Consider the following 118402-nt stretch of genomic DNA (forward strand, 5'->3'; position numbering starts at 1 on the left):
TTCTTATAAATCTTTTTAAAAAAATATACATTTTATTGATATTTACAGACGGAAAGGGAGAGGGATCGAGAGTTAGAAACATGATCAGCTGCCTCCTGCACACTCGCTACTGGGGATGTGCCCGCAACCAAGGTACATGCCCTTGACTGAAATCGAACCCGGGACTCTTGAATCCGCAGGCCGATGCTCTATCCACTGAGCCAAACCAGTTAGGGATATTCTTATAAACCTTTACAAGGGCATTTTCAAGGAAAGATACAGATTGGGTTTCCAGGTTTGGGGGAACATCAGAAAGCCTGGGGTGGAAAGTGGAGGGGGACTATCTCCTGTGGCTGCGGCTTGGTGGGTGCTCCCTTCCTGGCCAGCGTCCTCTCCGGCGAGGCCATTGATCCTGCCCGACGCCGCGGTTTCAGGCGAAGGAGGCCCCCGCCCAGGGGACCAAGCCCAGACTCCCGGGGGCACCGCTCCGCCGGCCTCCACCAGGAGACACCGTGCGGTTACATCCGCCCTCTTCCAGGATGGCTTCCGGTGGGCGCCGGGCACTCTGGGTGCCGGGAGGGGGCGGGGCGGGGCGGCCGGCGGGAGCTGGGCGCTGATTGGCCGCCGCGCTCCGTAGCCGGCTGCGGCGACCAGAGCTGGAATGTGAGGGGCGGCGGGCTCCCGGCGGCGGCGGCATCTCCAGGAGCGGCGGCGACTGCGGCGCGGGAGGCGCGGACCAGGCCAGCTGCGCTCGGGGGCCGGCCGGGACGGCCGCGGGATGAGGAAGCGGACGGAGCCGGTCGCCCTGGAGCATGAGCGCCTCGTCGCCCTGGGCTCGCCTTCCTCCGGCGTGACCGCCCCGGTGCTGGACGCCGACTGCCGCCTGAAGCGCAACTTGCGTTTGGCGGGCAAGGCGCCGGCTGAGCCGCGCTGCGCCGCCGACGCGGGCATGAAGCGGGCGCTGGGCAGGTGAGGTGAGGCCCCTCCATAAGTGACCCGGCCTGCGGGGGCGCCCTGCGCTCTCCCTCCATCCTCCCGAGGCCTCCTCCGACCTCCCGACGCCCTCCTCGCTCCGGTCCCCGAGTCCCTGCATCCCTTTCCCGGGTCCCCGCTGCCCGCAGGAGCGCCCGCCCCTGCCGACCCCCCAACCCTCAAGGTGTCTCCTGGCCCCCACCCATCCGGCCCTCTGAAGCCAGCCCCGCACCCCTGCCCTCTCCCCGGCGAGCCATTAGGGACCCCTTCAGCGGCGAGCTGGACGAGCGTCTCCCAGGGAGATGGAGCGGCCGGGCAATCACGGCTCGGCGCGGGGAGAGGAGGAGGATGGGGGGTTCGCTGCGGGAGGTGGGACGCGGAAGGGTGGACGCCGGGTCCCCCGAGCTTTGGCTCCACGCGGACCTCCTCCGTCCGCCTCGGACTCAGCCCGGCGCCCCTCTCACGAGGCTGGCGTGCACGGGAGCCGACGGGGTACCTACCTACCCGGTGCCTCACCGAGCGAGTCCTCCTGTAGGGTAGGAGTGGCATTCTGTGCTCAGACCTGCCAGACCTTCGGGGGAAAGTTCAGTGGGCTGCGGTGTCCTAGGGACGGGAAGGATGCTCCCCGCATTCCCAGCTGCTGGAGGGGAAACCGTCCTTCGCTCTGCAGTTGGCTCCTAAGGGCTTGACATCTGTCCGCTGGAGTGTGTCTCCTGGGGAATCGCCGTAATGCCGGGAAATGGTTTGGTTGGGTTTTCCCTTTTTTTGTAGACAAATACGTTTATGTAAAACTGACTTCAAAATCGAAATAGTGTGTGACATGAGCAGATTTCTCTCCCAGCTGGCTGTTTGTAGAATGTATTATCATTCATGGCGGTTTTGAAGTCCTGATGTTTCATGGTGTTGGAAGAAGTTGGTGTGTTCTCAGGTGCTGTTATCAGAGCCATTTCCTCCAGGGCAAACTGGAATGCCCTTAATTGACATTGGGCACTTCCGTGTAAAATATTTATTCAGATAGTCCTAAATATATCAAATTTGCCTAAGAGATCAGTACATTTAATTGACATTGGGCACTTCCGTGTAAAGTATTTATTCAGATAGTCCCTAAATATATCAAATTTGCCTAAGAGATCAGTACATTTAAAATATGCATGTTTGGATAAATAAAAACAGTAGCTCCTTCAAAATTCAATTTTATGTTTTTAATCACGAATTTAAACTACGTACTCCTCTAAGTAAGTGCTTTCCATAGTCCTAGAAGGTCAGGGAATGACAATATTTTTTATTTTAAAAAAATCATGCTTAGCTTTAGTGCACTTTTATTAACAGGCTTAGCATAGCGCTTAGGCGGGTTGGGAAATTCTTTAAAGAAATCAAATGGTGATGCACAGTAATGTTTGGAGAAACAATGCGGACTTGATACCTTCCTTGAAAGATGTACTGTATTAAAAGGAGTTGTATGGGGGACAAAAGAGACCTTCAAGTGGTGTTCCTGTTCTCTGGATAAACAAAAGGCTGTTAGGGGAATAAAAAGAAAGGCCAAATTTGTGTGTTATACAATGGCTTCCTTTCCTGTTGCCTGTTCTCCCGGGCATTATCCTGCTTTGTTTTCTCCTGTAGCCGGTCTCTGCTCAACTGTCACCTCCTCGGAGAGGCCTTCCCAAAAGAAAAGAGCACATCCAAAAGAGCTTTCATGCCACCTCTAACTCCCTGATTCAGTTTATTTTGTTCTTCATTGCATTTATCCCTCACCTGACCTTGTCATTGCCTGCATACTTGACTTGCTTTGTGGGTTGTCTCCTCCCTCATAAGAATGAGAGCAGGGATATTGTTTTCTCCATTTCTCATCTCCAGTGCCTGGCACATAGTAGGTGGGGAGAAAATACTTGCTGAATTAATGACTCAGGTAAATACCTAGAACTGGAATTGCTGGGCCAGGGTTGTGTGTTAACTTTGAAAGGTGACGCCAGAGTGCCTTCCCAAGAAGTTGTGGTTCGTAACTCCCTCCAGCGGTGTCAGCTGCCACCCCAAATATTGAATAGTACCATGTATTTTTATCTATTTGATTGAAGAAACAACATCTGCTTTGTAGCATTGATTTGCATTTCTTAATTGTGAGCTGGCAATTTTTGTGTGCTTTTATAAGCTGTTATATACCTTTGGGATTATTTACATCTTTTAAGATCCTTCTTCTTTCGGGGTCCTCCTGCACATTTCTTTTATCTTTATGATGTACATGTTCAAATATACAAAAGCAGAGAAGACGATATAATGAACCTCCATGTATCCATCACTTCATTTCAACAGTTTATCATATTTGTCTATCATGGAATCATTTATTCATCCTTTCCATTTTTTGCAAGATGGGAGACTAGACTATTTTAAAATAAATGATTTCATCTATTAAAATAAATAAAATTATTTGCTATTATTTATCAAAATTAACAATTTATCTGTAATTAATTTAATATGATTTAATACTCTACATACATCTTTACAGTTGTCTCAGAAATGTCTTCTTTAGGTTGATTTGTTTTAAAATCCTGTACATTTTCTTAAGTTTATTTCTAGTGGGTTTTTTTTGGTTGTGATTTGAAATAGAATCCTCTCTTAAATTACATACGTTATTAGTTGTTATTTACAACTTTATAATTTACAACTTACATAATCTTAATTTCTAGTAATTTTTGCAGTTGGTTCTCTTGGGTTTTCCAGGTACATTATCTTGTCAGCTGCAAGCAATAAGAATTTTGTCCCTTGTTTTCTAATTTATATGTCTCTTGTTTATTTTTATTATTATTATTATTATAGTGCATTTCCAGAACAAGGTTAAGTAATAGGGATTATATTGGGTAACCTTGTCTTGTTCCTGACTTTAATAAGAATGTTTTTAGCTGAAACCGGTTTGGCGGACTGAAAGGTCCCAGGTTTGATTCCGGTCAAGGGCATGTACATTGGTTGCGGGCACATCCCCGGTTGGGGGGTGTGCTAGAGGCAGCTGGTCGATGTTTCTCTCTCATCGATGTTTCTAGCTCTCTATCTCTCTCTCTCCTTTCCTCTCTGTAAAATATCAATAAAATATATTTTAAAAAAAGAAAAGAATGTTTTTAGTGTTTTTGCCACACTAGTTATTTTACTAATGGGTGTGTTGCTATTTTTGTTGTTTTAATATATTGTATTGATTTTTAAAATATATATTTTATTGATTTTTTTTTTTTTTTTTTTTTTTTTTTTTTAACAGAGAGGAAGGGAGAGGGATAGAGAGTTAGAAACATCAATGAGAGAGAAATATCGATTGGCTGCCTCCTGCACACCCGCTTCTGGGGATGTGCCCACAACCAAGGTACATGCCTTTGACCAGAATCAAACCTGGGACTCTCTGCCTGCAGGCTGACGCTCTATCCACTGAGCCAAACTGGTTAGGGCTGCTGTTTTTAAGAAAAAATGGTTGTTGAATTTTATCAGATGCTGTTTTAACGTCTATGAAATAATCATATACATTTTTCTCCTTCAATTTCAGTTATAATAATAGACTTTATATTATTGAATCATCATTATTGAATCATCAGTGATAACTGTTATTGTTTAGTCAGCTCATTCTATTTATTTTTGTAGTTTAACACTATTATTTGTGAGACTATTCTGTAATTTTCTTTTTAATGCCATTTTAAACAAGTTATTTCAGTATTTTCTATAGCTTTATTAAAAGTGTTTTCTTTCTCTTTGTTAGCTAGTTTAAATACTGTAAAAATGATCTGTTTCTTTAAATTTTGGTAGAATTCCCTTATAAAACTACCTATTTTTTAGAATATAAACAACTATTACAGATTCTTACGTTTGTTATTTCTTTCTAGGTTCGTTTGGTAATTTATATGCTCATGGAAAATCATTAGTTATGTCCAGATTTTCCTCTGTATCTGGGGCTATTTCCCTAGTCTTGTTCCCCATTTTGTGTAACTCCTCCTCCTCCCCTCCCCCCTTGTCAATGTAAGAAACATTAAACTTGTAAAGAATTTTTGTGAGTTTATTTGAGTCAAGCTGTCGACAATTGCTGGGAAGCAAAATCTCAACAGACTGAGATGATGCTCCAGAGAATAGCAGTTTTGCACCTTATTTTTTACATTATCATCAAAAGAGGAGATGTAAGTGGTTTACATGAAACTCATTGGTGATAGATTAGAGAGATGGAAGAAAGCAAAGAGGGGAAACCTCTTGGATTGCATGAAAAGTAAAATGATAGACACATCTTTTACATAGGTGTGTACAGTAAAATAATAGACACATGTTTTACAAGGCCTTCTCTGAGCTTGTGGCACCTTTTTGTTCATACAGGTAATAATATACCCACTAGATACCATGCGCCTATTATTGGATAAATCAGTGGGGTAGGTTTCCCAGGCACGAGTGGGTGTGAGGTTCTTGGGGTACTGGAAGTAAGCATTTTCAGGAGCCCCCATGGAGAATGAGATGTGGTAGAAGGCTTTATTTGCATGGAGTTACATTTCTCGGATTGTAAAGTCCCATAATCCTTAAACCAGTTCTGAAAGAGGTGAAGCTGCTGGGGTTCCAGCAGGGCCAAAAGCAATGCCAGTGTCCATCCAGAATGTCCATTCCAAGTTGCAGCTAGGGTCTGGACAGTATTAGACTAATTAAAGTCCATTAGTCCATTGTGTGGGCACAGGGGAGCGCAGCCCCTGCAAAAGGAGAGCCAGGAGCCTGGCCTGCAAGTGCGAAGAGAGGGGACTTCCTGTTTTAGAAGTTTAAATATTTAGGATTTTCACTCTTTCAATGGCCACACCTATTCTGGCCATTTAACCTGTTCCCAGGTGTGATTGACAAACAGCCACCTTCCGCATCACTCAGACCTTACTGGACATGAGTCCAAACTGCCTTTGTCCAGTCCCCCATTGATCAGCAGGGATTAGACTTGGAGAATGTTAATTGACAGCTATCTAGCAAAGCTATGTGAATGGCATGCCTATATTATCTAGTGTTCCCTTTACTCCTTTCCTGTTAAATAATATCCAGGTTATTGACAATGATATCACCCGTACCAAGTATATATTATTTATTTATTCTAGGAGACCAGGATGATGCTGAGGGCTGCAGAGAAGTGCTGAGAACTTGTTTTTTTCTGAAGGAGGCAGCAGCTACTGTATTCTCTCCTGTTGTTGCCTGGCAGGAATGTGGGACCAGGGTGGCCAGATCTTCTAGTCTCTCCAGAAGACTAACTGGTTTTGTGTGTGTGTGTGTGATCTCTGACTATTAATTTAGGTGTTTTTTTTTCCTTCTTTTTAATTCTCATTCAAGGAGTGAGGATATTTTTCCCATTTATATTTTAGAGAGAGCGAAGGGAGAGAGAGAGCGAGCGAAACATTGAGAGAGAGGCACGCCAAGCGGTTGCCTTGTGCAATCTGCAACCCAGGTATGTGCTCTTGACCAGGAAGCGAATCCATTACCCTCCAGTGAGCAGGTAAACACTCTAACCACTGAGACACACTGGCCAGGGTGATTTCTAACTTTTTAAACATTGGCAACCAGTTCAGAAGAAAACAGCTTTGGAGGTCAAAATAAACCTAGTTTTGTGTTATTTTTAAATTTCTGGTTATTATTATTATTATTATTATTATTATTATTTTCTTTATTGATTGTGGTATCACATAATTGTCCTCATCCCCTCTCTGGTTATTCTTTTTTTATTTTATTTAAAAAAATATATTTTATTGATTTTTTACAGAGAGGAAGAGAGAGGGATAGAGAGTTAGAAACTTACTAGATGAGAGAGAATCATTGACCAGCTGCCAAGGTACATGCCCTTAACTGGAATCGAACCCGGGACCCTTCATGACGCTCCATCCACTGAGCCAAACCGGTTTCGGCTCTCTGGTTATTCTTAAAGGTAAATGTTTATCTAATTCAACCTGCATTCCACAAGTGGAGAAACTAGATAATTAGTTTTGATTTGTAGTCTGGTATGAGGGAGAGATTTTATGGGCCTTTCATGTTCTTTTCAGTAACCCTGGAGTTCTTGGAAATATGGATTAAAGGCATAAATGGTCTAACTTGTATTCTCTGAAGGCAGTAATGAGATATATAAGTCTGTGTGTTTCAGTCGGCTAGGCTTTATCCTTCAATTTCCAGCCCTCCTGCCAGACCTGCAGGATGATCGAGATCTTTGGCTGCATGGGAGGTGGCATAGTTGTCAACGTAGGAAATATTCAAACTTGTGAAGAATATTTGTGAGTTTATTTGAGCCAAACTGTCCATGATTGCTGGGAGGCAAATCTCAATGGATTGAGATAATGCTCCAGAGAATAGCAGTTTTGAACCTTATTTTATACATTAGCATCAAAAGAGGAGATGTAAGTGGGTTGGTTACATGAAATCCATTGGTGATAGATTAGGGAGGTGGGAGAAACCTAAGTGGGGAAACCTCTGGGATTGGAGGAAAACTAAAATGATAGACACATACATCTCTTTTTTGTTTTGTTTTGTTTCGTTTGTCAATATTCTCAGCTTTCATGGAAATAGTTTAAAAAACATAAAAATGTGGATACACGGAGTCACTGCTGGGGAGACTGGCGGGCGGAGGGTTTCCCTGAGGGAGCGGCACTCGGATAGCAGCATCCTCACATAGAAAAGGGCGGGCGGGCGGGCGGGCGGAGGCCCAGGCTTTGTACACACGCCTTCACAGGACACATACATCTTTTGCATAGGTTAGTACAGGATAGTGTTATCATGTCAACAATTAACTAGATAAAGAGAAGATTTATAATTTCCACTTAGATGTGTTGGTTGTGCCCTGAAGGGTCTGGATAAAAGGGAGTTACCTTGACATTTCAAAGGAATGTTTTTATAGATGCAAAAGACAATAAGGCAGGCTTAGTTAAGGTAAAGATTGACTTTTTGTCAGGGAAGAGTCTAGCCTAGGACATGAGTACCCACCATAAAATGCTTCTAGTTTAAAGGGTTTTAATTTCAGACCATCTTTGGTGGTTATTTTAGGTCCGAGTATACAAGGCCACTAAGCAGGCCTTCCCTGAGCTTGTCAGGTTTAGTACGTGGTCCCTTTTCATCTGCTTAGTGGTGAACCCTTGCATGTAAACACAGAAGAACTGAGATACCACCTTGTTTCCTCCTTGACCCAAAGGAAGGGGCTTCATCTAGAACTGCTGATGGCTTCACCATAACCTAGAAAGGTGGGTGACTGAGGTTAACGTCTGTCGTCTTCGACATTAGCCTTCCTGGGAGTTAATATTTAGCCCACCTTCTAAGCCTCTCTTTATCCATCGAGAAGATGAGAGTGTGTACTGAGTTAGCTTTTATAGTTAAGGTTTGCTTTTTCCCATCCCCTTTCTCCTCTTACTCCCCCGGAGTACAGAATAGTTTGTGCCTGGACTGTGACAAGCAAGGGGGTAGACTTTGTTATGAAGCCTCAGCAGGGGCCCTGGTTGGGTCCATCTCTTCCCAGTTGTGGTTTATCTTATCAGGACCAGATTCCAGGACTCTGGGATGGGGCTCTTTGTTTGCATTTGGTGGAACTCTGTGTCCTTTTTGTGTGCTTGCTTCCCAGTTCTTTTCAGCTGGCGTGTACTCTCTTCTCCAGGGAGTGTCTCTCTTCTACAGTAACTTTGAGCAGACACTGCTCAAATGTGGGAAATATTTGGGGGTAGATTAAAAGCTCCTGAATACACTTTCATTGAGATAGCCTTAGAAAGAGGTATAGAAGATGGGTCATTTTCTTAAGGTATGTTGACAGTGACAAAAACGGGATGCTGCTCTAGACTCAGGGTCTTCTTCCCATTTATAAGAGTACTTTTCTTTCCAAAATGAAGTCTGTAGAAAAATTTTCTGTAATAGGATCTTGAAAACTGACAGATTAAGTTAACACTCTTTACCCAGAGATGTTACCTACAGAACTGGGGGTCAGTGGATTTATGCTTTGCCAGAGAATTCTTTCAGGATGGAGAGTGGGTATGTCGTTTGTTTCATCTTGAATTGAAATCTGGACTGGCATTGAGAAAAGGGGATGCTGACACAGAGAAGAACAATATCTAGGGAGCCTTGGTGAGAATGTCCAGTTGGCAGAAAGACTCATTATTTAGCTGGGTGCCCATTGTGGTACCATTTGCTATTATATAGGAAAGCTTGCATGGATAACTGAGGCCCAAGTGAGTGTTTTCAGGTTCTGTGGTTTGAGGTGAGTTGCTTAACTTTCTGAGTTTGTCACTTCCTCTGTGATGTGGGGGTAAAAATATCTTCCCTGTAGGTTTGAGGTGAGGTTCAGTGGCATCTTCTAAGCCATGATTATTATTGATATTATTAATTGGAAGTATTGAGAAAGCTCTTGTTAACTTAGGTCAAATAGCATTTACCCTGCCCGCCTTTTTTGCCCCCAAACTGTTATAGTATGTCTTAGCTAGTTTTCATGCCTATACTTCAGTTGTCTTCATGATTAACTAACATATGTGCTGTTATTAGAACAATTTTAAACAATACTGTTTGGTTATTCAACACTGTTTTTCACCTGTTTATTTAGCAGAGTTTGAATACCTGTTACAGTAACTCTTCTAAGTGCTGAGGCTGCAGCATTGGGTGCAGGTCTTGTCTTCTGGACCTTACAGGGGGAGACAGATGCTGCATTAGGTGCTCAGAGCTCGCAAGAGAAAAGTAAAGCCAGTAGGGAGCAGCTACTGTATGTGCACAATTTGGGTGTAGAAGGCCTTTCTGCTAAGGGGACATTTGAATGGAATGCCTCTGGCTGCTTTAGAGCTGAGAAATGCCATTGCCATGTCACTCTGACTACTGTGATGAGGACAAACTGAGAGACCACGGGAACAGAGGGACCAGATAGGAGTCATCCAGGCAACAGATAATGGGTTTAGGCCTGGGGTAGCTATGGAAATGAGAAGTGTTACATTCTGGATCTACTTTGAAGTAGGAGTCAACAAGATTTGTTGATAAGTTAGTATGAAAAATCAAGGAGTGTCAGAGAGGATCACCAGTTCTCTCCTGAGCAACAGGAAGAATGGAGCTGCCATTTGCTGAGATGAGATGGTTATGGGAAGAGCAGGTGCTTTGGGGTGTAATGAGTTTTGTTTGGGCACGGTGAGGTGCTTATTAAATGATTAAGTGGAGTAGATAGCAGGAGTTGGAGTTCAAGGAGAGTTAGAGCAACATATGACTGTTCGTCCATAGATGGTCTTCAGAGTTACCATAGGGATCATAGGTTTGGCCTGGGCTCTGCTTGGTTAGGGGCTGGGACAAAAGGAGGTTCAAGCCAAGGAGACCTGGAGGGGGGGGAGTTGGAAGGAGAGCCAGGAGAAAAAGGTCGAGGCAGCCACTTGAAAGCCTGTTGCAGAGGAAAGCAAGATCTGCCATTGGATTTGATGACATGGAGATCGGTGGTTAACAAGTGTGGCCAAGTGGAGTGGTGGGAGTAAGAGCCTGATGGAGTAACTCAAGAGAGAGGAAGAAGGGTAGCTTTTTCAAGGAGTTTTGTCATAAAAGGGAACAGTAATGAGGGGGAAGCTGAAGTGGGAGGAGGTTTCTAACCAGTGTTGGTAGAGGCCTTGGTATGCTCATGGGGACAACAATCCAATAGGAGAAAGACTGGCTCTGCAGGCACTGTGGGCGAGGCGTCTCTGGGATGCCTTACACCCAAGGCCCAGTGGAGGGTCCCCAGACAAGAAGCAGGCTAAGGGTGCTCTGAAGGTTCAGGGATTTCTTTGGGAAGCATTGGAAGTTCTTTTCTGGTTACTTCTGTTTTCTCGGTGAAATAAGAGCGAGGTCACCTGCTGAAGGGAAAGAAAGTCTTTCCTTTTCAGTTCTCTGTCTGGACCAGGTCTTGGTTTTCTGTTCTTGACCTGATCAGACATTTCCTACCGTATTTCCTAAATTCTCATTAACATGAACAATCAAATTGCTTGTTAAGGACTCTTCTTTCTGACATGTAATGTTTCAAAAATGGATGATAAAAATGCCTCTCATAGGAAGTCGTTTCATCCATGATTTGCGGTGTGTCTGAGAAGCCATGCATGTTTTGCACAGTGCTGCCCAGTTCTGGGGGGCCTGAGCAGGAAGACAGCACTCCACGAGGTCCCTGCACAATCCCAGTGAGGAAGGGAGGTCTCTACACCATCCTAGTGAGGAAGGGATTAGTGCTGGGTTTGAGGAGGAGGTGGGGAAACGATCAACATGAACTCAGGTCAAGATAGAGTGATTATGTGGGACCTAGGTAGAATTCTTACCTCAGGTTTTACTAATACACAAATTAGCTAAATTTCTAAACAGAATTTGTCTTGAGATGGTACTTGTGGGCTTTGTCTTAATCAGGTGATCTATTTACTAGGTATGAAAATGTCCCGAGAAGGTAAAAAGAGGAACCAGTAGATGGCTGTCAGTATAAGGAGTTTCAGAAGATTAATACTTCATTTTGCAAAGATGAAGGCAGAGAAAGGGTATCAGTGAAGGAATACGAGTACATTTCAGGAATGCTAGGAGTTAGGGTTTATTCTTGAAGCTTAAAAGAAGTGGCCCTGAGCTTTAAAGTAAAGAAAAGGAAGTTCAGATTGTTTTCCGTTCTTAACAGATTTGTGGGATCTCCACATAAGATTTATATATATTGCCTGGCCAGCAGAGCTCAATGGTTGAGCATCAGAGGTCACAGTTGGAGTCCCAGTTAGGCACATGCCGGGGTTGTAGGTTCAATCCACAGTGTGGGGTGTGCAGGAGGCAGCCAATCGGTGATTCTCTCTTTTCATTGATATTTTTCTCTCTCCCGCTCCCTGCCTTTCTGCAATCAATTTAAAAAAAAAAAAAGATTTAGATTCATAATGGGAAGGGAAAAATGTTCAAAGTCGAACCAGGTCATTTTGATGCTGTAGTTCAGGGCCCTAAAAGAGATAGTACATAGCTTTTAACCTTCATCTGTTTTCTTCTAATATTGTGTACCATAGAGACTCCCTATTCTTTTCATCCTGATTTGTGCCATCCTGGTCCTGGCATATCATGTTGTTTGTACCTGAAAGTGGCCATGTCACTGCTGGGTATTTAGCAAGCAGTTGTCATGCCAACAGAGGCCATGCTTTGCATTAGATATGTAAAGATAAAAGAAGACAGTACCTCGGCCCTGTCCTGGTAGTTCAGTTGGTTAGCACGTCATCCTAATATATCAAAATTTGATCCTCGGTCAAGGCATATACAAGAATCAATCAGTGCCCTGACCAGTTTGTCTCAATGGATGGAGCGTCGGCCTGCGGACTGAAGGGTCCCGGGTTTGATCCCAGTCAAGGGCATGTACCTTGGTTGCAGGCACATCCCCAGTGAGGAGTGTGCAGGAGGCAGCTGATCGATGTTTCTCTCTCATCAATGTTTCTAACTCTCTATCCCTTTCCCTTTCACTCTGTAAAAAGTCAATAAAATATATATTTTTTAAAAAGAATCAATCAGTGAGTTCATGGATAAGTGGAACAATAGTTTGATGTTTCTTTCTCTCTTTTTCTCTTTTTAAGACTAATGAATTAAAAAAAATTTTTTTTTTTTTTTTAAAGGAGACGACAGTACCTATCCCCAGGGAGTTTGTTGTCTATCCATTTTTCTTTATGCAGCCATCAGCTCTGAATGTTCAAAAATTTTTTTAATTGATTTTAGAGAGAGAGGAAGGGAGAGGGATAGAGTCACCCTCTCTGGCGCCATTTGTTTCTTATTTTAATTTTTTTCTCATTACAAAAGTAAAAAGTTGTCTTAATAAAACTTTAAAACAGAAGATAACTGAGAAAATGGAAAATCCCTGGATAATTACTGTTTACGTTATAGCATATACCAAGAATATTGCTTGTCTATTTGTACTTTCATTCATTTAATAAATACTGTGGGCCTACTATGTGCTGGAGGATGTAAATAAAACATTGTACAAGAGTTAGACAGGTGCCAGCCTCTGTGGAGCTTACATTCTCATGAAGAAGAGAGACAGCAAAAAGCTAGCAGTAAATATTCAGTAAAATTTCAAGGAGTGGTAGGTAAAGTACTATGAAGAAAACGAAGCAATGCAGTGTTAAAACAAGACTCTAGGCCCAAAATGGCCCAATGTTATCAAACAAAGAGTTTGGGCTCTTCCAGAAATGGAATCATAACCAGGCAATCAGGATTCCTGTCACTAGCACTAGTTAGGTCATTGCCTGACATACTCTCCCTTCCCCTAAAGGAAAGTGACCTGCATCAACCAAGCACCTTTTTGCTTAGTACACTTTCCTTCTCCATGCTTCCTTCTGCCTGTAAAATCTCATTTTATACAGCTTCTCCGAGCTCCTTTCTGTTTGCTAGATTGAATGCTTCCCAATTCATGAATTGCTGAGTAAAGTCAGTAAGATCTTCAAAATATACTCAGCTGAATTTTGATTTTTTTAACAGTAGGTAATATAGTTATGTGTAAAACACCTAAAATGGGCTGTGCTTTGGTGGTAAAACATTATTGTTTTGTTTATCTCTGCTAGGAGAGTAAGGCCTTTTCAGAGTAGGATGCCTAGCTATTACTCATTTAAGCAAACATCCCATGATTTTTTTATTGTTTCTTTCCTCTGGGAACAGAGACATTTATGGGCTGCTCTTGTATATTTTATTAAGGACTTAACGTTTGTGTTTTTAAAAAAATATATTTTATTGATTTTCTACAGAGAGGAAGAGAGGGATAGAGTTAGAAACATTGATCAATTGCCTCTTGCACCCCCCTCTCCCCCCCCACTGGGGATTTGCCCACAACCAAGGTACATGCCCTTGACCGGAATCGAACCTGGACCTTTCAATCCGCAGGCCCACACTCTATTCACTGAGACAAACCGGTTTTGGCAGGGCTTAAAGTTTTCAATTTTGTTGAGTGAAATTGCTTCTGATATTGACTGTTCAAATAAAATTTTGAACTTTGTCTATCAGTTTCCACCTATAAATTGAGAAGGATTTAATCCAAATTTTAGTCTTGGGGAATGAATTTTGATTTTACTCCTTTGTTCCTTCTGAAAGAATATAATGGAATGTATGTGATATAATAGGATATATATTGTAAAATGTAAGTATATTATCATAAAATATATCTATTTTAAATCATATAAAATTTATCTATTAACATAATGAAATAAAGCATACTCTTTCTTACTGTGTTTTCCGGCGTATAAGACGAATTTTGAAACGAAAAAAGTCAACCGAAAATCGGGGGTCGTCTTACATGCCAAGTATATCCAGAAAATAGGCGAATATAGGCCTAAACCTATGTTTTAACTGTAAAATTAGGGGGTCGTCTTATACGCCGGAAAATACGGTAGTAACATTACTAGTTACAGTTAAGGAGGAATTGGTGAAAACCAGAGATAGACACATTTTAAAAGAAATATAGAACTTCCACTTCCAGCCAAGATGGAGTAACAGGGACTGAATTTACCTTCAAGTAATCACAATAGCAGCAACAAAAAGCAAAAAGAATGCATGACACAAAAGTTTAACACTGGGCACCAATAATGAGAGACAGTAATCTTGTGACAAACAATGTGACTCATGAGATGATCCCAGCTTACTGCCAGGAGAGAGTTTCTCTGCTGCAGCCCAGAAAGGGAGTCTGATGTGGAGCCTGGTGCAGTCCCTGAGTTGTGAGTAAGGAGCTGAGAGTCTGGGGAGACCTGTGTGCCTATGGTTTATAGGAGCGAGGACCAGTGAGGAGAAAGGGGCACAGAGACATTTGCAGAGGAGCCATCTTGGCATTCAATAGAGCCGTGCTCAGCACATTCGGTAAGAGAACTATCTGAGGCTGGGGCAAGAACTTCAAAGAAGGTTTAGATAGAATAGTTCCATTTCTCTAGAACAAGGCTGTAATTCCCAGGAAATTGGGTTACATCATTTAGGAACATCGTGCTTCGGTAATGGGCACTAGGGTGATTACTGCTCTGTACCAGCCTAGCAAATCTGAACCCACCTAACAAGACCCAGAAGAATCAAACTGTTTCCAAGTAACTTGACTGCATTCTGAAGCAAGATTACAGGCATATGAAAATATCCAGCACCCAACAAAATAAAATTCAATAAGGTTTGACACCCAGTTTAAGATTTATTAGTTTGTTTGGGCTGTTATAACAAAGTAACACAGGCTGAGTGTCTGAAACAAGAGAAATTAAAATTTTCACAATTTTGGAGGCTAGAAGTCTGAGATGAAGGAGGCAGCCTTGGCTTCTGTGGCTGTTGGCCTTGGCTTATAGATGACCATCTCCTCCCTGTGTCTTTAAATGGTCTTCCCTCTATGCATGTCTTTGTTGAGAATCTTATCAGATTACATCCCATTCTAATGATCACATTTTAACTTATTTACCTTTTTACTTATTTACTAGAGGCCTGGTGCACAAAATTCGTGCATAGGTAGGGTCCCTAAGCCTAGCTGGCGATCAGGGCCAATCAGGTTCTCTGCCTCCTCCTTCCCTTACTCCCTCAGCACCCCACTGCCGCTGGTTACCCACAATGTTCTGTGCCGCCCCTTGCTGGTCAGCCATATTAGCCTTTTATATAGAGAGAGTGGAAGGGAGACGGAGACACACAGAGAGAAACATTGATGTGAGAGAGACCTATTGATTGGTTGCCTCCCACACACACCCCCGTCCAGAGCCAGAGATTGAGCTTGCAACAAGGTATGTTTAGTCAACATACCTGACTGAAATCGAACCTGTGATTCTTCAGTCTGCAGGCTGATGCTCTATCCACTGAGCCAAACTGGCCAGGCCTTATTTACCTTTTAAAGACTCCAGATACAGCCACATTCCAAAGTACTACTGGGTCAGGGCTTCAACATATGGATTTGGGGGAGGAGGGAGACACAATTCTGTCCGTAACACCAAAGAGATATTCTGCAAAGAGATGGAAGAATATATCCTATAATGTGGAGAATAGTCAATCAATGAAAGCTAACCCAGAACTGACACAGATGTCAAAGTTAGCAAAGAAGAACATTTAAACAATTATTTGAATTGTATTTCACCTGTTTAAAAAGTTAAGTAGAGTCATGAAAAATAGGAAAATTACCCAAATAAAATTTCTAAAGATGAAAACTATGTGTGATATGAAAGATACACTGAAGAACGTGGTAGATTAGATACCGAAGTCAAGATTCAGCTATCCAACATGAAATAGAAAAGAGAATCAAAATTTTTCGGAAACAGTACTGGGCTGTAGCACCACTCTCAGTTGCTTAATATTAGTATATGGGTAGTTCAAGTCCCTAAAGAAGCAGGGGAAAGAAAATAGGTTAGAAACCTAGTGGCCAGAAACTTCAAACTTGATGAAAACTATAAACTCACTAAGAAGTTCAGTGAATCACCCGCACAAAAAAAAAACATGAAGAAATCTACACCAACGCACATCATAATCAGCTTGTTCAAACCCAGTGATAAAGATAAAATCTTAAACAGCAGCCAGAGGGGAAAGGCATGTCCTGTAGAGAGGAACAGAGATGCACGCAACAGCAGATTCTTGTTAGGAAAAAACACAGAAACTGGCAGTGGAGTGACATCTTTTTTGTTGTTAATCCTCACCCTAAGATATTTTTCCCATTGCTTTTCAGAGAGTGGAGAGGAAGGAGGAAGGGGGAGACAGAGGAGAGGGAGAGAGAAACATCAACATGAGAGAGGATTGAACCTGTAATCAAGGTCCACGTCCTTGACTAGGAATCAAGCCCACGTCTCTTTGGTGCTCAGGCCAACTTTCTAATCACTGAGCAGGGGCTGGAACAACATATTTACTTCTTATATATTTTTTATTGATTTCAGACGGGAAGGGAGAGGGAGATAGAAACATCAATGATGAGAGAGAATCATTAATTGGCTGCCTCCTGCACATTCCCATTGGGGATCAAATCTGGATTTGTGCCCTTGCTGGATTTGAATCCAGGACCCTTCAGTCTACAGACAGACACTCTATCCACTAAGCCAGACAGCTAAGGGTTGGAACAACATCTTTAAACCACTGTGGGGGGGAGGGGGTTATACAAAAAAACACCTAGAATTCTTTACCAGGTGAAAACATCTTTGAAAAACAGACATATGAAAGCTGAGAGAATTTATTATTACCTGCAGATCCACACTGTAAGAAATGTTAAAGGATGTCCTCAGGCAGAAGAAAAATCATACCAAGTGGAAATCTGAGTCTACACAAGTGAATGAAGAGCACTGGAAATGACTGCATAAGAAAAGATATAAGATGTTTTTATTAATACTTTAATTTCTTTAAATGAAAATTGTTTATCCAAAAATAACAACAATGCTTTTGGGAGGTTTATAACATACAAAATTAAAATTTCTCATTACAAATGCATTTAGCACAGGAGGGAATAAATGGCAGTACCCTTTTGTAAGGTACTTAATATTATATGTGCAATAATATAATTTCACTTGGTCAATATGATTAAAACGTATAGTGTAAACATTAAAGCAACAACTAAAGTAACAAAAAAGAGTTAATAGCAGCCCGATAAAAGAAATAAAATGGAATAAGAAATGCTTTATTCAAAGAATAACTTAAAAATAAATAAAAAAATAGAAATGCAAGGAAATAGACATATACACAATTATAGGCATATGTAAATACCCAGCACCCAACAAAGTAAAATTCATAAAGTTTGACATCCAGTTTAAAAGTTATTAGTTTGTTTGGGCTGTTAAAGTAACACAGAATGTTAGTGGCTGAAATAAGAGAAATAAATGATTTCACAATTTTTTGGGGGGCTAGGAATTTCAATAACTGATAGAAGTAGGAGGCAGAAAAGTCAGTAAGAACTTGATCAGCACCATTTGCCAACTTAACTTTGATTAAGTTCCCCCAAAACAGAAGATACATCTTCTCCTCAAGTGCATACAGAATATTTACCAGATAGACTATATTCTAGGCCATAAAACAAGTCTCAATAACTTAAAAGAATTTAAGTCATGCAAAGTCTGTTCTCTTACCATAATTAAATTATAAATCAATAATAAAACATTCCCAAAGCATATGAGAACTGAATAACAGATTTCTGAATAAGCCATGGTTAAGGAAGAAATCAAAGAGAAAATCAGAAAGTAATTTGAACATAATGAAAATAAAGATGCGTGTGCCCTACTGTAGCTTTGTTGGAGCAATTATAGCACTAAATGCCTGTAGTGGGAAGGTAGAAAGGTCTTCAGTCAATGACTTTAGCTTCCATCTTAAGAAACAAAAAAACACACAAATTAAACGCAACGTAAGCAGAAAAAAAGCATATAGTAAAAATCAAATCAGAAATCGTAATAGAAAATGGTAATAGCAGGTTTTATCTATAATAGGCAAAAACTGGAAACAACTCGAATGTACCACTCTCGTGGAATATTGATAGAGGGGCAGAGTTATATGATAAGTCTCTGTACCTTCTCAGTTTTGCTGTGAAACTAAAACTGCTCTAAAAAAATAACGTTTTTTTTTTTTTTAAAGATGAACTATTGATATAGGCAACAATGAATGAGCAAATGAATTGCAAAATAAATGCTAAGAGAAGCCAGACAAAAGAAATTCCATTTATAAAAACTGGCAAATTCAAACTAATTTGTCGTGACAGAAAGTAGATCTGTCTCGGGGTTGCTTGGGGTGGGGAATGGGGACCAGAGAGGGGCAGGAGGAAGGAATTAAAGCAGGCAAGAGAGAGCTTTTGAAATGATGGTTATGTCCACTGTCTTGAGGGTTTCACAACTGTTTACATATCAATGTCTACATAATGATGCTTTCACAAATGTTAATACTTATCAAATTATACACTTTAAATATGTGCAGCTTATGTCAATTATACCTAAACTAGAGGCCTGATGCATGAAATTTGTGCATGGGATGGGAGAGGTCCCTCAGCCAGGCCTGCATTCTCTCCAACCTGGGACATCCCTCTTGAAATCCGGGATGCTGGCTCCTAACCACTCACCTGCCTCCCTGCCTACCTGATCCCCCCTAACTACCCTCTCCTGCTGGCCTGATCACTTCTAACCACCCTCCCCTGCTGACCTGATCACCCCTAACCACCTCTGCCTCACTCCCCACCACTGTGGCTTTGTCTGGAAGATGTCCAGTCGACTGGTCTAATTAGCATATTGTCCTTTTGTTAGTATAGATAAAGATGTTTAAAATATAGAGCTTTTACATGAACATTTTGGAAAAAAATACATTCCCTAACTTTTTAAAAAATGTATATATATATTTTTTATTTTTTTACAGAGAGGGAGAGAGTTAGAAACATCGATGAGAAACATCCATCAGTTGCCTCCTGCACACCCCCTACTGGGGATGTGCCCGCAACTAACGTACATGCCCTTTACCGGAATGGAACTGGGACCCTTCAGTCCACAGGCTGATGCTCTATCCACTGAGCCAAACCGGTTTTGGCTCCCCAACTTTTATTCTCCAATTTTCCCCCCTCAATTTCTGGCAGTATTTCATTTATTCATTCCCAGTGAAAACTTGGTGGAATGGTAAGAACTTGACCTCATCCCAGGACTTGACCTCATCCCCAGCTGAGGCATTACCTTGAGCAACTTAATAGCTATGAGTTTAGCTTCCTTATCTCAATAAAGGGGTGTGTTATCTGTTCTGCCTACTCCACAGAATTGTATTAAGATTTGTCAGCATTATACAAGTATAAAGTGGTATATCATATTCTCCCTTCCCCATCTACTTTTTTCTGTTGATTTAAAAGTTTATAGGAGATATCTATTTTACATGTTGTTTCCCCAGTTTTTATACTTTTTTTTTTGGAGAGAGGTTATTAAGTTGTGTATATTGTTAATATATATTAAGTCCTTGTATTTTTGCTTTGTATTGCCACAGGTTTCAGAACTTTCTCAGGTACTTTTTTTTGCTATGAAAATAGCATTGAAGAGCAGGTAGTTTTCTTGTTCTAGTTGTTAAAGAGTTTTTAGTTATTTTAGAGATTCATAATGTCTCATAAATAATTCTAGAGCTACATAAAAGGATGTTTATTTGTTGAACTAAATGAAAAAAGGAGCTATAATTTCCCAAATGAGATAACCTTTTAAAATATTTTTATTGCGGTAAAATATACATAACAAAATTCACCACTTTAATCTTTTTAATCCTCACCTGTTGATACGTTTATTGATGTTAGAGAGAGAAGGAAATGAAAGAGAGAGCAAGATATGTCAATGTGAGAGAGAAATATAGATCTATTGTCTCCTGTACATGCCCTGCCTGGGGATCAAACCCACCATCTAGGTATATGCCCTAACCAGGAGTCTAACCTGGTGTTAGATTGGTGTATGGATGAAGCTCCAACCAACTGAGCCACCTGGCCAGGGCACCATTTTATTACTTTTTAAGTGTGCAATTTAGTGGCATAAGCATATTCACAAGTTGTGAGTCATTGTGACTACCCATCTTTAGAACTTTTTCATCTTGCCAAATTAAAACTCTGTACTCAGTACAACCAGTGGACACAAAACTCTTGGGAAGGAGGGTATGTATTGGGGGGGGAGGCAATGTTAAAATATGTACACAGATAATAATTTAATAAAAAAATGTAAAAGAAAAAAAAATAAAACTCTGTACTTATTCAACACTTAACTCCCTACCCCCACTTCCAGCTGCTGATAATCACTGTTACACTTTCTGTTTCTGAATTTAAATACTGTAGGTACCGTACTCATTTCAGCAGCACATAAACTAAAATTGGAACGATAAAGAGAAGATTAGCATGGCCCCTGTGCAAGGATGGCATGCAAATTCTTGAAGTGTTCCATTTAAAAAAAACCAACCAAACAAACAAATAAATAAATACTCTAGGTACCTAATATAAGTGGAATCATAGAATATTTGAAATAAGTATAGCTTATTTCACTTAGCATGTCTTCAAGGTTCATCCAAGTTGTAGAGTATTTCAGAATTTCCTTCCCTTTTCAATATGTATACCACAATTTGTTTGTCTCTTAATTGAGATGGACTTATTAGGGGTAAAGAAAATAAAAGTCACTTTTCATAATTGATAAAATGGAAAAGCAGTGTATTGCTTTTCTTCAGTGTATACCTTCTTAGCATTTGTGCACTTATGTAACTCTTATGTCACCGAAAATCCAGGATCTGTGCTGTCTTGGATCAGGAAGAACAAGACATCTTATATGACGCTAAAAAGATGTCATTACCCTGGACTGCTTTGAGGGATGATGCCAGAAGTTTCTCTTCTAGCTTATAATCAGTCCTGTTCATAAATGATAGGGGGAGTACATGACTGGGAGCCCTAAGTTGGATCTGGGGGTATCCAGAGCCTGCTTTGTTCTGAAGCCAGGTCCTTTTTGGGCACCATAGTGGATAGAAAAGAGGACCTAAGAGGAAGAGAGGAGAGAGGAAGAAAGACTACAGTGTTATTCCAGAGGAGTGAGAGTGCCAAATACTGGCACTTTTGGACTAAATTTTTATTATCTGGAAGGGGAATAAAATATAAGGACAGTGTAGAGAATCCCTCATAAAAGTAAATGTACATTTGAATTACGAGACATTGTTTAGTGTTAAAATGTCCTCATTAGATTAGCTTGTTTTTGAAATTGTTACTTGGTAAAATAAAAACTTGGCTACACTATGTCAGTCCCCATTTGGTGGAAAATTTAGTCTATGAAATACAAAAATGTTGGGACCAGTTATTTTGAGGGGGTAGAGAGGAGAGTAGAAATAGGGAGGAACCACCTGTGGAGACAGATGACTAGGTTAAAGATGAAACAGGATGATTGCTAAGTATTTTATAATGGAGCACTTGGTTTTTAAAAATCAGACATTTCTATGCATTTGAGCCTGCTGCTGACTCAGGTTGTAATGGGTTTATCGGAGCTGGTCACAGTGAAATGTGATACAGGGCTGCCACTTAGGTGCTTTGGCTTGGTACAGGTTTGCCACATTTAAATGCCTGTATCACCCAAGGGGACCTTTGTGTGGGAACCAAGGCTACCACTCTAGCTCTCAGTCCCTGAAGAATAGGAAGTCTGTGTTGGCTGTGCTTTTAAAGCAGTAGTCTCCTCTTTGGCCCAATATCTCCTTAGTCTTTCAAAAATAGCTTCTGGCAAGTTGGTGTTTGCTAATGATGGGAGGGAAGCAAAGGGAAGGAGGGTGGTAGAGGCAAAACAGTCAAAAAGAAATGAGAAGGAAAAGGGAAGAGTCCGTAGAAGTAGGCACAGGCAGAATTAAAAGTAACGTTGAATACTTTATACAGATACCATTCTCTTAAGCACTTTGCATGTATTATTAAATGCTTCCAACTATCTCCTGGGTTAGGTACTGTTACCCCCATGTCACAGATGAGGAAACCAACGCACAGACAGGTCACACAGCCATCCAAGTCAGAGCGAGGCAGGCTCTAGGGTCTGACTTCCCCACCTCTGTTAGGACTGTGTCTCTTACACAACCTGACTGTTAAAAGAGGGAAATACTAGGTTAAAAATGTTGGTCAAGTGTCACTTGAGGGAAATCAGTGAGTTAAGCAGGATGTCACATTCCTTCTCTGACCGCTGTAGTGAACACAGTGTAATGCTGAGGGGGGCTTCTGAGATCACAAGCCTGCCACAGAGCCTTCCCTTGGGGTTGGTGGCCTGCTCTGGGCCAGCCTTGTTGGCTGGTACTTTCCACCTTGTCAGAGCGTTGGGTGGCTCGCAAGGTCTACACACCTGCTGCAGAGGCCTTGGGGAAGCTTCATGTGAAGCCAGCCTTGTTGGCTTCTGGCTTTCTGATGTTGTCATTGTGAATCATGGGGACCTCAGGTCATCAACGGGAGGGAGCAGACACATGGAAGGGTGTACATATCCCAGTTTCCTGTAATCGATTTAAGGGGGGCTTTTTGCAGTGCCAGTATGCGTTGGTTTAAGAACCCAGCAGCTTCGGCTTCCCAGGTAGGAAAATTAAAGCGGGGAGGTCAGGTTCACTTACATCTAAAAATAGTCCTTTGTAAAAAATTTACTTAGGCTTCTTTTAGAGGGTAAGTTTTTCCAGTGTGAAGTTGTGAAATGTCCCATTTTATCCATTTTGTAAGCGCTGTGCATGCACATATAGCTGTTTCACCCTGTGAGCACATCATTGCAGCTCACCGAATTTCTAGTTCAGGACCTTGCCCAATTTAAATGAGACATGATCTCATGATCTGAAGGAAGTGACATGTAACTCTCTAGAAAGAAGCATTTGTGGTTCTCATTGCCTTCTTTCCTAAAGCCATTTATGGAGTTGGCAAAATCACAAAGTGATGGCTCTTCTCGACGGTTCCTGAGTGAATAGGAGTGGGGGAAGCCCCTGCTAACCTGTGCTGAAGCATATGTGGTGAATTCTCTGTCCCACACCCCCCATTCACCAACATGAAGTCCTTTCCCCCAGAAGACTAAGTTCTTTCACCCGCAGCCGTGTCACTACATAGACATGCATTCTTTGTTCTTAACAACTGCATGTCATCCATCCATTGTGTGGATGCACTCCCTATTAGAGGAATAGCAAAGTAGTGTACTGTGATCCATAGCTTCTATATATACAAACAATAGTTGGTTGTGGGATCTAATGGAAGAAAAGACCCCAGAAAGTAACAAAACAAAACAAAAAAAATAATGCTTGCAAGGGTGTTTAGAAAGAAATATTCAAATTCTGTGAGAGGAAAATTAAAACATTCCCAAAGGGCACAAAAATAGACTTGAACAAATACAAGGAAACCTGTTCTTGAATAGGAAAGCTCAATATCATAAACTGCCTAATCTCCCTAAGTTAGATTATTCATTTAAAAAAATTCCAGACACAAATGCCCATCTTTTTTCTCTGGGTTCTAATAAACTGATTCTGAAGTTTAATGAAAAGGCGGCATACTGGTATCTGGAGAGTGGTGAATAGAGAGGGGTGCATACTTCAATGCCCAGTTCAGGCAGTTTGGCAATAACTTGGAGTAACAAGCCAATGAGACAATACAAAAAAAAGTTCCAGAAGAAACATGAAATTCTTTATAGTCTTGCAGTGGAAGAAGCCTTTCTAATAAGAATTACTAAATTATATTTTATTATTTATTTATTTTTGTTTTTACCTTTGTAAATTATATTTAAAAAGCTTTTTGGTAATCCTCACCTGAGGATGTTTTTTCTTCCATAAATATGAAAACCATCTGCATGACATAACTAATGACAAAAGAAAAAAAATTGCAATTCATAGGTAAGGAGTTACTTTCTGTATTAGATAAAGAACTTTTAGGAATTGAAAAGAAAAAGAGGCTGGCTGGCATGGCTCAGTGGTTGAACATTGACCTATAAACCAGGAGGTCACAGTTTGATTCCTGGTCAGAGCATATGCCTGCGTTGCAGGCTTGATCCCCACTGTGGAGCATCCAGGAGGCAGCTGACCAGTAATTCTCTTTCATCATTGATGTTTCTATCTCTCCCTCTCCTTCCTCTCTGAAATCAATAAAAATAAACATTAAAAAAGGAAAGAGAGCCGAAACCAGTTTGGCTCAGTGGATAGAGCGTCGGCCTGCGGACTGAAAGGTCCCAGGTTGGATTCCGGTCAAGGGCATGTACCTTGGTTTCGGGCACATCCCCAGTAGGGTATGTGCAGGAGGCAGCTGATTGATGTTTCTAACTCTCTATTCCTCTCCCTTCCTTTCTGTAAAAAACGAATAATATATATATATATATATATATATATATATATATATATATATATATATATATAATTTATTGATTTTTTACAGAGAGGAAGAGAGAGGGATAGAGAGTTAGAAACATCGATGAGAGAATCATCGATCAGCTGCCTCTTGCAAACCCCCACTGGGGATGTGCCCACAACCAAGGTACATGCCCTTGACCGGAATCAAACCTGGGACCTTTCAGTCCGCAGGCCGACGCTCTATCCACTGAGCCAAACTGGTCTCGGCCAAAATATATATTTTTTTAAAAAAGAGAACAAAACTCAATGGAAAATGTGCAAAGGACATGCATAATTCATAGAAAAAAATACCATAACCCTTTATTATGTGAAAGGGTGCAGCCACACTTATTCATAATTAGAGAAATCCTATTCAAAATATTCCACAATGTCATTTCTTACCTATCAGATGGGCAGACATCTTTAACAACCACTGCTTCATTAGTGAGGCTTTCAGGGAGTCAGGGGTTTGAAAGAGTGCTTTTTTTGACCCAACAGTTTCTATTGTAGGACTATCCTCTGAGTGCTTGCATAGAAAAGATTATATATGGACAGAATGATTCATGGTGACACTGATTGCTGGAAACAGTAAACTGAGTGTCCAGCGATAGACTGCTTTAATAAACCTGTGATGTATCAATCCAAAGAAATACTATGCTGGAAAAGGCAATAGAATAAAAAAGGAGAAAATGCCTGGATATATTGTTGAGAGAGGAAAATCAAGGTGTAAAACAGTTTACAACATGTAGTATGCCACCTTTTGTACATGTATTTTGTACTTACATATGTACATGTATTTGCATAATACGTGTACAGATAAGAAGCTAATAAAAATGGTTTTCTAGGCAAAAAGGGGACAGGGCACATGGAACCAAATTAGCAGTGAAATTATTGTTTTATTTTTAAACTATGTAAACATAGGACCTTTAAAAAGTTATTGGTAGGCTAAAAGCAAAAATGAGCATGTAGACAGAGTATAATTTCATAGTAGTTAGGATGACACTAGCTGCTTTACCAAATCAGTACCTGTGAGCAGACACGTATCTCCTAACTCACACGGCCCCATTTGCTCCCTGCTGGACTGGAAATGGAGACCCAAATGGGCAGCCACTTCCCATCAGCTTTTTCCTCGGGAAGGTCGAGTATAAAAGTGGTAGTCTGCTAGCCGTCTCTACCACAGAACCTGATTTTAGAAGATAGAGTCAGTATGCCTCTCTGTTTATAAACACATACTACTCTAGTACATTAACTCACAGGGGCTTGTTTACAGTCATGTAATTTGAGGTGATTTTTTATTTATTTTTTAATCCTTTTTGCAACATGCAAATTTTCTGCATTTATCTGTTATCAGGCAGGACACAAAGCTATAAAAAGTAACCCCTGGTCGCCGAAGCCGGTTTGGCTCAGTGGTAGAGCGTCGGTCTGCGGACTGAAAGGTCCGAGGTTCGATTCCGGGCAAGGGCATGTACATAGGTTGCGGGCACAGGAGGCAGCTGGCCGATGTTTCTCTCTCATCGACGTTTCTGGCTTTCTATCTCTCTCCCTTCCTCTCTGTAAAAAAATCAATAAAATATATTAAAAAAAAAAAAAAAGGAACCCCTGGTGAATATTGCAAATATATTCCATTTTCCTGTCACAGAGAGGGCATCTCTGCAGGGCCTTCCTCTCATACGGGGCTGATTGCATTTGTGTGGTCAGTCCTTCAGAGTGAAATTGCTTGGTCACCAGAGAGCAGGTCTCACTGGCAGCAGGAGAGTGTTCACTCATGTCATTTTGTCAGTATTCTTATTTTTTGCCAATAATCTAGGAGAAGATGGAACTTCATGGTTTAATTTGTATTTCTCCATGTCATCTTAATTAATGCCACATGCTTTGGGAACAGGAAATATTTCAAAATAGTTCTGTAGATATGGAGATAAAATCTGAGTTTGCCTCATTGTGAGTTATTGTTTTGTTCAAATTAAAATGGAAGGGGAATGATTTAGAGACATTTCAGTACAATCTCTGGGTGTCTTAACCCATAGGATTGAATGGCTTGATGCTGGGACATTTGGTCTATCCTTTTTACCTGGCCTGTGGGGTTCAACAGGATAGGCTTTTCAGCTCCATTCTCAGTACAAGGAACCCCAGGCCTAGAGATTTTCAAGTGGATGGGTATTGAGGTCTTTGAGGTTCATTAGCTCTTTCATAAGGCCCAGGTATTGGTAGTCTCCTAAGTGGGGTGGGTTGATCCTGGGGGTATATGAGAAACAGTCACCAAGGTATAGAAAGGAAATATTGGGACTTCTAATTGTATTCGTATTTAGAAATGAATCAACATGCACATAGAGACAAATTATATATATTCTTTAATAAATATATTGTGGACATGCTCAAATGTTACTGATAAAATATATAATCAAAAAGGTTTGGGACTGCCCTGACCAGTTTGGCTCAGTGGATGGAGCATCGACCTGTGGAATGAAGGGTCCCAGGTTCGATTCCGGTCAGGGGCATTTACCTTGGTTGCGGGCATATCCCCAGTGGGGAGTGTGCAGGAGGCAGCTGATCGATGTTTCTAATTCTCTATACCCCTCTCTTCCTCTCTGTAAAAAAAAAAATAAATAAATAAAAAAATAATATATTTAAAAAAAAAAAAAAAAAAGTTTGGGACTGCTCTTGGGTCTGGGCAAAACAACATATCTCTGGCCTGGATCAGAGAGGCAGCGGTTGAGGTGACTAGAGGTAGATGGATTTGAAATGTATTTTGGAGACATCATGTGGATTAGAAGTGGAGGTAAGGGCAAGAAGGGGGTGTCAGGAATGACCCCTGGGGAATCTGCCTAGGGCCTGGAAAACCCAGAGGAGAAGCAGCAGGCTTAGGTTAGGGAGAGTGTGGAAGATCAAGGATTTGGTTTTGGACAAGTTACTTTTGAATTGCCTATGAAACTCCAAATGGAGAAGCCAAGTTGATCGCTGGACATAGGGACCTTCAGCCCAGTCCTTTCAGGTCTTAACATTGTTCATCTTACCTGAGGACCCTACGTTCAGGTAAAGAAATGAGTACAGGTCAGAGTGGAGAGGTCATGCTGTAGAACCCCTGTCTTTGTTGTGTTTCTTGCTCCCTCAACATGCCCTGCATGGGCTCTGCTCATTGTGATTACTTGGGAAGCCAGGCCATCAGGGACCTCATCTCATCAGCAGTAGTTACTCCTGAAACATCCACCCAGAAGTGACACAGCTCTGCTCCCTGCTCTTCTGTTTCCTTAGCAAAGTGAGTGACTTGGCCCACCTCTAACTTTAAGGGGGAAGAGGGAGGAAACATGCCCTTCTATCATAGGCCCAAAGAAACCAGAGACAACTGGTGAGTGGCACTAACCGGTAGGATTTTGTAGCAGATGACGGTGGAGCAGTACTAGGCTAGTGGAGCACACAACTGTGTGCACTAATAATGAAATACACACGGAGCACTAATCACTACAAGACCCTGCCTTTCCTGGGCTTAGGGCACGCTCTGGGAACCTTTGGCAGAAACCACTCAAGCAGAACTTCTGAAAGGTCCTTTAACGTGGCTATGGGTGTCATTGTTCTCAGGTCTGAGGGCTGCAGAAGTGAGCTGCCAAGGCTGGGCTGACTCCCCTGAGGAGGCTGGCAGCCCTGTGCCTGCTTGCAGCTTAGCTTCCCTTTTGATATTGCACGTGGCATTACTGGAGTCATGTCTGAAGCATCAAACTGCTTTTAAGCACTAATGTAGTTAAAGAGCGATTGTAATACAAGATACCAGAACAAGAAATTAGAGCTCTCTGGATTGTTTTGCCAAGAAAAAGGGGCCAGTGTCAGTGAGGACTGGACAAAGCCAGGATGTGTGTGCCCCTTTTCCAGCCCTGGTGGAGGCCTTTTTAGTTTAGTTTAATGTTGCCTGCTCCATGTGTGAGACTCTGTGCTAAGCATTTCACTTCATTGCTCATTTACTCTGCACAATGGCCTTCCAGGTAGATTCCATTACAGAAGAAACAGAGAGTTGGTTTGCCCAGGGATCCGGTCATCTCAGCTCCTTGCTCTCACGCAGAAGCCTAGGTTGAGAGACCTGTGCTGCACACTTCCCCTACCCGGGCTCACTCCAGAGGAAGTGCAGCACACTGGGGCCCCAAGTGCGTGAGGGGGGGCATATTACCAGATTGGCGCCTTGGTCCCTCTGCTAACAGAGGAATCATCTACCCAGAAACACTAAGCTGAAAAGCAAATCACTGCCAAATTAGAAGTCTGAGGGGGAGCAGCCACCAATTCTGCACTTTCCTACTCAGCAAGGCCTGCTCCTCATTCTCACCAGTTTTCCCGTAACTCCAGCCCTTTTCCCGGGGAGAGTGTGTCTCTCATCTGTGGCACACCTGAGGAATTCTCATGGAGGGGTCATGCAGGCAGAGTTGGCTTATGAAGGGTTCTGGTGCTGATGCTGGAGAGGTGGGCAGCAAAGGGATGCACTGGCTGAGATCACGCCCCCAGGAAAAGTGAAGGTGGCAGTTCCCAACAGTTTTAAATGCTGGGTGCCAAATGGGGTCATGGGAAAGCCACTGTCTGGAAAGACTCACCGAGTGTTTATTGATAGATGCCGATTTAAGGGGATCTGAGGGCTTGTGCCAGCTGCCCCACATAGGGCCCGATGGAAAGTTGAAAGTGAAACCATAGCTGTTTCAGACAGAGACAACCAGCAGGAGCTAGTGTGGTGCCTGACCTTGAGTATCGTTTTCCCCTTTCAGTTTTGCAGATGCCGTTTGACTGAAAGGTTCTAGATTACACACTTAAGGTATACTTTTCTTTTTCAACTTCAAGCACAGGAACTACATTTATATAAACAAGCTTGCTCACCCAAGTTTTCCTTACTAAAAATTATAAGTTGGATTTCCTATATTAGCTTCTGTTCTCTCAGGAAAGGGGACCCTCTTTATCTGTCAATCAGTGGTTCATATTATTACCCTAGTTTCACAGCTCAAAGTGGGAAAAAGGAAAATATGCTCTTTAAACTATAAATGACTTTTATTTGGTGAAAGGTAATGAAAGATCTTTGTAAAAATGTACCTTTTAAATTCACCCGAATGTTATGCTCTTTTAGCAGGAAATGGTAAAAATAAAAATGAAATGATAATTCCATCCAAGCTCATCCTCATTCTTTTTTTCCGGTATTGCCCTTAAAATTGGGGCTAGGGATCTGTGGTTTAAAAGCTTACTTGTTTTCTACCTGTTAGGTTTTTGTCAAGATTAGAATCTCTGCTAGTCTTGACATCCTGCATTAAGTGTTTCTCAGTCTGCAAATGGACAAGATAGAAAACATGTTCACTTGGTAATACCAGTTGGTTCAGTATCATACCCAGAAGATCCAGCTGTGGCTTAGCAGGAATGTGATAGCATTTATTTGAGGAAATTTATTTTGGCCCTGTCCAGACCAGGGGTCCTCAAACTTTTTAAAGTGGGGGCCAGATCACGGTCCCTCAGAGAGCTGGAGGGCTGGACTATATGAACTACTAATTCCTACTGTAACACCTCGGCTGCGCTCACTGCCCAAAAAACCTGGCGGGCCGGATCAGACTCCTCTGCGGGCCGCAGTTTGAAGACCCCTGGTCCAGACCATTATTTTCCCAGTTCCATATACAGAGTCTTTGACAGCTCATACCTCTTAGGGAAAAAAAAAAAAAAAGTCCTCTTTGTTCAAGACAATTTAATTATGTTTGTAGGCACAGTTCGAAGTATCTCTTTAGAAGGCACAGAAGGAGAAGAAAAAGATATGAAAGAGAAAGTAAAGTCAGATAAGGGAATGGGAACTTGTGATTGAGGCAGATGTCTAACTGAACTGCCAAAGGGAGTCTGAACTCTGGTATTCGAAGAAGATGGAAGGGATGGGCAAAAGCTGAACAGACCAGACAAATTCTTTTTTATTTTTTATTTTCCAAAATGCAGTCCTATCTTGCATAGGTTTATGTGGATTCAATAGCTTTTGGCTGTTGGATTTCTGTGGTGGTATTAAGTGTCTTTGGGATCCTGTGTGTCTTTGTGAATGCTGTGTCCCAAGAGTGTCCTCCTCTGTATACATTCAGTTCCATGTGGACAGTATGTCTTGTACACAAGCCTCGGTTTTTCATGTAATACATACTCTATATAATGTATATCAAAGCCGAAGCGACCAGCGCAACCTAAACTACCGAACAGACGACCAAACAGGCTGTGTGGGGCAACCAGGCCAGCAGGGGGTTAGTGAGGGATGACGAAACAACTGACCAGGCTGTTGGGGCGGGGGGTGGGAAGGCTGGCAGTTGGAGATGACCAGACAGGCAGTCAGGTGAGCAGTTAGGAGCCAGTGGTCCTGGATTGTGAGAGGGATGTCCAAGGGGTCCTGGATTGAAGAGGGTGCAGGCTGAGCTGAGGGGAGCCTCCTATCTCAACTCCCGTGCATGAATTTTGTGCACAAATTTTGTGCACTATGCATATAGTATTTATTATATTAGCCTAGAAGGCATGAGGCCTACCAGTTGATGCTGAAAAGCCAGAATGCTTAAACATTCTCTGAGTCATAAATGTGAATGAACTTCAGTGGAAGATGTATTCTGGTACCAGAGCTGAAGTCAGTGGGGGTTCCTCCTACTTTGGGCATTGTGAGCCTATAGGTGCTACAGCCTCCTTCCTAGTCCTTCCTGCCCCATGCTCTCTCCAGATCCTCCTGCCTGCTCCTCACCTGCTTTCTGGACAGCATGCACCCCTGTGTTTGATCTCTTAACCCTCTTCCCTCTCACCCCCCAGCCTCCCAGCTGTGAACTGACACTGCAAATAGGAACAGCCTTTTGGGCCAAACTCTGTGGTGTTTAATTCCAAATGCAATTTTCTGTGACATGAAAATAGCATGGTTGTGAGGAGGTGGCCTGGGGCTAGGCCCTTCTTCAGCTAGGCAGCTCTGCTCTGGTCTAGTCTTCACTGGTCTATGCTCCAGCCTGCTCTAGCCTGGGGGAAAAGCAGTCTTCAGTCAAGGTGTAAAGGGAAAGTGTGTGCTCCTTGAATCAGAGGGGATCTGGCTTATATAGACAGATATCCCTGTCTCTGGTCCCTGATTAGTCTGTCCTCATGGAAATGAGGACTCTAAATCCTCTGCTTGATTGATCCAAAAGGCACTATTCAGATTGGTCAGAATGGAGCTGCTCTGATTGGTCAGTGAAGATATTGATGGAGAGATAATTGCACACCTTCAGTTGGACTGGGAAGCCCCAGTCCTGTTGGTTAAAAGGATTCCAGGAGCTCATCTAAGCATTGGCTCAGATGGCAGAAACAGTGCAAGAGGCAGGCAGCTAGCTTAGTGCAGGCTGCTCCCTAAAATACTGTTTCATGAGAGACCCCTGTTTAGAAATGGCTGCTAGCCTATGGTTTGTTTGTTTGTTGTTATCTTTTTACATTTAAGCCCAGTTAATCCACCAGGAGCCCTTCTTAGTAGGTTTCTTCTTTCTCGGGGTCCACACCTTTCTCATCCCTAATTTTGTATGTTGTCTTTCTAGCCCTAAACTTAATTTGTTTCTTGTTTTTTCTTGAAGAAACCACTTTTGCATTTGTTAATCAATTTTTGTATTTCTTACATCTGAACTTTTTTAAAACATGAAAAATAAAGTTTTTTGGGTTTTTTTTAATAGTTTACTAGAGGCCCGGTACACTGATTCATGTACTGGTGGGATCCTGTCTTCTAGTGAGTTGTCTGCCTTCAAAGAAATCTGTAAAAGTATTGATGCCACTCTTCTTACTAAAAATGTTTGTATTTTTGCCTGGCCAGTGTGGGTCACTGGTTGAGCATCAACCTATGAACTATGAAGTTACAGTTCGATTCCTGGTCAGGGCACATGCCCATGTTGCGGACTCAATCCCTAGTTCCCCAATCGATATTTCTTTTCTTTTTTTAAAAAAATATATTTTATTGATTTTGTACAGAGAAGAAGGGAGAGAGAGAGAGAGAGAGAGTTAGAAACATCGATGCAAGAGAGTCATCGATTAGCTGCCTCTAGCACACCCCCTACTGGGGATATGCCCGCAACCAAGGTACATGCCCTTGACCGGAATCGAACCCGGGACCCTTCAGCCCCCAAGCCGACGCTCTATCCATTGAGCCAAACCGGTCTCAGCTCTCTCATCGATATTTCTAACTCTCTCTCCCTCTCCCTTCCTCTGTAAAAAAAAAAATCAATAAAAAACATTAAGAAAATAATAAAAAGTAATATAAAAATTTTTGTATTGGAAAATATAATCACTTTTTACAACAAATTTTAATTATATTAATATGTAATGTGTTGTTTATGAGTTATATGCATTAATAGATTTTAAAAAATTCCTTTGTTTTTAAAAAATATATATATTTTATTGATTTTTTACAAAGAGGAAGAGAGAGGGACAGAGTGCTAGAAACATCGATGAGAGAGAAACATCGACCAGCTGCCTCCTGCACATCCCCCATCAGAGATGTTCCCGCAACCAAGGTACATGCCCTTGACCGGAATTGAACCGGGACCTTTCAGTCCGCAGACCGACGCTCTACTACTTAGCCAAACTGGTTTCTTTTTGTTAAGCTGCATGAGTTCCTTATAAATGTTGGAGATTAAACCCTTATCATAGATATCATTGGTGAATATGTTCTCCCATGCAGTGGGCTTTCTTGATGGCTTCCTTTGCTGTCCAAAAGCTTTTTATTTTGATGTAGTCCCATTTGTTTATTTTCTCTTTAGCTTCCATTGCTCGAGGAGTAGTATCAGTAAAGACGTTCTTTCAGCATATGTCTGACATTTTACTGCCTGTGGATTACTCTAGTATTTTCATGGTTTCCCATCTTATGTTTAAATCCTTTATCCATGTTGAGTTTATTTTTGGGTATGGTGTAAGTTGGTGATCTAGCTTAATTTTTTTTATTTTTTTTTTATTATTATTTTTTTTTTTGCATATATCTGTCCAGTTTTCATTTCGTTCCCTTCTGGCCTGGTATGTTTCTGTTGAGAAATCAGTTGATATTCTAATAGGAGATCCCTTGTAAGTAACTTTCTGTCTCTGTCTGGCAGCCTTTAAGATTCTTACTTTGTTGTTAGTGTTTGCCAATTTAATTATGATGTGTCTTGGTGTCGGTCTTTTGGGGTTCAACTTGTTTGGGACTCTATGTGCTTCTTGGACTTGCATAGTTTTTTCTTGCTAATATGAGGGAAGTTTTCCGTCATTATTTCTTCAAAGAGGTTTTCTATTCCTTGCTTTTCTTCCTCTCCTTCTTGTATCCCTATTATTCGAATGTTGTTTCGTTTTTGTGTTGTCCCAAAGCTCCCTTAGGCTCTCCTTTTGCTTTTTAAGTCTTCTTTCCAGTTGCTGCTGTATTTGTGTGTTTTTTCCTACCTTGTTTTCTAATTCGCTGATGTGGTCCTCAGCCTCTTTTAGTCTTCTGTTTAAGCCTTCCAACGTGTTCTTTATTGCAGCTATGTCATTCTTCATATCCTCTTGGTTTCTTTTCATGTTGGTGACATTTTCATTCAGCTCCTTATAGTTCTCATTGAGTTGTGTGTTTTTGTCACCCATCCGTTTAAACATCCTTATTACAAATACTCTGAATTCTTTCTCAGTTAAGCTGTTAGCCTCAAGTTCATTTAACTCCCTTTCTGGTGATTCCTCTTTTTCTTTCCTTTGGGGATTGCTTTTTTGTCTCCCCATGTTTTCCTGTGATGTTTTAATTGTAGACTCAGTTGCTTTGCTACCCAGGTTCTTTCGGGGATGGTGCTACTGGTGTAATGTCTCAGTTCTCCTGGGCTTGGTAATCTAGTGTAGCTCCCTACTTGAACTATTTGGGTTCTTTTGATGTAGGTCTGCAAGCTTGAGAGGCACAACTGCCATGTCTGGAAGTCAGCAATCGTGGAGGGGAGTATCCCAATTTTTGCTGTCTTACACCCTAAATTGAAATCACGCTTGCCCTGTGGGGACTCATAATGGCACCAAGGAACCGACTGTCAGGGTGATATGGCTCAGGGGTCTTGCACTCTAGAAAGGCGTGGCTGTGTTGCCCAGAGTACTGTGGGGTGGGCAGACTCAGCTTTTGCTGCTGCACCTGTGTGGATAGGCATTTACTCCCAGTGGCGGCTCACGGGAACACCCACAGTAAGTTTGCCAGTGAGGCACACTGAAGCACTCCGAAGGGCCCTGGCAGTGTAACTGCGTAATTGAGGTGCCTAAATTTTTCTTTTGGGCAGTTCCATGGCCTCAGGGAGTATTCAGATTTCATGGTGTTAATTAGGGAGGAATTGAGTGTGGCTATATTGGTTGCCTGGAGACTGGAGGGAGGGGCTATCTCTCAGGAGAAAATGGCGACCAGGGACCAGATGTGACTCAGCACCAGGTGTGCTTCCACCTCTCTTGAACCGTCCACCTCCTACTTTCCCTAGATTCCACAACCCCCTCCCTTCTGCACCTCAGCCACAGGTAAGTGTCTGTATCTGAAAGGTCCTATGAACTAGCTTCAGTGGAGAAAGACACAGGTTCCAGCACGAGGAGGGACCCCGTCTTTACAAGCTCCTCTCTTGCCAGCACTGCGTGGTTGGGCAGCTAGCTCTTCAGCTGCCTTTGAGCTCAGATCCGTAATCCAGACCCCAAGGTCTAAACTCCACAACCTCCCGCAGTCCTGTGGACCCTTTTTCTCACAGTCAGACGCTTTGCCTGTGTACTTTTCCCCTGACCTTCTGGACATAGAGATCCGGCAGATTCTATTGCCCAGATCCACAATTTTACCTTTTTTTCAGGACATCTCTGCCCTTCCCAGCTGCAAACTTCCTCACCAGCTGCATCTCCTTCACCAATTCGGGCTGGATTCCTCTCGTTTCAGCTGCTCCCTCTCTTTGCTCTGGGACAAGGCGCAGGACACGTTTGCCTATTCCGCCGCCATTTTGTCTCCTCTAGAGACATTTTTTGAAAGGGATCAGAACAGCAATAGGATGTCATGAAGCTGGATAGAGATTATAAGAGGATCTTGAGACCCGGGATGACAGCATGGCATGAAGTGCCTGGAAAAGGGGCCTCCATTGGGCGGTGGCACAGGGGATGAAGGCAGAAATGGGAGGACATGCAGTGATGGCCAAGTTTTATTCTCAGCCCTTGCTCCCTCACAGGACCTGGTTAGGCAGAGTCTGTTGATGTATGCACTTTCTACAAGGAGATAATGGGTAAGCTGCACCTGTGGCTGGCTTGCATCACAAGGTGATCACAAGGCCCAGATGTAGTCACTGTCTTTTGACATGAAGTTGCAGCCGTGGTCTGATATTAGGTTGGGTACTTCCTAAAGATCTGATATTTATGCTGTGTTCAGATCCCAGGGCAAGAATAGGAAATCATCGCGACTGTTTAGTTTTCAGGGGGAAAATTTACAGTAGTTTTCTAAGATCAAATCAAAAGTCCTAAAATCATTATTTTAACAAAAATAGGCGGGAAACTATTCTTGTGGAAAAAGATACTTGTGGATCTCGGTTAGTGATATCGATAATGCTATTAATAAACTCTAGCAAAATTGTGCCTACTGCCTTTGACCTGTTATTTGCTTTTCTCTCGCAGGCGAAAGGGCATGTGGTTCCAACTGAGGAAGATACTTCTATGTATTTTGGGATTATATATTGCCATTCCATTCCTCATCAGACTATGTCCTGGGATACAGGCCAAATTGATTTTCTTAAATTTTGGTAAGTGCCTTGTGTTTGTTTTTTTTTTTTTTAACCTTAGTAAAATGATAATTTATACATGGGCAAAAGTAGGTTTACAGTTGTTCGTGTGGAAAATGAGACGATAAATAATACAAGAAAAAACTGTTTCATGTACTCATGACTGTAACCTTACTTTTGCCCCACCCTATATTTATGTATCTACCACCCAGATCAAGAGATAGCATGTTTCTATTACCCAAAAAGTTCCCTGTGCACCTTCCCAGTTAAAGGTTGTAAGGAGTGCATTGTTCTCCAGGGCTAGCATTTGTGTACACAGATGACCATTTTAAAAAATAATGATTAGGCTTTTTTTTATTTTTAAAAATAGATCTTTTTTCACTTAAAAACACCTGACATATTTTGGTTTCTATGAAAGTATATGTTGGCTTTATAGGTGTTATAGTCTTCTTGAGTTATCTTGGACTTTGTGTGTTCCAAAGGTGGGGTTTATTTATTTTTTTATTACCTCCTACTCACTCACCCTCCCCCTCCTTCCTTCTGAGATTCTGCACTCTGTTCCATGCTTCTGTGTTTCTGGATCCATTCCACTCATCAGTTTATTTTGTTACTTAGGTCCCCAGAGGTGTTTGTTTTGTTTGTATGTGTGTGTGTGTGTGTGCGCCTGCATGTGTGCTATGTATTTATTTATTTATTTATTTATTTATTTTTTAATATTTTTTATTGATTTTGTACAGAGAGGAAGAGAGAGAGATAGAGAGTTAGAAACATCGATGAGAAAGAGTCATTGATCAGCTGCCTCTTGCACACCCCCTACTGGGGATATGCCCGCAACCAAGGTACATGCCCTTGACCGGAATCGAACCCGGGTCCTTCAGTCCCCAAGCCGACGCTCTATCCATTGAGCCAAACCGGTTTTGGCTGTATTTATTTTTTGGCAAGTGGGAGGAGAAAGGTGCAGAAGTATCAAACATATGAAATAGAAGTTCTGTGGTTGCTGGGAATAATCCTTTTAAGGAGCACCATTTTTAAAAATAATATTTTTTTAATTGATTTCAGAGAGGAAGGGAGAAGGAAAGATAGAAACACACTGTCCTGATCCATGATGAGAGAGGATCATTGATCGCTATCTTCTGCACTTTCCCTACTGGGGATCGAGACATCAACTCGGGCATGTCCCCTGACTGGGAATTGAATCATGACTCCTTGGTTCATAGGTCAACGCTCAAACACTGAGCCATGCTGGCCGGGCAAGGAGCACCATTTTATATCTGCAAGATGAGACTAAGAGGACACTTATGTTTGTTGATGTTAGAGTTAGAGGATAGAACATGGTGCTCTGTAAATAGTAGCCTTCAAATTGGGTATGGGTAGCATTTGAACCAGATGAAGTTGTCTCTGTGTATGCTCTTTGGCTGTGTTGGTTTGCAGAGAGTGGACTTGACCCTTATGTGTTTGAGAGCCAGAGACTAGGGCTGAGGATGGTGCCATGGAGGCAGCAGGGGAACAATTAGAGAGGAAGGAGGAGGAAGAACGTGAGGACCAGGGGGAGGTAAGACAGGAGGTGTTGAGATGGTCCATCTATGACTGGCCTGGTCCATGCTAGGAGAGACACACTGGGGTGGGTGTGTCATAGGAATCCAGAACCTCCTTCCTATGGTAACACAAGTGCTCCCAGCGCCCCAGGTGTCTGGGTATACAAGTTTGGGGTGTTAAGTCTGTAATAGACTTTCTGACAAAAACTTGGAAGTTGCTGGTTAAAAAGGAATTTGCCCTAAAGAGTAACAACAGTATTTTCATTTGATGTCAAACTAGAACTTTCTTGCTCCCTGACCATCTTGGCAGCCACTCTTGGTTGGGGGCTGTCCAAGATAGAAAGAAAGATAGTAACCACAAAGAAGATGAAAAAGTCACTGGAGTCAATCAGCTCTAGACTCCTACTTGTTATAAAAGGTGGAAAGTACATGTTGGGAGTACAAACAGAATCTGAAAATATCAGACAAGGCAAAGTAAAATTGGTCATTCTTGCCAGCAACTGCCTAGCCTTGAGGCAATCTGACCAAGGGTACTGCAGCATGTTGGCTAAGATTGTTGTCCATCACTGCCATGGCAATGATATTGAATTGGGCACAGGGTGTGGGAGATACTGCAGGTGTGCACACTGGCGGCTGTTCATGCAGGGATTCTGATATCAGTAGAAGCATGCCAGAACAGACTGGTGAAATGAAAATCATACAAAATTTTTTTTCTAATAAAATTAGCCAGAATGTGTTTAAAAACATTTTTTTTTTAATTGTAAAGTAATGTAGTATACTAAGAGGCATTTGACTTTTCTAACAGAAACATAGCTCAACTTCTGGGAATTTATCATCTCTAAGTTTTTATCACTTGTGAGAAGCTCAAATTTAAAAGGAACTAACAGTATACTAAAAAGGGAGTTTGGATTTTTTTTAAAGAGTCCACAGCCTGTCCAGCACAGAAGAGAATTAGAATTTATATATATAAAAACAAAGCTACAGGGCTGCAGATTTCCTGATGGCAGACCTTAGAATTGACCTTGCACAGTTTTCCAACTTTGCTGGTCTGCAGGTGCCTTGGGCTGGTGTCTTTGTGGCAGCGGGTACTTGTGGCATGCTGCTCTGCGAGTCCTACAGCAAATATTTGAATTGAATTGATTACTTCACACCAGTTATTTGGGCAACTTTAGATACAGCTCACAGATTTTGCTGATTTGGTTTCCTAATGAAATTGCAGGATGGCCAAAACCGGTTTGGCTCAGTGGATAGAGCGTTGGTCTGCGGACTGAAGGGTCCCAGGTTCGGTTCCGGTCAAGGGCATGTACCTTGGTTGCGGGCACATCCCCAGTGGCGGGTGTGCAAGGGGCAGCTGATCGATGTTTCTCTCTCATCGATATTTCTAACTCTCTATCCCTCTCCCTTCCTCTCTGTAAAAAATCAATAAAATATATTAAGAATGAACGAAAGAAAGGAAGGAAGGAAGGAAGGAAGGAAGGAAGGAAGGAAGGAATTGCAGGATGTTCCTCAGGAACAGAACTTTGCCAGTCCCAATGGCACAGAAGAGGAGGCTTGGGCCACACTGGTGTCTTTAAAGGAGATTTTTGGTTAGTTGTCTGTGCCCCCTTCCCCTGCAGAGGAGGTGGGGTCTCTAACACAGCCCTGTAGTGACTTGGCTGTTTCACTTCACGCTGCTGGGATAGTACTTCCATTCTTCTCTCTTCAAAATGTGAATCACGAGCCTGTGGATTTCCATTTAGATATCAAAAGAAATGTAACAATCTTTTAGGCCTCAAAATACGATTAAAGAATATATATTTAAGTTCACAGTAAATCTATTTGAAGCCAAATTTGTAAATCAGATAAAAACACGTTAGAAGAAGGTTAGCACTTACGATTTAAGGCATTATTCTTACTTTAAAGAAATTTTCACAGGCAAAAAAATACATGATCATTCTAAAAAAATTAACTGAAAATGCCTTATTCAACAACGAAGAAAGTGAAAATCACTCTGAGGAAATTGTTAACATTGTCATTTATTTCCTGCTGGTCTCTTGTCTATCTTACACATAAACATAAATGTATGTGTTTCTTGATACTCAAAGCAGTTCTCTTGCCCTTAAATCTACAGCTGTCTCCTGGCGAAAAGAAGTGTTTTGGTTTAAAGGCCTGCACAGGAACTGCTCCTCTCTGCACATTGCTTTGGCCTTTTTTGGAAATAGGTTAGATATATGAAGTATGTATTTGTTTGTTGTTATTGTTTTTTTGTTAATCCTCATATTTTTTTCATTGATTTTTTTAGAGTGAGTGGAAGGGATGGAGGGAGAGGGAGAGAGAGAGAGAGAGAGACATCCATGTGAGAGAGACACATCGATTGGTTGTGGGTCCTCCTCCTCTCCCGTACCCCCCCCCCCCCCCCTTGCTCCAACCAGGACCAGGATCAAACCTGCAACCCAGATACCTGCCCCTAGGGAATTGAACCTAAGACCCTCTGTTACATGGGCTGACACTCTTAACTACTGAACCACACTGGCCAGGGTGAAATATGTATTTGTTTTTGAAGCCAGTTCACTTCAGTGATTACCGAGATAAGAGTGTTTAAGCCTCCTTTTTTTCCCCCTGTAGCAGTTCCTGTTAACCTCCGATAGTTTTCTTTTCTGTTCTTTTTGCTTATGGCAGCCCCTACAGCCTGCATCATGGAGTTGTAATTTGATAAATCCTAGAGTCCTCTCAACCCTCCCTTGTTGGCTCTACACGTCATCCAGTGTTGCAGGGTTGCTCCTTGCTCAGTAACTGGGATCAGCTATAGCCCCAATATTTAAAATCTTCAGGCAGTCAAAAATGTTCTTGCAGGTAAATAGTTTCAGCTTCTCACCCTATCAAATATTCTCCAGATTAGTTTAATAAAAGGAAAACAGAGTAGGTTTTTTCTCCTTCATTCATATGTTGATTCACTGATGATTCATAGAGAACCATTGTGCAGGATCCTTTCTAAATCATGTTTGTTGACAATTGTGACTGCTGGTAAATGGTGGATATGGCCAGAGAGTAGACAATGCAAAACAGGAAGGAGGCAAAGCCAGAGACCTGGATCCCAGCAGCTGGATGTGCCTTGGGTCCTGTATATTGGGTTCCTGGGCCCTGCAGTCAACCTCTGTGTGAGGTGGAGTTTGTAACTCCTATTGGACTGCCTTGTCTGCAGGCCATGTGCTCTGTCCCTACTCCACCCCTGTGTATAATGCACGGGCCTACAGGGAGGGCTTCAGCCAGCACCTCAGAGTCAGTGGGCCCAAGGTATATGATCACATGGGAGGTCAGTGGGCCCTGGCCTGTTACTAGTCTGTTACTGTGTTCTCACCCAGACTAGCCTCGGTCTCCTGTACCTCTCAGCCCCATTCCTTTGCTTTGTGGCATTTCTGCTCACTTAGACCAATAGTGGCAAGGTAGTTCCTCTGGCCACTGCTCTAGGGTTGTCTGACCCCCAGGAGTGGCCAGAGGCCCCCATTAGCTGGAGGGGAGATGCATGGACAGCATCTGCTGGACTTGGGGCATGTACTACCTCCTTTTTCACGGTTGTTTCTAAAACACAAAAGTGAACTGGAAGACGAGCTTCGTGGAATAAGTCTATTCTGGAGTAGAATCTGATTCCTTCGTTCCTAACTTTCTGGGGTTTGGAGGCTTTGGAGATTAGCTGCTAATCTCCGTAAATACTTTTCAGGGGGCGGTCCTCTGAGCTCTGGAGTAGCTATAGGTAGCTTGGCTGTCTCTCTCCGGACACAGAACCAGTCAAGGCTCGGAAACTGAGCCAGCAGAAATCAAGTGCCCTCAGCCCTTGATGGCACCCACTTTCTGTTTGGCACTGGGACTGGGGTATGTAATTCCGGTCTTAGGAGCAGAATTGACTAAATAGTTTGGATGTAGGGTTGACAGTGGGCACTATGTATAAATATTCAGAGTTTCATTGAGGAAGTTATTTCGCTTCATACTTGTCGGATGAGGAGCTGTCATATCCGGCTGCAGCCTTCAGATTCCACAGCATGGAGCAGTCACAGAATCGGGACTGCAGGAGTAGGTGCCTGCATCTGAAACAGTGTGAGAAACAGAAGTTCTTCTCCGGCCCTCCTCCGAGTCCCATTGCCAGAGTAAAATCTGAACTCCATGGCATGGCTGCATTTGTTCCCAGGTTGTGAAATAAGTACCACACACTGGTGGGCAGACTTAAAACAACAGAAATTTACTCCTTCCCAGTTCTGGAGGCTGGAAGTCTGAAAGCAAGGTGTCGACAGTGCCATGCTCCCTGAGACGGGGTGGAGTCCTTCCTTGCTTCTTCCTAGCATCTGGTGTTGGCCAGCGATCCGTGGTGTTCCTTGTTTGTGGCTGCACCACTCTAGTCTCAGTCTCCAGTGTCACATGGCTACCTTCTCCCTGTGTCTTTACATTGTCTTTTTCTGTCCTGCTCTCACTGTGTGTCTCAGTTATCCCTTTTGACAAGGACAGCAGTTATATTGGATGGGAATCTAGCTAACAAGCTCGGTTATTCTGTGAAGACCCTATTTCCAAATAAGGCCACATTCTGAGCACTTTTTCGTATCCTTTTGGGCGGGGCGCACAAGCCAATCCACAACAGGGCACTTGGGGTCAGAGAGGATTAGGACCAGTTTACCTTTCTCACTTCCTGTCTGATTAGTCAAGCGTGGGGGTCATGGAGTCGGGCAGCCCAGGTGCTGCAAATCCTAGTTCTGTCCCATGTGAGCTGGTGACTTAACCAGAGCTATGAAACACCAGTAATACCAGCCTATCAGGGTGGTGTGCGGGTTACAAGAAGTGCTGTGGTGAGGGCATGAACATCACAGTGCTGGCACCATAAAAGCACAAGGAAATATTATGTCACCTCCTTTGGTTGCCATTTTTCTCTTGAGAGAAAACGATAATTAATTTTTTTTAAAAAAATGTATCCTGCTTCTTAAGGAAGAGATGGGTTAAGAAGCTGGAGGAAATGAAAAGCATCCTGGTGAGAGGATTTGTCTCCTGCATGGTCTGAAATGTTCGCTCAGGGAATTTCTGAGGAAAGAGCATGTGTGTATCCCCACATCCTCAGGAGTTGGATACTTTATTTCTTCAGCAAATGTGTACTGAGCTGCAGGGACATTTCAGGAAGTGAGAGCCAGATGTGCAGATTATGTGGTGGGAGAGCATTCAGGCAAAGGGGACGGCAAGTTGCAAAGGCTCAGGAGCAGGAAGCTGATGTGTGCAGCTCAGTAAGGGGACAAGGGGGGCAGATGAGCACACTTGGCTTTTATATCACGAAGATGCATGAGGTTACTTAATGAAACTGCTCGCTTCACCAAAGAAAACTAACAGTGTTTGCAGCTTCCTTACAGAAGGTGGGATCAGCTAGAAGTCAGGACAATACTGCTATTGTTACTACCCCCTTTAGGAGGTGCCATTTTATAAAGTGAATAAAAATCACCTCAGTGTTTTGGGCTTTTTAAGTATTTTATTTTTTCATTGGATATATCTTCATATATGTTCACCCCAAGCAATAAAAGTACAGTGATATAGTCCATCTGGTTTGGCGATGGCCTGTGGACTGAAGGGTCCCAGGTTCGATTCTGGTCGAGGGCATGTACCTTGGTTGTGGGCACATCCCCGGTAGAGGGTGTACAGGAGGCAACTGATTGATGTTTCTCTCTCATTGATGTTTCTAACTCTCTATCCCTCTCCCTTCCTTTCTGTAAAAAAAATAATAAAATAATTAAAAAAAAATACAGTGATATGTAAGGGAAAAATTAAGCAACACACACACACTTTGTTAACAGACTGGCATGTGTATTTCTGTCTTACTAGCCACTCATGGGTGGTGCTGATGTTGTTAGCTTCTTTTCACAATAGTGATGTGGATTATGCAGCACACCCTGTGTTCTTACGGCTTTTTCCTTGCTCTTCTCACCTGTAATTCTCATCAGTGGATCTGATCAATCTGTAATGGCCCCAGGATTTTTAAAAAATATATAGTTTTATTATTTCCACTGAGCTATTATTTCCACTGAGCTAAACCGGTTTCGGTGGTCCCAGGATTCTCCATAGTGTATGTGCATCACAGAATTCTGCCCTATTGGCAGATCACTTGTTACATTTAGGGCTCCTGCTGTATTGCTCACTTGACAGCAGTCAACTTTGGATAGGTTCATCCACTTCCCTGCACCCACACCTCATCTTCTGCCATCCTTTGGCGTTAAGTGGTGGCACTAGAAACTGGAGAATCCCATTTAGCTGTCATATACCCATGTTCAATTGCTTGTCAAGTCCTGTGGCCCCAGGTCCAGAACACCATCTGTCTGTCACCTTTCCCACCATCTCACCCACCAACTTCCCGGCTCTAGCTTTCAGTTGCAGCCTACCGAGCTGCTTCCGGAGGCCTTCTCTCATGGCCAGGCTGACCCTCATGTCTCAGGGATCTTTCCTTCCTCAGTTGTATCTTCTCACACCTTATGCAATCAATCCTCAGTGTGTCCATCTCTAATCAGAGCTCATCCTTGCTGGAGGTTCTGAAGACTCACTCACAGTGTCCCAGAGCAGTCCCTTTTTTCTTTTTTTCTTTTCTTTTCTTTTTTTTAGCATCCAAAACCTTTTTAGTAATATGATAAGATTTACGGTTAGTTTTTAAAGCCTCTTTCACGCTACAATTGCGGGCCCTTGGATTGCACGTAAGGTTTGGTGTGGCTGTGGGGGGGTTCCTGTATACAAGGTATACAGGTTGCCAAAATGCCTGTATACTTCGCAGCCCTTGCCGAGGACCAGAAAGCAAGACAGTGCCATAGCCCTTGGGGGAGTCCAGGGCCAGCTAGTGGAAGGTGAGAATCTTGCCCCCAGACTTGAGAATGTGGCACTGGGCACACTGCTCACACAAAGGGCACACACCTTCAGTTTGGGCACCTCTTGGATTCTCACGTCATCAGTTATAGTCCCTACAACCACGGTGGTTTTGCCCTCCCGGCCAGGAAGCTTCATCTTGCGGATCATCCAAGAAGGGGCAGAAGTGGCCGGTTGGTGCGACTCATAAACAGCCTCTTTAGCACCACTTGGTTGAAAGTGGAGTTGGTTCTTCTGGCCAGAAACCTGTATAACTTACCCGACAGCCTTAGGTAGATGTCCTGGCTCTTGGGCTCCTTGTGGTCTTTGTTGTGGTGGATGTCGACTCCCATGATGGCACCTTCTGCTCTACCAGTTCCAGAAAGAGGTCCCAGAGCAGTCTTGCCCACAATTCCACCTGAGGCTGGAGGGTCTGGTATGCCTGGCATTATTGAGTTGGGAAAGACTTGGTACTTTTTTTATTTTGAGAGCTTCACCGTGTGTGTGTGTGTGTGTGTGTGTGTGTGTGTGTGTGTATCCCACTAATCCTGGTATTTATCTCTTTGTCCCCCACAGTGAGAGTTCCCTATTTCATTGACTTGAAAAAACCACAGGATCAAGGTTTGAATCACACCTGTAATTACTACCTCCAGCCAGAAGAAGACGTGACCATTGGAGTCTGGTGAGTGTCTGGCTAAATGACTGCAGGGTTGAGGCACCCACTGTCTGGACTCTCCAGGAGGCAGGAAGGACCCTGTGGTCACTGTTGTCCTTGACAGCAGTCTCTAAAACTGTTACATGTCCATTTTTATTTTTACCCACTGTATTTCCAAAGCAAAGAGCTCTGCTGAATTTGATCCTAATGAAGCACGATGAGATGGCACCAAACCAGCCTGAGATTTTCAAACAGCTTTGTGAGCCAGATTGCTTTTTGTAGAGAGCCTTCATTTCCAGGGGAAGAGAAAGTCCTAGAAACAGAGAATATAAGCACAGAATTGTGAGCACAGGCTTGAGGTACACCATTTCTTTTCAGACACAGGAATGCCTATATATTGAAGACAGCTTGATTTCTTTTTACATACAGCACTTTGGCAGTTGGTAATTTTGGCGTTTGCTATCTTAGTGTTTACTTTGTGTAGCCATAAATTTGAATTGGACTTAAGCTCTGTGACGTCTTTGTCTTTAGGACATGTTTTAATGTCTTTTCTGGGGACAAGTGGGTGTTTTCGAACAACTAGATTTAAATTGATCAGCCTTTCTGTGTTATGTTGTGCTTTTTACTTTCAGAATCACTCTGAATCGCTGTCCCTTAATCTGGATGGGTGTTTTTTCAGTGCTATAAAGTCTCTCCCCGCTGTCTCAGAAAACCACTGTGTGTGTGAGGAGCTTCTAAATGAAATGCTGTGAATAGCTTCCCAGTGTGGATTGCAGGGAGATCAGGCATTTCTAATAATGGTCCTGGGTAAAGAACCTAGAATGAGAAAGGAGATTTTTGTTCTTACAAGTTGGTGCCGGGACTCTATAGAGTCTTTGTCATTTCCAATTTGGTTTCACCTATCATTTATTGACCACTGTGTACAGAGGGGGCACTCTGCTTTTACATCCAGAGCTGTTTGGTGGGGATTGGTTGGCCCTCCTGCTGGTTAATGGGGGTTTGTGCTTTGAAGACATGGGGATTTAGTTAGGGCTTCTTCCTCCTGTTGCAAAGGGAATTTGTGGTGCTGATACTTAGGCTGAAAGCTCTCACAGCAGTTACCCAAGAAAGTGGAATTTAGTGACAACAAATACAAGTTTTGGCAGTGACAGCCAGGCTGTGTGCTGATGGGCACCTGCTTTCTGCTCATGTCTGTGTCTTGTGCTGTTGGGAGGACAGTGTGGCCCTTGGGCATCAACTGCTCTCATCAGACATCTCATCAAATCCTAAAGCTGAGGATTTGCTTGGCCGTCAGCTCAATCTCAGCTGCCTGTCGTGGGCAGAGTTATCCACCTGATAGGACAGAGGTGAGCCCCAGGAATATTTGCCCTTTTCTCTTCCTGGAAGCTTCCTGGGCCTTTGTCGAGTGTCCCACTCTTGTTGTAGGTTGTCTATTGGAAGTGCCTTAGCTCCCATTACTGAAAGGTACATTTACACCATTGGATGCTATACAGCTGTAAAAAAGAAGGATCTCTTACCCTTTGAGACAGCATGGAGAGACAGGGAAAGTATTATGCTAAGCAAAAGTCTAAGAAAGTCAATTATTATATGATCTCACTCATATATGGAATCTAATGAACAAAATAAATTGATGAACAAAATAGATTTGGATACATAGAGTATAGAAGAGACTGACGAATCTCAGAGGAAAGGTGGGGGTAGGGGAGATAGGAAGGGAGAGCTTAACCGAAGAACTTGTATATATACTAGAGGCCCGGTGCATGAAATTTGTGCATGGGTGCCGGCCTGCACCCTCTCAAATCTGGACCCCTCAGGGGATGTCCAACTCACAATCTGGGACCGCTGGCTCCTAACTGCTCACCTGCATGCCTGCCTGATCGCCCCTAACCTCTCTGCTTGCCTGCCTGATTGCCCCTAACTGCTCTCCCCCTGCTGGCCTGATCGCCCATAACCACCTCTGCCTTGGCCCTGGCCACTGTGGCTTTGTCCAGAAGGACATACTGAAGGATGTCTGAAAGATGTCCAGTCTAATTAGCATATGCCCTTTTATTAGTATAGCTGTGTATAACCCATGGATACAGACAATAGTGTGGTGAAAGCCTGGGCACTGGCAGTGCAGGGTGGAGGGGATTGATGGGGAGAAAAAGAGGGACATATGTAGTACTTTCAACAATAAAGATGAATTTTTTAAAAAAATATATTTTATTGATTTTTCACAGAGAGGAAGAGAGAGGGATAGAGAGTTAGAAACATCGATGAGAGAGAATCATCGATCAGCTGCCTCTTGCATACCCCCTACTGGGGATGTGCCCGCAACCAAGGTACATGCCCTTGACTGGAATCGAACCCGGGACCTTTCAGTCTGCAGGCCGCCGCTCTGTCCACTGAGCCAAACCGGTCCCAGCAAAGATAAAATTATATATATACATATATATATGCCTTTCCATTCCATAGGTTTATAATTATAGGAGAGTGATAATTTCCAGTGGTCAGAACCACCCACAGTGTTATCCCTGGAACTGGTCAAGAGATATGTAAGAGATGAGATGCTGAAACTTAAGAGCTAGAAAATAAGAACTTGGCCATTTACTACAGTATTTTTTTAACGATTCTTACTAATTAATTTAAATAACTTTTACAGAAAGCCTTATTAATTCAGACTTTCCCAGTGATGAACAGTATTTGATGTGGGCCTGAGTTAAGATTAACTGGAGCATCTCTCTGAAGGAGGGTTTGGCCAGATAGACTGAGTGAGTCTCTGGGAGCCTGGCGGGGTATGGAATGAGCTGGCTGACTGTAAGCTCAGCCACGAGATGGGGCAGCCTGCAGCGCCTCCTCTTGCAGACATGAGTCTGCAGATGTGAGTCTGCGAGTTGGGTCTGGAATGTGCTGTACTTTAGAAATGATACTGTGTTTTCCCGAAAATAAGACATCCTCCAAAAATAAGACCTACTTACAGGTTCCTTCTGAGTGAAATATAAGCATCCCCCCGAAAATAAGGCCCCGCCTAGGCTAAACATGAGAGATTTGGTGCACTGATTCTGAAAGAAATGGAGTCACAAGAAATTCACCAGGAAATTCAGGAATTGGATTGTTATGATGATGTTCCAGAAGATGATGACATGATTGTCATTGAATAAATGAGTAAATTCTTGATACTGTAGGATTCACAGTTTGTCTGGTTTGTGTTGACAACTACCGTACTACCGTACCATATACAGGTGTAATAAATTTCCTTTATATTCATTTAACAATAAATGTGTACCGTATTCTTCTTCATGAAAATAAGACCTAGCGCATCTTTGGGAGCAAAAATTAATATAAGACACTGTCTTATTTTCGGGGAAACAGGGTACTTTAAGGATGGCCAGGTTTCTAGTGCAGCCCAGGAAGATCAGTGTTGGCTGAATCTAATATGTTGCACTTGTGGCAACATACTGTCTTAAGTGAACTGAGTTAAATTGTGTACAGCTTAAAAATATGGGAATGTATGAAGGAAATGCTGTTGTTCAGCTCATATATATTTTTAAAATATATTTGATTGACTTTTTATAGAGAAGAAGAGAGATAGAGTTAGAAACATCGATGAGAGAGAGACATCGATCAGCTGCCTCTTGCACACCCCCTACTGGGGATGTGCCCACAACTAAGGTACGTGCCCTTGACTGGAATCGAACCCGGGACCTTTCAGTCCGCAGGCCGACGCTCTATCCATTGAGCCAAACCGATTTCGGCTGTTCAGCTCATATTTATCAAGTGCTCATTCTGTGCTAGTCCCAGGTTAAGGCCTGGTGACCCATCCAGGTGAGATTTTTCCTCGAAGAGCTCCTAGTTCCTCCTGGAGAAACAGCTGTCCCCACACCCCTGGTAACTGCTATCTGTGAGCCTCCTGTGGCCAGCAGATGTCCATTTGCAAGTTAGGAAACCTGCTTAAGCAGTCAAAAGCCATCCCTACACCTTGGCGCTCAGAGTTCAGTAATTTATTCTGGAGGCAGGGACAGTTTGCCTCTTCTGTGCACCCGTCCCCTGCTCTCTGCTCGTGTGCCATTGGCTCCATAGTTGTTCTTTCGACAGCCATCATCACCTGGTTGTGCTGTTCCCCTCTGCTTCTGTTTCCAGGCACACTGTCCCCACTGTCTGGTGGAAGACCGCCCAGGGGAAGGACCAGATGTGGTACGAGGATGCCTTGGCTTCTAGTCACCCTGTCATCTTGTACCTGCACGGGAATGCAGGCACCCGGTGAGGAAGAGGAGCTCACGCATGTGTCCTCCGTCCAGGGCCGGCTCCTTTGTGAGCAGGATTACTGACCCACTGCAACGAGGGAGCAGGCACAGGGGGAAGAGAGGAAAAGACAGCGTCCTATGGGGTTTGCTGGAAGGTGGGGGGCGGGGTCTAGGTGAACTCACATGAAGCAGCATTCCCACAGGCTCAGAGCAAGGCAGGGCTGTGTGCAAAGTGGGCCCCGATCCTCTTTCCTTAGAAGCCACCATGTTAAGCAGATGTCCAGAAACCCCTTATCTGACGCTCCCAGTGACTGGGGTGGGATGGAGGAGGCTGGTCTCTGTCAGAGTGACCCAGATTCTGGGGCAGAGTGGGGTGTGTCCTGCCTAATGTAAATTAAAAGGCAAAGAGTCTGAGGGCCCGTGGTTTGGGGAACAAGGTTTCTCGGTGGGTAAGAGGGGTGGTGTGATCTTCCTAAGCATGCCCTGAGGAAGGTTGTCTCCTGTTAAGCTGCAGCTTTGGCAGCCCTGTCTGATGACTGCAGGCGGGTTGGCACTTTCTCACTGGCAGGTATGCCCTCCCGGGGGAGGAGGGACACCTAGAAAGGCCAGCGAGTGCTGAGAAGAGGCGGAGATGACACTGAAGAGGTTTAGCCAAAGGCAGAGGAAGGTCAGCTGAGGTGACCCACATGCTGTCAGGTCAGGGTGACTTTCGTGTGTTCTCTGCTTCCAGCTGTGAGCCAGCAGTGCCGGTGCGGCCTGCTGGGCCAGTGAGGTAACACAGCTGGCACATAAAGCCCTTGTCCAGGTTTATCCCAGCTTCAAGGGTGACTTTGATGCCATGTTCTTCAGACCAGCTGGGATTGGAGCTCCCACTGCCCCCTGTGGCCAGCCTTACTCAGAAGAGTCTGTGGGAGAGCTGATGTGGGGGGTAAGGGGTAGAGAGGGGAGGAGGGGGACAAGGGGCATGTGCATTTTCTGAACAAAGCTCTGCCTGAATCCCTTGGGAGGGTCACTGTTGCTGCAGCTGCCTTAGGTCGTGTGAGAGAGCCTGCAAGGAGCTGGCAGGAGGCAGGAGGCAGGGCCACTGCCTGGTGCATTGGCCATAGTGGTGGGCTGGGGTGTGGTCATTTTATAGACAGAACCTGCTAGAGAATACTGACGGGCCTTTCTGGAGGGGAAAGCAGGCCACAGTGGGAGTCTGGGCAGAGGGGCTGTGCAGAGGACAGGCAGGAAGTCCAGGAGGCGTGGCCCTCGAGGATGGTTACTGAGCCAAGGAACAGAGTGCCTAGCTACTAAATCATGTATGCTCTTGCTGTTTGCTTTCTTCTATGTCTGGAACAAGGCACAGACCATTTCTCTTCTTCTTTTAAAGAGCAAGTGGCTACAAATAGCTCTTGTAGTATCTTGGCTGTAAATGAGAGAATTTTGAAGTTTATTGTGAATAAGGTTCAGTTAAGCCAATGGTCAGCAAACCGCTGCTCGTGAGCCACATTCGGCTCTTTGGCCCCTTGAGTGTGGCTCTTCCACAAAATACCACGGCCTGGGCGAGAGTCTATTTTGAAGAAGTGGCATTAGAAGAAGTTTAAGTTTAAAAAATTTGGTTCTCAAAAGAAATTTTAATCGTTGTCCTGTTGATATTTGCCTCCATAGACTAATGAGTTAAAGCAATGCCAGTCACAGGGTAAATAAAACAAACTGCCTGTAACTTCAGGCTTAGAGGGATATTGTGAGTTTGAAAGGTTTGCTGCTCCCTCCCACTGCTCCAGAGACTGCCTGTGCTGCAGATCGTTCCTGTCCCTGCTCTTTGGCCAGACTCAGGCCGTGCCCTGAGATTCAGATCCCCGGCTACTTGTGTCATGCTCTGAATCATTTTTTTTTTTTTGTTCAAGGTAGGACATTTGAAAAATTTAGACAAGAGCCACCATGAACTCTTCCAAAGTTAACTGCAAACATTGCGCAGTATTTCGTTCTAGACTTGAAACTCATTTCTTTGTATTTTTGTTTCTGCATTGTATTGGTTTCCTCCTTCACCTGGTCCTTGTCTCTCAAGGACACACCTTCCCCCCACCCCCAAATACAAACCTAAAATGGACAAAATGCTCGTTATAAAAAAACACAGCTGAGCGAGCCCACCTGCCAATACCCACCCACTCTCCCTCCCTCCCTCCCTCCCTCCCTCTCTCCCTCCCTCCCTCCCTCCCTCCCTCCCTCCCTCCCTCCCTCCCTCTCTCCCTCCCTCCCTCCCTCTCTCCCTCCCTCCTTTCCTCCCTCCCTTCCTTCCTTCCTTGTCCTGAGGTGGCCCTGTTCTGAGGCTGCCCCATTCCCACTTTGGAGTCTGTCTGTCCACAGTAACAGTTGACCAACAACTGCACAGAAAGTGAGAAGGAATAGATGGTCCCTGGACAGAGAATACAGACATGTGAAATAGTTCAAATGTATGAAAGCCTATTCAGCCTTGGTAATAAAAAGTGCCCACAAAAACTAGTCTATTGGTGAGGAGCTGGGCGACAGCTGTTCTCACACACTTGGGGTAGAAGGTGAGGGCCCTCTGAAGGACTCAGCAGTGATTGTCAAGATTACGATTGCACACCTTCAGGTAGTAGTTCCTTGTGTAGGAATGAGTCACACACATGGCTCACATGTATCTGGCCATGGCAGCAAAACTTAAGTCAGCAGCAGGTGGTAAAGAACCAAACGGCACAAGCAAAGTGACCACCGCTAAAAAGAGTGTACTGGGTACTTGAGAGCTGGCTGTGACGTATTGAGTGAAAAGTGAGGTGTGTGTGGCGGATCCCTGTGGGTGTGTGTCTGCAAGTAAAGAAGGGCCTTTGCTTCTGTCATAGGCGGTCCCTGGGCAGTGGAAGAGGCTGGATGCTGGGGCAGGAGTGGGTGGGCCTCCTGTGTATCCTCTTGTATCTTTTGGATTTTGTACTGCATGTAGGAATTACCTGGTCAAAAAGAAAAGTAATAATAATTTAAAAAGTTTAAAAAAATAATTAATTAAAAATAAATAAAAAATTTTAAAGAAAGAAAAGTAAGATATAATAGTAATTAACAAATATCTCCAAAGTACTAAGACTGTCCCTTGCTTGGCACAGTACTACGACAGGCAAGCTTAGAGCCACCTAGGGTAACCCAAGGAGGAGGTCACCTGTCCACCAGTGCCTGGCCCTTCCTTTATGGTTTTGGTTTTGGGAACCAAGTCCTTAAAAGCCCAAATGCTCCAGTATTGACCCTGGGCCTGCCTCTTTGAGAAGATGCATTAACATCTATTCTTGTTTCCTTCTTCCTGACATTCTAGAGGAGGTGACCACCGAGTGGAGCTTTACAAGGTAGGTGAGCATGGCCAGTGTGTGCGGAGAGAGCAGTATCCACACAGTCTGTGATGGGCCATGCAGTGTCTACACTGTCTGTGACTGATGGTGTATGATGGACAGAACAGTGTCCACAGGGGTCTCTGATGGCGGGGGCATTGCCCAAGTGTTGTTTTCTGTCTGTCCTTTCCAGGTGGCATGAACAGCAGGGAGTTCCCTAATAATTTTGATTGTTAATCATGGTGGCCTTTCTGGCACTGCCTCTTGGGTGACACCATCATGGAGTGCTTCCGACAATGCTGCCTCCAGGAAAGTTTCCAAAATCAGGATAAATGGACCTTGTAGATCTTATGCCAGGTGTTGGCTGATTACATAAAAGCCATTTGAAATTGTTTACTGGTACAAGTATGTTACATATGAGAGGAATGGAGAGGACAGAGGGGTCAGGTACTATACTTTACTCCCAAGTTGCAGACTCAGGAGTTGGGCCCACAGAAGTTTCTCGCCTCACAGGAAGTACAGTCACAGTTAAATCGGATTTCAACCCCAGCAGGTCTCCCCAGAAAAGGGGCTGCTGCAGGCAGGCTCGTAGACCTTCCCTTCTGCCTGGTCCGTGTCTTCCTCGGGTTTCTAGGAGCCTGAAATGTGCAGTTGTTACCAGTGTCCCGGGGTCATCCTTCGCTTAGAGGGGCATCTCTTAGAGGGAAAAGGGACTGCTAAGGCAGAAAGGGACACAAGCAGATGCGTGGGGACATCAGTCTCTGCGGCACTGCTCTGTCATACACCAGGTGGACTGCCCTGGGCTGTGGGGTGTTTGTCTCCCTGTGTGGATTAGATTGAGTCAGGGAAGGGAGTGCTTAGAAAACAGTAGGTCCCGTTTTGAGGTTTCTGTCCATAGAGTGGTCCACACCAGGAACAGTGTGGCTCTGGAGAGCGTAGGATTTGCGGGAGGCTGGGAGCTGATGGTCACCTACAGGAGCACAGGCCCGCCAATGACTTTGGGTGACTTGTGGCTGGCAGCTTCCACATGCCTGTGGGCACACATGAGCCAGCCTGGCGGATGGAGTGGAAGGGGGCTGTAAGCAGGTATCCAGTGAGAAATCTCAAGTCTAGAAGATTTTTTAATAACAGAGACAATTCAGTGAAAGCTTAAAGTTTGAGATACGCTAGGTTGCAGATGGAGTTCCTCCTGGGTTGCTGGGTGGTCAAAGCCCCCCTGTGAGCCCCTGAATGCAGAGGTGCAGGTGTGGCTCGGAGCCAAGGGAGAGGCTTCCTGCTCACACTGCTGACTGGAGGGCGTCAGTGTATCCAGTAGCAGCATTGGCGGTGGGTTTTTAAGATCCCACCGGGATTGGGGCACCATGATGACAAGTCTTGATTAAGTTTCCCATGTGTGTGGGGTGTAAAGACAGAAGCCAGGATGGGTTCAGTAAGGGGCAGGTTACCCTCTGTCCAAGGTACGTGGATCTCTTTGCCCAGATGTTTATTTCTCACTTCACAGGTGCTGAGTTCCCTTGGTTACCACGTGGTCACCTTTGACTACAGAGGTGAGGGTTCTTTTGAAATTGCATCTCCTAGCCCTCCCACTTCCTCCTGTTACCGGACAGGGGACCTGGCCCTTGGCGGGGCTGTCTGCTGATAGTGTGTGGGTTCTTGACTTCGTGCAGGAAAAATTTCACAACACGGGAGTCCAGGTGAATTTTAGAGGATGTTTATTAAAGCTGGGGCAGCGAAACTAAAAACGCCAGGGAATGAGCCCATGCTGTTCTGCTTTGGCTCACTAAGAAGTCAGGGAAAAGGAGGCCTTGGGGACAGATTCGGGGAGTTAGCCTGGGATGAACTGCCACTGCCCATTGCTGCCCTGGTTGCAAGCCTGTGGGGTCCCTTAGAATTGAGGAGATGCATGCCTCTGGGGAAAGAAGAGGGAGAGGGCATGCTGGGATGTGTGTGTGTGTGTGGGGGGGGACCTTACTTGTTTTGAGGGGATTTAAAGGCTGGGTGTTTAGGGGAGGATCAATAGAATATTCATCACGTGTGTGCTGCTGTTACAAAATGAGATCTATCCTCTTACCTTCATCTGTCCTAGGGTGTGGTTGATAATGGCACTAATTTGAGTTCTGTTGTCCCCCTGAGTAGGGTGATGTAAGCTAATTCCACCGGGTTGGGGAGGGGAAGTGCAAATGCTTTATTCTCCAGTGTCCCAGGTTTAGGGAAGATACCATTTACTAGGTGGCTGCAAACTGCCTGGCATCTAGATTTCTTAGGTCAGTGGTCGGTAAGCCTCGGCTCTCGAGCCACATGCGGCTCTTTGGCCCCTTGAGTGTGGCTCTTCCACAAAATACCACCAGCGGGCATGCACTTACAGTGCGATTGAAACTTTGTGGCCCATGCTCAGAAGTCGTTTTTTGGCTCTCAAAAGAAATTTCAAGCGTTGTACTGTTGATATTTGGCTCTGTTGACTAATGAGTTTACTGACCACTGTCCTAGGTGGCTGCAAACTGCTGTTTATCTCTCAGTTTCCCTATTCTGCTTGTCCTGGCTTACTAGCCTGTCCCACTCTAGTCTATGTTTGATGTGTAGCTAGTGGGCTCCTATCCTGTGGTAACTGTCTGTTAAGGTAATAGAAGGGGACCGGTCCTTCAGTGAGTGTCTGCATGCAGCCGCCAAGGGCGTCTCTGTTACAGGCAGGCACTAGTGCCCTCTGTGAGCAACATTTTAAATGTGGGCGATTCTGTCTTTTTTCTTTATTGGACTCAAGACTTTCTCTGCAGCAGGACATCAGATGCGTTTTATGCTTGGGAGAGTGTGTCTTATTGAGGTTATGAAAACAGGAAAAGGAGCTGCTAAGAGAGAAGATTGTTATTCTTGCCCCTGCGGTATTTCTTTCTTGAATAAATCAGAGGGTTTGCCCCGAAGAGATCAGGAACCCACAGTTTGATGTAAGCTAAGAACATTCTACTTCAGTGAGCCAGGAAATACTTTGTATTAATGGTGAGCAGCTGGCTGAGAAATGTATGCCCCGCCTTCGTTCTCAGCGGAGAGAGTCAAGGCGGACGGCCACTTGGCTGGCTTATCTTGACCTTCTTGGAGGGCATTGTTGTCCAGTATGCTCAGACTGAGGATATGAGTGTCATGCTAGTTAGTTCTTGTTGTTGTAACAAATTACCACAAACTTAATTGTCTTAAAATAGCACATATTTATTGTCTTGCAGTTCTAGAGGTCAGAAGTTCAAAATCTCTAGGATCTGAGCTAAAATCCAGCTGTTGGCAGGGCTGGTTCCTTCAAAAGGTACTATGGGAGCATCTGGTTTCTTGTCTTTTCCAGCTTGTTGGTTAAAAAAAAAATTAAAAAAAAAAAAAATATATATATATAAAATTTCAGAGAGGTAGGGAGATGATGTGGACGATTCTTTTTTCTTTATTGGACTCAAGACTTTCTCTGCAGCAGGACATCAGACGCTTTTATGCCTGGGAGAGTTTGCCTAACGGAGGTTATGAAAACAGGAAAAGGAACTGCTAAGAGAGAAGATTGTTATTCTTGCCCCTGCGATATTTATTCTTTCTTGAATAAATCAGAGGGCTTACCCCTGTAGAGATCAAGAACCCACAGAAAAGGAGAGACAGAAACATCAATGATGACAGGATCATTAATCTGCTGCCTCCTGCACATCCCCTACTGGGGATTGAGCTTGAACCTGGGCATGTGCCCTTGGCCGGAATCGAACCCGAGGTCCTTCGGTCCACAGGCCAGTGCTCTATCCACTGAGCCAAACCAGCCAGGGCCTTTTCCAGCTTCTTGATGCTGCCCGCATTCCTTGACTGCTGGCCCCTTGTATCTGCATTACTTGGACCCTGACTTTTGGGGCCTGGGGTCATTTTATGGTTAGTTTTGCCTTTTTCTTGTATTAGTCTCGCTCTGTTGTTGTTGTTGTTGTCTGTCTCTCAGACTAAGGTGATTTAAACCACCTTCTATTCTGTAGCTTTAGTTGGGAAGGGTAGATTCTTGTGATTTATTACCTGCTGTTATTGCTCACCCATTCTGGCTGTTTGTTCAGCCATTTGTCTGTTTCTTCAGTCGCTTGCCAGGGAATTTTCTTAGTTTCTTGCTAACCTGCTTCACTTTCACATAACATATTTACAGGTTCCAGAGAGGGATGTGGGCCCTCAGGAATGGTTATTTTGTCAAGACAGTTCCTGGTTCCATCAGGTTGAAAATTAGGGTTGGGGAAAACTCTGAAATGAGGATCCAGAAGTCAGTTTGCCCATTTATCCCTTTGTCCATGTTAAAAGGGATTTTCTGTGTCTGCTCTGTAGCCCTCAGGATAATGAGAAGGGCCAGCCTTCTTCCTTTTCCTCCCTGTGCTTCTGCCAAGCAATGGAATCCAGTATATTAAGTCTCTACATTTCTAAGCCCTACAAGAGAGAAATTCCACTTCTAAGTATCTCTTCCTGTTCCTGTCAAGTCTCGGTCTCTCTGTGTGTGTCTTTGTCCCTCCCTATCCCCGTGTCCCTGCCTCCCACTGTGCCTTGAGCCTCTGGCCTTGTTTCTCATATGACTTCTTCCCTAATCTGGTGTCTGGGATGCCCAGGGGAAGTGACTTTGTGGGTTTACTCTGTGGGTTTTTGCTTATGCAGCAGAACCTGCTTTTTCTGAACCTTATGATACTTTCAGATCATTTGATGATGACTCACTCACTGCTGAGCTGGTGGAAATGACAAGGGCACTTGACCTTTCCTGGAGACTGGGTAGAAGGGCCCTTGGGAGGACCCGGAGTGGAGGAGATGTGTTTGGCCTTCCTCCATTATGCAAACAAGATGTCTAGAGCCCTTGCCTCTCTGGTTCAGAGTTGCCTGGAGCCTGGAATTACCTGCACCTATCCTGTCATCCACCCTGTTTCTCAGCGCCTCTCCTGACTCCCTTGCCTATTCACAGCTGGGCTGAAGCTGAGCCAGGGCGCCTGGATTGGGCTGAGGGGTCCTGGGGCAGGCTGGGCTCTCATTGGCCTCTCATCCTAGACCAGCCAGGCAAGCCCCCCGTGTTGGGGAGGTTGATGTCCCAGCAGGACCACTCCATTCTTTGTTGCTGCTCATCAGGACTCAGTCTAGGGCGTGGGACGGCCTTTGGGTTCAGGGGTTGTAATTGGGTAAAGAGGTGGGAGAAGTAGGAGCCAGTCTGAGGGGACACCCTCCTTGGGGAGCTCTGGATGGTGACCACAGTCATGGCAGAGATTTGTTTTGCCCCTAATGGTCTGGGCCTGCCTGTTGAGAAGGAGGGGAGTTGAATCTGCCCCCAAGAGGTTCAGTGAACTGGGCTTGACTTCCTTCTCTTCTGCCTCTCTCCCCCAGGTTGGGGTGACTCAATAGGCACGCCGTCAGAGTCGGGCATGACCTATGACGCACTCCATGTATTTGACTGGATCAAAGCAAGAAGTGGAGACAACCCTGTGTATATTTGGGGCCACTCCCTAGGCACTGGGTAAGAGTTCCAGCATGTGAACAACATAAACCGATGAACAAAAACAGATCCAGAGACAGAGCAGCATCAATCAGACCGTCAAACCTCAGAGGGAAGGTAGGGGAGGGTGGGGGTAAGGAGGAGAGATCAACCAAGAACTTGTATGCATGCCTATAAGCCTAACCAATGGGCACAGACAACAGGGGGGTGAGGCCATGAGTGGGGTGGTGGGGCAATGGGGGAATAAGGACACATATGTAATACCTTAATAAATAAATAAATTTAAAAAATTAAAAAACAAAAAAGAGTTCCCAGCATGGCATGACCTTTTGGAGAGCAGGTCTTCATGGAGCGACCTTCCAGCCTGGGCTCCCCCAGGGTGCCCTGTGCCCTGCGGCTCCTGTAGCACCATCAGTTCTAGCAAGCCTTGTCTCTCGTCTACATGCCGGGCAGGGGATGCATACCAGAGAGACCATAAAGGGTTGAACTACTTTAACTCCTCAACCCAAGAAGTGACTCGAGACACACATGGGCAGCTGTAGGGTGGTCTCCCCCTCCTCAGGGAGGATGGGCAGACTCAGCCCGAGGTTGTGCCCTTGGGGAGACAGAGCAGAGCAGACCAGATGGGGTTCAAGTTCCAGATGTACCTGGGCTTTGCATCTCCTGGTTTTGGACTTCGTGTGCTGGCCAGCAAGCCCCAGTGCTGGGGCTCTGATCACTGCTGGGGCATTTGTACCCACTGGGCCACACAGGCCGTACTTGGTTTACCGGGGAACCTGGGGGAGGCAGCGGTGCCAAGACAGGAAGCACTTAGTGTTCCATTTGGGGTCACCTAAATTGTTTTTGCTGGTGTGAGGTCCAGAATGTTTCTGAAAGATCAGTGCCCAGAAGCCCAGGACTTTCAGCAACCCTGTCTTTTCCTGCCGCCTTTCATTCAGGTGCAGTGGCTGCGACACCTGTCCAGGTTGCTGCTTATCCTGATAGCACGCTGCCTTTGGGCCGGGCTTGCAGGCTGGGCGTTGTCGGGGTCAGGGCCTCCTGGCTTCTCGTGGGGAAGATAGCCCTCAGCAATGTGTCCGGGAAGGGGAGGGGACCAGGCCATCTTGCCATGGCTGTCAGCAAAGGACATGGCTGGTATGGCAAGAGGCCCCCAGAACCATGCGGTGGACACAGCCTGCTCTTAGCTGTCTCAGGAGCACTCGCTCTAACCAGGTGTGAGCCGAGGGGCAGTGTTGTGCAGCCCGAGGGAGGCTGTTTCCGGTGAGGCTGCAGAACCCGCCGTGGGGACATAAAGGGTCGCTGTCATCGCAGTCCTTGACAGAGGGCTTGGCTGAGGCTGGGGCAGCCGGGCCCACCCACAGTCCTAGAGCGTTTTTGTCTCCGCACCCCCTCCCTATAATGCTACCAACCTCCTCGCAGATCCCACAGCTTCTCTGCTCACTTTCTGGTTTCATATAAAACAGTTTCTGTCAAACTTCAACTGAACTGTTTTGTTTTGTTTTCTCTTTTCAGAGTGGCAACGAATCTGGTGCGGCGCCTCTGTGAGCGAGGTAGGGGCTCACGTGGCATGAGTTCTGGTGTGTGGGCAGGGCTCCTCTCGGTCCCGGCTCCCTCAGGGCAGGCAGAGCGCCTGGGCACCGGCTGTGTTCCAGGCGCTGCTGTGAGTCTTGTGAAGTGCCTGTGCTCCGTGTCCCCTTGGAGCCCCTTGAGCTGGGCATTGAGGCCAGGGCCTGGCAGACCCTTAGCTGCCCTAAGCCTGCATCCCCCAAGGGATTCCTGAGCAGTGGGTGCAGCCTCACCAGGAACCAGGCTCCAAATAAGCAGCTTTACCAGATGTGGTTCTCAGGAGGGACCCATGGCCGCCTGAGGGTCCCCTGTGTGGGTATTCTCTCATGCCAGTCATGTGGGAGGGCCTGAGGGGTGCAGCTGGCCAGGTTGGCACCCAGCTTCCACTGGCTTTTCTGGGGGGGGCTCCCCTTCCCATGGACCCCCAAGGGGCCATGGAGCTTGTGTTTTGTCTGGGCTTCTTGCCTATCTCCCACTTTCCTGTTTATTTTACCAATAATCTAGAGACGCCTCCGGATGCCCTTATATTGGAATCTCCATTCACTAATATCCGCGAAGAAGCCAAGAGCCATCCGTTCTCAGTGGCAAGTACAGATCTTATTTAAAATGGACTTATTTTCATTATTTATTACTATGAAGTGACTGTAGTAAGTATAGAAATAATACCATAAAAAACAAATATTTAAGTATTCTAATGAAGGCAGATTTATTAAGAATTAATCTTTGTTTAGTTCTGGGCATTGGCTTGAATCCAGAGCTGCCCAGGACGTTTATAACTTTGCAGCCAGTTAGGATGGGTTCACAGCTCAGTGGCAGGACCCTCAGGAAGCCTTGCCCCCGTGGCCTGGCTTGCACACCGGCAGTGTTCCCTGTGGGGCTCAGCCTATGCTGAGGGTTGTTATCCAGCTTTTTCCTCAGGGGTGAGCTGGTGAGTGCCTTCCCTCCATCCCCACAGACAGTGCTGAGCAGCCAGGCTCTCACTGTTGAATTTTGGGGTAACGTGTTGCCTAGAACAGTGGTCGGCAAACTCATTAGCCAACAGAGCCAAATATCAACAGTACAACAATTGAAATGTTTTTTGAGAGCCAAATTTTTTAAACTTAAACTTCTTCTAACGCCACTTTTTCAAAATAGACTCGCTCAGGCCGTGGAAGAGCCACACTCAAGGGGCCAAAGAGCTACATGTGACTCGAGAGCCGCAGTTTGCCAACCACGGGCCTAGAGGGACTTCCTCTGTGGCCTTTCCGTTTCCATCCCACTGCTTCCTGACTGGCTGTGTTTTCTGTGTCAGCCTACCATCTGACCTCACACTGCTCCATTGCTGACCAAGATTCCTCTTTAGCTTATTCTTTGATTTTGCTTTTCTCCCAAGTTGTATGGACCCCCATTCCTCTTTTCTTTCTTTTTAAAAAAAATTTTTTTTATTGATTTTTTTACAGAGAGGAAGAGAGAGGGATAGAAAGTTAGAAACATCGATGAGAGAGAATTATCAATCAGCTGCCTCTTGCACACCTCCTACTGGGGATGTGCCCACAACCAAGGTACATGCCCTTGACCGGAATCGAACCTGGGACCTTTCAGTCCGCAGGCCGACGCTCTATCCACTGAGCCAAACTGGTTTCGGCCTCTATTTTTCTTGAGGTGGTGGCCCTGATGTCTGCGGGATGTCTGGTCTCTAGGCTGCTGCTCTGAGGTGTAGGAGCCCTGCTTGCAGCCAGCTTTTGCTACAGCAAGTTGGGGGTCCTCTTAAGCAGGGTGTCTGTGGTCAGGGCACAGAGGGGCAGGGGTACCCCAGTAGAGCCATGGTAGAGCTGCAGGTCAGTATACTTAGGAAGCAGGGATGTTCCCTGGGCACTCAGCGCCCACTGTCTGAACCCTTGACCTTGGCTTTCCATGTGGGTATTTTATTTGGTTGATTAGTTGATTGATTGCTTTTAGAGAGAGGAAGAGGGGGGGAGAAAGAGAAACACCGATCAGTTACTTCCCTATGCTCCCCGATCGGGGATTGAATCAGGGTATGTGCCCTGACCGGCAGTCGAAGCCATTACCTTTTGGTGTACGGGACGACACTCCATTCAGCTGAGCCACACTGGCTGTTTAACTGACTCTTCTGCACATTGCTTCCATGTCTTCTTCAGGTATATCGATTCTTCCCTGGGTTTGACTGGTTCTTCCTCGATCCCATTACAAACAGTGGAATTAAATTTGCAAATGATGAAAAGTGAGTACTGTAGTAGAGCACCTAATTCTTCACTTAGAAAAACACCGAGAACCTCCAGGATAAACCTGCTCAGTCACATTAACCAAATAGACTTTGGTTCTCCTCTAACCTCTCCTTATAGAGGGAAAGCAGGTAGAGAGCTGCCTAGAGAAAATGGAGTCTGGGAAGACGGGAGGATTAAAGCTAGTGACAGCAGAGTCCGTGTGGTTTGTATGTGAGAATATTTTGGCAAAACCAAATCCTGAATGGGTGTTAAAGCAGTAATAGTAACTATTATTCAAAAACTGACTTTTCCTCAGCCATTTAATTGATGTTGGCTATGATTTCTATTATGTAAATCAAAAGTAAATATTCTACTTAAGGGCTCATTCTCTGAACAATGTTCATATTCTGTTAGCATTGTCTTTTTTATATCTTCATTTCATCTCTTAATTTTTTTAAAAAAAGAAAGGAAAAAATTCTTATCTAAATATTCAGTTAATACCTAAAAATCTACATTTAAAAAAATATTTTAAACAATGTATTTTATTGATTTTTTTTACAGAGAGGAAGAGAGAGGGATAGAGTTAGAAACATCGATGAGAGAGAATCATTGATCAGCTGCCTCTTGCATACCCCCTACTGGGGATGTGCCCGCAACCAAGATACAAGCCCTTGACTGGAATCGAACCCGGGACCTTTCAGTCTGCAGGCCGACACTCTATCCATTGAGCCAAACCGGTTTTGGCAAAATCTACATTTTGAAACAGAATGTTGAAAATAGCATATTTTCCCCCTCAATTATATTTTTTGGTTCTAAAAATAGAACTAAAATTTGAGCAAAAATTATAAGCAAAATACCTGTTTGTAAATACAGTTGTTTTTCTAGAACTTAAGAAAGAATTATCTGAACAAACTGGACTTTTTCTAAACAACAGCAATGAGTGCTGTTCTCCTGGGCAAGCCACCTTGGGCCCTGCCCCTAGCTGAGTGGTGACAGTTGTGGGGTCCAGCAAGCACTTCACCCCCACGGGGCCCAGCCCTCACCCACTGGAATTCAGGAGCCCCCTCTTGGGGGGCAGGTCTGTTGCCAATTAGTTGCCTCTTTCAGAGCAGGTAACAGGAAGGAAAATGCCCACAGTAGAAAATCTAAGAAAGTGGATAGTTCAGAGTTTGATTCGCTCCACCCTGGCAGCGGAATGCGGTCAGAGTGGATGGGATGACGAGCCCCCGTCCCAGGTTCCGCCAGGTGCCAGGCTTGCCCCCAGCACTGCCCTCCTGGAGCCCCCAGGCAGTGATCAGTATGGAATCTCTAAGACCAGGTGGGTGCCATGTCCACCCGCTCAGCATGAGGCCTCTGTGAGGCAGCCAAGAGACACTCGGCCATTGTGTGGTTTGCTAAAGGGGTTGAAGTAAGTGAACCTATTGGAAATGTTAATTTACTAGTAAACATTCAAGAGTGACCTTATGTGTTTTATGCCAAAGATAAATTAGAGGATATAGACACTTACCAACAGATGCCTAGTAACGTTCATTTGTAGTTAGTTTCTTGGCTCTCCTAAGATATTCAGTTTGTAAATACTGTTCTGTAACTTAACAAAATATTCTAACTTGAAAATCATGTTCAATTTTCAGAAACTATGCAGAGGCCAGATTTGGTGAATAAATTGATCTCTAGGTTTGACGGACACCTAGAATAAATGCTGATAGAAACATCTCAGAAATCAGCTTTTAGTTCTCTAGTAAAAAGCAGCCCAGCAGAATTAGAGCTTTAAACAGCATGGTGAAATACTCCCTAAACCCAGGTCCCCGCCAAGGGTGGGCCAGGGTGCCGGGAGACCCCAGCCGTCGCCCTGAGATCTTGATCTGGTCCGTCCTCCCTCCTCCCTCCACAGCGTGAAGCACATCTCCTGCTCTCTGCTCATCCTGCACGCCGAGGACGACCCGGTCGTGCCCTTCCATCTTGGCAGGAAGGTGGGTGTCCGTGAGCCCCTGGGCGGGAGGCACCTGTCAGGCACACGTTCGGGCTGGACTGGGCACAGGCAGATGACAGGCGGGGCCTGCTGCTGGCAGGGTGGGGGTCGGGCTAGAGAGCCATGCCGTCCACAAGAGGAAGCATACAAAATAAGTAAACATTTCCTAGGTCCCAGGACAGGGTCCTGGCCTGACAGAGACTTGTCTACAGGGGACCCAGCGGGAGGGCTCGCCATGTTTTGGCCGGAGGATAGGACCCCTTGATGACAGGATCCTCCAGCCCCGACTCAGGAGTCCCAGTCCGTAGTGTTGACATAGACTCTCGCATTTGCTCTCCCGCCTTTGGGGCTGGAGCAGTGCTGGAGGAGTGTCATGTAGTCACAGGGCCTCCGCATTTACTTTCGCTGAGTTTGCTTTGCCTTTGCTGCCACGATGCGGGGTTAGAGTTGTAGGTGAGCGTGAGGCAGGAGACAGCATTGCCTGGCCAAGGTGAGAAAGGGGCAGGGGCAGCCCAGAGGGGGTGGTGCCTGGGCTACTTCCCCTCACAACAGGCCCGAGGTTCAGGCGAGTCTGGGCTCTGTCTGGCTGTCCTGGAGGAGGAGGAGGGAGGGGCTGAGAGAGCTTGTTGACTGGCCTTGACCAGGTGTACAGCAAAGTCTGAGGTACCTGACCCATCCCAGCTCCCCAGGCTGAGCCCTCAGGGCTGCTCCCCGCTCTTACACCACCACATCACCCAGGGCACGTGGTACGGGCTCATTCGCCTCCCCTCAGGAAGGGGGCAGTCTGAGAAGCAGGTGTGGGGACAGGCCGAGGGGCTGCGCCTGGGCTGGGCGTTTGCCAGCACTCTAGCCTTGGCCATGGCAGGCTCCTGGGCTGTTTGAGGGGCCATGGGTGCCTCTACGGGCCTCTGTTGAAGAGGAGGCCACCGGGCAGGTCACTACAGGACCGCCATCTCTGGGCACTGACCTGCCTCTCTCTCCTCAGCTCTACAACATCGCTGCCCTATCGCGAAGCTTCCGAGACTTCAAAGTTCAGTTTATGCCCTTTCACTCAGACCTCGGCTACAGGCACAAGTACATCTACAAGAGCCCTGAGCTTCCTCGGATACTCAGGTGAGAGACTCTTCTCCTCAGGGATGCCGTCCTGGGTGGCGCCAGCGTGGGCCGGACATACAGCAGCTCATCCACTAACGCTGCCTCAGTGGGAGGATTCACGAGCCTTTTCTGTCCTCGGAGAGGAGCGGAGTGTTTATCGCTCCTCCCTCCTGGACTATTGCTGTGATCTCCCGGGTACAGGTTGCGCAGGCCCACACAGGGGTGTGTCTAGCACAAGACATATCATGTTCAGGTTGTCATTTCCCCTATCATTACAGAAAAGTTAGACCAGAGTATAGCTCTGAAGCTTAAGAAGCGCTCATGAGCTGGTCTTTCTTCCTGCCTGTCGCTGCCTGTGATGCCATTGGTGCCCTGCCTGTGGCTCTCCAGGCTCCTGCTCTTTAGAGAGTTGTGAGGACAGGGGGAGGTGGGGTCTTGGGTTTGGCTGACCGTTGTCCTCTGGCCTAGGGAATTCCTCGGGAAGTCGGAACCTGAGCTCCAGCACTGAGCTCACTGCCTGAAGGAGCATGCAGACCTCTGCCCTTCTCCCCATTCCTCTGACCAACCCAACACCCCGGAGACCGGGTGCAAGTGTCTGCGGTGCGCCTGGAGAGAAGCCTTGGATGCCAGCGAGGGCAGGCGGAAGAGGCTCTGGCAGACTGGAGGCCAGAAGCATGGATTTTTGTGGAAAATGTGAGTGGCAGACATGTGGCCCTCTCTCCTTTCTGCCACGCAACCTGAGCTCTTGCAAAAGGTAACACAGCAGGCCAGCCTCCAGGCAATCAGTCCCACACTTCTGAGCTGGGCATGGAGAACAGGGCAGGAGGTCTGAGGTCTTGGGACCACACTGAGCTTTCCAGCACCACCCAGGAGAATGTGGGAGACTTGGGCCCTGTCCCTTCCCAGCACATGCAGAATGGACTCTAACGGTTCCATCATCCCTCTGCCCTATGTACCCCGCTTGCCTTCTTTGATGTCCCTGCCTCCCTAGGCAGGTCCCATCACTCACAGAGGTGCCTGTGATCTGCATTTCCTCCTCTTTCTACCCACCTAACCTGGCCCTAGACTGAGCATTTATTTAATAAAATCCGGCGGTGGTCTGTCTGTTGTCTTTTCAGTTCCATCTCTAGCCCCACCCAGAACCTGTCCCCACCCCAAGCCACTCAGTGCCTGGCCACATGGGTGGAGGGGTGCCTTCCAGGGAGGGGCCTTCTCCACATGTGGCGGATGGTATTTTCCTAAAATATAGGCCTACATAAGTGACCCTTTCAACCTGATGCTTATTGGACATGGCCATGTCAGAGGATGGGCATTGGGGTCTCACCATGGACCCCTATTGACAGGGCAGCTGCTGGAGTACAGGGACTTATGTGGCCTATGACCGTTGCCACCTTCACTCGCCTGGTGGTGGTTCTTGTCTCGTTTGGCTTTTTGTCAAACCAGCTTCTCTCCCCTGGCACTGGTGACCTCTCAGAGAACGGATTTAATAAGAATGTGGCCTTGAGCTGCCCCCTCAGGGTGTATCCCAGCTCAGGGTAGGGAAGCCACCTGGGAAACAGCCTCTCCTGAGGGCTGGCCTTCCTCCCCTTGGTCCTGAGACTCTGGAACAGCAGTCCCAGCAGCTCAAGAATTTTCTGAGCTGCTGGGACCTGCCTGCCTGTCCTGCAAGGCATTAGGGCCAGTGTTAGCATCTGCTGATGCTGGGGACCCTCCCAGAAATGCTCCCCCCCTCCCCCCCCGTGTAACTGCTCTGGTTCAGAGGCTCCGAGAACCACTGACCACCAGAGGCCAGAGCAGGCTACACCCCTTCCCGGGGCACTTTAGAACTGCCGATGGCGCTTCCACATCTGGGAGATGCACTTTTCTCAAACTGGATTGAAATGTAAAGACACTTGTCCTGAAGTTGATGTATTTTCCAGGTGTGAGCACTGCCCATAAGCACCATTGTCCCAGGCTGGGCCCGGCCTGATAGCATCTTTCAGTGTAACTGCTCTGCGTCAGAGGCTCTGAGAACCACTAACCACCACGTGTCCCTGGGCTGGACAGCCCTTTCATGATGCTGGGGTGCTCCCTGGCTGTGTCCCTGACACGCAAAGCCACCTTCTCGGCCAAGGAAGTGGGTGTGATCTGCTCCTATTATCTCAGACCTGCCTGTTCTGCCTGGGTCCTTCGTGGGATTTTTGTTTGTTTGTTTTACTTTTTGTCTATGTGAAAGGCCTCAGATCTTTATAGGTTCCTGACAGGCCGACTGAAGATGAGGAAGCACAAAAAAAGGAGCATTGAGTGGACAGCCACTGGCCATTACCTCAGTCAGGTCCAAAGGACCCTACTTGATGGCTTCTTAGCTTATTACCTGGGTCCAAGGCACTAAGCTTAAACTGTGGGTAAGCATTGACCCTGGGTTACAAAATCAATGCATGGTCAGGACCAACACTTTATAAAAAAGAAGAGATGTCGGTATGCATAGCTATACACTGCAGTTACACTGTCCTGGGAGCCACAGGACGGGGATGGGAGCATGCATTCCCAGGGCACATCCCCACCTCCAGGAGAGGCTCAGTGTCACTGCCCCCAGCAGGTTCCCCATGCTCCAGGGTCCCATACTTCTCAGGGTCTTTGGTAACCCTGAGCCCCAAGTTTACACCACTCCTGGTTTTTATTCACCTTGCAGCTATACAGTTTTGGAGAAAATATTTTTGGGCATTCTGCCTGCCAGGATGGGTGGCAGAAGACAGGTGCAAAAGAAGCCAATACATTTCCGCACAAAAAGCCCACGCCCAGAGGACAGTTTGCCAAGTGACTAGATTTCACGGTTCTTGGAAGAACTGGCAGTTAGGCACACCCAGCTCCCAAGTCTCATCAGCTGGGACGAAAGAACTTTGTCTTCAGTCCCAGGACAACGGCCGTAACTGAGCCCATCTCCCCTTTAGGAGGGAGGACTGAAGCCTGCCCCAAGCTGACCCTGAGTGAAATGCCGAGGCCAGGCCAGCCAAGTGTGGGCAGGAAGTTTTAATCAGTTTCTCATACGAGGCAATAACAGCAAGTGGCACAGTGATGGTTGCATACAGCCTGAGGGACAGGGCAGTGGGAGGGTGTTGGGGGTATGGCCACAGGCCCCAGTGGCTCTGATGAAGTGTGGCCTTGAGCAGGTCCTCCATGGCCTGGTTCTGAGAGCAGTCAGGATGCAGGATGAGGGCAGAGCCTGTGATGCCAGGCCCAGCATGCAAGGAGGCAGAGCCTGGGGAAGGTGCTTCCATCGAAAGTTCCCAACAACCCGCGGTGAAGGGCACCACCTGCCCTTTCTGGCTTTCTCTGGGCGGCTGAGGTGCTCACCTGCCCTTCCTGGCACCAGCCTGCTATCTGGGCAGAGTGGAAAGTGGGCTGCCCTCTGGGCCCACTTGGTCCTTTTCCAGGCCAGTGGCTCTGGTGGAAAGGGCAGGCAGAAGTGATTCAGCCTCCCTCAGCAGGGGCAGCAACCCTGCCCCAGGCCCCACAGCCTGCAGAAACATCCCAGAATTGCCTTCCCTGACATGAAATTTCAAAAGTACAATTTTTAGTTACTCACCAAGAAAAGGCTTCAGCTAGTTTCATTTCCTTGTGAACTTTAAAAAAAAAAAAAATTTTTTTTTTTTTTTTTTTTTTTTTTTTTTAAAAGCAGGACCAAGCTAGCTTTGCACCAGCCAGCCTTACATAATCGAGGCCCCCTAGATGCTGGACACAGGTGTCCTCCCCAATGTCACCCACAGTCATGCTGAGGCCCTTTATCTGATCAGTGTGGAAGCCCAGGGCCGGAGCGCCCACAGGGCCGCTGTAAAGATGGTTGGAACACTGGCCCTCCCCGCCTGAGCACAGCTGGTTCGGCGCGGTTAGCCAGCCTAGGTCCTGCAAAAACTCTTCTCCAGGTTTCACCACTGCTGCTTGCCAGACCCCAGGATCTAGAGGCTCCAAACTTAAAACAAGCTTACAGCGAGGTGTGGAAGGTCTCGGAGGAGCCCACTAGGCGGCTTCACCCATGTCTGGGGTGGAATGGCCAAGGGGGCAGGTGGGCTGAACGGTGGGGCCAACTGGGCAGTGCTATGAACTCAGGCAGCATCTCACTTCAGCACCTTTCCTTTCCTGTCTATCCACTCCCCCAACCCCCACTCCAAGCCGCCACCATGATCCCCAAGCCCTTCCCTGAAACAGCACTGAAAAAAACAGGGACAGCTTGGAAAATGGCATGAGGCGCGGAGTCAACACAGAAAACAAAATCCCCTGGTCCCCTCTGTGCCAGCTCCTAGTCCTTGGGGATATTGGGGGTCGGGATCTGTAGGTCAGAGGGCTCCACACCCCAGATCTCCCGGGCGTACTCCGTGATGGTCCGGTCACTGGAGAACTTGCCCGAGCAGGCGATGTTCCTGATGACCTTCTTGGTCCACTCCTTGGGGTTCTGCAGAGAGAAGGATGTTTCCGGGTGAGTCTGGGCTCACTGGGCGGTGTGATGGAAGAGGAGAAAATGGCCATCATACCTCACTGGAGAGGTGAGCTGCCAAATGACCAGATAAAAGGGCCAGGAGCCGGCACAGGTCCTGGCCCTCGAATGCTCCGCATCCCACTGGGGCACAGCCCACACAACACAAACAAGCACTGCCCGGTGAGTACTTGCTACCAGGCGGACCCAGTTGCCAGGGAGATGGCCAGGTGGTCTGGCCAGAGCCCGCAGCTGCCCCAGACTGCAGCCACCCCGGAGGGCCTCCGGGAAAGGGCCACTCCTTGAGGCCCAGTTTAAGGGAAACGAAGGTTCCTCCCACAGCCCTGCCATCGCCTTAGCCCAGGCCCCGCCTGTCCTTTTGCAGAGGGCACATCGGGAGTTGTTGGGCAGACAGCAGTTTCCAAATGCAGGGGGCAGAGACTGGCAACAAATCAGAAGTACAAGTCCGAGGCCTCATCCAAGAACCTGCTAACAACTTTGGGAACTAAACCAACGGAACCAAAATTCTGCAGTCCCCTCCCACTGCCATCCTCTGAGGGGTACACAGGTGGGACACGCACAAAATCCCAGAGAAGGGAGGGAACAGGCACCTGGGCACATCCTCCTCCACTCCCCCAGCTTGGGGCCTGGGTCTTCCCACCAGATCCCGCGTGGACTCCTTTCCGGGCCACACCAGGGTGGACACACCAGGCCATGGGGGCCAGGCACGCTTTGCACAGGAACCTGGGATGAGGTCCTCTCTTTGTCCTCCATCACGTGGGAAGCTGGCAACACCCCTGCCTCAGAAAGGCTCCTCACAGCCATATGTTCCTCGCTCTGCTGATTGAAGCTTTTACCTTTCCAAGCAAGTGTTCACACTCTCATCTTAGACATGCTTTCTGGGTGCACTGCCCCTCAGACCCGTCCTCTTGAGCTGATCACCCACTCCTCATGCCCCTGATCACACCCACGTGGGACGATCAGACTAGGGAATAACCCCTCTCCACCCTCTCTGTACGGGAAACATGCCAGGTGGATGGCAGCCTGACCCCAAGGAGCCAAAAGGCTCCAGCGTGGCAGGTAAGAGCAGAGGATGGCTAAGACGCCCTGAGTGGCAGGTGAGAGAAGCAGCGGGTGCCTGCTCTGGGCCACAAGCTGAACTGCGACCTCTGGAGCATCCTAGACAGCAGGATGCAGATGCACCCTGAGGCTCCCCGGCCTGTGCCGCCCCTACCAACTCAGTCTGAGCACCTTACCTGGTACAGCTGGTCCACCTGGGCCTGGCAAGCCACGTATGCTTCATAATCCGCAAACACCTTGAACCTGAGTCAGGAAACAGGAGATCAGAAACCAGCCAGCAGGCCACGGCCATCTGTGCCTCACGCTCTGGAGCCCACCTGGCTGTAGGGGCTGCTCTGAGCAGCACTGCTGTCCTGGGGACACTACTGAAGAACATGACTGTAACCCAATGTTCCTTTAAAGAGGTTGGTGTTTATAATGCACGTGTTTATAATGACTGTAACCCAATGTTCCTTTAAAGAGGTTGAAGCTGCACACCTGAGGTTTCTTCCCTTTCCCCGCCTGGCGGGAAGGGCACAGGATGGAGGGAGACGGGCTCTACATAGCGGTCAGTTCTCAGGTCTAACTGGGCCAGGAACAGGTGATACAGGACCCAAAAATGCAGGACTTGTGAATACAGAAAAGCATTTTTGTTTATAATTGTGTCAGAAACAGAATCGTTAAAAGTCCTTACTCGACCAAAGCCCGTGTGATTATGATCTGGTCTGGCTGAAGCCAGCTGACAGCAGTCATCAAAATGGAACAACTAACCGCAAAACCACCAAAAGTGGAACAGGCAGTAATTCTCAGCATTCGCCAGACTCAACTTTTAGCAATAGGTTGGAGCAAAGAACCGTCATGATGGCAAATGGTACTGCCAACCTGTTCCAGGTTACCCGGAGCTGAGTTAACTGTGTCAACTGCGTTGTAATAAAACACTAATTACACTGCAATTTATGTCACAGGTTAATTACACTTGAATTCCTTTGTGTCACCATGGGCCCATGTTGCAGCCTTAGACCCAGACACCTGAGAGGAGTCCCGCCCACACAGCCCCTCCCCTCACTGTCTGTCACATCTAGATGGCCAGTTGGTGCTGGGCCCTGGGCTGGACTGTGCAGCAGGCAGTTCCCACCACCAGGGTGCTCACAGCACACCAAGTGTGGCCAGAGGCCACTGCAAGCTCTAGCCCTGGGGTAGGGAACTTCTCAAGGTGAGGGCCCGAGGCCCTGCCCATGGCCACAGTTGGGAGGGGCGAGGGGGTATAAGCCTCACCAAGGCCAGGGTTCACCCCCAACAATGCCATTTTCAGCCCACCATGGGGACCCAGCTGTCTGGCCTTCAATGGGGCGGAACACCACGGGGAGGCCGGTCCCACCTGTCGTGGTACAGCAGCATGCTGACGATGTCCTTGAAGCAGTCTGGCTCGTTGGGGGAGAAGCAGCCATCCCTGATCTGATCCACGGCCTGTCTCAGCTCGGGCAGACGGTCGTAGTACTCTTGGGCATTGTACCTGTGAGGAGGCGGGTGGAGTCAGCTGCCAGCCAGTGTCTGCAGGCGGAAGTCTTGGGGCAGGCAATGGGCACACCCCTCCCCAACCTAGCACTGAGGCAGAGGGTCCAAGGGCTACTGGGCCCTGGAGAGAAGGTGATGTGCTATGAGTGCTCCAGTTACTGTTTACAGAACCACGGTCCCTGAGGATGTGCAATGGTGCTCATGGCTCCATCATATTCCCCTAGGAGAGGGCTCCTAAAACCTGTAATTCTGTATCCCTACCCCCTATTTCCACTCTGCAGGCCATCACGAAGTCAGAACAGATGGGTAATCCTAGTACTCGGAATGGGACAGGAGTCTGAATGCGGGGTGTTGAAAAGGGCATGTAAGGTGTGTACTCTCAGGCTGACAAGGACCAAGTTCTGACTTTTTAGGTGACATTTGAGTTTTTACCTGGCTGGTGCCTCAGGCCTCACCAACTCCCCAGGGAACTTTTAGGCAATTAGGCAACATTGTCTTTTCTTGGTCATTATTGCTCAGAATTAGGCTGGGCCAGGACTCCTAGAGCATCCAAGCTCGTGGAAAACAAGGCAAGACTGAGAAACTGTCACAGATGGGAGGGATGTTCTGGATGGATCCTGGGATATTAAAGGACAAGCCATTCATGGGGAAATGGTGAGATAAAGGAAGGACTTCAAAAAAGAACATCATGCCGAAACCGGTTTGGCTCAGTGGATACAGAGTCGCTCTGCGGACTGAAGGGTCCCAGGTTCGATTCTGGTCAAGGGCATGTACCTTGGTTGCGGGCACATCCCCAGTAGAGGGTGTGCAAGAGGCAGCACATCGATGTTTCTCATTGATGTTCCTAGCTTTATATCCCTCACTCTTCCCCTCTATAACAACTCAATAAAATATAGTTTAAAAAAAAAAAGAATTCCTTCTAAAAAAAAAAAAAGAACATCATGCCATTATTGGTTAATTTTGACAATGTTCCACACTCATTAACGATATACAAACAATAGGTAAAAGTGGAAGTATATATGGCATGCTGAACAGTCCTTGCAGCATTTTTGAAACTAAAACCATTTCTAGGCAACTGGGTTATTTTACAAAATTAGGCCAGGCAACCTCAGCAGTGGGCCAGCCTCAAATCAAACCACAAATTGGTCAAGAGTATTCAGAGCCCTGAGGGCTCCTCCTACAGATACCAGAGCCTTCCACCCTTTGGAAACACTTGGTCTGGCCTTGGCCGGTTTGGCTCAGTGGACAGAGCGTCAGCCCGAGGACTGAGGGTCCCGGGTTGGATTCCAGTCAAGGGCAAGTACCAGCTGCAGCTTTATCCTTGGCCAGGGTGCACACAGGATGCAACCAATGTGTCTCACATTGATGTTTCCCTCTCTCTCTCCCCATCCTTCTTTTTTTCTCCCTCTCTCTCTCTCTCTCTCTCCCCATCCTTAACACCGAGTCTGGTTCCCTCCGACTGAGCTGTGGAGAAGCACAGGGCAGCCAGCTCCTGCCCAAGCTGGATGTGCGCAGACAAGGCCAGAGTGCCCACAGCCACTCCCCACCCCCTGGGTGGGATGCACCCTGACAAGCAGAGGTCTGGCCTGAGCCCCTCACAGCCCTCCCTGGGCACGGAGAGGGACCCACCCTTTCTGGTCCAGGGCCTGGACGTCTTCCACCCGAAGGCCGAAGATGAAGAGGTTCTCGGCCCCGGCTTCCTCGGCCATCTCCACGTTGGCACCGTCCATGGTGCCGATGGTGAGGGCCCCGTTGAGCATGAACTTCATGTTGCCCGTACCTGAGGCCTCGGTGCCCGCAGTGGAGATCTGCTGGGACAGGTCAGCCGCGGGGATCACTGCGAGGGGGTAGCACAAGAAGGCATGTCAGCCACCAACTACTCAGCATGAACCACAGATCTGCAAGAAACACCCTACTCTCTCATCCTGACCCCGAGGCGGGGGCTCACTCCAGAACGAGCCAGAGCCCTTAGGCACCCCTGCAAGTGGCCAAGGCTGGGCACTGCCCACCCTCCCGGTAAGGGCTCCTTTCTTGATCCAGGCAGCCTGAGGCAGACGGTCCAAGAGGAGACCCTTGAAAAAAACATTGAAGGTGGCTAAGGACCTTTGTTCTGAAACCTTCCAGGGTCAGAACCCAAACAAAGCCTGGTGGGGTCACTCCCTTTCACCCCAATACCACTTTTGTCTTATTAAAAAGTCTGTCTCGTTAGATCACGTCAAGAGGAGTCTGGACTCCTTAGGAACCAGAAGCCTAGAAACTGTGGAGTGGGGAGGTGGAGGCCTTCCTCCCACTCAGCTCCTCTGTGCCGCACACGGAGAGAGCCCTGCAGCTGCTCCCAGGAGTGCTGCCCGGCGCCGCCTCTGTCCCACCCGCCTTGGCAGCTGTTCCCACATCCTCAGCTCATGTGGAGCTGATCCTTCCCTAACCCACCGGCAGGCACTCAAGGCCAGCAAGTCCAGAGCCCAGCCCTCTTCAAGGTCAAGCCAGGTGCCAGTATAGAGAGACAGGGGCATCTTGGCCCCATGCAGGCCCGCCCCACAGGCAGATGACACAGCAGATACAATAGTAGATACACTGCACAGCAAGTCTAAGAGCTGGAGGAGAATGTAGGGGCCTTGACCTCAGGTCTGAGGCCCCAGACTGGGCATCTCCCGAGGTCTGTTCTAAAGAAGCACAGGAGCCGGCCCCAAATAACAGTGGGGGGCGGGACAGAGTTTCAGGCAGCGAACAGCCGTTAAAACACATTAGAAGCTTTAAGCGACAAACTGAGCACACGTGGTCAGTGGTCCATGGCGGTGGAACCACAGGGACGGTGCTGATGAGAGGCCGAGCTGGCGGAAGGAGGGAGCACAGCTTCACTCAGACAAGGTCCGGGAAGCAGCACACGGTCTAAACCATGCACGTGTCTGTTACTTGGCACCAGAATCCAGGCTCAGCTTTGCACCATCTGGATGGGCAGATGCTGTCCCGCCGGAGCCTCCAGCAGCAGCCAATCTGGGAAGGCCCGAGAGATGAGGACAGCCGTGCTAAGGCACACGGGGCTGCGGGCCTCCCTCAGAACCTTCTCCGATGGCAGCCCTCATCCAAGCAGTCTTCCCAGGGCGCCCTAAAGCGGAGCTGCCCCAGACCGAACTCTCAATAGAGCAGACTGTCACCGCGCTGCCTCAGAAAGGACAGATGAGGAAGGACTGGCCCAGATGAGCAGCAGGCCATGCTCTTGAGAGCGAACAGGGGGTGATGAGCAGAAGCATCCCCGGAGGTGGGGGAGGGAAAGAAGAGCCAAATGGAAGCCCGTCCTGCCAGCAAGAGCGAGCCCAGCCCTAGCTGGTTTGGCTCAGTAGATAGAGCGTCAGTCTGTGAAATGAAGGGTCCCGGGTTCTATTCCGTTAAGGGCACATGCTGGGGCCATAGGCTTGATCCCCAGTAAGGGGAGGTGGGGTAGGAGGCAGCCAGTCAATGATTATCTGTCATCAATGATGTTTCTCTCCCTCTCTCTCTCTCTCTCTCTCCCTTTCCCTCCGTGAAATCAATAAAAATTTAAAAAGCAAATATTATTTTTTAAAAAAAGCAAGCCCAGCAGCAGCAAGGCAAAACGGAGGGCCCAGAAGAGAGGAAGGGGAGGGACAATGAGATCAGGGCAGGAACGAGAAAGCACAGAACAAAGAGCACCCAAGACTGAGAGCAATTCCGCACTGAGCGGGGACAGAGAGCTCCCCAAAGCCTTTCAACACCAGACTGAAGGCCCACCCACGTCGCGCCCGGCAGGGGCAGGCTGTCCGGCCTGACACGGCTTCCCCGGTACCTTTCTCGGCCAAGGACACTCGGTAGTTCTCTAGGAAGATCACTTTGAGCCGGTTGCCCACAATTGGATCGTGGTTGACAACATCACCGATGGACGTGACCAGCTTGATGATCTTCTTGGCCAAGTAGTAACCGGGAGCCGCCTGGGAGGAGGAGGGGTACGCGTGAGCCCGCCTGTGCTTGGGGCCAGCACTACTGCTGTCACTGCAGCCCGGTGCTGGCCACGCCGAGGCCGTGTCCGGCTGAGCCGCCCGTGTGTCCGGGTGGGTGGCTCTCAGAGGGGCCGCGGCCATGGCAACCCTGCGTGTCCTCCACTCAGTCTGGCGGCAGACTCTGACGGAAGGAGCTGCGACCCTCCCGGGCATGACGCCCCCCGCCCTCCCTCAGCTCTGCTAGAGCACATCTTGACGGCCACATCCCCCGTGTGCACGTCTGTCAGCCTCAAGCTTGTTTTAAAAAATTAGGAGATAAAAGAAAACTACCACCGTAGAGGAAAGACGGGAACTAAAGGACACACTGAAACATACCAGAGGCGGCAATCAGAGCCAGCAGGCCAGGGAACCAAAATAACTGCAGGGGAAGGAGAAAGAGATGGAGACAGTCTCTGATGATAGGGGGCAGCTGTGTTAGGCACTGGCCGGGGTCCTGATTCAAACAAACTGCTCAAGATGTCTGCCGCTTGAATGCCGCAGTGACAGTGGTCTTGTGTGGTGTGTCCAGGAGTCTGCACTGTGGTTTGGGGGAGACATCACTGTGAGGATGAGTGAAGGGCTGAGGGGTGAAGGGCTCCAGTGTCTGGGTTTACCCTGAAACGGTTCAGCAGAAGTCCAGCTATGAATGTCCTACAGTTCTTTCTACTTTTCTCTAGGCTTGACATTTTTTATACTGAAATTCTGACAAATGAAATGTCATAATGTCTAGCATATGCTTCTGAAATAGCAGAAGTTGGGCGTGGGGAGTGGGCAGAGACCAAACAGGGTGAGTGTGGGGCTGTCTGAAGTTGTGGGCTCACAGAAGGGCTTGACATGGAGCTTGGGGGCAGAACACGGAGCTCAGAGGGAGAACACGGAGCTCGCATGTGCCTGAGTCGGAGGAAAGGACAGAGCCTGGCCCCACCTGAGTCCCCATAGGAAGCTGTGCCCAGAGCTCACTCCCTGATGGCACAGGCTGCTGGGGGAAGGGCAGACGGTGGGTGCTAGAGCAGAGCACGATGAGGCCACCTGTGCCTAACGGTGACTCGCTAGATTCCAAAGCACGTGCCACAGGAAATGCGATGAAATAACGCCCAGCGGAGCCCAGAGCAGGCTCACATCTGGTCAGCGAAGCAGCCAGCAACCTGTATCCTCTCAGCATGAGTATGTGTGAGGGGTGGGGTGGGGTATAAGCTGGGGCCCAAGAGCCAGGAAAAGTGTGGAAGGGCAGTGGAAGGGTACCACCCCATCAAATGAAGGGGCCAGGAAGCCACTGGAGGCTGCCCTGGATTCTGGGGACCCATGTGCTGGGCAGGCAAGGGTCCCATCTAGCTCCGTCCTGCTGAGCTGATGGAGACTTGGCCCCCGTGGAGGCCAGCGGTCCCCTGGCAGTGAGTGCATGCCAGCTCAGAGCCCCCGCAGCATCCGGTCGAGTGGGCAGCGGGTGCCCATGTCGGGATCCAGCGGCACTGCTGGAAAGTGTGGTGGTTTGTGCATTCTGGCCAAATATCAAGCAAAGAGGGCGTCACCTCACCTTACCCCCGATTATGACAGTCCTGGGCACACAAGCCTTGGCAGGGTCCTTCTTTATTCCTGCAGGACAAACAGATTCAAGTGAGCCGCCGTGACCAGTGTCCACAGAGGTCAACCCAACACAGGGTAGGCATAGCCACTGGGCCCTGCACACCCGCCAGGGAATCCCACTCACACGCGTGCCCCAGGGCCATGAGGAAGGCCAGCCAGGAGCAGACTCTTCCAAAGGCCCTGGAAAAGCTGCACTGTTTCCAGAACACCCAACACAGGAGCCGGGTTTGGGTCGGTCCCAGTACAGGACTGGCACACGGGGAAGAGGTCACTTCAGGATTGTGGCCATGGCACCATTAGCCCTCGAGGGTGTCAGGCAAGACTCCAGTTCCCCCTACTCTCATCCTGAAGCTCTCCTGAGGGGCAGACAGGGTCAGGCACTCTAGTCCACTGTGGTCGGTCACCTTCAGCCCCAGCAAACTGAGTGTGTCCTGGCCAGGCCACCAGTTACAGTGTGTGTGGCGGTGTGTGTGTGTGTGTGTGATGTCTATACAAGGGTGAGAGGCAGCCCTAGGCAGCGTTTACCAGAGACCTGGAACCAGCCATAAGCAATGTAGAGTGATGGCTTATCTTTAACCTGTGACTTCATGTTCTAGTAGAAACACAACTGTACCTGACTCCTGAATCTCCCTGCTTCCATAAATCAAATAGGATAATGTGAAGTACAGAAAAAAAATAAAACCACATTTTCACTGAAACTTTCATAGGAAAAACATGCTAACTCTCTGGGGGTGGGTAGGAACAAGGCTGGGACACAAGGGTCTCAGACCTGTCTTCCCCAGAGGGGCCAAGTGCAAGGGAGGCAGGGAAGGAGCCTCCGGCGCCAGGCAGGTTGACCTCCGCAGCGCCTCCCCCACAGGGAGAACCTGGGAGAGGAGCAGATACCCTGGTGGACAGAAGCTGCAGGGTGGGAACCAGGACAGCCAGGCCAGGGCGCCCTGAGCCAGCGTGGACTTGGAAGAGACAGAGGAGATGCAACCACAGAGAGGTACCGGGCCTGGGGGGCCCGAAGCTGCCTGGAGCCCCCCATGGCTCCTGCAGGTCATCTGAGCACTGCAGCTCACTCATCTAGAAACCACAAGCATGAGCACAGCTTCTCCACAGACGAGGACACGGAACCTCCCTCCCTGTGAGAAGCTCCAACCAGCAATGACCGTCAACATAGAAAGGGGGCACAGAGCAGAACTCAAGACCACAGGAATGGGCAGGACTCGGGAGCACATTAAAACGAGAACTGGCAGAACACGGAGCTCAGAGGGAGAACCCGGGGCTCAGGGGCAGAACACGGAGCTCAGAGGGAGAACCCGGGGCTCAGGGGCAGAACACGGAGCTCAGAGGGAGAACACGGAGCTCAGGGCAGAACTGCCACATGTGATTGCAGCTGCAGTAGAGAAGCCGAGAGGGAGGAGACTCACAGCACAGCACAGCACACACACAGGATGGAAATGAGAAGCTCAGAGAACCTAATGGAGAAAGAAAGACCTTTAGATGTTCTGAGAGAAATCACCAGGCAAGACACACTCATACACACACACACACACACACACACACACACACGTAGCAGGAGTCCCAGAAGAAAACCAAAATGGTTCAAAAATAAATGTTTTAAATATATTTCAAGAAAACTTCCTAGAAATACTGCAAGGTAGCAATCAACACATTCAGAGTAGCCTGAGCATGAAGGAAATAGACCTACAGCGGCCAGCACCCAGACCCAGCACTGTAAAACCTGCATAGACCCAAGACACCAGAACTCACCCTCCAAACAGAGAGCACAGGACCTAAAAGATACTCAGTGGAAAAAGGTGAGCTTTTCCCACTTTTTCCAAACCATCCTTCATGTTGAAAGAACACGCGAGAAGCTGGGGGTGCAGTTCACGGGGCAGCGTTGTGAACTAAAGGGAAGTCCAGGCAGGATGGCCGTGTGAAAGGACTGGTGGGCACTGAATGTGTCCATCCGCAGACTACGACCAAAATCACGCTAGATATGGGGACAGCAGAGCGTCAACACCGTGTGCTGTAATCACGGAGAAAGCACCAGAGCGCATGTACACACACACACACACACACACACACACACACACGCGCGCGCGCGCGCACACACACACATGCATGCGCACACACATGTACAGGCGGGTGAGTGAGGAAGAGCTGCAGTCACAGGGCGTGTTAACAGCTGACAAGCACAGCAGGGGTAGTTGGTGCTGGAGCACAAAAGCACACACAGAACAGGTGACAGAGAGACAGCTAACTGCAGGGGCCACAGTGGGAGGAATGAGGTGGTGCCCATGACTTCTCTGCTGCTTGTAAACTGGGTTCAGGGAGGGGACTCAGGGACATTCCTGAGGAAATGACAACTAAAGTGCAGAGACTCAAGACTGCAAAAGGAAAACACGGCAAATAAGGCGGAACGCGGTCTCCACGAATGAGCATCTGGCAGGGAAGCCTGTGGTAAAGCCCCTCCTTCAGCCACACAGGAGGCCCGCCCGCACCTGCTCTGAAGGCTCGGGGTCAGAGCTCAGAAGCACTCAAGCCCGTTACTCCGCGGTCTCACAGGACCCAGCGTCCTCAGCCCGAGCCTTTCTCACTGGTAACAGGAGCGCTAATGACCCCGAGAGTGGCTTTCTATCTTGAGGAGTATTTGTGCTTCTTTGGTTTCCAAAATTAATCACTAATTTAATACATTATGAAACTTTAAAAACTAAGTTATTCCTTAAGGTTTTACTATAATATTTATAAAACTAGCAAATATTCATACTTACTTTTAGGGGTCTTTGATTCTGATTTCCTAATATTGAAATGCTGCTTTAACCATTAAAGGTACATGTATAAATTTAACAGATACTATTTTGTTTTTTATAAGTATACTTTAAATGCCTCTAATAAGTAAAATCTCTCCAAACAACTCAAGTCTAATGAAGAGAATACGTAAGTTTAAAGTAAAAGCTGAACGGAGCATAAAGCCTGGCCTCCGAGTCCTACGAAGCTCCCCACGCCAGGCCCCTTGCTGACTCCCCAGGTCCACTCTGCCCTCTGAGCGTCTGCCTGCCTGCCTCGCGGAGCTCAGGCCTGTGCCGTCAGACAGACAGCTCACCCTCACTCCCTGTAATTACTGACACTGAGCGCACAGAACATAAAGCTGCTGCTTACAGACGTGCGGTGTCCCGCCCAGGCCCCCGGCTGCCGCTGCGTGAACGGCCCGGGCCGCGCTGGCGGCCGAGCGCGGGGCTGCACTCACGGTTGTACAGGGTGATGATGTGCAGGCAGTTCAGCAGCTGCCGCTTGTACTCATGGATCCTCTTCACGTGCACGTCGAACATGGAGGACGGGTTGATCCGCACCTTGTACTCCTTCTCCAGGAAGGCAGAGAACTTCAGCTTGTTCTCCTGGGGGGAAAGGAGATGGACGGACGGTTCACAGGAACACGAGCTCCGCAGCGTCCGGCTCTGCTGAGAGCTCTCTGTGCCTGGTCAGAAGCGAGGCACAGGGGGCTCCCAGGACGCCCGCTGCAGCCCGGGGGAGGGCCACGACGTCTGGAGGCCAGCGCTGAGGGCTGAGGGCTGAGGGGTGGCAGCGAGTGAGGGAAAGTGGGGGTGGGGGAAGCGTGATCCGGAAAGTGAGTACCCACCACCAGTGACAGAAATAAATGCAAAACTAGACCAAATAGCAAACCTGGGAAAAGCAAAGCACGAGAAAAGCAGAATAAAGGGGACCAGTGAATGTGGTGTAAGAGGGGGTGGATGTGGGCAGTTGGGGAGAAAGGCGGGAGGGGTGAGAGTTCAAAATGAGGGGCTGATCCTGGGCACAGCACAGAGGCAGCCGGGAGCACACGGCGTCTCCGGTCGGTCCTCACTCGCCATCGGCGGCCCCGTGTGGTCTGCAGTCTCAGGGCCCGGCCTATGAAGCTGGGAGGCTGGCTGCGGCAGGAGGCTCGGGTGCACAGGCCTGAGCTGCCCTCTGACCAGCTTCCCTACAGAAGCCGCCTGGTAAAGACTGTGCGTCCAGGCTGCTCTGGGGTCTCCGCCCGCCCCCGGCTGGAGGCCTGAGGTCAGTCGGCCTCATGGGAAAAGCTCCGTGGAGAGGATGGGCCCCCACACGCAGGGCAGGGGGGACCTGGCGCCACGCTAGGTCTGAGCAGCCGGGCTGGCTGCACGCGGCCTACCTGCTTGACCTGGGCCACCTCCCTGATGAGCGCCTCGTCGTTGACCAACGGCAGCAGCTTCTTCAGCTGACTCAGGTCCGTCAGGAAACCCTCCCCGATTTTCTGAAGGGTAAAGGGACACGTGGTTTCTGCTCGTGTTGGGACCTGTCCTCCCGTTCGGTCACCCATGCCTCCCACTCCCTGTCCCTCCCTGGCACACACACAGCCCTGAAGGGCAGTGCCCCGTGGCAGGCCCTCACCAGGCACCGCCCACAGCCTCGCACACACCTCGCAGGCAGGAAGCTTCATCCCCTCCTCCCGAGCGAGCACCTGAGCAAGTCCAGGAACTGCCACATCTTTGGCTCACAAAACCTCTTTGGCTACTGGCCTATGGCTGCTGTTTGGCTGGGTGCTCCACCCCAGCCCGCCCTGAAACCCCAGGACCTCGATTCTGAGCTACCCGCCCCCAGGCCAGAGACCACTGCCCTGGCTGCCCCAGCGCTCCCATGCCGGGACGGCAGCTGGCGCCACCTACTCCCGTCCAGAGCCACTGCTGGGCCCACAGGGAGCCGTCTGCGCCCGCTCGGCACCCACTGGCCACGGGCCTGACGACACCCGCGGGCGGAGCTGTGGCTCTCACGGTGCCCACCGTCCCCGGGGGCTCGGGGTGCGGCCTCACCTCCATGATGGTGTCCGCCAGGCCCGGGTTACACAGGAGCAGCCACCTCCGGGGCGTGATGCCGTTCGTCTTATTCTGGAACTTCTCTGGCTCCAGCTCGTAGAAGTCCTTAAAGCTGAAACCACAGGGACAGGCACAGGGACAGATGCTGTGTTCTGAGCAAGGGAGCCTGAGGAGCTTGTGAGGAAATGCCGGGAGGGTCGTGTAGCAGCCAGCGTCACTGCACTTGCAGCCACGCCTTTCCGTGCGCCCCACGCCCGCTGGGCAGAGGCGGCTAGCTATAACCTCACAGGCAGCAAGATGGGCCTTCTGAAGTGATCATGACCGTGAAGAATGGGGACACCCTCCCCCTGAGAAGTCTGCTGTAGGATTCAAGCCTCTGGGCAGGCGCCAGGAACACAGGCGTCTCCACAGCACAGACTGGCCGAGGCGCGCCCGCCCGCCCTCTGAGAGTGAGGGCGGAGGGAGGGGCTCTAGGGTCACCCCCCACTGCCAGGGGGTCTGACCCAAGGACTCCTCCATCCTCCCAGGGACCAGCCACTGCCCTTCACACCCTGACCATCGCCCGGCCCAAGGCAGGACACTCGTCCCTGTGGGCCCTCCTGGCACCTGGCCAGCGGCAGCGGCTCCAGGAGCAGAGCCACAACATCGAGAACAGGAGCCACCGGCGATGACCAGGTCCAGCCCCTCAACACCACCTGTTGGCCAAGGGGCTCCGGGCAGGCAGGCCAGGGCCCACAAGGGCAGCACCACATGGTGTGGAGCAGGGCCACATGCCTCAGCCACGTGCACATGGGCAGGTGTGGGCCGGAGAGGCAGGCCCTCGCCCAGGCCCGCGGCGGCCTCACTCACACAGAGTGCTTCACGATCTCCGAGTGGATCCTCGCTACGCCGTTGACGGCATGGGAGCCGATCACACACAGGTGGGCCATGCTGATCCGCTTGCAGTCGCCCTCCTCAATCACGGACATCCTCCGCAGGCGGTCCACGTCCCCCGGGAACAGGGCAGCCACTTGCTGTTGCCAAGACAGAGGCGTGAGCAGGAGGGGCTCCCTGAGGCAAGTCTAGTTTTCTCCAAGAAGGTCCTGGGGCTGCTGCACCCAGACTTGCGCTCACATGCCCTGGTCACCTCTGAGGGCCCATCCTCCCACCGCATCACCCAGGGGAAGCCCAGGAGGACTCGGCAGAGTGGCGCTGTCAGCGGCCGGACCAGAGGACGCGCGGGGCTAAAGTCTATGTGACTACGTTTGCACCATGACCTTGTCTGCAGGTAACAAAGACAACACGGACTTTGTTTCCAAATCACTCAACTGCTGCTACGTCATCTCTGGCATTACAAGAATAGACACTTAAATCCAAACCCCACAAGGAAATAGCATTTTAAAAAGACCCGAACGCCCAGTTGGCATGGCTCAGTGATTGAGCATCGACCTATGAATCAGGAGGCCATGGTTCGATTCCCGGTCAGGGAACATGCCCAGGGTTTTGGTCTCGATCCCCAGTGTGGGGCATGCAGGAAGCAGCCGATCAATGATTCTCTCTCATCACTGACATTTCTCTCTCTCTCCCCCCCCCTCCCACATTAATAAAAATATATTTATTAAAAAAAAAAGACTTGAATCCCTAACTCCCATGTATCTAGCAGGGGCTACGTGTGGGGACTAGCCAACAGCTCTACCAAGTGACAGCCCCTAGATCTCAAAATCCTCGCTGGACAGAGGCTATTTGGGTCAAGAAGTGATGTGGGAACACAGGAGGACACCGGTGCGGGTGTAGCCCATCAGCCTGCCTGTCCCTCCTCCTGCCCCCCGCTCCCAGCAGGGCCAGTGCTCACGTCCAGGTGCCTCTGGTTGATGGCGTAGATGATCTCCAGGTGCCGCGGCAGCAGCTGCCCAAACATGGACACAGGCCAGCGCTCCAAGGCCTCCGGCAGCACCGTGTGGTTGGTGTATGCACAGGTCTTCTTTGTGATTTCCCAGGCCTAGAACATTCCAGAAAATTCCAGTTGTGCTTTGCTTAGAAACAATCAGCTCTTTTGCCAGATGCCTCAGCAAGGGGGAAATCTCGGATCAAAGGTAGACATTAAGATCTTACCAGAAAGGGGCCTGTCTAGAACTTTCTCAAAACTGCAGTTGGGCCCAAGGCCCTTCACTTTCCTGATACGATCTACAAATATTATGCATCCTGTTCGAGCGAACACACACAATGAATAAAGCTTACCCTACTACCTAGGGTCACCTCAGTCTCCTCTTTTGTAAACTATTTTAATTTTTATTTATAGTTTACATACACTATTAATTTTTCTTAGTTTCAGGTGTATGACATTGTTGTTAGATAATCATAGATTTTACAAAGTGTTCGCCCAGATATTTTCAGTACCCACCTGTCACCAGTTATTGGAATATTGACTATATTCTTTATGCTGTACTTTACATCTTCCAGACTATTTTGTAACCATCAATTAATTTGTACTTCTTAATTCCTTCATCTTTTTCACCCAGCTCCCCAACCCCAGCCCCCTGGCAACCATTAATCTGATGTCTGTGTCTATAATTGTGTTTATTTTGTTCTTTAGGTTCCACATATAAGTGAAATCATATGGTACGTGTCTTTCTCTGAATGACTTATTTCACTTAGCATAATAGCCTCTAGGTTCACCCTTACTGTTGCACATGGTAAGATTTCATTCTTTCTTTTTTATGGCCAGGTAATATTATATTGTATTATGTACCACTTCCATTTTTTAACCCTCACCTGAAGATGTTTTTATTGATTTTAAAGAGAGAGGAGAGGAGAGGGAGAGAGAAACATCGATGTGAGAAATACCAATTGCCTGCCTCCAGACTGGGGATCGACCCTGCAACCTGGGTATGTGCTCTGAAATCAAACCCGCGACCCTTCTGTGCACAGCATGAACCAACTGAGCCATGCCCCAGGGCTGTCCCACTTCTTCGCTCAGCTGTCTATAGATGGGCACTTGGGTTGCTTCCACATCGGCTATTTGTAAACAACATTGCAGCGAACATATGCTCTTTCGAATTCATGTTTTGGTTTCTTTGGATGTATACCCGGAAGGGGAATCACTGGGTCATACAGCAGTTTCATTTTTATATTTTCTGAGGGCCCTCTGTAGTGTTTTCTGTAGTGGCTGCACCAATCTGCATTCTCACCAACAGTGCACAAGGGTTCTTTGTAAACTATATTTTACTGGTAAATAAAATAGAACACTGAGCAGTTTTTTATTTCCATTAAACCGACTTGATACCCACAGCCTGGAGAACGTTCATAAACTGTGTCCTGCCCTCTACTGGCCAGGAGTGGTCAGGACCAAGATGGGCTGCCCAGTCCCATCAGGTGCACCCCAAGACAACAGAGGGGCTCTGGGTTCTATAAAACAGGGCAAGTTTTGTTTTGTAGTTTCACATCTTGATTTAATTAGAGTAGGTCAAGGATATATCACTATACTAAAGAATCTAGGACCAGCCTTAACTCATTTGGCTCAGTGGATAGAGTGTTGGCCTGCAGACTCAAGGGTCTCAGGTTCGATTCTGGTCAAGGGCATGTACCTTGGTTGCGGACACATACCCATTAGGGAGTGTGCAGGAGGTTTCTAACTTTCTATCCCTCTCCCTTCCTCTCTGTAAAAAAAAAAAAAAAAAAAAATCCATAAATTAAAAAAAAGAAAGAAAAGTATCTAGGACCAAAACTGATCCTAGGACCAAAACTGATCCTGAAAACAACAAATAAAGATGTAAACAGCCGAAACCGGTTTGGCTCAGTGGATAGAGCGTCAGCCTGCGGGTTCGATTCCGGTCAAGGGCATGTATCTTGGTTGCGGGCACATCCCCAGTAGGGGGTGTGCAAGAGGCAGCTGATCGATGATTCTCTCTCATCGATGTTTCTAACTTTCTATCCCTCTCTCTTCCTCTTTGTAAAAAAATCAATAAAATACATTTTTTTAAAAAGATGTAAACAGTGTATTTCTTTAAACGTAATACTATGGGATTTTTGCTATGATTTTTAAGATGAGAAAATATACATTGTTTACAAGCAATGGGAAAGATTTTAAAGGAAGGAAAATGGGTGCCACATCAACTAATTAAAGGACAAATGGAAAACTGAAAAGTCATCAGTAAAATGTTGTTTCAACGGCACGAAAGAAAGTCTTTTTTGCATCAAATTGTGACTGGCAATGAAAAGTGGATTTATTTGAGAATACCAAATGCACAAAATCATGGGTTGATCCAGGTCAACCATCAACATTGACTGCAAAGCCAAATCGCTTTGGAAAGAAGACAATGCTCTGCGTATCAAGGTGTGGTGTATTATGAGCTTCTAAAACCAGGTGAAACTGTTAATACTGATCGCTACTGACAACAAATAATCAATTTGAACCACGCTTTGATCATGAAACTACCAGAATGAGCCAGAAGACATGGCAAAGTAATTTTGTTTTATGATGACGCACCATCACACTCTTCAAAACCAATTTAAAGACATGTTAAAAGATCTTGCCTGGGAAGTATTAACCCACCCACCGTATTCACCAGAACTTTCTCCTTAAGATCACCACTTGTTCTGATTGGCACATGCAGTTTCTGAGCAGCACTTCAAAACGTACAGAGAAGTGGAAAATTGGGTCTCTGAATGGTTTGCCTCAAAAAAAGAAAAGCTCTATGGGATGGTATCCACAAATTACCTGAAAGATGGGGGAAATGTGTAGCTAGCAATGAACATTACTTTGAATAAGGCACTTTTGATGTTTTCTTGAAATTATCGTGTTTCCTTTGATTACAAAGTCCGCCATTATTAACCGGTACACCTCGTATACTAGGAGCCCTAACAAGTGTCAGAATCCTTTTCTTGCTTCCAAAACAAATGTCCTGTGTTCCTGTACCCCTATTTCCACTCACTGTGTCCCAGGTCCTGAGGAGGAACACCAGACCCACCCCTGGAACTTTGTTCTCCTCCTCTCAGCCTGTCTCCTTGGGGACAATGTCCCGCCATTCCGCCAAGTCCCTCAGTGCTCAGGACTAGCTCAGCACTCACAACCATTGCTGGGGCAGACTCCAAGGTCAGGGGTGGTCTCCCCATGCGTACCTCTGCAGCGAATTTCATCACCCCCAAGTGCCCAGCTCTGCAGGGAATACCGTGACCTCATGTACCCAGCTCTGCGGAGGACACTGTCACCCATGTGCCCACATGTACAGGAAATAACATCACCCCCATGGGCCCTGTCCTACAGGGAACACCGTCACCTCACGTACCCAGCTCTGCAGAGGACACATCTACAGGGAAATCCATCACCCCCATGGGCCCTGTCCTACAGGGAACACCGTCACCTCACGTACCCAGCTCTGCAGAGGACGCATCTACAGGGAAATCCATCACCCCCATGGGCCCTGTCCTACAGGGAACACCGTCACCTCATGTACCCAGCTTGCAGAGGACACATCTACAGGAAATACCATCACCCTCATGTGCCCAGCTCTGCAGGGAATACTGTCACCTTAGGTGCCCTGTCCTGCAGGGAATATTGTCACCCTATGCTCCTAGCTCTGAGAGGGACATCGTCGTCCTCTGTGCCCACATCTACAGGAATACCAACCATCACCCCCATGGGCCCAGCTCTGCAGGGAACACCGTCACCTCATGTGCCCTGTCCTGCAGGGAATATTGTCACCCTATGCTCCACACTCTGAGGGGAACATCATCACCCCATGTGCCCACATCTACAGGGAAATCCATCACCCCCATGTGCCCAGCTCTGTGGGGGACATTGTCACCCCATGTGCCCACATCTACAGGGAAGTCCATCACCCCCATGTGCCTAGCTCTGTGGGGGATGCCATCACCCCACACCCACATTTGTGGGAGACACTGCCACCCCACACCCTTGTCCTCATCCTCACCTTGTCCCAGTCCACTTTCTCCACATCCACCAGGATCCGCATGAGCTCAGGAATGGCGAGGGCTGGGTGGGTGTCGTTCAGCTGAATGGCAACCTGAGGTTTACACAAAGTGATACCTTCAATCACCTTGAGCCCACGGAGTGGACCTACATGGCCGGTATGTGCAGGCCTGAGGTCCTCAGCAGCCACACCTTAGGAGTCTACAGGGATGACGGCAGGGAGCAGACAGGGCCGTGCAGGTGCTGGGCCAGCTTGAAATCGGCCAAGGAGCAGGCCGAGGGCCTCAGGGGGCTGGAAGAACCCCCTGGGTTGGCTTTGCAGCACGTCTGCTCTGCAGCAGGCACCCAGGACTGCAGGACACCCTCCCCACAAGGCCCTATCAACTAGGGTATGTTGGATTAAAGTCATTGAACTAATACTGTCGAACACGGCCGGCTATGCCCACAGGAGCCTTTCACCATGTCCTTGCTGCCTTGGTTCCTGGCAAGGCCCAGTGTGGCCCTGGTTGGGGAAGAAGAGGGACTTACCCCGCCCCCATGATGATGAGGAGACTGAGATGAGGGGATGCTGCTATCCCACCCATGCCCCAGCCTTAAGGAAGAAACTAAGCCTGAGAGCATCCTGTCCTCCCCCACCGAGCTCGATCCCAAGTCAACAAACACAAACCTTGTCTGGGAATATCTCAAAACAGGTCCTCACTGGGTCCCGGCAGCCAAACTTGGAGGACTTAAAGCGGCGGACGATGTCCTGCAGGGTGGCAGCCACCACAAAGTACTCCTGCTTCAGGCGCAGCTCCTTCCCCTCAAAGAACTGAGGAACAGAACAGCTCCATCACCAACCCAGACTCTGAGGCCGCTACAGGCCCTCAGAGGCCCCCCGGGACCCAGGACAGGGTATCAGGCGGAAGGTTGGGGGCGTCCTGCCCCAGGGACCACAGAGATGCTGTGTGGATAAAAGGAGAGCCCTTGAGAGCATGATGCTGATACCCCAATCCCCACAATCCTGGGGTCCAGTTGGCAAGTGACCTGAAGCTGAGGGCACAGATGGAAGGTCGCAAGTGGCCTAACCTGCGTGTGACCTTCAGATAAGGAGTGAGCACAAGGGCAGCCAGCAAAGGACACACCATCCTGTGTGAGGACTCAGCCTGGTCCCTTCACTGTGACAGGCGGAGTGCCAGGAACACCAGGCCACCCAGAAATGCAACCTCCAAAGCCCATTCTGAAAATGCCTTGTGCCTGAAGCTTTAGAATCTGATCAAAAACTCAGGGAGCATTTTACCATGAGCCTTTCAGCACCAAAGTTCTTTGCTACTATGTGTACATATTCCTTTGATAAAATAAAATAAAACAAACACAGGACCCACTATGATAGGCAGATTTCAAGAGTGATTTTCTGGCAGCAACAATAAAAATGCCACCAAACACCAAATTCAGTGACAATAGAAAATGTGACTGTGACCTTCATATTTAGTCCTAAAGGCCCGGTGCATGAAATTCGTGCACTTGTGTGTGTGTGGGGGGGGAGGGTCCCTAAGTCAGGCCTATGCCCTCTCGCAGTCCAGGAGCCCTTGGGGATGTCCAAATGACAGCTTAGGCCCACCTCCCTGTGGAGAAATGGCCTAAACCAGCAGTAGGACATCCTTAGCGCTGCTGTGAAGATGAGGCTCCCACCACTGCTGCTGTGCTCGCCAGCCCTGAACCCGGCTTCTGGCTGAGCAGCACTCCCCGTGTCACTGACCACCAGGGGGAAGCTCCTACATTGAGAGTCTTCCCCCTGGTGGCCAGTGTGCATCATAGCAACCGGTCATTTAACTGTTTGGTTGATTTGCATATTAGCCTTTTATTATGTAGGATGAGATGGACACCAGCCAAGAACTTTTCAAACCATGACTGTCGTGCATCTTAAGGTGCCACAGCAAAATAGGGATTGCTGTCCCCACTTGACAAATGGGTCATCTACTTCTTGGGAAAGTGGCATCAGAAAACCAGAAACCGCCTGGACATCAGTCATGTGGTCTCACCAGCAAGCAGGCCTGTAGAAAGCCCCAGCCTATGCAGAGACAAACTATGGACGCTACTCACATTGTCATTGGGGTACAGGACTCTGGAGATGTTCTCAGCCAGATTTCTGTCCAGGACCGCCTCGATGTAGCCACCCGTGTTAACTAGGAGCAGAGATGAGATGGTGAGGTCAGGACCTGCATCCCTTCTCCCGCACGCCCTCACGCCAGGTGTCGCACCTGCTTCCCTCAGCCTAAGGACAAACATTCCTGAACAGAAGGCACCCCCAGAGCTGCTGCTTTGCCTGCCTCCTGCCGCCCCCTCTAGAAGTTGCAGGGTGCCTTATCCCCCATGCGCCCCACAAGGCCCCCGGCCCCTAGCTCTTTCCTGAGGGTGCGGGCCTGGCGGAGGGGTGGGCTCTGCCTGGAGTCTTCTGCTCACAGGAACCTGCCCTCTGCCCGAAGCAGTGAGGTGCAGAGAGGGGACAGGAGCTGCGTGAGTAAGTCTTAGATAAGTCACCCCACGGAGACTCAAGGGCACAACGCACAGTCCTGGAGACTGAAATCGTTGGGCGCTTTGGCGGACCACAGCCTCATGGTGTTGACAGTGTTGTTCTTGTAGCCTGGCACCGGCGTGTCGTACGGCATGGCCAGCACCACCTGCCCGAGCGAGAGATGGTCAGGGTCAGGATCGATCAGCCGGAGACAGTGCCCCGTTCTGGGCCCACCTGCAGAGCAGCGCCCGCCCAGCGGGAAGCACCAGCTCATCCTCCTCTGGCTTTTCTCCTTCTGCCCAAAACTATGTCCTCATCCACAGTCCCACCACCCTCCCCACCCGCTGTACACCCGCACCTGCAGCCCCAGCTCTCGGACGTGCTGAGTCAGGCCTGACGGGTAAGGCTGAATGCACTCCTGAGGTCACACTGTCTTTTTAGCCTTACCTGCTTCAGTACTGACACCAGCTTAACAATTCTTCCCACCCTGAGGGGCCATCGTGTTGACCGGGCTCATGCTCCCTCGGAAACTACTATGTCCTCGTCCACTGCCCTCACCCCCTAACTCTTCTCACACAACCAACTTCCCCAAACACTCTTCCACTCTGACCTCCGTTCCCATGCCTGCGGGGAGGCCCTCCTGCTGTGTGCTGGGATGTCTAACTCTCAGTGACGCCGAACCAGCCCACACACCGCCTCCCAACAGAAAGTGCAGGACCTGCTCTCCCACTACGGAGGCTGCCCCCCCTCCCAATCCCCGCTGAGCTCTGCTCTTGGGAGGCACAGGAAGAAGTGGATAAGCCTCAAGGTCTCTTCCAGCCCTCAGGCCCTCCCATCGGCCTCCTCACACGCAGACATGCTCTTGGCGGCACCCACATGTGTGGCTTTGTAAGATGAGAGCAGCTCGGGCAGCCACAAAGGACTACGGAAGGGCACCACCAGGCGTAAGCCCAGCGTCATCTTTCCTTCACCCCGCCCGCTGCTCCCCATCTCCATGGCTTTGTCCAAGCAGGTGAAAGCCCTGCAAAGCTCCTACAACTGCCCTCCTTCCCTCTCACGGCCAGCCCTCCGGGGTGAGGCCCTCATCACGTTCAGCCGCGGACGGCCCAGCATTCTCTGGGCCTCCTTACGGACACGGACACGGTCACCTTCCACAGGCGCACACTTAGAGGCACCATCCCCTTCTCTGCCTTTTCAAGTTAAATACTACTTAGTAAGGCTCTTTAGGCCTCCAGCCATTGACCTCTCTACGCGTCGGGGGCTGAGCTGCCCCGGGGGTACTGAGAGCCGTGGGCATCCCGAGGACCAGGCGCTGTGGAGGAGAGCACGCTGAGCACCTGGGGAGCCGTGTGCGTCCCCCGGGGGTTCGAGGCCCTTGTCCCCGTCACAGCACTGTCTGCCCTGGTTGTCCTTAAACAGCTGCTGGTCTCCACCCCAACACACAGCCCCTGGTAAACTAGAGTGTGGCTTCAGGTTCAGCACTTTCCACAGAAGAATTTCTGACAAAACGTAAGAAATCGAAGGTATGAGAAGCAAACCTCCCAGGCTTCTACCTTGAGTTAGGTCTCCTAGGGAAGCTTACGGTGAGTCCTGAGTGCACACCTCCCACTCCCAAAGCAAGCCAATTCAACCACGAAACCCCGAGGGCCTGCTCTCAGCCCACGCTCCCTGGGACGCACGGGTGGGTACCTGCGTGTCCAGCCACTTCACCCCCTCGGGGGTGTGCTCCACTCGCCCGTAGAAGTGCACGGGAAGCATGTACTCCGGCCGGGCCTTCTCCCAGGGGTTGCCGTAGCGCAGCCAGTCATCGGCCTCCTCCACCTGGAAAGCAGCCAGCAGCACACGGTTCATGGAGAGGAGAGAGCCCGGGCTGACAACTGCATCCTGCGTGACTCAAACCCCATCGAGACATAGGGCATTTCCATCAACCCGGTCGTCAGCTGTTTCGCTGAGACTATACTACTCTTGAGTTACAAAACTTTCCAATCCTAACCACGTCCTGGCTTTGTATGCGACTTTTAGGCCCCAAATTATACTAAAAAAATTATTCTCCCCCCCAATGGAATAGTTGTGCCTTCCATTTGGAAATGTCAAGTGAGGGGAAGCAACCACCTCGCCCAGAGGAGGACGGGGACTGCGCTTTAAGATGACGCTCTTCACTGACGGGGTTCCCACCGCCTCAGGCTTGATGCTCTAGAACTGGGGTTCCCTAAGGGCCCCTTTCCTTTGCAGGGTCCGGCATCTAACCCCACATGGTGCTGTCCTCTCACTGATGTCGGGGAGATAAGGCTGAAGGTGGGAATAAGACCACTGACAACCGGTCCAGGTCAGTTGTCCCTCTGAGGGTGAGCCAGCGAGGGGCCACCTTGGCTCTGCCCTGAGATAAGACGGGAACAAACCTCCACCCAAGCTCCACCCCTGGTGTCCTCTAGAAGGTCCAGCACGCTCTGCCGCGCCCCCTCCCTGCCCCCGTGTGCAATGAGCTCACACAGGAGACCAGCCTCTGCTGGCCCCTGTGGAATATGAAGAAGGCATGGAGCTCATAGGATTGCCCTGACCTGCCTGACCTCTGCTTGTCTAGTACTGGCATGTGGTCTCTCCGTGAAGGAATTTAAAATACTAAAAGCTGGGGTGGCTTTTCTACTGTAGACAGAGAATCTTGGTGGTGATTTTTTATCTCACCACAGGGGTGGCATTCGAGGGCCTGCTTGTGGCCTGTGTGGAGGGCTTGTGTCTCGGGTTTGCACGTTGTCTTTTCCAGTGAGTCTATGGAGATCTGTGGTTTTGTTCTCCTGGGTTTCAGGGGAAGTGTTTAACTTTCTAGTGATTGATGTTGGGTTTTGAAATACCAAAGCTTTCTTCTGTTGTGTTTTGAAATAAATCTCTTTTAAACTTAAAAAAAAAAAAAAATTACTAAAAGCTGAATGGAAAGTGCACCTATTTATTTTCTTGTGCAAACGAGAGCTGGAAATGAACGAAGGAACCAAGTCTCACCCACCTGCCAGCCATTGACGATCTTCTGGTTAAAAATCCCAAACTCATAGCGGATTCCATAGCCATATGCTGCCAGGCCCAAGGTGGCCATCGAGTCAAGGAAGCAGGCTGAAAATCGCAAACACAAAGAACTTCTGATCCACATGTTCCAGGCCCACTGGAAGCAAAGCTCTAAGTTAACCAGGCGCTGGGTGCCAGCCTCCAGGGGGCCAGGGGGTCAGTGGTGACACCGTCAGCTTCAGCTGCCGTGGAAAAAAAACTGAAACACACCCTCACTCCCTTCGGCTGGAGAGCCCGGGGTAAATGTGGGGGTTTGTGGAAGATGCGGAGGGGAGAGAACACAGCCACACGTGGGGCATCTCCAAATGCATCAGTCCCTCTGCCAACTTCCTCCCAGAGTCTCACTCGGACTGATGGCCTTCCATCCTCCGCACTGTCAACCCCAAATCCAGGCTGTCTGGAGGGCAGGGGCACATACACATAGTGGAGAAGGCATAGAAGCAAGGCCGGGAATGTACATTTCTCTGTCCACGGCGCCAAACACCCAACCGCCAATGTGCCCCCAGAGTGTGCGGGAAGTGGCTGGAGCAGCGTGTCACCAACTGACCCCGCTCCGATCAAAATGTCTTGGGGAAAAGAAAGCACCATGCTTTAAATAAAGACCCAGAATGCAGCCTTATTAACCTCCTGGATTAAAAGAAAGAAATAAAGTAAAGGGAGAAAAAAACTCTACACAATAAGAAAAACACAAACACACAAACGAAAGTACACCTAATTCACCAAACGTGCACAGGCCCCTGGAGGCCAGCCCTTCACTGAGGGAGAGAAATAAGGAAAACCCGAACACGTCAGGTCTGGGCTCTTGTTTTGAGGAAACCTTTCTCACAGGTGGACAGAGGACACAGGAAGCTGCAGGAGCTGTGGAACCAGGGGGGCCCGAGGGAGGAGGTGCCATCAAACCGCCCACAGGAAAGGCCATACAGACATGGAGGACCAGCAGTGGACGTGAATCTGATGGGAAGCCCTGAAATGCCCAGAACGTAAGTGGATTGTGAGGGGCAGGGGTGGGACTGCCTGGCTGCCGGTCCCCAGCTTTGGTGAGAGGGGAGGTGAGGATCCACTCCAGTAAAGAACACCAACCGGCCTGGAGCTTGGGAAGCAGGTTGTTTTTCCTGTGATTACCAGGATGCCGTCAGGGGAAGGGGACTGGGTGGACTGACCCTCGGGCTGGAGGACCTGGGGCTCCAGGGGAAGCAAGCCCTGGCTCACTGTCGGGGATGATCTTACCCTCACACACCAAACTGGGCCTGCCCTGGAGAGCAGGATGCCCGGGACCCACAGGGCTTTTCACATTCAGGGTAGGGGTGGGCAGGCCTTGCCCTTTCTCTTTCTTTCTTTCTTTCTTTCTTTCTTTCTTTCTTTCTTTCTTTCTTTCTTTCTTTTTCTTTTTCTATCACTCAAGGACAGGCTTTTCATTGAATTTTAGAGAAAAGAAGGGTGGGGGGACATCAATGTGAGAGAGAAACATGGATTAGCTGCCTTCCTCCCGTATGTATCCTGCTCTGACCGGATAGCGAACCCACAACCTAGGTATGTGCCCTGACCGAAAATCGAACCTGCAACCCTTTGGTGAAAGGAATGATGCTCCATCCGACCAAGCCGCCCGGCCAGGGTGCCAATTGCTCCTTTATACAGATCCATGTGCTGTTTTGTTCCAGATAAACATACTGCATTTATAATTTGTGAGGAATTTACTTTAAAATTAAAAATACAAGCACATGCGCTCCCCACCCCCTAAGTTTTAGGGCATTTTCTCCCTTTTCAAAAAGACAATTCCCAAAAGAGGCCATGACACCAAGAGGGAGGGGCCTGAGCCCACCCTCCCCTCAGCCCCCCAACTCAAGAGCAGCACAAAACCCGAGTCTTCTTTGCCCTTAGAGACACTGGCCCAAGCGCCTTGATGTCACAGTAAAATCACATCTCCCCGTGACTGCTATTTCCACTTCCCCATTCTCAGCCCAGCTCCCTCTCCCCTAAAACACTGGCAAAAATAAATAAAACAGAAAAACAACTGAGTATGCTCTCAAATAGTTTACCAAGGGGGCAACATCCCCCAAAGGGAGAGAGCTCTGTAAGCTGTGTGTGTGTGTGTGTGTGTGTGTGTGTGTGTGTGTGTGTGTCTGTCTGTCTGTCTTTTTCCCAATGACTGGCTTTGGGATTGTGCAGAGTGATTGCTATATTGGAATCCCCTCCCAGCACCAGTCACTCAACACTGGCAAGCTTGGTCTTCGTGATCTTTATGAAGGGCCCTTTGGGTGACAGAGACATACGTCTTGCACTTTTTCCCTGCCAGAGGCAAAGATTTTAACCTGCAGCACACACTCTCCCATCCACCCCGAGGGACCACTTTATCGGCTCAGAACAGTGCCAGGAGCATGGCTGACCGTGGCCTCACCATGTGATCACTGACAAGGCACCATGTGAGGACAATCTTGTCCCAGACAGGTGCCTGGGCTCACCTGCCAGCCTCCCCAATCCTCCATTCCCCAGGCCAGCGTCCTCTTCGATTTCCTCCAGTTCTTCCAAGTCCAACCCCAACTGTGAATAAAAACAGAGGCAATACTTTCACATTACTTAATATTTTCACTCAAGTACCAGGTGGAATGATATTTAAACCCTGTGAGTTTATATTAAAAGTAGAGTCTGCTTCCTTTTAGACTTGAAAGTCCAATGTTAAAATCTGATGCTTAATTGCTGATCGAAAATGAAAGTTTCCAGGTATTTCAAAAGCTGTCAAATTACTTAAGAATTACAGACAAAATGAGACTTGGTTTAATAGTCAAAGATATATAGTGCTGTATTATTGACTTACTTATAGAGAAAAGATTATAACATGTTTCCTAAAAATGAAACCAATGGTTTTAGTAATTCCCTAATTTCACATGGTCTAATGATAATTACATGACATCTTTTTAAACCCAAATCTAAAAACACCTTTCCGTGGCATTCCAATTATATTCAAACCAACTTGTGAAACAGATATGGTATGTTAAAAATTAGGGAAAAAGCAACAAAGTCACAACCACTTCACCTAACAGAAAACCATTCCAGAATATAGCTGTTAGGACTCTCAATTATGTTGTATTGATAATTAATCTATTAATCTTAACTTGATAAAACCCATCACATTAACAATCAACAATACTATTTAATAAAAAAAAAAACTATGTTTGAAAACAAATAATTATTTACTAAGATGAGTTGCAGTTTTCATATTTCTACAAAGTTCTTTAATGGATTTTCTGTTCCAGTATTCAATATGTTGAAACATCACACATTATATAGCATCTGAAAAACTCTACTGCATACTCACGAAGTATAGAGTGTAAAAGGCAAATAACATCCTAGTGTTATGAAAATAGTTCTGACCAAGGGGACCCCTTGAAAAGGTCCCAGGGAACCTGAGGTCTCCAGATCACACTTGGAGAATCTAATAAATTACGAAGAGTGGAAGAAGAGTTGTGAGAAAATTAAAAACATACAAAATAGTTTAGCATCTATTAAGTTAACTGAATGGTACTAAGATATACAGTCATCTGATTTAGATTTCAAAATACTGCCTGATGGCCCTGCAAGGCTCATACCACACCTCCTCCAAGAAGGCCCCCAGAGCACCTCCCACCTCAAAACCAAACCAAACCCAAGCAGAAGCAGTGGAAGGTTCTTGGGTGTAGGACGACTGTGGTAAGGACCCATCTGTGTATGTGCAAAAGGGCAGAAGCGATGCATATTCACTCAGAAAATTCTACACTGAGCATCTAGGTGAGGGAGAAGACCATGCCCAGGGAAGTGGGACAGAGACAGAAAACAGATACAATGGAATCCAGCTCTGCTCTAAAACAGCAAGTGAACTGAAAGACCTCCACCTAAACAACTGTTAACGAAGGACCCGTTGAATCTAAGGCAGCTTCTATTCTGTTTAGAGGACAAAGGCAGTTTTATAATTAGAGGATAGGATGAGCTCACAAGGTTATCTTAGGGGCAGAGGAGGGACCCTGGAGGTAGGTTACCAGTTCAATGAAGCAAGGAGAAATGGGACAATAACAAATACTTCTGCCACATTGTAAATCTGTCCCTGGGGTGGGAGTGAGGAATACAGTGGTTTCTAGAAGCCTCCAAACCTTAGCATTACAAGGCAATCGAGCCCTTGCACTCCACTGTATTAACAGCTCTCCATCCAGTTCTTACTTTCTCCCCTTGAGAAAGAGGAGCATCACCCACCAACCCATTCTCCCTCACAAAGGACAGAGTACTCCATCAGACATTTCCCAGGGCCTAACGCCCACGCTCTCCTCTGTCAATGCTCACCGCTGGGGCCTGAACTAAACCCAGAGCAACAGGAGAGGCTGCGGGCAGCCGGGCCCCAGGACCCGTACCTGGTAGATGGCTTCATCACAAGCATTCTGGAGGCCCAGGTTCACCATCGTGTTCTGCAGAGTACGGCCCATGTAGAACTCCAGGGAAAGATAATAGATGCGCTGAGAGAGCAAAAGAAAGCATCTTAGATCCATCTCCATGCACAAGCAGATGATGATGGTGATGATGATGAGTGGATTCCTAAGAGAACCTACATAGGGGTTTCATTTATGTTAACCCAGCACTTACCGGCACATCCCCAAATGATCTCACTCCCTTCACCAGGCCTTGGCCACCCTCAGTTTTCCAAGGGCATCTCATGAGGGAACACACTTCCCCTTCTTCTCCCCCCCCCCTTTTATTTATTTATTTTTGTTTTATGCTCTTTAAATTTTTTTAAATTTTCAACTACAGTTGACATTCAATGTTACATTAATTTCAGATGCACCACATAAGAGATTAGATCTTTGTGTATCTTACCAAGTGATTTCTCCCCTGCCATAAGTCTAGTACCCACCTGGCACCATACGTAGTTATTACAATACTAGAGGCCCAGTGCACAAAATTCAAGCCACCTTGAAAGAAACTATAGGCCAGGCTGCGGTAGGTACAGGGGCAGGTCTTGGTCCATCCTCTGAGCCCCTGCCCAGCCCCTCCCGCTGCGGCCCCCGGTCTCCTGTCTGCTGGTAGCTCCACTGCTGCCACTCCCAGGCGCTGACATTGCCAGCCCTGCTTGCACCCGGGTCGCCCCTCAGGAGCAGGGAGGTGGAGAAGTCCTCAGGGGTGATTGAGGCCAGCAGCCACCACTTGCACCTGCTGATGGTGACAAGTGATTAGGACCGGTGCCGGGCACCGGCAGTGGGTGTGAGTGGTGGCTCCAGAGCTGGCAGTGGGTGCAAGTGGGGACGGCGCCAGCAACAGGTGCAAATGCCAGGTGAGATCACAGCATGTGGGAACAAAGAATTTTCAGTAACCATCAGAGTCTCACCCTGATGACAGCGACCGGCACCTGCTTTGGTCTGGTGTCCTTGTGCGTCTGCACCACCATCCTGCTACAGCCAACGCCCACCATGTTCCACACATGCTCAGTTCCATGATTCGGTCTATTTGCATTTTAGCCTTTATTATATAGGGTTATTGACTATATTTCCTATGTTGCACTTCACATCCCCGTGACTATTTCATCACTGCCTATTTGACCTTATTAATCCTTCACCTTTGTCACCACCCTCCCATTTGGCAAACAACAGTTTGTCCTCTGTATCTATGAGGTTGTTTCTGTTTTGTTTATTTTTTATTCTGTTCTTTAGATTTCACATATAAGTGAAGTCACATGATATTTGTCTTTCTCTGACTGACTTATTTCACTTAGCATAACACCCTCTAGGTCTACCTATGCTGTTGCAAATGGTAAGATTTTATTCTTTTTATGGCCAAGTAATAGTCCATTGTATATCTTACTATGTCTTCTTTATCACTCATTTATAGATGGGCACTTAGGTTGCTTCCATATCTTGGCAACTGTAAATAACCCTGCAGTGAATATAGGGGTTCATATGTCTTTTTGAATTAGTATTTTGAGTTTCTTCAAATATATACCCAGAAGTAGAACTGCTGAATCTAAGGCGGGTCCATTTTCAGTCTGAGGAACCTCAATATGGTTTTCATAGTGGCTAAACCAATCTGCCATATGTTATGACCTACGGACTGCCTTCATTTTTTTAAAAACTGGGTTTATTTACTACACACAGGAAACATCACAGAAAAGTATAAAAGCTCTTCAGCACAAACAGATGATCAACACAGATATAATTTTCTAAAGGCACCTTAGGCATTAAGAAACTCTAACTGTGGAAATTAAGTTGAGCATCCATAGGTAGAGCCTTATTTTGCTTCTTTACACACTGAGATTAATCTGAGATTATGTTAACCTATCAATGAGATAACAATAGGAAAGAGCCGTGGGACACATTATTTCAACCTCTGCAGAAATAAAGAAGACCATCCATCCACTCACTGCAGGAGCAGAGAAGGCCAGTTACTTACTAAACCGGCTATTCCACCCACTCACTGCAAGGATGCGGCAGCCCAGTAACACAGCACACTGGCTATTCCACAAGCTCACTGCGGAGATGCATGGCCTCTTACACAGTAAACTGCCTACTCCAGCTACTCAGGCAGAAATGCTGTGGCCTGATTATAGAGCAAACTGACCAATCCATGCATTCACGTGCAGGGATGCATTAAGCCAGCTACATACAAAAATGGCTATTCAAGTGTGTGTGGAGGGGAAAGGGGGAGATATCTGTAATTCTATCAACAATAAAAAAATGTATTTAAAAATAAAAAAATAATAAACTTACTATTCCATCCATTTACTAAAAGGGTGCCAAGGAACCTGGCTGTCCCATGCTCTCACTGCAAATGCATAGCAGGCCAAAGGACAGTCAACTGAAAATCCCACCCACATACTTCAGGGACGCAGCGGCCTGTTACAGAGTAAGCTGGCTATCCCATCACTCACTGCAGGGATGCAGTAGGCATAGTGAACACACTATTCTACATGCTCACTGCATAGATACATCAGTCATGTTACATAATAAGCTGACTATTTCATCTACTTAATAGAGGAATGCTGTTAGCTGGTTGCAAAATAAACTGAGTATTCCATCTACTAATAACCAGGACAGGATAATCAGGCAACATAGGGAACTAGCTATTCCACCCATTCAACGTAGGATACAGTACATACAACATGATATTTTTAGTGTAATAAAAGCAAATGCTTCAACTAGTATAGAAAAATAAGGTGTAGAACACAAAATGTTTGTAACATTTATATTACTAAGTGGTGAGACTACAGTTATTTTTTTTTCCATTTACCTTATCTGTACTGTTAAATTTTTCCTCCAATAATCATAAGCACTTGCATAATTGTGTAAAAGACAAAAATAATAAATAAAATCACTTTAACTTAATAAGTATATATCAGCAGGTTACCCCAGTCTGGAGGGTGATGGTACAAGCCCCTGAGGCCATTCCTAGAGCTGGGGGCATGGCTTTTCAGGATTTTAAAAAATATATTATTTTATAGATTTTTTACAGAGAGGAAGGGAGAGAAATAGAGAGGTAGAAACATCGATGAGAAAGAAACTTGCACACATCCTACTGGGGATATGCCCGCAACCAAGGTACATGCCCTTGACCAGAATCAACCTGGGACCCTTCAGTCTGCAGGCCGACGCTCTATCCACTGAGCCAAACCGGTTAGGGCATGGATTTTTATTGGGAGCCCACTTCCCTGGGCTCTGATCCTCCTGGGGCTTGTTTCTGGTCCATTACAAGCATAAAAAGGAGATAAGGAAGTTATTTTCAACATAAATTAGCGAGACCGAAGCACTTATTAATAAATTCCACTTTTTCTTTTTTAAAGGGCCTTCCTGTCCAGAATAGTCTCCTTCCATTTACCGGCTGTGGTTTCTTTAAAAGAGAAAGGTTTCTACCTGTAGCCAAGGCAGACCATCAAAACTCAGAGCACTCACTGAAGATGACAAACCTGTTTTGCTCATGAAAGGTCATTTCCGTAATCCCGAGCCCATCGCTGGCCTTTTCAGGCTCCATTATAAACATGCATAAACTCTAACAGGAGCCCTCGTATGTCAGAGTGTGTCCTATTCCAGGGAAATGCCCTTGACTGTGCAAAGTCGTACCCTTGTCATCTGCGACACGGTCAATAAAAATGATGCTGCGAAGCAGAGCTCCGCCGTCAGCAGAGGATTCTGGGGGAGCCACTGCCTCCTGGCCGGTTTCCCTGGCAAAACGGAGCCAAGCCTTTGTTGTAATAACCTGTTTTAGCCACTTGGTGCCACTTCTTTCCACACTGCCTTGCATGCTAAATATGAAGATGCCTCGTTGGCATTCCAACAAATCTTGTTATTTTTACCATCTCTCTTTTACTAAAAAGAAGTGCCCAGAACGTGTTTGGAAAAGCAATACATCTTACTCTTAGCACTTATTAAACATTTCTTAACGTCCCATGAAAATACTCTAAAATACTATCAACAGAACAACTGTTCCATGCCCGACTGTGCACAGCAAGTCAAATCTTTGCAAACGGACTCCTTTCCTCAGAGTGTCTCCTTTCCTTGCTAGCTTTCCCTGGACCACAGTGCAGTAGAAAGGACAAAATTCTCCACGGCCAAGAGAAAAAAAACACAAAACTGGCCGTGGGGGGAGGGGGGGGGGGCTGGCCAAGCCTCTGATATGCCTATTGAGCTAAAGCTGTTGAAAAGTTACAATTGATGAATGAAACAGAAATGCCGCAAAACTGTATATGCAATATACTTTTTTAAAAATGTGTACAGATACACAGGAGTAGGAAAAGGACATGCAGCTACATTTTAATACAGATAAAAGTAACGGAGACGATCAATGCCTTTTCCTTTGTGCGTTTTGTATTTTCTCTACCGTAAACGTACATTTTTGCAAAAATCTAAAAAGGAACGACGACTGCATCCCCGTGAGCTGTAAGGTAAGTAGAAGCTGCTCAGGGGAGGTGTGCGGGCTCCTTTTTCGGAGCCTGGGACCCCCCTCCTGCTTCAGCAGGCACCGCAGCCTGCCCAGCCCGCCCGGAAACGCCCAGCTCCCTGCGGATGGCTGTGCCCGCCCCCTCCCAACACACAGAGCACCCAGGCCTGGTTCCAGGGCCTTTTCTCTCACACACGACAGACCACACAGAACCAGCCGGAGGTGGGGGGGGGGGGGGGGGAGTGGTGGAGGAAGCCTCAACTCTGCAGCCATCGCGGAGGCACACAGCCAGGGACAGGCTGGAAAATTCCGCCGGGTTTCCAAGCCTTCCAAGGAATTCGGGGAGCAGCGGACCAAGGCAAGGCCGGGCTCCCCGCGTAAGGGGGCCTGGCGGCCCGGCCCAGAGCGGGCGGACCACCGGGAATGGGCGCGCGTGGGGACTGGGGCGGCGAAGGGGAGGGGAAAGCGCAGGGGAGGGGTGGTGCGAGGGGGCGGGGGCGGCCAGGGCCTTCGCGGGGCTCCTCTCCTCCACGACGCCCCGGGGAGCGGACCAGCGGTGGGCTGCGAGGGCGGACGGGGTGACCGCGCTCCACCTGGATGCCCATTCCGCAGGCGGCGGCCCTCCTTGGTTGCACAAGGAGCTGCGGCGCTTTGCTGTGATGTCTCAGGGGCCGAGGCTCCAGAGAGCCTGCAGCAGGGCTCTCCCTCTCGGGGAGGGGGGAGGGGGAGGGGGCGGCCCGGCCGGGCCGGCCGCGGGCCTCACCTTGGGGTCGCGCTCGTAGTAGTGCTGCTGCGTGCGGATCCAGCGGCCCACCAGGTGGTCGCGCACCGTGTGCGCCAGCGCGAAGTAGTAGTCGCGGGGCGTGGCCACGTTGCGGTCCTTGACCAGCGTGAAGTGCAGGTGCCGGTTGAAGCTCTTCCGCACCTCGGCCACGTCGCCCAGCCCCGCGATCCCGCGCACGCTGATCTGCTTTCGCTTCTCGCTGTCCGTCAGCGGCTTCGCCATAGCGCCGGCCGAGGGAGGAAGAGGAGCGGGGGAGAGCGGCCAGGAGATGCGAACGCGCCGAGGCTACGGAGGCGGCTCTGGCGCCGGGGACTGCGGCTACCCGCGCTGGCTCCGACCGCGCATGCGCCCTGCGCCGGGGGCGGGGCCGCGGAGGGGTGGGCGTGGCCCTGGGTGGAGTGGGCGGGGCTATGGGGAGGGGCGGGGCCTTGGAGAGAGGGGCCTCTGAGTGAGGTGTGGTCTCCCTGAGCAGTGGGGTCTCGGGTGTGGCTTTAATCCTTGGAATTTGGAGGCGGCTTCCGGTTTCATAAATGGGAACCACCCTCACAAGCTGGGGGGTTTGGGATGGGGGGGGGTCTCACCCCAAGTTGGCCAAGCCGGGCAGAAGTGGGAAACGGCTGGATGAGCTGGACGACTCCAGAAATGAAGCTGCAGCCCTGTTGGCCTCTGTCCCCCCAGGGCAGACACGGGAAGAACGCGCTCCTCCCTCCTCCCTCCCTGGATTTCTGGGGGCTGTGTCCCTCCCTGCCCAGGGCCCGCAGGGGCGGCCCCCAGGCCAGAGTGCCCTGGGTGCTGGGCCATAAGGGAAACTGAGCACACACTTGAAAAGGCCGCCAGCAATGTCCGCCCAGTGGGCCGACTCCTTTTGAGGCCCAGGGTGGCTCTGCAAATATCAGCTAAGAAGGTAAAAGTTTATACAGTCAACCCTAGACTCCGTGGACCTAGATTTAACAGACAAAATTGCCGATCCATATGTCACATGTGAAAATTAACACCCTATTAATTTAAAGATGCTTTTAACCAAGATTTCCTCACAATTGAATTAACAGGTTGTTTTCTTGTTGTTATTAATTCACTGTTATTTTAAACAAATTTTATCAGATAGGCCATATGTTGGGGGGGAAAAACTGTAGTAATTTTGCCGACATGAGTAAATATTACATATTTGCAGCTATAGTCTACATATTTATTTATTTATTTTTTAAATATATTTTATTGATTTTGTACAGAGAGAAAGGGAGAGAAATAGAGAGTTAGAAACATCGATGAGAGAGAGTCATCGATCAGCTGCCTCTTGCACACCCCCTACTGGGGAGGTGCCCGCAACCAAGGTACATGCCCTTGACCAGAATCGAACCTGGGACCTTTCAGTCCACAGACTGACGCTCTACCACTGAGCAAAACCGGCTTCGGCTCTTTTCTTTTCTTTTTTTTATATATTGTATTGATTTTTTACAGAGAGGAAGGGAGAGATATAGAGAGCTAGAAACGTTGATGAGAGAGAAACATCGACCAGCTGCCTCTTGCACACCCCCTACTGGGGATGTGCCCGCAACCAAGGTACATGCCCTTGACCGGAATCGAACCCGGGACCCTTCAGTCCCCAAGCCGACGCTTTATCCATTGAGCCAAACCGGTCTCAGCTATTTATTGAGTTTTTACAGAGAGGGAGAGAGAGGGATAGAAAGCTAGAAACATCGATGAGAGAGAAACATCAATAAGCTGCCTCTTGCACAGCCCCTACTGGGGATGTGCCCGCAACCAATGTACATTCCCTTGACTGGAATCTAACCTGGGACCTTTCAGTCCACAGGCCGACGCTCTATCCACTGAGCCAAACCAGTCTCGGCAGTAATTGTTTTTTAAAATATGTTTTTATTTCAGAGAGGAAGGGAGAGATAGATAGAAACATCAATGATGAGAATCATTGATCGGCTGCCGCCTGCACTCCCCCTACTGGGGGTTGAGATTGCAACCCCCGGCATATGCCCTTGACTGGAATCAACTCAGGACCTTTTCAGTCCCCAGGCCTGTGTTCTCTCCACTGAGCCAAGCCAGCTTGGGCTCGGTAATTGGTTTTACCGAAAATCCCGTGGGGTGATTTTTCTGCAGCGGTTTTAACTCCTGCCAGATGATGATATATTTCTTTCTTTAAAAAAAAAAAATTATTGATTTTTTACAGAGAGGGAGAGGGATAAAGAGTTAGAAACATCGATCAGAGAGAAAAATCAAACAGCTGCCTCCTGCACACCCCCTAATGGTACATGCCCTTGACTTGAATCGAAGCTGGGACGCTTCAGTCTGCAGGCTGACGCTCTCTCCACGGAGCCAAACCAGCCAGGGTGATGATGCTTCTAGGTGGGCTAAGCCACGCCCCAGCCGTGTGCATCTGTTTACTCCCAGTGACTGGAGCATGCATGCATTTACTAGACCTATGCAGTAGAAATTTAAAATTACTGTAATACATATAAAAAACTTTTCTGTGAAATTAGGCATCATACATACTTAACTTTAATTACACAGACGTGTCTACATAAGTAAAAACAAGTAAACTAATTTGTCAACTTTTAAAACATACCTGTTTAGAGAACCTACTTCATTATATAACGGACTTTTAGCTTTAACAAAGGCCCCTGGCCCGAATTAGACCGTTTTTATGAAGGTTTTGCTGCACTGAGAGTGTGCAGTTCTCGGGCTGGGCTGACAGACACTGCCAGGGAGCAGAAGACAGCTTTCTTCAGGGCGTGCTGTGGCCTTGAAGAGCCACAAGGACTCCTCCTCTGGGAGACCAGCGCTTTCTCTCCCACCGAGAAGCCTGGCTCCCTAAATCACAGGCCCTTTAAATCAAGTCAGGATGAAGGCCACACCCCTCCCTGGCAGAGGACCTGAATCCCAGAGACACAGCCTCCTCCAAGCCGCCCCAGTGTGAGCTTTAGATAAGGGGTTGCTGGACCCACGTCTGCTTACCATGGTGGTTCCCAGGGAAACAGGGTCAGGGCCCCTCTGGGCACACAGCCCTGCCTGCTCTGAGCCTGTGGGGACACTGCTTCCTGCGGTGATTGGGTCTGCACGGGAAGGAGCCAGGCCAAGAGCCGTGGTGGGAGTTTAGGATATTTTATTTCGTTCTCTCACGGGGAGCTGAGACCATCGTGTCAGCGTCAGCCCTGAGCGGGTGGCTAGGTTCTCTTCTATAGAGTATGCAATGTAGGGTCGGGACGAGGGTTTCCAAGTTGGTCAGGCGGAGGGGAGGGCACGAGTTAGGGGAGTCAAGAGTTAGCACAGGTCGGTCAGGTGAAAGGGAATTCATTTTACCTTGCTTCTGCAGGCGCAGACCGTCTGCCCTAAGCTATAGGAAAAGGTTTATAAGAATACCAGAGGAATTCATGTGCGGGGGAGGGGGTGAGGTGGGGAGGGGAATCCCTCTCACAATCCAGGACCACTGCTCACCTGCCTGCCTGCCTAGTCACCCCCAACTGCCCTCCCCCCTGCTGGCCTGGTTGCTCCCAACTGCTCTGCCACTGGCCTGGTTGCCCCTCATTGCCCCCTCCCCCCCCCCGCCAACCTGGTTGCCCCACACAACCTGCTGTTCAATCGTTTGGTCTTCCCTCACTAGCCCCCCTGATGGCCTGGTCACCCTCACAGCCTGTTCAGTTGTCCATTCGGTTGTTTCAATTGTGACGGTCACTTAGGCTTTTATATATAGGATATATTTCAGAAAACATGTCCAAGCAGGAGAGGTTAAGGGTAGTTCACCTTAACAGTAAGTTTCACCTACACCTGCCCTTTTGGTAAGCCCATGGGAGCTCTGTTTTTTCCTCTGTCTTTGCCTAATCCCTCACTGAAGTGGGTCAGAAACTGGACTTAGTGAAACTTCAGGTTTGCCTCTAATGGTCTTAGGCTGCTGGGCTGCAAAGGTCCCTGACTTACAGGGAGGCCAAAATTGCCAACAGGAGATGGCATGAATGTCCAGTTGTGGAAGGTTTCTTAGTTATCTTCCTTTTTTTGGGGGGGGTGGGGTGGGGTGGGGAATATCGGGCTGGGCCTTTATTGGCTGGTATGCACCTATTTCCTGTGTCAGTTACAGGCTAGTGGGAGCAGGTGGCTCCTTCCTTTCCATGTCCTGCCCACTTTCCCCCAACCTGGGACACAGGAGTAGCTTTGGGCTCCGGAGACAGAACTGAGTTGAGGAGACCAGAACATCCTGTCAGCTCAGGCAGCTTGACCTCAGGGCTGGGAACCCAGCACGAGAAACCAGAAAACGAGAGAAGAGGTTTGGGGTTTGATGGGGAGGAAGGGAGGAGAGTCTGCCCTCCTTCAAGTCCCTGCACGTGCTGAGGGCCAGGCAGAGCTTCAGCTCCCGCAGGGCCTGCAGGCCCGATGCCTGGGCAGCTGATGGGAAGACAAGCCACGAACCTGAACCTGCCACTCCTCCCTGCAGGCCTGCATCGCCCCATTTCACAGAGGGAAACAGGCCCAGGCCCCCCGGCAAGGCCCACCTCTCCTCAGGCCGCTGTCCCTGCTGAGCCTCATTCGTGGCAGCCATGCCTGGGGTGCCAGGTTCTCCCTGCTGTCCCATGGAGCCTTGGGGGCCTGGCTCTCCATGCAGTCCTCTCTCACCCTTTACCCTTGGGTGGCCAGAGATTCCTTTGGGCCGAAGCCAGTCTGCGGACTGAAAGGTCCCAGGTTTGATTCCGACCAAGGGCATGTACCTTGATTGCGGGCACATCCCCAGTAGGGGGTGTGCAGAAGGCAGCTGATCAATTTTTCTAACTCTCTATATATGGTGTCAGATGGGTAATCATTCAGAAGGTGTATAAATGTCTAATCACTATGTTGAACACCTGAAACATAATATGTATGTCAACTGTAATTTTGTTGTTGTTGCTAATCCTCACCCGAGGATATTTTTCCATGGATTTTCAGGGAGAGGGAAAGAGAGAGGGAAAGACAGAGAGAAGCATCCGTGTGAGGGAGAGACACATTGATTGGTTGCCTCCTGCCTGAGCTCTAACCAGGGCCTGGGCAGGGGAGGAGCCTGCATCCAAGATACATGCCCTTGACCAGCATTGAACCTGGGCCCTTGGTCTGCAGTCTGACGCTCTAGCTACTGAGCCAAACCAGCTGGGGCTCATTTAAAATAAAATTGAAAAATTAAAATAAACTTATTAAACAACCTTTGTTTACCATACTTTTCCCGGTCACTTTCCTGTAACTTACCTCCTCTGCCCAGAAGACCCAAATCACTTTTCCTTTGTTTCAGCCTCACATGATCTACGGACCCAAATTCTAACCGCCCCTTTGAGTTCTAATCTCTGGGTGCTCCGGAGTGCATGTGCGATGACATGCTAATAAACTTGGGTTTGTTTTCCTCTTGTTAATCTCTTTGCTCAGTCACATTTACAAGGCCCCAAATGGAGACTTTGAGATGGGTAGAAGAAAAAGGTTATTCCTTCCCTGCACAACTGTGGGCTTCAGAACTGGAAAGATGGAAAACATGAGCTCCGATTTAATTCTCCAAGAAAAAGAACTGCTCTTCTTCTTCTCCTCCTCCTCCTCCTCCTCCTCCTCCTCCTCCTTCTTCTTCTTCTTCTTCTTCTTCTTTTATTTTAATATATTTTATTGATTTTTTACAGAGAGGAAGGGAGAGAGATAGAGAGCCAGAAACGTCGATGAGAGAGAAACATAGACCAGCCGCCTGCTTCCTGCACACCCCCCACCGGGGATGTGCCCGCCCAACGTACATGCCCTTGACCGGAATCAAACCCGGGACTCTTCAGTCCACAGACGGACGCTCTACCACTGAGCCAAACCGGTTTTGGCAAGAACTGCTCTTCTGACAGCCTGGCCAGCTGTGACCAAGTCAGGGGTACGTGCTTGCCTGTGGGGAATAAGGGTGTGAGGCCACCAGGCTGCCTTGTTACAGACTGACTGGTTCTCTATAATCTCTTCTTTCTGGAGGAGCCCGTTTTAAAAACTCTATTTAGTACTAAAAAGTGACAGATATTGGCCCGGTTTCTGTCACTGTTGTAGTGGGCTTTTCTGTGCTGTTGGAGATAAATTACCCTTAAAGTTCTTTTAACCGGGTCTTTAGGGACGCCTCAGAAACAGAGAGGAAAGATGTCTTTATGAAATGCTATGGAAATTCAAAGAAACAGCGTGGGAAACGAGACATTTTTTTGGTGGGCTGGGCTTAAGCTTGAGGGCTTGATGAGAATCTCATTGAGCGTGTAGATATTGGCTAAGTAAGTGACTCAGAAGCACCACCAGTTCTCAATGAGACGGCACGGGCCAAGCATAAAGACTCTCTGGGATCCCAGCAACACTGCTGGCTGATCTGTGCTGGTCAATGAAGTGTTTACAAATGAGCTCAGAGCTGGCCTTTTAGGAACTGGATGGCAAATAATAAAAGCCTTACGTTTGAGAGGTTGGTAATTATAAAGCTCAATAGAATGAAGATCATGAGCTAACATGACATTGTGGAATTGGGGCTCTCCCTTCACTAGGGAAGGTAAACAGATATTCTTAGTGACACTAATGTATTTTAACACGTTGATGTTGAGTGGGGGGAAATCCATGAGACCAGAGTCATATTAAAAGGAAAAATAGCCGAAACCAGTTTGGCTCAGTGGATAGAGCATCGGTCTGCAGACTGAAGGGTCCCAGGTTCGATTCCGGTCAAGGGCATGTACCTTGATTGTGGGCACATCCCCGGTGCGGGGTGTGTGTGTGTGTGTGTGTGTGTGTGTGTGTGTGTATGTGCAGGAGGCAGCTGGTTGATGTTTCTCTCTCATTGATGTTTCTAGCTCTCTAACCCTCTCCCTTTCTCTCTGTGAAAAATCAAAAAAAATATTTTAAAAAAAAAGGAAAGACAAAAGCAGGGTGGAAAGGAAGAATGAAAGCCCTTCTCTATGGAAGGACGCCAAGCGAATATAGGAGTGGATACTAGAACTATTGGGCAAAGGCTTTGGGGAACACAGGATAGTCGGTCATATTCTCAAAGTACCACCCTTACTAGTTATAATTATAAAAGCCTAATATGCTACTTGTCCCTTCTGGAGTTCGACTGGAGTTTGACAGCTTGCTATGATGTGCGCTGACCAGCAGTGGGCAGCGTGGAACATGGCAGGCATCGGCCACGGGGCGCTGGCAGCAGGCAGCAGTGGTGATGCTGCTGGACCTGATGGGACCGAGGTAGGATGGTGGAGCAGGTGAGTGGGTGGTGCCAGGTCAAGGCGGGTGCGAGCAGGGTCCCTATCGCCCCAGCAATCACCCTGTAGACTGTGACCAGTGGCGGTGGTGGGGGGCAGGGCCACTGCCTGGCTCCCAGGCACTGAGAGGACAGGGCAGGGCCGCCCCGGTCTATCGCCCCACAGGCGGGATGGTGGAGCAAGTGAGGGGGCGGTGCCAGGTCAAGGCTGGGTGCGAGGCGGGGCTGTGAGGCTGGGGGCACAAGCTGGGGCCTGATCCCCACAGGCCATCCTGAGGGACTCCACCTGTGCACGAATTCATGCATCAGGCCTCTAGTTAGTTATAAAGGGGAAAAGCATTTTACAATGGAGAGATAATCCAGCCTCATGAAGTGATCCAACCTAGTAGCACCAATAAGGGGACAAACCGATACTTTGTGCCTCCTGATTCAAGGCACTAAGAAGGACTCAGCATCAATTAAAGAAATATAATGTAGTATACTATATGCATATTAAATAGTAACATAGGCAAGAGACCTAGGACTCAGCATATAGAGGTGCAGGTAACAGCTAAAGCAGTTCCCAAATCCCAAAGCCCCAAATCCAGAATTCCAATTGCCTGACTTCCAGGGCATTCTTTTTTTTTTTTTTTTTTTTTTTTTTTTTTTTTTTTTAATATATTTTATTGATTTTGTACAGAGAAGGAGAGAGATAGTTAGAAACATCGATGAGAGAGAGTCATCGATCAGCTGCCTCCTGCACACCCCCTACTGGGGATGTGCCCACAACCAAGGTACATGCCCTTGACTGGAATCGAACCCGGGACCCTTCAGTCCCCAAGCCGATGCTCTATCCATTGAGCCAAACCGGTCTCGGCGGGGGCATTCATTTTATTATGCAAATGTGGGACTCCCTGCCCAGGCAGCCCTTCTACCCCAGCACCAGGTTCCTGTTCTAGGAGGAATGATGCCAAAAGCAACTAGGACTTCCCCAATGTGGCTGGGCTTTTTTTTTTTTGTCTGGGGCTTTGAGTGTGTTCAACTAGGACACTGTCTCATGCTTAGGTAGGCCTGATGTCCCCAAGATGGGTTCTAAAGCCAAGTGCCAAGAGTCAGCTAAAGGTGTCCACCGCATGACCACCTTACGCAGGCCCTCTGCCCTTCCAGAATGGAGGGAGGCACAAATAGGAGCTGGTGAGGGACAGAGCAGTAGACATGCTAGAGAGAGAGGAAGCTGGTTACACTCCATGACCACCATGCAGCCATCCTCCAAACCAAAACCCGTCCCCCGTTTTGGCAGGGATTGACAGGTTTTTGTGGCAGGATAGTAAGAAGCTAGGAAAATTCCTGGACAAGTGGAATAAGAGAAACAAGAAAATTAAGCAGTCTGGGCACTTTGCAGCCAGCCTGTGAAATGCAAGATCTTATCTTCCTCAACCAAAGACACTTGAGAGTAAATAGTTAATTCCTCTCTTCCCTAACCAGATAATACACAACTTAAATCACTCTGGCCTGGGGAAATAGAGAACAAAGATCCCGGCTAAACTCAAGGACAAATATCCCTTGCAGGATGCTCAGGCAGGAGGAGGGGGAGGAGAAAAGAAGGGAAAGTTTTATCTCACCCACTAAACAAAGAAGCCCTTGTTAGAACTCACCAAACAAGATGACCAGATAGATGTACAAACACTCCAAGATAAGCCACAACAATGTGGGAGGCAATTTTGAAACAGTCTGCTACTCAAACTATCTGGCAGGGAAGCTTTGAGATCTATAGGGAGAAGGGTATAAAACCCCCTGAACCCCCACTGGGCACATGCTCAGACGAGCTGAGTTGCCTGCTTGTGCTGTATGCCAAGTGTGTTCTTAATAAGTTTGCTTGCTTTGCTTCAACACTGCTGTCTGCCACTCATCTGAAAACTTTCTTATGAGATTGACAAGAGCCAAGGAGGGGACAGCCCCCCACCCCCTCTGGCTCAGGGTGCTCAGTCTGGTAACATTTTGACAATTACCCTGAGGTTGGTTATTAGACTGGACTTGGTGCTGCACCAAAGTGACCTGGGGGACCATGGTTTCATCCATGGGGGAAGGTGAACTGTCATCCTGTAGGCCCAGAGGGCCAGGAGTGAAGGGAGCAAATCTGATGTGCACCCCTGCACCCACCATCTCCTGCTCAGTCAAGGTCAGGCACCCTGAGGAAGGCAGCACTCAGAGAACCAGGGGTCTTCAGTACCACTTTTGTCACTCAGCAGATACTTCCTTGCATTCCATGGGGCTGAAGGTTCTAGGCAAGCCTATTTAGTGTGCTATCCTGTTTCTCCAGGCGATATGTGAAACTCACAGTGCGACAGTTTCAGTTTCTATGGCCTGAATTAATGTAAAATGAAGAATAATGGCCACCTGAAAGACAAGTGTCTCCGTGAATCCAATGCTGCACCATCGAAGTGCCCACACCTCTTCTGGGAGGCTGGAAGCAGTGGGGACGGCAGCCCGTGAGAAGGGGCTGGCGATACTGAGCTAACCTCCAGGCTGCAAGAGGAGGCTTTTGGTCCGGGTATCTGCTCCCTGGGACGGAGCACCCAGAAGTCTCCGGCATTCATCAGACACCTGCTACGCACGACTCTGGGCCAGTTCTTTTCTCCACATCCACAGATAATCAGAGACAGTGGGTGGGGAAGGTAGATGGGTTGTAAGGGGATGAAGAGAAATTTTGGGAAGATTTCTGTGCTAGGAGCTGTGTGAAAATCCCATAAGAAAACTGTAGAGGGCCGCCTGAGAAGGCACATGGACATCCTTTAAATTGTCAGCTGAGCCTGAGGCACTGGCAGAGCCCATGTCCGGGTCACACCCCCCAGGAGGGTGGGGGGGAATGCTGTTATTCAGTTTTTGACCTACCTTTGTCCAGGTGTCAGCAGGGGCGGGTCTAGATATGCAAATCCAGTAATGCTAGGGCCTAGTTAAGAATGCAAATAAGGGGGGCAATGGTAAGATATGTACACAGATAATAATAATAAAAAAAGAATACAAGTAAGCTCCTTTGACCCTATAAAATAAACCTGCTGCGTGGCTTGGCGGCTCCCTGCCTCTCCATCAGAGAGGATGGCCCTCACCTAGCGCCCAGCTTGATGAATCAGGTGGCCCTCTACAGAAAACCAGGGTAAAAAGTTCCATTATTCTTTTTTATTTTATTATTATCATTATTTTAAATATATTTTATTTATTTTTTACAGAGAGGAAGGGAGAGGGATAGAGTTAGAAACATCGATGAGAGAGATACATCGATCAGCTGCCTCTTGCACACCCCCCACTGGGGATGTGCCCGCAACCAAGGTACATGCCCTGGACGGAATCGAACCTGGAACCTTTCAGTTCCCAAGCTGACGCTCTATCCACTGAGCCAAACTGGTTTTGGCTCCATTATTCTTTTTAAAAGTTTTGTCTTTATTGTTGAAAGTATCACAGATACCTCCAATCCCCCATTGACAGCCTGCACCCATTTCCCCTGATTGGTCCTCACCACACTATTATCTGTGTCCATGGGTTATGTATATATGCATACAAGTTCTCTGATCAATCTCTTCCCACCCACCCACCATCTTCCCTCTGAGATTAATCAGTTTGTTCCATGCTTCTGTGTCTCTGGATCTATTTTGTTTATCAGTTTATTTTGTTCATTAGATTCCACATATGAGTGAGATCATGTGATGCTTGTCTTTCTCTGACTGGCTTATTTCTCTTAGCATAATACTCTCCATGTCCCTGCATGCTTTTTTTTTTTTTTTTTAATATGTTTTATTGAATTTTTACAGAGAGGAAGGGAGAGGGACAGAAAGTCAGAAACATCGATGAGAGAGAAACATCGACCAGCCGCCTCTTGCACATCCCCTTCTGGGGATGTGCCTGCAACCAGAGTACATGCCCTTGACCGGAATCGAACCCGGGTCCCTTGAGTCTGCAGGCCGATGCTCTATTCACTTTGCCAAACCAGTTTCGGCCCTGCATGCTGTCTTAAAGAGTAAGAGATCCTTTTTTTTTTTTTTTTTTTTAACAGCTGCATAGTGCTCCATTGTGTAGATGTACCACAGCATTTTTATCCATTCATCTACTGATGGGCACTTGGGCTGTTTCCCAATCTGAGCTACTATAAATTGAACATAGGGGTGCATACATTCTTTCTGATTGGTGTTTTGCGTTCCTTAGAATATATTCCTAGAAGTGGGGTCATTGGGTCAAATGGCAGTTACATATTTAATTTTTTGAGGAAACTCCATACTGTTTTTCATAGTGGCTGCACCAATCTGCATCCCCACCAGCAATTTACTAAGGTTCCCTTTTATCAACATTTAAAAACCCACATACAGGAAAATGCTAAAATGATATGAAGTATATAAAAATACTAGACTATTACTCAACATAAAAATGAATGAACTACTGATATGTACTTTGACCTGTGTGAATCTCAAATATTATGCTGAGCTGAAAGCCAGACACAAAAGAGCACATAATGTATGATTCCATTTATTTGAAATTCCAAAACTGGCAAAGCAATGTGTTGTGATGGAAATCAGAGCAGTGGTTGCCAGGGCCAAGGGAGGGGGGACTGTCCAGGGACTTTCTGGGGTGACAGAATAGGGTGTGGGCTGCATGGTGTATTTGTTTAAATTGTTTGAACTATATACTTGAGTTGTGCATTGTATCCTATAAAAATCCATCAGTGAAAATATTCCTTAAAAAGTCACTATATCAGAAGAAGTCCATAGGTCAGACGGAAAACCATAAAGATGTAAAGTGGTCTGCATCACGCAGGCAGCTGTTGTTAACTTAGGCTTCTAGGAAGTAGCACCGAGGCCCTTCGGGGGCTCCTTTTGTGCGGAGGCATTCCAGCCCAAGCTCAGAGCCAAGTGTGAGCGTCTGTCGTCTGTCCCGAAGGGACGTTCATGAGGGCTTCTTGCACAAAGCCTATTTGCTTTGCCCAACCCTTAACCTCCCTGTTTGGTTTGGGCAAAGTCTTGGCCTTGCGCTCTCACTGAGAAAATACGTGGGAATGCAGGGGGTGGGGAGGGAAGGTCAGTGTCCCCGTCTCAGGGTTTTCGGTTCCCCTGCTTTCTTTAGACAGCCTTCTCTTATTCAATAGGCAGCTGAGGCCCCTCCCCACGAGCCCAGCACCTGCAGGACCCAGGAGTTCACGTGGAAGGAGCAGAGGTGACTCCTCCCTCAGGAAGCAATCTTCTCTCAGCCCACAAGTCTATGGAGAGACCATGAAAAGACGGGAAAAGTCTAAGGGTTGAGAAAAAGAAAAGGAGATCATATGCTTTCAGACTGGAACACAACGATAAGATGGAAACCCACTGTTTTAGGTTGTTGCTTCCCTGGAATTCCAGTCTTCAGTTTTCAGGTGTTTTTTTTTTTTCCTCCCATCACCCAATGATATGTTTTTATTGATTTTAGAGAGAGAGAAAAGGGAGGGAGGGAGAGAAAAAGGGAGAGAAACATCAATCTGAGAAACATCTATCGGTTGCCTCCCGTTTGCTTATGTATAGTGACCAGGGATTGAACCCACAACCTAGGAACGTGCCCTAACTGGGAATGGAACTGGCAACCGTTTTGGTGTATGGGGATGATGCTCCAACCAATCAAGCCACCCAGCCAGGGTTCATCTTCATGTTAAAAACTGTCTTATTGAGATATATTTATATATCATACATTTACCTATTAAAAGTACACGGTTCAATGATTTTTCCATATATTTATAAAGTTACATAACCATTACTATAATTTGTTTAGAACCTTCTCATCACCCCCTAAAAACCCTGAATCCAGACTATTAGCACTCACTCTCCATTTTCTCCCTCACCCAGCTGCTGGCAACCACCGATATGCTTGCTGTCTCTAGATCTGCCTCTTCCGGACACTTCATAAAGATGGAACCATGTAATATGAGATCTTGTGTGTCTGGCTTCTTTCATTTATGTTTTCAAGTTCCATCCATGTTGTGAGTCTGTAACTCCTTTTTAATCTAAAATAACATTCCAACGTATGGAGAGTCATTTTTTAAAAATATATATTTTATTGATTTTTTTACAGAGAGGAAGGGAGAGAAATAGAGAGCTAGAAATGTTGATGAGAGAGAAACATCGACCAGCTGCCTCTTGCACAACCCCCACCAGGGATGCGCCCGCAACCAAGGCACATGCCCCTGACCGGAATTGAACCCGGGACCCTTCAGTCCGCAGACCGATGCTCTACCACTGAGCCAAACCGGTTTCGGCTGGAGAGTCATTTTTAAAAAAAATTATATTTTATTGATTTTTCACAGAGAGGAAGAGAGAGGGATAGAGAATCAGAAACATCGATGAGAGAGAAACATTGATCAGCTGCCTCCTGCACATCCCTTCACTGGGGATGTGCCCGCAACCAAGGTACATGCCCTTGACCAGAATCAACCTGGGACCTTTCAGTCTGCAGGCCAACGCTCTACCACTGAGCCAAACCGGTTTCAGGTGGACAGTCATTTTGAAAAATCCTTTGAAATCTCTTTATCCCCAGAAAGCTGAAAACCTGGTTGATATTCCCATTTCTTCTTGTTGCATTAGAACAAGTCCTTGCAGGCCTCTGCGAGTTGGCATATTCACTTCCAAAACCATGTGACCCTAAGCGACCTGCTGGGCGGCTCTGGAGGAACCACGCAGCTGTGTCTGCTGAGCACCGCAGGCCTCTGAAGGTGTGTCCTCTGCTACAGAAATTCAGCTGGGGCCTCTCCTTTACCTTTCAAGGGGCTTCTCGAGACAGGACGCCTTGTTGGGGAATGTCTGCTTCTGAACTACGTGAATCCTGAGGCAGACACGAAGACTGACAGGGTTGGACTCAACCTCTTTCACAAAAACCTCTGTCCTCCAATCAGTTAACACTGAAAAGAGAATCAGAGGCTGTCCAAATGATAAAAGGACAGTTAGGCCCAGAGCTAGTTTTTATTTCTCTTGACTGTATAACTATTTTGCTAAATATTACAAAGTTCCTTATTACTGTGATGACTGAATCTTTAATGGAGAGACCTGCTTTTGATAAACAGCTGCATGTAAGGCCGGCTTTGACAAGGAAAAATCTGTCTAGAGAGAATTTTAACTTTGGATGCAACTTTGGTAGCACGTAGTTTGGGGTTTGAAAACCTCCAAACCTGGGACGCAGGGGGCCCTCCTCCTCACTCACTGATGGTTAGCTCCTTTAGGCCCAGCCTCTTGGCTGTACAATGGCAAAGACTAATACCTGCCCCCTGGGCTGCTGTGATAATTAGATCATTGGCTACAAAAAGAGCAGTCAGTTCCAAGCCTGACACACAGTAAGCATGCTACAAACACGAGCCATTGTCTTATTTAAACTCAAAAGTGAGAGGTGATGCTACTTAGGTATGTTTACCTGGCCATGGTGTTCAAGGTCATTTTCAAGGCAGATCCAAGGATGTGGAGCATGAAGAGGATGTGGCGGTGCCTGGCTCTGACCTCTCATCCTGACAGAGCAGGA

At 47.7% G+C, this 118402-nt stretch overlaps 2 protein-coding genes and 1 pseudogene across 3 annotated transcripts; 1 reads left to right on the forward strand and 2 right to left on the reverse strand.

Moving 5' to 3' along the window:
- Positions 1-599: 599 nt before the first annotated feature.
- Positions 600-66255, forward strand: ABHD12 (abhydrolase domain containing 12, lysophospholipase). Its single transcript, XM_084887110.1, has 13 exons — positions 600-948; positions 36205-36329; positions 45251-45356; positions 49449-49568; positions 52854-52884; positions 54368-54413; positions 58213-58342; positions 59834-59871; positions 60392-60471; positions 62026-62108; positions 63983-64061; positions 65046-65173; positions 65624-66255. Exons 1-13 carry the CDS (start codon positions 758-760, stop codon positions 65661-65663), a joined length of 1197 nt encoding a protein of 398 aa, XP_084743236.1. The 5' UTR covers positions 600-757; the 3' UTR covers positions 65664-66255.
- Positions 44503-45166, reverse strand: LOC311624686 (large ribosomal subunit protein eL18-like; annotated as a pseudogene). The gene has a single exon. The product of its transcript is annotated as a large ribosomal subunit protein eL18-like (transcript).
- Positions 66256-68149: 1894 nt separating the features above from the next.
- On the reverse strand, positions 68150-104051 carry PYGB (glycogen phosphorylase B). The gene is made up of 20 exons (XM_084887090.1): positions 103681-104051; positions 98411-98512; positions 96494-96572; positions 93979-94082; positions 92670-92801; positions 91035-91146; positions 90569-90651; positions 89154-89297; positions 88488-88580; positions 84410-84556; positions 83428-83591; positions 82576-82690; positions 81918-82019; positions 80994-81141; positions 77706-77764; positions 75982-76123; positions 73809-74016; positions 72043-72177; positions 70862-70928; positions 68150-69584 (listed from the first exon to the last, which is right to left on the reverse strand). The coding sequence occupies exons 1-20, from the start codon at positions 103921-103923 to the stop codon at positions 69432-69434; spliced, it is 2532 nt and encodes an 843-aa protein (XP_084743216.1). The 5' UTR covers positions 103924-104051; the 3' UTR covers positions 68150-69431.
- Between the last annotated feature and the right edge of the window lie 14351 nt (positions 104052-118402).

Source organism: Pipistrellus hanaki (assembly GCF_964339955.1).
Source record: "Pipistrellus hanaki genome assembly, chromosome: 6".
Lineage (NCBI taxonomy): Eukaryota > Metazoa > Chordata > Mammalia > Chiroptera > Vespertilionidae > Pipistrellus > Pipistrellus hanaki.

Bases quoted from the DNA above. Each gene is read 5' to 3' on its own strand.
- ABHD12 (XM_084887110.1), top strand. From the start codon at position 758: ATGAGGAAGCGGACGGAGCCGGTCGCCCTGGAGCATGAGCGCCTCGTC. The intron at 949-36,204 runs GTGAGGTGAGGC...TTTCTCTCGCAG, and splicing joins ATGAAGCGGGCGCTGGGCAG to GCGAAAGGGCATGTGGTTCC. The intron at 49,569-52,853 runs GTGAGGAAGAGG...CTGACATTCTAG, and splicing joins CACGGGAATGCAGGCACCCG to AGGAGGTGACCACCGAGTGG.
- PYGB (XM_084887090.1), bottom strand. From the start codon at position 103,923: ATGGCGAAGCCGCTGACGGACAGCGAGAAGCGAAAGCAGATCAGCGTG. The intron at 77,765-80,993 runs GTGAGTGCAGCC...TTTGTCCTGCAG, and splicing joins CATCATCACCCTGTACAACC to GAATAAAGAAGGACCCTGCC. The intron at 74,017-75,981 runs GTACCGGGGAAG...ACCCCCTCGCAG, and splicing joins AGTGTCCTTGGCCGAGAAAG to TGATCCCCGCGGCTGACCTG.